Below are 144,179 nucleotides of genomic sequence, written 5' to 3'. Positions count from 1 at the left end.
AATTCCAGAAGAGACTAGAAACCACCATTCAACCCCCAAGAACACGACACCCTTCCCTGCTATCTTCCATGAGACTGAATCCTTGAGACCCCAGCCCCAGGTCTTAGAATGCCCCCCAGTTCTGCCCCCTGCACCTCCTCCTCCCCTCTCTCCTGGCTCCAAGCCCAGGGCAGATCTAGCCGGAAGCACAGGGCCTCCAGAAACCACGAGAACTCTTTTTTCCTCTCTTTGTGTGACAATACCTTGGAGGAATCTAGAATTCTAGAGGGGGAGATTTAGAGGGGACTGCTGAATTCCCTAAGAAGGGTTAGTTTGGGGTATACTGTCAGGGGAAGGGGCCACCTGGCCCCCCCCCCCCCAGCCCTACACCTGTTTCTCCTAAGGCTGCCAGCTCCCCTGGTTGGACCTAGGCCAGGACTCCGCCTCTGAGCAGGGGAAGAGGGCCAGTTTCCTGCCCCAGGGGGCCTCCCCCCATCCCCTCCCTGAACAATGGTGCTGTTGTCCCTAGCCCTCCCCCACCCCTTCACCCTTCCAGGGCTCCCTGGTTCCCTGTCTGTCTTCAGTGTGTCTCAACCTCATCTCATTCAACAGCACCCCCCTCCCCACACTGCAGTGCACCTCTCTGGTGGCCCTCTCTACTCTCCCACTGAAACTGTCTCTACTTGGACCCTTACCCCTTTGAATTCCCCTTTCTCTGGGGATGGTTGTTTTGAGATCTCTCTTTCTGGTGGACTTTCTGCCACTCCATATGGATTTCTCAGTGATTCCCAAGCTCTATTTATGTTGGTGGCTGTCCCTCTCTGTCCCTTACTGCCTCTTTATCTCTGTCTCTGTCTCTCTCTCCATTCCTCCCCTCCCAAGCCAAGACACCTATCATTTTTAAAAAATATTTTGTTAGTTGTAGCTGGACACATACCTTTATTTTATTTACTTGTTTTTATGTGGTGCTGAGGATCGAACCCAGTGCCCCACACATGTGAGGCAAGCGCTCCACCACTGAGCCACAACCCCAGCCCCAAAGACACCTATCTTGTTCCCCTGTCCTTCCCAGGCTTTGGCGCTTCTTCCTGCAGCCCCTCCCCCAGGACAGCAGGTGTCTGGGACCTTGCAAAATGAGCTCATTAGCTGAGATGGAGGTGCAGAGGGGACAAGGAAGTTATCAAGGCAGTCATTGAAAGGAAGCGGAGGAGGGCCCGCTGCTTGTGTGAGAACTGTGGATCAGGGATGCAGCAGCTTTCCCAAGGTCCCACCCACGGACTGGACGCAGTGGCAGGTGGTGGAGGGAAGGAAGAAATGCGAGGTGAGGACAGGGAGGAAGAGAGTGGGGTAGGAAGGACCCCCTTGCCCCTTCCCATCTGCCAGGCTCCCCTGCCCCACCTCCCCTGCTGGGCGCGGTCCTGAAGTGTGGGAGCGCCGCATAGGCCCCGGCCATGCTTCCTGTTGGCATGGGCTTCGGCTGCCCCACCTCCTCACTGCCGCTGCCCTCTCCCTGGCCGCCTGGCCAGAGGAAGCTGGCCTGCCTTGACCTCCGTGTGGCTGCCGGTTCCTCCAGAGCTGCCCACTCCCCCATCCCCAAATCTAAGACTGAGCTTCACGTCCCTGTCTTTAGCAGCCGGGTCCACAACCCTGAGCCCAGACAGGGCTTCAACCTCTCCTTTCCTGTGGGCAATTCCGTTCCCTCTCAAGCCACTGATTCAGACCCTTGTCCTCCATCTGTCCCTATCACTGCCCAGACCAGGGCTGGAATGTGCCCGTAGCCTGCTGAGACCTGTTCTGGCCCCACCTACCCCCCTCAGAGTCAGCCCTTTCCCCCAAAGAAGTGTGGGAGCACCTAAGCCTCCTGCTCCCTCAGACTCCGGAGCCTCGGTTCAGCCCCCTCTCCCGGGGACCAAGGAGTTCAGGCTACACCAACCTGCCTCTCACTGCCTCCCAGGTGAGGAGCACGCAGATCTGGGGGAAGCTGGGCTTCTAAGTGACAGTGATGGGGGACGGGAGGTGCTTCCACTTCCCACCCCCACCCCGGTCACTGTTCTGGGCTCTGCCCCTGGCAGTCCCGGCAGCGGGCGAACGTTAGATAAGGAGCCGCCGCCTACTGGGAGAAGTTCGCCTTTCTCTCCACCCTCCTTGCACCGAGGCCGGGGCCATGGGGTCAGCCTTCCTCTGACCTCCACGGGGCCTGCACCTCCAGGGGTCCGGTTACAACTTTTTCAAAGACTGAAACACTGTGACCCTGTTCCCTCCCCAGCTCTTGCAGGGAGAGACCCCCACATTGAACTCCCCAAGGTCTCAGGAGCCAAGGCCCCAAGTCTCCTCCTCCCTCAGACCCAGAGATCCAGAAACTCACCCCTCCTCCCTCAACCCAGGGGTCCACGCCCAGCCTCCTCCCTCCGACCCAGGGTCCAGCTCCAGCCCCCGCCCTCAGCCCAGGGGTCCGACCCCAGCCCTCCCCTCTCAGAGCCAGGGGTCCAGGCCCAGCCTCCCATGCCCCGGCGCGAAGGCTGCACTCACCGGGCACCCCCCAAACCACAGCATCTCCGCGTGCAGCACCATGAGTCCGATGCCAATTCCCGCCAGCGCCAGCGCCCAGCCGGCCAGCCACTTCTCCTGCTCCAGCAGGCGCTTTCGCCGCCGCAGGGCCCCCAGGCCAGACACCAGCTCCCCGCCCATGGCCCCTGAGGTCTTGGGGCTCAGCCAGCTTCCTGCCCAGGGTCCCCCACCTCGTAATACGCAAATGGCAGCCACTTTGGCTTCCAGGCGGGCGGCCGGCTCTGCTCGCACTGGGGCTTTGGCTCCGAGGCACCGCGGAGCCCTGTGCCCTCTGGGGAGTGGTAACGTTGGCGGCTGGGCAGGGCGGGGAGGGGCAGGGGAGGTCCCTGGGTAGGGGGAGGCTCCCCAACCCCCCTTTCCAGACTAAGGAGGGGCTGGGGTGTGTCTTGGGGCAGAGCTAGAAAGAGGCATCCATCCACGTGGGAGAGACACACACTGCCACACAGGGGCTGTGACCAGAACGGTCTGCACCTTGTGATACCACCTACACCCACCACACCCAGACACCACAGGACACCCCCGGCCGGAGAGGGAGCCTAACACACTGGGGCCGGCGACACAACCTTCAGAGTGACTCACAACTCCCCACAAACTGAAATCTGCAGCCACACCCAGACACCACACACATGGTGTGACACACGCCGGCACTTAGCAAGGCAGGCAGTGTCCCTGGCCCACACGGCCACCCAAATATTGTCCCCACACAAGCACAAGCATTACATTCAAAACTGCCACAATATTCTCTGACACAGTCACACCCAGACATCACACCTAGGGCAATGCCTATCTGTAGCCATACAAACACAACAAGCACTACACAAACACACAATACGTATTGACACAGTGATACCCAAACGCCACTACACCCAACACATACAAGGCACTCGTGGTGTTCCGCACGCCACACACCCATGTAGCGACACCCAGTACACACAAACACACAACACCTAGGCACACGGCCATGGCAGCCCCCGGCCACACAACTCATAGAGAAACACACACTGACACACATCGCAGTGCATGGCCATGCCAACGCACATGCTCATGAGGATGATTCACAATACACACTGATTCACCCGGACACACAACGTGCCCCAGTGTACAGCGTGGTTCAAATGCATGGTCAGAGACCCAGATCAATGGATGCCTGCTGAGACAGACACAGGCATACCTAAGGGGACCCAAGCAGCACAATGTATCCTTTCTTTTTTTGGTACCAGAGATTGAACTTGGGGATACTTAACCACTGAGCCCCATCCTCGGCCCTTGTTATTTTTTATTTTAAGAAAGGGTCTCACTAAGTTGCTTGGGGCCTCACTAAGTTGCTGAGGCTGGCCCCGAACTTGCAATCCTTCTGCTTCAGTCCCCCATACTGCTGGGATTACAGGCGTGTGCCACCACACCTGGCCAGACTGGTTCATCTTGACCACACCAAACACAACCGGGGATGATTACCCTGAGGTGGAGGGATTATGCCCCAAATGTAACACACGCCATCCCCTCTGACCCACAAGCCACAACTGAGCGTCACATATGACACCCGCACGCGCTGTATTTCAAGATGTGTGGCTGCACAACCACAAAGCATAAACAGTCGTATGTAAACATATGGCGACACAACATACTGACCCATTTCCCAAGAAAAACAACCTTTCACAAACAACCACCTGTCACATAAAACACCAGATGTGCCCCCATTGATTGCAGCCCACACCAGGGTGGCAACAAGACCACCCAGGACCCCAGACAAGCTCATCCACAACCACACAAACACAGCACACCTTGAGTGTTCCCTGGCAGGGAAGGGAGAGGCCCCCAACAGGGCATACACCCGGATGTAAGATGCAGGATCGCAACGCTGAGTGATACACAGTGTCACACACACAAGTTCCACAAAGAGACACAACACACACTGACACACAGCAGCAGTGTCAAATGTGGTGCAGTGTGACCCATAGTGACTCCCAGATCGATGTGCAGCAGGGAACACATACGTCCACACACTGTGTCTGCACACAAATCAGAACCTACCCATGGTGACACAGGGACACACTGACGTGGTCACACAAAACACCTCACACAGCAGCGCACATCAACCTCACCATGCACGGGACTCCTGCTCTCCGAGGAGCGTGTAGAAATAACCCTTCTGCCTCCCGTGTCCTGTGCCACGCAGGACCCAGGACCTGCCAGCCACAGGGAAATCAAACACTCGCGGACAGACGTCTGGCACCACACCAAGGCAACCCACAAGGACACACCCAGAGACACCAAACCACACACACGGACACGCCCGGTGACAAAAACACAACCCCTGGGGGTGCCTTGCCATGGGGCTGGGCACACTGTTCCTGATTACCACTCGGTGACATACATGCGGCCAGCGGCGGCGGGAGAAAGATGGAGACACACCCAGGCGCACCCAGACACCACGCTTGCCTCTCCTTGGAGAAAGTGCAGCCACCGGGCGGGTACTCCTGCTCCTGGAGAAAGTCCGTGCCTGGCCGCCCGCACCCTCCCTCAGCACCTCTCCTCCCTCTTCCTGTCCCTGGCTCTCACCTCTGACTCCTTCCTCAACTTCTCCCGCTCTGGGCGCCTCTGGGTTCGCTTTCTCTCCTGTGTCTGTCTCTGTCACGCTCCCTCTCTAACTATGTCCCTGTCCATAGGTCTGTTTCCATTGCCTCTCTGTCTCCCTGTCTCACTGTGTCTCAGCCTCTTTGTGTCTCTGGTCTCCCTTGTATCTCTGTCTGGGTCTCCTTCTTTGGTCCCTGGTTTTCTATTTCATTCTCTCTCTCTCTGCACCTCTGCATTCACCATTGTCTGTGTTTCTCTCTCTCTCTCTCTCTCTCTCTCTCTCTCTAAGGATTGAACCCAGGGGCACTTGCCCACTGAACCCCATCCCTAGCCCTGTTTTGTATTTTATTAGAGACAGGGTCTCACTGAGTTGCTTAGCGCCTCACCATTGCTGAGGCTGGCTTTGAACTCATGATCCTCCTGCCTCAGCCTTGGGAGCTGTAAATTTTTTGTTTTGAGACAAGGTCTTGCTAAATTGCTTACAGCCTCATTAAATTGCCGAGGGAGGCTGGCCTTGAACTTGCCATCCTCCTGCCTCAGCCTGCCAAGCCGCTGGGATGACGGGCGCGTGCCACCCCACACTGCTTGTCTGTTTCTTTTTCCACCTGTCTCTGCTCTATGGGCTTCATTCTGTCCCTAGGATTCTTTTTCTGTCTCTGTCTCTTGATGAATTGAGGTCTCAGTCACTTTTTTTCTGTCTCTGTCTCACTCCCTACCTCCAGGTCTCCCTCCCCCACCCCCAGCTTGTCTTTGGGTTTCCCTCTGCTCTTCATTGGCTCCCCTGTGGACAGCCCCCCCCCCTTCCAACTTGGTCCTGGTCCCATTGAGGAGCTGAGGCCCAGAGAAACATTATGACCCATGTAAGAGCCAAAAGCCACAAAACAGCTCCAGCTTCTCCACAGCTTCTGTCCCCAGCTTCAGGTACTTTTGAGAAACTGACAGAGACTGACCCAGAGGGTGGGAGAGGACAGTCAGAGAGACTGAGTGGGACAGCCAAAGAGAGATGTAGGAATCAAAGTGGGGAGAGGTCAGCTCAATGGCAGAGTGTGCTTGGCATGCACAAGGTCCTGGGGTCCACTCCTGGCACCACAGATACACAAGACAGGAACAACGAAAATCAGAGAGATGGAGGGAGAAGGGACTCAGAAGTGAAGAGAAAGAAAAAAGTAGAAATTTTGTCTTCAAAGAAACCGCAACTAACAAAGAAAAACAGGGAAGACTGGACAAGGGAGAGGCCTGAGCGGGCAGCCCTGAGGGTCATGGTGGGAAGGGGACCTGCCTTCAGCTGCTGAAGTTCTGGGCAGCAGGGTTCCGTGGGTAGGAAACAGCACTACCAGCCAGGCTCTCCAGCCCAGGGAGGGGCGTGGGGGCCGTGACTCAGGGCCCCAAAGCTTCCTGTGACTCAGCCTCCATCCCAACCCTGAAGGGGGAGTGGAGGGAGACAGGGTCTCTGTAAAGAAAGGGAGAACGAACACCAGAGGATGTCAGTGAGTAAGAGAAGGGACCAAGGAGGGCCTGGGGCCTGGACGCCTGAGTCTGAGGAAGGGGGGCCGGGGCCTGGACCCCTGGATCCGAGGGAGGAGGGGCTGGGGGCCTGGACCCCTGGGTCTCAGGGAGGAGGGGGCTGGGGGCCTGGACCCCTGGGTTTCAGGGAGGAGGGGGCTGGGGGCCTGGACCCCTGGGTCCGAGGGAGGAGGGGGCTGGGGGCCTGGACCCCTGGGTCTCAGGGAGGAGGGGCTGGGGGCCTGGACCCCTGGGTCTGAGGGAGGAGGTACTGGGGTCCAGACTCCTGAGTCTTAGGGAGGAGAGCTGGAGCAGGCCTCCTGGGTCTGAGGGAGGAGGGCTGGGGGCCTGGACTCCTGGGTCCGAGGGAAGAGGGAACTGGATCCCATACTCCGGGTCCAGCCAAGACTAGAAGAACTGATTCAGAAGCTCCCAGGGCTTCTCCCTGGCCTGGTCCCAGCTGCCCCACCTTCAACCTAGCCCCATCTCCGGGCCTGGAAGGGACCCAGGTGCCTTAGGGCCTGGCCGGAAGGGGCCAAGGACAAAGAGTTGTTTAACTGGGAAGGGTGGTGGAGGGGACTGAAGAAGAGGGTGTCTCAGTGGAAAGGTCAGTTGTCGCCCAGGGCTGGTGGAGGGGAAGTCGGCAGGGCTGAGCCCCGGGGAAGACATCCTGAAAGTCAGAGGCCTGTGGGGGCCAATCCTCCAATCACTGTCTTTGGGACCTTGGCATTGGCGGGCTCAGGGGAATAAGGAGACTCCCACCTTGTGGTGGTTTGGGGAACTGCAGGCCCTCTGTTTACCCAGTTCCTGTAATTGAGCCTTCCTGAGTGCCAGGCACTCTGTTCTAAGAACTGGGGAATATCATGATTAAGAAAGTAGGCAACAGACCTGCCCTCGTGATGCTTCCAGGTTCCGGAAGACAGACCTCGTGGTTAGTTGACCTCAGTCTCTCATTTTCACTCAGTCTGTCACTGGACTGACTTCTCTGTTTCTCTTTTGGTCTGAATCTCCACGAGCATGCCTTCCTCCTTTTTCTTTCTTTCTGTGTTTATTGATTTTTTCCCCTTTTTTTATCTGTGTTTCCCACCAAATAAGAATCGTGTAAGTTATTATATTAACATGCATACATATGCACATGTACACACACACACAAAGTCCTAGAGACTTTAGTTTTGTCTCCATGTGAATCTTAGGGAGGAGGGCTGGAGCATGCCTCCTGGGTCTGAGGGAGGAGGGGCTGGGGGCTCCTCCTCCCTCAGACTTTACCCTGCATGGGATCTAACATACATACAGCCTGCTTTAGAGAGACCTGAGTTCAGTCCAGCTGCTGTCCCTAGCTGGGTGTCCTGAGCCTTGTGAAATGGGGATGATAATTACGCTACCTCTGTCATAGGGCTCCTTGAGGATAAGGTGAGGTACACTGTCAGGAGCCTGCAACACAGGACCTGGTTTATGTATTTAGCACCTGTGGTACATTGGGTCCCAGGCTGGCTGCTAATGGTTCCTTCCCTGGCTGTCCTGGCATGTGTCTTCTCCCACCAAGAAGTACAGTCCCCTCTCCTTCTGTCTGTCTTTGATGAATAGAATGTGGCATAAATGATGCCAGCTAGTTCCAGGTCCAGTTGTCAAGAGCACAAGAGACTTCTGTTTTTGTGCTCTTCAAACTTTAAAGCCACCATGCTATAAGGAAGCCCAAGCTAATCCCTTGGAGAGGGACTATCAGAGGAGAATCAAAACCTGAGCAAAACCTCCAATCTAGCCCTTGCAGAAAGTAGCCACATGAGTAACCTCATGAGACAGACCAGAAGAAGGGCCCAGCTAACCCTCAGAATCACGAGAAATGATACTTTTTTGTTGTTGATTTTAAATACTAAGTTTTAGAGTGGCTTGTTATACAATAGTAGCAAATAGTATATTCTTCTGTTCACTTCTGTATGTTTGAAGTTTTCCACAACAAAAGGGTACATATATGAACATGCGTGTACATATGTGTGTATACATAATACATGTATATACATATGAATCAATAATGGAAATTGCACTCCATGAATTGTAGCCAGTACAGTTTTGCTTCTGTTTGCCTCTGAGTCTTTCCAGTAAATCTCTGCTTGTCTTTTACACTTTCTTGTCTCTCTCCATCTCTTTCTGGGTATTGTCGCAGACCTTGCCCAGCCTCTCTCCCCTGCCTTCCACTTGTGTCCTCCCATTGGCTTTTTGGCTGATCCTTCAACAGGCCACGCTATTTCTACCTCAGGGCCTTGGTGTTTTCTGTTCCCTGAACCTCTTCATGTGTCATTCCCTCTCTTTAGTTCTCTGCTCAAATATACTCTCTTTCTTGATAATCCCTTCCAGAATGGTCTCTTTCATCCCATTATACATCCTGTGTCCCATTTCATTGTCTTATCTTCATTATAGAAATTATAACCATGTAAAGTGACTCTATTCTTTCTTTCTTTCCTTCCTTCCTTCCAATTGAAGCCGGGGTGCTTTACTACTGAGTCACATCCCCAGCCTTTTAAAAAATTTTTCATTTTCTTCAGGGTCTCACTAAATTGCTTAGGGCCTCGCTAAGTTGTCGAGGCTGGCTTTGAACTCACAATCCTCCTGCCTTAGCCTCTGGAGTTGCTGGGATTATAGGCATGCACCACCATGCCTGACAACCTTATTTTCTTAATTGTCTAGTTGTTTAAGGACAGAGATTGCTATTCCAGCGAATAGAACAGTGTCTGGCATGTAGGGATGCTCAAGGAATATTTGTTGAAGTAATACTCTCTTTTGATGATACCGAATGACTCTTCTTTGACTCCAGGTGGGAAGGATGCGTCTCTCCATTTTCCACCTTTTGTGCGCCATTAGTCAAGTTGCTGTCTGTGGTTCTGAGACCCAACACCATGGATCTGTCCTTGGTGCTGACCCAGGCTTCCAGTTTCCTTAAACTAGGGAGGGTGGAGTCATCTTGGGAAGGGGCAGTGTCCCCTGTAAGACCCAGGCATTGAATTGTTTGCATAACTGAGGAAAGGCAGACATCCTGAGTGCCCAAGGGAGGGAGCAAACGGGTCACTGAGAGTTGAGTGGGGATTTGAACTCTCTTTCATCTATTCATATATATGTATGCACTTACACGGTCGTTCCTTAGTATCTGCAGAGGATTGATTCCAGATCCCTCTCTGCCTCCTGCCCAGGATACTGAAATAAGGGGATGCTCAAGTTCCTTATATAAATGATGCAGTATTTGCATATAACCTATGCATATTCTCTTGTACACTTCAAATCATCTCTAGGTTATTTATGATGTCTAACCCAGTGCAAATGATTTATATACGATCTGCAGTTGATTGAATCCACAGATGAAGAATCTGTGGATACACAGGGTTCACTATATATGAGAGCTTCAACCATAGAGAAATGAAGAGTACAATAAACTTCCAGGAATACATTTTAAAATACCTTCTATGCTTCCAGCCACTTCCTCACTTTCTGTGTTATTTAAATGCAAATCTCAGAAATGGTATCATTTAATTATATGTTGTATTTTAAATTATTTGCTTTCTCTTGAGATATGACATACCTAGTAAAATCCACAAGTCTTAAGTGTATAAACTGGTGCAGTTCTACTTATATGTAGATTCGTGTGCCCCCCCCCCCAGGCATCTCCATCTTCTCAAAAGGTCCTTTTACATCCTCTTCCAGAGATAGCAAGCATTTTGAACTTCTGTCACCAGAGTTTTAAAAATCACAATATGGACATCCAGAGAACTGGGTTCTAGCCTTGGCTTTGCTATTGACACTATTATTTTTAATGAATATGTCATATGTGCAGAAAGTACATAAAGTACAGAAAGTAAGATGGGCATGATGGCACACACCTGTAATCCCCGCTGCTCAGAAGGTTGAGGTAGAAGAATCGCAGCTTAGCATGTTCAAAATGCAAAAGGGCTGGGGCTGTAGCTCAGTGGTAGAGCACTCCTGGGTTCAGTCCCCTGTACCTCCCCCACCCCCAAATAGAAACAAGTTTCTAAAGGCCTCAAACATGGGTGAGGTCAGGAGGATCTGAAATGACAGGCTCTGTCGAATGTTCCAAGAGAATGGCATTAGCACCTGCTTGGCTTCTGGTGGGGGCCAGAGGCTGCTCCAATTCATGGGAGAAAACAGAAAGGCAAGCCAGTTCATGCCAAGGACACAAGGCACACGGGATGGCCTTGTCCTGTGATAACCCACTATCATCAGAAGGCCTCAGGTTCTCCTTAGGACCTAATCGCCTCTCAAAGGCCCCAAACATTGCACTGGGAATTAGCATTCAGCATGAGATTTGGAGGGGACAGACCTTCTAGGAATGAACTCTTGGGTCATTTTACTAAGTAAAGACCACCAGCCAGCTGAGGGCAAAGGAAACATGGGATGAATAATAGAAGAAGGAAATTAAACACATCAATGGTGTCCTTGAGACCAGTTATGGGTATGCAAGCTGTAGCAGCTACATTTCTTTTCCTTGGCTTCCCCCTTCCTTCCTTTAAAAAAAATATTTTCTTGTATATGTTCATCTATTAATTTATTTTAGTATTGTTTCTTCTTTCCTTTTATTATTTTATATAAGGATTGTAGGAGATCGTGGCCCTTGTGGTGTTTTTTATTTGTTTATTTTTATTTTTAATTTTTACCACTGAGCTACCTCCCAGTCCTGTTTTGTTACTATGTTTTTAAAAAATATTTTCAGTTGTAGGGGCAGGAGTTGTAGCTTAGCAGTACAGTGCTTGCCTGACATGTGTGAGGCACTGGGTTCCATTCTCAGCACCACATATAAATAAATAAAGGCCTATCAACAACTAAAAAGAATTTTAAAAATATTTTCAGTTGTAGATGGACACAATACTTAAATTAATTAACTAACTTATTGATTAATGTGGTGCTGAGAATCAAATCTAGTGCTTCACACATGCTATAACCCCAGCCCATATTATTATGTTTTTAAATTTTGAGACAGGGTGTCGATAAATTATTGAGGATGACCTTGAACTTGTGATCCTCCTGCCTCAGCCTCCTGAGTGGCTAGAAGTATAGGCAGGCACCACTATACCTAGTTGGTCCTTGTGTCTTGACATCAAAATTTTGTCAGTAGAATCCATGCTTTTTCTCTGCTGTCTCCTTTGCTCCATCAAAACCAAATATTTCCTGCACATTATGAGACAACAGTAATTATTTGCTGAAAGAGTAGTACAAAAAATGGCTATAGATGACCACAAATTAAGATGACAAGACATGTATGTGAATGGGGTAGACAAAAATGAATGGTATGCAAGTTTAACTTCAATCAGAATATAGATAATAAAATATTAAACATTCCCTGGGTAATTCAAAACCAATCAACAAAATGCAGACCATATCTTCTGGATCTTTTAGTCAATCCCTTTCTTTCTTTTCTTTTTTTGGTATTGGGGATTGGACCTGGGGTACTTTACCATGGCATTACATCCCAGCTGTTTTTAATTTTTATTTTGAGAAAGGATCTCACGAAGTTTCCCAGGCTGACCTTAAACCTGCAATCCTCAAGCCAGGCATGGTGGCGTACGCCTGTAATCCCAGTGGCTTAGGAAGCCAAGGCAGGAAGATCATGAGTTCAAACCCAGCCTCAGCAATTTAACAAGGACCTACTCAGTGAGACCCTGTCTCATAATAAAACATGAAAAGAGGCTGGGGATGTGGCTCAGTTGTTAAGCGCCCCTGAGTTCCATCCCTGATACAAACAAACAAACAACAAAATTGCAGTCTCCTGGGTACCACTGCATCTGTTAGTCAATTCTTTTTTGTTTTTAGTACTGGGGATTGAACCCAGAGTTGCTTCACCACTGAGCCACACCCCCAGCCCCTTTTTATATTTTATTTTGAGGCAGGGTCTTGCTGAGTTACTTAGGGCCTTGTTAAATTGCTGAGGCTGGCTTTAAACTTGCCATCCTCCTATATCAGTCTCCCGAGTAGCTGGGATTACAGACCTGCAGCACTATGACCGGCCCATTCTTTTCTTTAATGTGTTTCCTAAAATTTAAGAGTTCATGTGAGAAGATGACTGACTATTGGAAGTCTTTACCCCTTTGCTCCTTTAGTTGTAATTAAATACATAATTTTTAAGAAAGGCTTTTTGTTTTTCTCTTTGCCTCTTTCTTCATTTGCCTTTTCTGCACCAAAAAAGCTTTCTTTCTTTCTATCTATCTATCTATCTATCTATGATGCTGGGGATTGAACCCAGGGCCACACACATATTAGGCAAGCACTCTAACACTGAGCCATGTCCCCAGTCCCCCAAGAAAACTTTTTAAATCTCTTAAACCTTTTATGGAAAATAATGTACATATAGAAAGAGCTCAAAATCATAAGCAGACAGCTCAATAAATTCTCAGATCAAGTAATACAATGACTGAGTCCCCAGGAACCTCTGTATTCCCTCTTCTAATCACTAATCCCCGTGGATAATCACTGTTCAGATTTCTAATTTCATATGTTAGTTTTACAAACTATGCCAACAAAGTTTTTAAAAAAAATTTAATTAATTAATTTTATTATTATTTTTTGGTACCAGGGATTGAACCGAGGGCTGCTTAACTACTGAGCCACATCCCCAGCCCTTTTTATTTTATTTATTTATTTTTAAAATTTTAAGTCAGGGTCCTCGTGAGTATTTGCTGAAAGAGTAGTAGGGCCTTGCTAAGTTGCTAAGTTTCTGAGGCTGGCTTTGAACTTGCAATCCTCCTGCCTCATCTTCCTGATCTGCTGGCATTACAGGCTTGCACCACCATGCCCAGCCATTTAATTTAATTTTCAATACTGGGGATTGAACCCAGGGGCATTTTAGCTCTGAGCTACATCCCTGGCCCTTTTAAATTTTTATTTGAGACAAGATCTTGCTAAATTGATGAGGCTGAACAAGAACTTGTGATCCTCCTGCCTCAGCCTCCAGAGTAGCTGGGATTTCAGGTACTCCCATGAGCCACTGTGAGGGGCTGCTGATGATATTAACTGAGACAGCATCATAGATCCTTCCTAGCACTGTGACTGGGTTCTAGAGGAAGAGCCTGGGAAACTGTCACAGGTTCCTGTAGTAATGGCTATTGTCAGAACTGCTCCTCGGGTGGGGCAAGGTGTGACTGTTTCTTGGGGTGCTGGTGACTGGGTCCAGTTTCTTCCAGGCTGGCTAACCAGCCCTGGGCAGGGTGGTGGTAGGCAAGCAGGAGGGAGAGGGAGGTGGATGGTCATGGCCAGAGGGACAGGGGTGCTGCTCTTGTTTTGACATCATTTTCCAGCTGGGGCTGAAGCAGTGAGGAGAAGGAGGTGTACCCTGCCCAACATCCCGGGGTGGGGGGAACTATATGGAGAGCCAGAGGGGTCCTCCCAGAGAACTGACCAGAAGAGGGGCTAGGAGGGCCAGGGTCATGATGTGGGGCACCCGGGGAGGAGCAGCAGCTGTAGGGGTGTTGAAGGCCTGGGTCACGGAGTCCCTGTTGCAGAGATGCCCTTCACAGCAGGCGCCCTGGAGGTCAATGGCTGTCCAGGGGCTGGTGGTGCCCATGGTGGTGCAGGAGGGCCGGTGGCAGGTTCGGATGTACACAGGGACTGAGAAATTGCCTGGGGTGGGCAGTGGGGAGGGATCAGAACCAGAGAGGCAGTTGCACCTGAGCCTCCACCCTAGAGGCCATGGCCAGTGCTGCGACTCAGTCCTCAGACTCACTTCAGTGCTTTCTCCTTTGGCCAGGGCCACGCCTCCTCCCGCAGATTGGGGCTGTCTCCCTGTCAGGCCTGTCTTGTGCCTCTGCCCTGGGACCCGCCTCGCCTCCACATCCCTTGCCCAGGTCCATGCCCCCTTCCAGCCCCTCACCGGTGGTCATTCGGCCATTGCCCTGGAAACAGACGCTCTGGTCCTGGTGACACTGGACCCGTCGGGACTTGTCAGGAGAGCAATCCTCGGGGTGGACGCCCACGCAGGCGTAGCACTCGGTGCCGCTGAGCCTCTGTGGGTCAGGTGCTAACAAGAGAAAGTAGACGCGCATCCAGGCAGTTGTTCCCAGGTTCAATACCGCGGCTGCGCACTGCACCTGGGTGCCCGCCGAGCCCAACGGGGAGGCTGGCGAAGGGGCGCGACCGCCGCGGGTGCTCAGCGGAGGCCACGCCCCACCCGGCCCCTGACCGCCCCGCCCCGTCCTGCTTTCCACCTTGACTCAGGTTGGGGATGACGTCATGGGTCACGAGGTGGTTGTTGCAAAAGTCTCCCACGCAGCCTCGCACCACCGAGAAGTCCGGCGGCAGCGCGTCTTGGTTGGACTGCATGGAGCCGGCCGTGGGTCCCGTCCAGCAGCCCTTCTTTACCAGGGTCACCGGTGCGCGATACCCTGGGGACGCGAGGAGGAGGGGCCTTGAGTTCCTTCTCCTCTCCTAGCTCTCCCTCTCCCCGACCTCCGCCAGGCTCTGCTCCATCCTGCTCCTCCCTCCCTCCTTCCCCTCTTCCCCACCTAATCGTTCCCTCTCCTCTTCCTCCTTTCTCACCTCCTTTTCCTACCTTCTCCGTTGTCTTCTTCCTCCCCATCTCTCTCTTGTGCCCCGTCCACTCTTTTCTCTCTCCCCTCCTCTCTCCATCTGTCCCTATCCTTGGCTGCCTCGCTAGCAATTTCCCCTCCTTTCCTCTTTCCTCGCTCCTTCCCTCCCCCCTCTCTCTCTAATTTCTCATTCCCGTTCCTCTCCCCTCTTTCTTTCTTCTTCTGCACGCCCTTCTCCTTTTCTAGCCTCTGTGAGGCCCTCACCAGTGTCCAGGGACAGGACAACCTCAGAGCATCCGTGGGGACAGGAGATACTGGGGAACTTCATGTCACTGAGGTCAAAGGGCCCCGTGTAGGTGTGCTCAAAGCTGTAGCACTGCAGGGCTCCGGAACCTAGGAGTGGCGTAGGGGCGGCATCAGCAGGGCCAGGGCAGGAGCCTTTCCTAGGGACTCAGGGACCACACATGGCCAGGCCCCTCCACCCAGAAGGAAGCTGGGCCTTGATGCCCTGAGAGAACAGGGTCTGTTATTGCAGCCAGTCATGGTTGGGTCTGTGTCACCGCAGAGCAGTGGCCTCTCTGCAGTTTTTCCCTCCAAGTTGTTCCAGGTCTCCACCCTCATCCAGGAAGCCCTCTAAGACTTAGATAAGGGAGGAGGAAGTGATTCATTGCCTCTGTCCATCCCTCCCCAAGTAAGCACGTTAGATACAGTAGCACTAAAAGACTTCCGATGGGAAACAGGTGCCCCAGTTGAAGTCCAGTGAGGTGCAGTTTGGTGTGATAATCTCACACACAGCCAGCCCAGTAACACACGCACAGAACACTAAACACTGAGGTAAGGCAAACTGAACTTGACACAGGTCCATGCACATCTCATAAACACAGATGGAATAGCCTGAATGAACCCATGCAGGGTTCTACAGTCTCACACAAAACCAGTGTTCACCTGGACGCCCATTACAAACACTCCAGCCCAAGTTGCAGAACCTCAGGCTTGGGAGTGTGATTTTGTATACATTGTTTTGAGGGATTCAGAAGCGCAGGAAATCATACCAAGAGACAGGGAACTACAGACCCAAGAATCACATATATGCAAATAAAACAAGAGACCACAATTAGGCAAAGAGATTATTGAAAATGAGACCATAAATATATACAGTTTAAAATCATTTAGGGGTCCAAGATATATAGACATGCAACAGATGCACACAGAGAAAAATACACACACATGTGTGTGTATATATGGAGAAAGACCCACAAATCAGAGATGCACAGAGACACAGTTACACCTAATTATACGCATCTCTCTTATACAAAGAAAATAAAGTTCGGAGATAAACAGAGCCACAAAAGCATTTTTTAAAATACGCAGACATCAAAATCTGGCACAGAGAAACACACACAAGCACAGAGACCCCAAGGACACACTGACAACACACAGAGCCCACACTCTCTCCAGGGATGCACAGATACACACGTGTGCACAGGAATAGCCTCCTTCCTGCCTCTCTTTCTCTTTGTAGCCATTGCCATTCTGAAATGACATGTCCCCATCCTAGACCAGTTAGGGGAAGAGGAAACCTGAAGATGAGGCCAAGGTCCCTGAGAGTTTGGAAAAGGGCACTGGTGACTCCCCAGAAATACCCTTGAATGTGGGGCTGGGCAGGGAGAGGGAAGGCTGGAGTAATGGAGAAGATAGTTACTGGAGAGAATGACTGACAAGGGGAAGAAGAGAGAGGAAGAGAGAGAAATGAATGAACATAGCCTCCAGCCTCCTCCCTGCCTTAGACCCAGGAGTCCAGCCCCAGCCCTCCTCCCCCTGACCCAGAGGTACAGGTCTCAGCCCTCCTCCCTCAGACCCAGGGGGCCAGGCCCAGCCTCCTCCCTCAGACCCAGGGGTCCAGCCCCAGTCTCCTCCCTCAGACCTAAGAGTCCAGGCCCAGCCTCCTCCCTCAGACCCAGGGTCCAGGCCCTAATCCCCCTTCCTCAGACCCAAGGGTCTGGGCTGCAGCCCTCCTCCCTCTGACCCAGCGGTACAGGCCCCCAAACCCTTCTTATATTGGGCTCAGAGGTTGAAGTACCTGTCAGACAGAGCACAGTCCCAAAGAGGCAGAGCAGAAAGGCCCTGGGGACCCCCATTGCCAGAGTGTGGATCTGCGCTGAGACACCCAGGACAACTCCTGCTGCTTGGTTTGCTGTCTGGCTGGTTCTTCTTAATGAGCCCAGGCATCCTGGCTGCCCAGCCTGGCCAGCATTCCTCCACCCCACCCTCCCTTATGTGGGCTGATCTCCTAGGTAATCATGACCTGGCCAGGATGAGTCCTGGGTGCTAAAGGAAGAAGGGATTCCTGTCTCAAGGAAGGAGCTAGGGGTCTGTAAGACTTAATTTGTGGGGCACAGTGGTGGGGTTTGTGGTTTCTTCCTCCCCTCCTCCCCATACTCTATCCTAGTCTGGGAATGGCCTCTTGCCTTCTCTTCTCTTCCCCTACATCAAAACACGCTTCCTGCACACTCAGACACACACAGCTCCCAATCCTGGGGCCACGTCTCCAGATTTAGAGATACACACACATCATCCCCTCCCTGGGGCCATCTCTGACCCTCACCTCCCTGCTCAGCCATCTCTCTTCGGCCTCCAACACCTCCCTCTCTCCCAGCCCTGATCAAACTAGGCTGGGCTGGTGTCTGTCTCTTCCACCAGGCTGTGACCTCCTCAGGGGCCTCCAGGGATAGCTGTGATATTGCAGAATAAATGAGTGGATGAATCAATCAATTAATCAATCAATACACAAAGAGGCACAAGAGAGAAAGAAGACATATAAGAGTCAGGTGCAGTGAGTGGCACATGCCTATAATCCCAGTGGCTCAGGAGGCTGAGACAGGAGGATCGCGAGTTCAACTACCTCTTTTTTGGGTGGGGGTACCAGGGATTGAACTTGGGGGCGCTCAACCACTGAGCCATATCTCCAGCCCTATTTTGTATTTTATTTAGAGATAGGGTCTCACTGAGTTGCTTAGTGCCTCACCGTTGCCGAGGCTGGCTTTGAACTCACCATCCTCCTGCCTCAGCCTCCAGAGCTGCTGGGATTTCAGATGTGCGCCACCCTGCCCAGCTGGATTGTGAGTTCAATCAATCCCAGGGGTCCAGGTCCCGTCCCCCCCCCCACAACCAGATGTGGACAGATGTAAATGTAGACACAGAGACAAATTCAGAGGGAAAGAGGGATACCTGATGGACGGTACATGACCACAGAGGGTATTTAATGAGAGTTTATTAAATGAATGAAACAGGCCTTGCTTTGCCAGCACAAATCCTAGCATGGGTGAAGATCTGAGAAAGCAGACGGCGCTGTCCAAGGAAGTCTATGGATGAGGAGCTGAGGGGTGGGCTGACAAACTAAGTGAGCTTTCTGCCGGCTCTGATGCTGTCTTTTCTCCCAGGGACGATGCAGACAGAGCTAAGAGCAGTGGGTGGTTTGTGTCACTGTTCCTTCTGGTTCTGTCCCAACAAAGCTGTGATTGAGGCTTTCGATAATCCCCACTTGTACGAATCTGTGGCTCCTCCATCACTGATTTTATCATGTTATTTTAGAGTTTGCTTCTGTGTGGGTGGACAACCATGTGAAGTTACTATTAATACTGTATTTTGTGGTGGTAGGGATGGAGCCTGGGGCCTCATGCACACCAAGCATGTGCTCTATCCCTGAGCTCCACCCCCAGATCATGTGTGTAATTTTGAAAATAGCTTTAAAAAATTGCATCCTAATGAGTGCATAAACGACAAATGAAGTAGCCCGGTGCGGCGGTGCGCGCCTGGAATCCCAGAAACTCAGGAGGCTGAGGCAGGAGGATCACTAATTCAATATTTTGAATTTGTACTTTTCCACTGGGCAATTAGACAATGTCTCAAAATAAAAAAGTTAAAAGGGCTGAGGATGTTGCTTAGTGGTAAAGTCCCCTTGGATTCAGTTCTTTTTTTTTTTTAAGAGAGAGAGAGAGAGAATTTTAATATTTATTTTTTAGTTTTCGGCGGACACAACATCTTTGTTTGTATGTGGTGCTGAGGATCAAACCCGGGCCACATGCATGCCAGGCGAGAGCGCTACCGCTTGAGCCACATCCCCAGCCCTGGATTCAGTTCTTAATACCAAAAAACAAAAAATGAAATTAAAAAAATAAAACACCAGGGAGAGGAATACGCTGGCACTGGAGGACATGCACACAGAATCACATGACACTCCGACGTTAAACAGGTGGGGGTATCTGTATGGATGCCCCAGTAGGCTGCTGAAGTTGGGGACAGAGACCTTGAGCTAGGTCTTCTGACCTGTCTCACTTCCTGCTGCCTGGGTCAGACACATCCACACGTGCCAGGTGGGTCAGGTGGACACTAGGCATTGCAGAGTCTGCGGATCATGGACCCACAGATGGATGGGATATCCAGTCAACATGATGGCAGCGACCGAGAGGGCCTTAGAGTCCTCTTGGTTTGACTAAATTTTAGACAGGTCTTCCTGACTCAGGGCCTCCAGTTGCTTAGAGGACTGCTGTGTCTGAATGTGTCCCCCAGAAGTTCAGGTGCTGGATGGAAACCTAAGATGAGGTCATCAGGGTAGGGAACCCGTGATGGCATTAGTGACTTCATAATAAGAGACCTGAGCTAGTGCACCTGCTCTGTTTCACCATGTGATGCCCTTGGACCTTTATTTTATTCATTTATTTACTTGTGGTGCTGAGAATCGAACTCAGTGCCTCACACATGCTTGGCAAGCGCTCTACCACTGAGCCACAAACCCAGCCCCCACCTCGGCCTCTTGCAATGCAGCAAGAAGGGCCTCACCAGATGCCAGTGCCTATTCTTGGGACTTCCCAACCTCCAGAACCATGAGCTAAATAAAACTCTATTTTTCCCGTAATGTTTTGAACAACCAACAATAAAAAATTAAAAAAAATAAATTAAAAAAAACTCTATTATGTACAAATTAGCTAGTATGTGGTGTTCAGTTATAGCAACAGAAAATGAATTAAGACAAGCACTTGCTTAAGAAAACTTGTCATTTCAATTTCTTTCTCTGCTCCCTTTGAAATGGAGGTGAATCTTTTCTGGCCCCTGGCTGACTTTTCAACCTAGAATTGTCTTCCTTAAGGACCTGGGAGCCAGGTCTGTGAAATATAATCATCAAAGGAGACGGGCCCCTATCTCCCAGTCTTGTGTGAAGTTAGGAGCCTAACTCTGATAAGGGACAATGAGCAAGCACAGTTGGCTCAATCAGAGAGATAAACTTTTGCAACCTCAGGAATAACTCTAAGTCCTGGACACATCCGTTGACCAGCTTCCTTCGGTCTTTCTTCAGTACTTTTCCACTAGCTCTTCCAACATTCAAAAGCCCTCCCACTTTTGTTTCCGTGGACTTGAGTTTATCTTCCCTCCTCTGTGGCAATCTTGAATAACATCTCCCTTGCCTGTTGAACTTCATCTGGTGCAATTTTTCTTTGACGGGAGACACCCAGCCACTGTGGACACTCACAAACTCTCCTGCCCTCATCTTGCCAAATCTCTGTCCCTCCCATCAGGCCTCACTTCCCAGAACCTGTTCAGCACCTAAATTACTCTTCCTGCTTCTCTGGTTCCTGCCCCAGGCTGTCTGTGGGGGGGGCGTCCAGATGGGGGCAGGGTGGACCTTAGGGCCTCTGGAAAGTGGAGTCTTCCCTGGAAGAAATCTGGGTTCTCCAAAGCCCCTGTGGAAAGCGGAGGAGTTGGAGGTCGTCACAGGAGTTCACAGTTTTAGAGATTGAGGTTTATGGAGAAGGCGGACCAATGGTTGGGGTGGATTTTGACTCTGGTAACCTTTAGGAACTTTTAGAGTCTTTCAGGTTATCAGATAGGAAGTTCCCCAATACAGGAAGTAGTGATCACAGGAAACAGTGATTATAAAAACATAATCTTTGGGTTCACAGGGAGCTCAGTGTTCATTGAACATTGAATCTCTGCAACGCAAGATTCCCACCAAAAGCCCTAGCATTAAATGAAATGTATAGGGGGCCATTGGTTTGGAACAGAAATCCTGCACTAAGCCCAAAAAACTCAAGCCAAAATGGACCTAGTGACCATTACTAGTGTCAAAAGACAAAAATTACAATAAATGTAGCTTAAAGATCTTAATGGACTTTATTTGTTGTTCTCAAATCCAGCAAGACTTCATTCCTTAAAATAAAATGAGTGTTCTAATGAGCTGAGCAAAGGAGGTTGACTTTGTACACAGAAGCATTAACAGCAGATAAAAAGCAGATCAGTCGTTTTAAAACAATTGTTCTTTTCTACAGGTTAAAGGAACCTTGTTGGACTGGCTAAAATGGCTTGTTTGGTGAGTTGACTATTAGCTTTGTTTCTCCTGATTTCTTGGAAGGTAAGCTAATTTAATTTCACTTGATAGCATGGGACTTTGGCATGAGTGACTCCATTTTGGTTTGGTCTTCTGGGCTTAGTGCAGGACCTCAATCCAAACTGATGGTCTCCTACATGTTTTATTTAATGCTAGACATTTTGGTTGGCACTTTAGGGTTTGCACACAGCTATACAATGAACCCTGGGCTCCCTATGAACCTAGAGATTCTTTATTATTTCATAATCACTTTTTAGAAATTAAACTTTAGTAATGAAGTCATTAATTACTTAAGAGCTTGGGGAAAACTGAGACCATTTTGGGGTAGCCATTAAGGTACTATTTTAAACATTTTTATTTTAGGAATTTTTAAACACAAGCCAATGTACAGAGAATGAAGTACACATCATGCAGGCTCCACAATTGTTGAAATGTCACTGATCTTGTTCTCCTTTCCCTGTTGGTGCTTGTCAGAGCATTAGGTGTTTTAAAGTGGGGTCCTGTGTTATTTTGCTCAAAATATTAATTTTGCTTAAAACACCATTTAAATGTAGAATTGTCGGGGGCTGGGGCTGGGGCTCAGTGGCAGAGCACTTGCCTAGAATGTGTGAGGCACTGGGTTCGATCCTTGGCAGCACCACATTAAAAAAATAGTATTCTATATACTACAATAAAAAATATTTAAAAAGTAGAATTTTCTTTTTCAGTACAGGGGATTGACCTCAGAGGCTACTGAGTTACAACTCCAGCCTTTTTTATTTATTAATTTTGAGACAGGGTTTCGCTAGGTTGCCCAGCCTAGTCTTGAACATGTGATCCTCCTGCCTCAGCTGCCTGAGTAGCTGGGATTACAGGTGTGTGCCACTGCCCCAGGCTCTCGAAATAATTTTTAACTGATTGTAAACAGTCTTTGTGTCCCAAATAGTTGAGAAATATTCAGTATTTCTTGCCTTATTTGAAACTACTCCATTAATCAAGCATTTCATAATCACAATGATCGTTTAAAATATTAAGCCCTAGTAATGTATAATCAGTTGCTTTCAGTTATGTTCTACATTAACTGTTCTCCGTATATTATCAGAATTGTGGAATTTCCTTCTGGAACTTTAGTCATTACCTTGCCAAAATCTGAATCATGTATATTGTGTGCCAATTTTTTCTTTTGTTTTCACAGATTGTACTGGCAGCATCAATATTTCTTTCTCAAAGCATATCTTAATTTTAAAAATATTTCAGTAGTGTTAAATAAATTCAAATTATTGTGCAACCAACATCTAGAACTTTCCATCTTGCAAAACTGAAACTCTACACTCATTAAACAACAACTCTCCTTTCTCTCATCCACCCTTGCTTAAGTCCCTGATGTCTTAGTCTGTTTTCTGTTGCTATAACTTAATACCATAGACTAGGTGATTTATAAAGAAGAGAAGTTTATTTAGTTCATGGTTCTGGAGGCTGAGAAGTGCCAAAGACCATGGCACTGATATTTGGGGAGGGCCTTTTTGCTGCATCTTAAGGGGCAGAGGGATCACAGTGTGAGACAGAGTGGATGTGCTAGTCACCACCGTCTTTCTTTCTCTTATACAACCACTAATGCCATCAGGGGGCTCCACCCTGATGACTTCATCTCACCCTAATTACCTTTTAAAGGCCTCACCTCCAAATTCCATTCATATACAAGTTTGGGGATTATATTTCCAACACATGAACTATGTCCACCAACTACAATTTTCTACTTTGTTTCTGTGAATTTGACTACTCTACACACCTCACGTAAGTGGAATCTTATAGTATTTGTCCTTTTGTAACTGGTTCATTTCATTTAGCATATTGTTCTCAAAGTTTATCCATGTTGTAGCATATGTCAAAATTTCCTTCCTTTTAAAGACTGAGTAATATCCCATTGAATGGATATACCATATTTTGTTTATCTATGCATCCATCAATGGACATTTGGGTGTTTTTACATTTTGGCTATTTTAAGTAATGATACTATCAAAATGGTACACAAATATCTGTTTGAGATTCTGCCTTTGAAATGTTTTGGATATATACTATATTGGATCTTCATTTTTAAAATAAGTGAATTTATTTATGGTGCCAGGAATTGAATGCAGGGGTACTCCGCCACTGAGCCACATCCCCAGCCTTATTTTGTATTTTATTTAGAGACAGGGTCTCGCTGACTTGCTTAGTGCCTCATTTTTGCTGAGGCTGACTTTGAACTCCCAATCCTCCTGTCTCAGGCTCCTGAGATGCTAAGATTGCAGGTGTGTGCCACTGAGCCTGGCTTAATTTTTTTTTTTTATTAGAGCATCACCACTATGCATAATAGTGAGATGCATTATGCCAGATTCATACATGCACAAAATTTGATCAATCTTATCCCCAGGATCTTCCCTTCACTGCCTCCCTCCCTCCTCTTATCTACTCTATGCATCTCCTTCTTCTTCTATTATTATTATTATTATTGTTGTTGTTATTATTATTATTCATGATCTTTATTCTGGACGTGTCACACTATTCTAGTTGCAACCTTCACCTTCTCATTTTCAAATACTATGCTGCTCATCCTCTATAGTTTGAATGCCGTTTGTCCCCCAAGGTTCCTGGGCTGGAAGCCTGGTCCCTAGTGTAGCAGTGTTGAGGTGGTCCGGCCTCCTGGAGGTTAACTAGGTCACGGGGGCTCCACCCTCTTGGACTGATTAATGCTGGAGGGGGTTCGACCTTATCTGACTGGATTAGTTCTCATCCACGTGGGTTGTTACATAGAAAATCTACTCTGTCTGCTTGACGCTCGTGCGTGAGGCTGGTTCCCTTTCTGCTTCTCTATCATTGACAAAAAACGGGGCCCTTGCCAGAACACTGGTGCCATACTGTTTAAACCTTCCACTCACTGGAATGTGGGTCTTAAAAAAACTTCTTCTTTTCTTCTTCTTCCCCCTCCTTCATTTTCCCTCCCAGTACTGGGGATTGAACCCAGGAGCTTGCACATGCTAGGGAAGCTACATCCCTATCCCTTAAAAAATAATTTTTTTGTATTTTTTTGAGACAGGGTCTCAGTAAGTTGTCCAGGCTGGCCTCAAACTTGTGACCCTCCTACCTTAGCCTTCTGAGTAGTTGGGATTACAGGTGTTCACCACTGGGTCTGGCTAAATCTCTTTATATTTCTTTTTTCTTTCGTGTTTTGAACCCAGGGTCTTGTGCATGTGAGGCAAGCACTCTACCAACTGAGCTATAGCCCCAGCCCTTTATATTTCTTTATAAAGGACCCAGCCTCAGGTATTTTGTCATAGCAACATGAATTGACTGAGACATCTCTATTGTTGCCGTAGACTCTGAGGCCAAGACTAGCATACAGGACTTCAAGACCAGTAGCTGAAGAAGGGATTTAAAGAAGCTAGGTTAAATCGAGTGTGAAGTTGGGCTGTAAATCTGTCCCAACAAAGGGCCCAGTGTGCCCCAGGGAGGGTGCTGGCACTGGGCATGTGGACTCTCACCTACTACAGCAGGCTGACAGTGGCAGCAGCTGAGAGTACCCTTGGTCCTGAAAACATCTCAGGGTGAAATCATAGCACCCACCTCCTCCCACCACCCACCACCCACCACCCACCTTAGTTTTTGTGTATTTTTTCCACTTCCAGAGCTCAAAATAAGGATGAATTACAGGATATTTTGAGATGAAATAAAATGCTTATTCTTACCATTTCTTGGAGGTTAAACATTCTTTTTTAAGTGAAACTTCTTTTTAAATAATATTTTTTAGTTGTCAATGGACCTTTATTTTTTAATTTTTTCAGGTTTAACATTAAAAATTTAAGAGTTTAATATTTGAATTAGATGGCTGGGTATCTGGATTGGCTGGGGTTGTGGCTCAGTGGGGGAGCACTTGCCTAGCAGGGGTGAGGACTGGGTTCGATTCTCAGCACCACAGATAAATAAATAAAATAATTAAATAAAGGCCCATCAACAACTAAAAATAAATAAATAAATAAATTCTTCATTACCCCCACTCTCTTGTCCAGGCACTTCTTGAAAATGTTCCTTCCTGGTTTACACGAGGTGAAAGGTAGAGTATGTTCTGTCATTAATGAATCTGTGCTATGTTTGGCCAGAATAGCAAATGTGGGGGAAAAATTTCCTCTGTCATCTTATTTTCTCAAAAAAATTTTCAATGATCCAATTGATTTTATAATTGCTTTCCATTTTCTGATCTTAATTAGTTTTCCTTCTTGATAGATATCAATAGGATTACTACTTTATCTTAGAATTTCAACATCTTAAAATAATATGTAAGTAACAAGTCATTAGGTTTCAGTAATAGCTTATTTTTATGCTGATGAAATTTCTAAAATGATAAGACAATTGCTATAATAATATAACAAACTGGTTATTGCATAATCCTGATTTCTGCCCACTCACATTCTTTATGGATGATTAATGGTAATCAGATATTAGTTAACATATAGTGATTCATGCCAAGGAAAAGACTTGTAGATTTAAATTTGGAATTTAACAATTCCAGTCTGGCAGAGAAAACAAGTAGCTGGAAATATGAACTGCAACATGAAATATCAAATACAACTGATATGCAGACCCTGGAAGGGGACTGTTTTCCTTGAAAGATGTTTTTTAGGGGCTGGGGTTGTGGCTCAGTGGTAGAGCGCTTGCCTAGCATGTGTGAGGCACTGGGTTTGAGCCTCAGCACCACATAAATGTAAAATAAGGATACTGTGTCCACCTAAAACTTAAGAATAAATAGTTTTTAATTTTTTTTTTTTGAGAAGAGAGAGAGAGAGAATTTTAATATTTATTTTATTTTTTTTTAGTTTTCTGCAGACACAACATTTTTGTTTGTATGTGGTGCTGGGGATCGAACCCAGGCCGCACGCATGCCAGGCGAGCGCGCCACTGCTTGAGCCACATCCCCAACCCGAACAAATATTTTTTAAAAATAAAATAAAGGTATTGTGTCCACCTACAACTAAAAAATAAATGTTTAAAATGTTAAAAAAAAGATGGTCTTTATCAGGTGCAATAGCAGCTCCTTGTTTAGAAGCACCAGCTATTTTAGATGATATAAGCAAGGTCTTTCCATTTCCAAACTGATGCAATGGTAGCCATCAACCCTGTTGGAACAAAACACTCTACTGCCACCTGCTGGAGACAGTTGCAACATACTACAAATCATATGGGCTTTGCAAATAGCAAAGAGATAACACAAGACACAAACATTTCCAAATATTTGTTTTCAAGATAATAAAGATGCCTGCACTGATAATGGTACCTCCTTAGGTCTAGGGTTCTTGTGCAGTGCCCTACATAAACAACGGTATATGGTGATAGTGGAAAGCTTCACACAGGTGGGGCAGATGTGAGGGTTGGGTTGGCTCATGACAAAGCAGAAGACAGAAGGCTTTTAGGGAAAGACCCACAGTCAACAGTAGCAGGACTTGGGAATTAAGTAGGAGTGGGTTTTAGGACCATCTGAAGGGATGGTTGGGGTCATAAGGAGGCAAATCAAGTTAGTAGGTGTTGACGGATGACCATCAGTTGTGGGCCAAGAGACTCAGGCTCTAACCTGCATTTGCTGTGTCCTTGGGAGAGTCCGACTCCCTGAGCTTCTTTTGCGCACTCTTTCTGGAAGTGTTGCCTTCTGCCCTCTCAGGTCTTAGAATAATGGGTCCGGGACACAAGGGATCCAAGGAATGGTGTGTTCTCACTGCAGTTTTTGTTGCAGCAGCCAGGGGGAACTTGGCCACATTCTGGTCACCCTGGTGTCGCACACACCCACGGGCAGGTGAGGACTAGGGGCCTTAGATAAATGCTGGGAAGAATATGCAGAGGGTCTCTTGACCTGGATTCCTCCATTTCTATCCACAGCCTCCTGAAAGCTCCCAGCTGCCTTTAAATCCCACACCTCTTTGCCTTTTCCAAGGATTTACATTGTCCACCCCTTTCCTACCCTCCTCTCACTTGTATCCTCCGTTTCCCTCACTGCCCTTCACCCCCTCCTGGCACATCCTTCTACCCCCACTTCTCCTCCACTTCTCTACCATCATCCCTGCCTCCCTCACACTCCAACCCCGCCCTCTCCCACCACTTCTTTCCTTCCTCCAGCTCCCAGCCCCTTCTACTACCCCTTATAACTCCCCGCCTTTCCTCAGCCTCTCTTCCCCTCACTTCCCATCCCTTCTTTTCCAAGTTCATTCAACTATAGAGTGTTGAAGCTAGATTAGTGTGATTCATAAGGAGGTCAGATAAAATATGGGATGCTAATTTCCATTTGAATTTCTGGCAAACAATAGATAATTTTCAGTAAACTATGTACCAAATGTTTCATGGTACCTCCTTATACTAAAGGGCTAACTGTTGGGGCTGAGTGTATAGCTCAATGGTGGAGCACATACTCAGCATTCATGAGTACCAGAAAAAAAAAATCCAAAATTTCTTTGTTGTATATCCAAATTCCAATTTTGTTAGGTGTTCCTGTGTTTTTATTTGCTACATATGGTAATTCTGTTCCTGTCTCTCTCAGACTGGTATCCCTAGAGATACTACAGCTCTCAGGCAGTCCAGGTTCCCCACTCTGCCCAACTTAGTTCTTCAACAGTCACCCTGGGTTCCCCTGTTCCCCATAACCCAGCAACTAAACGGTTCTCACCAGGCAGTGCACTGGAGCTACAGGACATTACTCCAGCTCCATAAGGACTACTGGCTCTATTTGGTTGGGGCCTGACTTAACTCCATTTTTACTGCTATAACAAAATACCCAAGGCTGGGAAATTTATAAAGAAAACAGGTTTACTTAACTCACAATTTGGGATAATTTTTTAATTTACCACATCCACTTGCTTTAGACATGTAAATTTTTATAGAGACAAAGAGAAATCAATGGGGATATGATGGGGGAAAATGATCATGTACCCTCTTAAGTTTTTGGCATAGGTACAGTTCTCTACAGGGCTTTCCATGATACAGTGGTAAGTTTCAAGTGTTTTCACTTGGCCATTTATACCATAATCACCCTTAATTCACAGGTTCAGAAGCCATCGAGGTGAATTCTACCAAATGATGAAGTGCATCTATCCAAAATATATATTAAAAGGTGGAGGAAAATAAATTAAAAGGTGGAGGAAAATAACCACAGGGTGGATTCATGCACTCATGGACCTCATTGTGAGATGGACTTGGGCCAAACTTGGGTAAACAATCAACTCGAAGTCCTAGTACAAGGGTCTGCTTCCGAGAACCTCCCCTGGAAACAAGCCTCTTGGCTTATGTTCCCCACAAGGAGAACACTGAGAAGTTTCTGCGCTGTTTTCTCAGGCAGTACCATTCTGGGGAAGCTGACATAAGGGAGAGCAGGGGAGGGCGTTGGAGATTGTCTGCCTGAGCTGACCACTGCTAGCTGTCAAGTGCGATTCAAGAAGGGAGATGAATTTAGCCACTGGCTCCTGTCACTCATGAAAGGTTCCAGACAGCACGAACTTGCTGTGCTTCCAGGTTGTGTTTGTCCGGGAGTTCAACGGGTTCTCTGAAGTGTCAAGTGCTGGCATCCACAGGGAAGCCCCAGGGCTTAAGGAAGAGGTGCCCAGTGCAGCCTGAGGTCAGGGGCTGCTGCTGCTGTGCCCATGTGGGCTGGCGTGAGTTCACATAGTGTTGGTTGCTGCTGCAGAGAAACAAGAGAAACGAGTTTCAGACTGGGTGTGGTGGGGCACACCTGTAATCTCAGACTTGGGACATGAAGCAGGAAGATCACAAGATCAAGGCTAGTCTGGGAACTTGGTGAGACCTTGTTTCAAAATAAAAACTAAAATAGGCTGGGGATGTACCTCAGTAGTAGAGCGCCCCTGGTTTCAATCTCCCCCCAACCCCCAATAGAAACAAGTTTCCAAAGACCTCAGGCCCAGGTAAGGTCAAGAGGATCTGAAATGACAAGTAAATGACACATGACATGAACCCTAATTAAGCTCTTTCACACAGTTGCCTAAACCTGGTGATTAGGATTTAAATTCTAAACTACTGATACTATGTCATTGAAAGCTGGCTGTCTACTAAAAGTTTCTTCTGTCAATGTAGTTATAGCTTGCCAGGAAAATGACTGTTTCGTAAGTTTTCAAGTTTATTCTAATTTTTAAAATTATTTCTGTGTTCTTTTCTTTTCTTTCTTTTTTTTTTTTGCGGAACTGAGGATGGAACCCAGGATGCCAATGCTTTACCACTGAGCTACATCCCCAGCCCTTATTTTTTTTGAGACAGGATCTCACTAAATTGCTGAGGGTGGTCTTGAATTTATGATCCTCCTGTCTCCTGAGTTGCTGGGATTATGGCATGCACCATTGCACCCAGCTGCTTCTTTGGTTTTCAAGAAATCAAGTTCCTGTATTAACTTCTGAGTGAAACAATTGAAATTATTTCTCATTCCTTCTTGAACCTTGAGTAATAAAGAGGTACATAAAACAATAGTGTCTTCTACAATCAGTGGCACCTTAGATTTGTTGAAATATTTTACATACATTGATTGCTAAAACACACTTTCTGACTTGTTCATTTATTTTAATATGGATGGTTTTAAAAATTATATTATTTAAACCTAAAAGAATGATGTAGGAGTCTTATTTTGGGGGAGGTGGATACCAGAGATTGAACTCAGGGACACTTGGCCACTGAGCCACATCCCTAGCCCTATTTTGTATTTTATTTAGAGACAGGGTCTCGCTGAGTTGCATAGTTCCTCGCTAAGTTGCTGAGGCTGGCCTTGAACTTGAAATCCTCCTGCCTCAGCCTCCTGAACTGCTGGGATTACAGGTGTGTGCCACTGTGCCCAGCAAGAGTCTTATTTAAAAGGTGTAAATATTCAAAATATTGGACTTTTGTAGTTATTTAGTCACATTATTTAAAATTTATATGCCATCTTAAATATATATCAAGGCCTTTTGGTGGGGACATGAATGTAAGTTTACAAAGACCCCTGATAGAAGAAACCCAAACAATCGCCCATGGGATAAAGTTTCAACTTTAAACATCTGTTAGGACTGTGGAGTGTTGAAGCTAGATTAGTGTGATTCAGAGGACTAACTAGCAATCCTCCTGCCTTTGCCTCCTGAGTGCTGGGACTAATAGCAGGTGCCACCACCCTACTACAAATCTGTTATAACAGAACTTTCAGGTGATTCTGGTGCATGCTAAAGTGTGAGAACCACTGAACTGAAGTTTCTTGGCAGTGCCAGATTCTTCTATTTCACCCCATCCTGATGCAACATTCCTGGTTGGGAGGAAGAGTCAAAGAATTTGTGATCCTCCTGTTTCAGTTTCTTGGATAGCTGGGATTACAGGCATGTGCCATTGAGCCAGGCTTGATCCAAATAATTATATAGCAGCATGTTAATTATCTCCTTCAAGGGCAGTTGGGATTAATAATTAAGATGCACAGCCATTACTTCCTTGAATTTTTCTGGGTGACAATTGAGACAAATAAAAGTTTGATGTCCTCACAGTAAAATTCAAAGTTTTATTTTAGTATTTGGCCTTGGTATAAATTTTCACTATAAAACTCAGTAACTCAAGCCTTACTAGATCATATGGGCAGTGCTTTGTGCCACATGACTTGACTTCATCTGTAACTAACCACCTTTGCTTTCTTGCTTCGTTCCCCCTTGATGTCAATGAAATAACACAATTCTGTTTCCTTCTTCTTAGTCTCTGTGGCTGGTTCCCACTTCTTCATTTCCTACTTTGCCAAAAGTTTTGTGTCAGGAATAATTGTTGAATGTTGTCAAAATCCTAATTTTATTTATGGAATAATCATGATAATTTCCTTTAATCTATTTTGGTGAGTGACATACCTATATTTCCTGATGTTAAACCAACCTTGCATTCCTAGAAAAACTTCAATTTAAATTTAGTTTTTCTTTTCTTTTTTTTTTTTTTAAAGATTGCTTTTTAGAGCAATTTTGGGTCCACAACTTAACTGAGCAGAAGGTACTGGGGGGATGCCCATAAACACCCTTGCCTCTGACACACACAGCCACTCCAGTATCAACATCCTGCATTGGAGTGAGAAATTTGTTACAATCAATGAATCAGCACAGACACATCATTATTACCTAAAGTCCATAGTTTACAGAATGTACAGTCTATGGGTTTGGATAAATGCATAATGCCATGTATCCACTATTATGATATCATATAGAGTAGTGGCACTGCCCTAGCAATCTTCTATGTTCTGCCTATTCATACCTCCCTCTCCCTCTAATCTCTGGCCACTGTGGATATTTTTATTTCCACAGGTTTTCCTTTTCCAGAATGTCAAGTGGTTGGTATCACATAGTATGTAGCCTTTTCAGATAGGTTTCTTTCATCTAGTAATACACATTGGAGGTTCCTCAGTGTCTTTTTATGCTGTGATATCAGCTCATTTATTTTTAGTGCCGAATACTGTTCCATTGCATGGATTTACCACAGTTTATTTTTCCATTTCCCTACTTAAGGACATCTTGGTTACTTTCAAGTTTTGGCAATTCTGTGGTGGTGGACACCTGAAATCCCAGCAAACTGAGAGACTGAGGCAGGAAGATTGCAAATTCAAAGCCAATCTGGGGAACTTAGAAAGGCTATCTCAAAATAAATAAATAAATAAAAAAGGCCTTGGGATGTGACTCAGTGGTGGAGCACCCCTGAGTTCAACACACAGCACACACACACAAACATTAAAAAAAAAATCTCAAAGTTTTGGCAACTATGAATAAAAAATGCTATGAACATGCATATGTAGATTTGTGTGAACATGTTTTCAACTAATTTGGGTAAATGTCAGAGAGTGCAATTGCTGGATTGTATGGTAAGAGAATGCCTAGTTTGCAAGAAACTGCCAAACTGTTTTCCAAAGTGGCTATACCCATTTTGCAATGCTAGCAGCAATGAGACTTCCTGTTGCTCCACATCCTCACCAGCATTTGGTGTTGTTAGTTTTTTGGGTTTTATCTATTCTGATAGGTGTGATAATCTCATTTTACTTTTAAAATTCTCTATGACTCATGCATGATATTGAGCATCTTTTCAAGTGCTTATTTGCTAAATTTGTATCTTTTGTGAGGTGTCTCTAGATCTTTTGTCTATTTTTTTTAAGTCAGGTTTTAATCTCTTATTGTTGAGTTCTTGGTACATTTTGAATAATGGAACTTTGTTTGATATGTCATTTTTTTCCCAGCATGTGGCAAATCTTCTCAATCTCTTGACAGTGTCTTTAACCCAGAAACTTTAATTTTAATGAACTCCAGATTTTTAATAATTTCTTTTACAGATCTTGTCTTTGGTGTTGTATCTAAAAGTTAATGCCAGATCCAAGATCTTGCACTCAGATTTCTCTTCTGCAATATTCTAGTAGTTTTTATAATTTTGAATTTACATTTAGGTTTTGATCAATTTTGAGTCAATTTTTGTAACTGGGTATAAGATCTATATCTGGGTTCTTTTCTTTCTTACATGTGGATACCCAATTGTACCAGCATCATTTGTTGAAAGGACTACCTCTTCTTTATTGTACTGCCTTTGCCCCTTTGTCAAAGATCAGTTGACTATATGAGTCAATTTCTGAGGTCTCTTTTCTATTCCATGGATCTATTTGCCTGTTCCTTTTTTATCTTTTGGCAGTGTTGGGGACTGAACCCAGAGCATCATGCATGCTAAGCAAATGCTCTACTACTGAGCTATACCCCCATTTCCATTTGCCTATTCTTTTGCCAATACAACAACTGGACCTTGATTACTATAGTTTATAGAGTCTTGAAATAACTTAATGTTGGTCCTGTGATTTTTTTTCCTTCTTCTATATTGTGCTGACTATTCTGGGCTTTATGCTTCTCCATATAAATTTTAGAATCAGTTTGTCAATATCCACAAAATTGCTGGAATTTTGACTGAGATTTCATTGAATCTAGAATCAAGTTGGAAGAACTGGCATTCTGACTATACTGAGTTTTTCTATCTGTGAACATGGAATTTCTCTCCACTTATTTGTTCTTTTTTGATTCATTTTATTGGTCTTTCAGTTTCCCTCATAGATCTTGTACATATTTTGTCAGATTTATAACTAAGTATTTCATTTTGGAGAGACAATAATATTAAGATAGTATGTCTTTAATTTCAAATTCCACGTTAACCTTATATGATAAAACCCAGTTATAATCTTTTATTAGTTTTAGGAGCTTCGTGTGTTTTCCTTTTTTTTTGTGTGTGGGGGCATACTGGGGATTGAACTCAGAGGCACTCAGTCACTGAGCCACACCCCAGCCCTATTTTGTATTTTATTTAGAGACAGGGTCTCATTGAGTGGCTTATCACCTCGCTGTTCCTGATGCTGGCTTTGAACTCTTGATCCTCCTAGTGTGTCACCACACCCAGCCTCATCTGGTTTTATCTCCATTCCAGATAGAAAAAAGGAGACCATCAGACATGTCAGAAGAATAGGGTCATTATTGACAGATGCAACAGAGAAATCAGGCCCTGCTTAGAAAATGGAAGTGACATTTTGTATATTTAGAATGTAACAAAACGTGTTAATTATTACTTTTTAAAAATAAGGCAAGTAGTTATGTGGTGAATAACTACATATAATGTAGTCTCAGAAAGGTTCTTTGCCTTACCTGACCTATAATCTAGTACATCTGACTTCCTAATTCTGGCTGTGTTTCAATCCACATGTCTTTACAAGTGGAAAGCTATTTCTTAACCCAGGGCTCTCCAAACTTATCTGCTCAAGTCCCTTCAATATTATAGAAGAATGGGAGCCTACCTCAGCCACTTCATGACTTCATGTTACTTTGATTTCTTCTTTCTTTTTAAAAGTTATACTTCTGCCGCGCGACCAGCACGCTAGCTTCATACTAGAGGTTCCAAACATAGAAGTTAACTAGTGAGATCAAAATAAAGATACATAATCAATTTAACCTTTTTCTTGCCCAGGTAAGAGACGGCTTCTCCCGGCTCCTGCCTCCAGCCACCTGGCGGTATCGAGGTTTACACAAGAGACCAGCAGGAAAGAGGAAGACGCATGCCAGAGAGTGGGCTTTTATTGGGGAACAAAAAATTCAGGGGAAAATTCCATCCAATGAAGGTCGAGGGGGACAGCATTCCAAGGTCAGGGTCAATGATTGGTTTCCAGGTCAATGGTCAGTCACACCCCCACACGGACAAGCCCTCCCACCTGGAAAGGGTGGGGAAGGCTCTGACACAGCTGGTCTGAACGCCTGACACCCAGTCAGGGAGGTAGACCAATCACGTGCGAGAATGGCTTCCCATATATACTGATTTGCACTCTTTCCAGAAAACATCTTTGATTCAGAATACATATCTAAATAATACCAGATAAACTGCAAATCTTTTTCTGCATCTTAAACTTGATGCTACAGTAAGATGTAGCCAGGTGCACACGCCTATAATCCCAGTGGCTCTGGAGGCGGAAACAGGAGGATCCCAAGTTCAAAGTCAGCTTCATTAATGGCGAGGCACTATGCAATTCAGTGAGACCCTGTCTCTAAGTAAAAATACAAATTAGGGCTGGGGATGTGGCTCAGTGGCCGAATGAACTCTTACTTCCTATGTGTGAGCTTCCTTCTTTACTCTTTCTCCACCTTTGCACACTTCAGAGGGACTAGTTAGATTGGATCTTTTAAAAGGGCTAAGGTATAGCTCAGTTGGTAGAGTGCTTGCCTTGTATCTGCAAGGTCCTGGGTTCAATCCCCAGTAAAACACACACACACACACACACACACACACAAAGTAACTGGGCTGGGGTCATAGTTCAGTGGTAGAGCCCTTGCCTAGCATGTGTGAAGCACTGGGTTTGATTCTTGACATCACATATAAATAAGTAAAGGTCCATTAAAAACTAAAAAATTTTTTTTAAATTGTAATAACCCAATATATTTTACAGATAATGTAACCGCAGTTTATTGCCGCTCACAATCACAACACACAACCACAGTTTTCCACATAGTGGCCAATAGTCAGGTAATTAAATTCATACCAAATTAGATAACATTGAACAGTTTTTTTAAAAATCACAGCTGGCCAGTGATCCATTTTCATGGTCACCATGGTATGCAGACCAAGAAATGTCTACTTAAAAAAACATCTCACAGGGGCTGGGGTTGTGGCTCAGTGGTAGAGTGCTCGCCTAGCATGCATGAGGCACTGGGTTCGATCCTCAGCACCACATAAAAAATAAAGATATTGTGTCCACCTAAAACTAAAAACTAAATTAAAAAAAAAATCTCACAAATACTGAAGTCATCTTTGGTTACAGATATTAACAGAAAGAATCTTACAGATCTCTTCGAGTCTCTCGGTCCTAGAGACCGTCGCACAAACCCCCAGTCATTGCATTCTTTCACGACCCCGGTGTGACCTTCCACCAGCGGGACGTGATCTCTAACCCCGAAAGAAGCCAACTCACAAGGGCGGGAGCTCAGACACTAACCATTAACGTAATTCCACACAGGGTCCCGACAGCGAATTCACCAGCTCAGGCCATGACACAGCCATCTGTTCAACCGCCAGGCACTGCGCAGGTAATCTAAGGCCCCCAGGTAATCTCGAGGTCTCCCTCAGGCCATTCCCTTGGACTTCACTCAGCCCTAAGTCCTCGGACGCCCCCATTCCCATCTCTACCCGCTCTGGACTCCAGAATGCCTTCCTCAGCCTTTGCTGGGAACATTTGGCTTCTCTCAACCACATCAAAGACCACGGAGCCGTGAGGCTCGCCCGAACCCGGAACAACGCACCGGCACGGACTCGGGACAAGCGCTCTCACAAGCCAGCCGAATTGCATGCCGGGAGCATTCCTGCCGCCCGCGCTCCAACTTCCGGGGGCGCTCAGGCTGCGGACTACATTGCCCAGAAGTCTCCGGGGCATAGAGCTTTTGGGGGCGGGGTGAGTCTCCTTGCCGAGAACAAGTTTATGATCCAATTCCCAGCCTGCGAGGGTTTCCCGGTTCTAATTTCCCATAAGCCTTCATGTCCACACTAACCTCGGTCTCAGGGTCCCTTTCCAGTGTCCATAAGGTTCTCGGACTCTGCGTGCTGAGTCGGTCGCGTCCGAGGAAGTAAATCAGCGCCGGGTGACCGGGAGGGCTCAGCGAGCTGTAGCGGAGTCGGATCTGAACTGGCAGCGAGGGTGCGGGTGACACCCGGGAGTTGCTGGAAGTAAAAAGGCCGGGACAGCTTGTTGTGTCCAGAGCCTCAAGCCTGCGTGCACGCGAGCAGCTGAACTGGATGGTGTGTGACAGACGGCGTGACAGGGCTGAAAGGTGACTCCGTGATGGTGAGTGCGACGGGGTGTGATCTTATTCGAAGGTCTGGTTTACTTTGGCCACGTGCTCTAGGTTATCTTTAGGCTGTCTTTGAGCCTGTTACAGATAAATGACCACAAGAAAGTCTGAGTCCTTGAAAAGAGACTTAGTTCTGCAGGTGACCACATGACAGGCTCCTGGAAAGATATGATAGGGAAGTCCTGGAGGTAGGATCCTAATAGAGGTGCTCCAGGAGCTCTTTAGGTACCAGCTACATATATCAGAGCTGCTTGCAAGCAGACCTCTATCCTGAGAATTCCTATCAACTCAGAGATAAGACTCCAGTCTCCCTTTTAATTGTGTGGATGAAGGCAGATGTGGCTCTCGAAGTTGTTTTTCTTTTTTTTCTTTTTCAGTTTGTGCTTGGAGAAATGCTAGTGTCTTACTATGATTCCTGATTTTTGACCAGTGTTGCCAGGTTCCTAAAAAGTACTGGGGGAGGAAGAAAGAGAATTTTTTGCATATTTAGAAATCAAGATTCAGATGACTTTGCATTTTCTTTCTTTTTCATATTATTACTTTTGCTTGATTAAAAGAACATTTACTTTACTTAGCTGGAAATATCTTGACTAGTATTGTCAGTCTGAGTCTCCCTTCTGGACAGTTACCCACCATGTGCATACACACAGTCCCCTGATCTTTAGCCATCTGTTTTATTAGCCATCTGTTTAACTCTTTTAGTGAATTCTAACGTTATAGAAATATACCTCCTGGAGATTCATGTTAGAGCTTTATTTTAGAATATGAGTACCATTCAAATACTGGTACCGTGTACAAACTTAAAAAAAAAAATCTTTTCCACAGTTATGATTTAAGGTAAGGCAAGGTAGGAGGGTTTTAAAGGAAGGCAAGATTTCAGCCAATAAGTGACAATATTGTCTGTTTTTAGGAGTACAAACATGATTGAGCTTTGAGTACAGGGATTTACGGTTTGCACCAACAAGGGTAGGGACTTTCAAATAATCTGTAAGTAAAAATCTGTAATGTTGTCAAACATGAGTTGTTTCAGGTTCAGCTTTTGTGATTTGTGAGAGACAGTATTGTGTTGTGGTAAGAGTAAGGGTATGGATCCAGACTATCTGTAATCAGATCCCGGTTCTGCATGTTGTTAGCTGCATGGACTTCTGGACAATTGAGTCAGCTCTTATCTATTCACCTGTTTGGAGCATTTCTTGGAGCCCAGTTGATTATGACTGACACATCTACAAAATTCAGACAAAATAATATCTACTTTATGGGGTTGTAAGGATGTCAAATGAGTTAATATGTGTAAAGCTTTTTAGAACAGAGTCTGCCCCATGATATGAGTTTACTGAATATTGAAAATTATGACTCTAGATCATTCTCCATCAACTTGTTATAGATCAGGAACAACAGAAATAAGAAGCTGATCATGATGAGTGCTTGCAAGTTAAAAAAGTTGCCAGAAGCTCAAATGCTCTAAGACAGGAAATCTTAGACTGAGGGTTTCTTATTCCATTGATAAGGTTCCTGGTGACCATAAACCTTTCAAAATTAAGACCAAATTTTTTCTAAGTATTTGTAAATGTGTTTTTGTAAGTGGGAAAACATGTCTATAATTTCACGAGACTGTCAAATGTGCAAAAATATCTGGCTGTGTTGGAACAAAGACTCTGGGAGCTAGGAAGGACCATATATAAAATTTGTGTCCTTTAATATGGAAATAGTTAAGTAAAAAGCAGTATATCTTGTGATAAAATATTATGTACCTAGCAAAAATTATGTTTATAAATAATCAGTAAGAAGGAAAAATATAAATGATATAATATTAAGTAATCATTATAATCATGAATAAAAGTACTCAAGAATATAAGTTATATTTGAATACCATTCACTAAATCAGGGTTTTAAAAGACTATCTTTAATCTACCATATCCAAAAGTTATTTTAATTAGTAATCCAGTGAAAGACAGAGGTATAGTCACATTTATTGAGCATCTATTGTGTACCAAATACTATTCTGTTTATGTGCATGTATTTTGTTACACAGACTTTGAAGGTGGCTTACCTACTTCATTTTGACAGTGAACGTGTCATTGTATTGATGAGGGACAGCTACAGGAGGCTCAAGAGCTGGTAGGTATAATTTGTTTCACTGATTTTCAGTGTTAGTGCTGTTTTAGTTCCTTTAATGACTGAATACACTTCTTCTATCATTCAGTTTATTACCTTTGGAAATGTCTTTATATTTCTCATTATGGATTAATGAAAAAAAAATAGTAATCCAGGAGATAGAGATCTCTGAGAAAGAAATTAAAATTATGTCTCTAGAGTTAATCATTCTTAATATTTTATTGTATTTTTATTCAAATCTTTTTTCCTATGAGCTTATGTCTGGTTTTGTTTCACAGAATAAAATCACAGTAATTGGTGAATAAATGAGTTGAAGGCTATTTATATTTTAGCTTAAAAAAGAAATCTAACCCAGATGTGGGTTTTATTTTAACTGTATAATAAAGAGAAAGAGAGGGACGGGGGAGGAAGCATCAGTGATTCCTTTCTTATTTGAAAACCTTCAGGTACTTACAACACTTAGGATTATAGAAATACCATTTAAAAATTACCAGGCTCCTGAGTGTCTCCATGTGGGTTGGTATTTCTGTTTGGTCATTTCAGTGTAGCCTTATATTATGGAGTCAGTTTCCTTCAGAACAGGCGTTCTTCCATTGAGAGCTCCTTAATGGGAATACAAGATGGAATACGTGATTATCTTTAATCTACTGCATTGTTTATTAAAAAGTAATAATACACCAGGCGCAGTGGTGCATACCTGTAATCCCAGCAGCTCCGGAGGCTGAGACACAAGGATCATGAGTTCAAAGCCAGCCTCAGCAAAAATCGAGGCACTAAGCAACTCAGTGAGACCCTGTCTCTAAATAAAATACAAAACAGGGATGGGGATGTGGCTCAGTGGTCAAGTGCCCCTGAGTTCAATCCCTGGTACCTCCCACCCTTCAAAAAATAATAATTTGGGCTGGGGTTGTGGCTCAATGGTAGAGTGCTCGCTTAGCATGTGCAGGATGCTGGGTTCGATCCTCAGCACCATATTAAAATAAAATAAAAAAGTATTGTGTCCAATTACAACTAAAACAAAATATATATATTTTTTAAAAGTAATAATTATGTGAAGAAGAAAAAATTAGTTACCAAGGCAACACAGATGTTTGGGAATTATTTTAAGGGTTACTTCCACATAGCAATAATCTCCAACATTAAGTTATCTTACAAAAATAAAATGTTTAAGGATAGATATTAATAATAGAAGGTAAGGTAAGAAGGACACAGTTGTAAATATTCAAGTAAACCCAAATTTGCATGGTAGAACAAGATTGAACCTCTGGTTAAGTTTTTACTTGACAACTAATCAGGTCATATTTTATTTTATTGTGGTGCTGGGAATTGAACCTAGGAGTAGGAGCACATGCTAGGCAAGTGCTCTATCACTGAGCCACATTCCCAGCCCCCAGGTTGTATTTCATGAGCCATCTTTTTGATCTTCTGGGAGGAAGGTATATTTCCTGAGAACTTGTTTTGCTCATATTATTATTTAGGAAAAATAGTGGGCTCAAGGCTGACCTTTAAAATTTTAATAAGCATTACAAAACAAAACAAAACAAAAAAACCAGACCTGAGAAGCACACGTTTTTACAGTGGGGAAAATGGAAATAGTGGTCTAAGGTCTCTTTTTTATTATAATGGGATAAGGGCTAGTAATATCCCTCATCTTTAATAATAATGGCTAAAGCTTATATTTAAGCAATTATTATATGCAATTCAGAATTTTGTATGGATTTTATGACTTAATCTTCAATGCAGCTATCTGTGGTAGACACTGTTCTCATCCCTCATTTATTGATGAGGAAACAGAGGTACATTGATAATTGGAAATTGGTAACCATCAAGCTCAGATTCATATTCTGAGAGTGTCTGACACCAGAGCCTTTATCTTAATTTCAACATATATATGTGATCAACATTATGCTACAAAGTGGCCTACCTCAATAAGGACTTGGTCATGCATGTCTTTCTTCATCAATTAATATTAGCCAGTATCATCCTAACTAATGAGAGTATAAGGGGTCATAGTTATTAAGCCTTCAGCTTACTATTAAGATAGCTTCTAATTCTTGGGTTTCTGAAACTATTTTTGGTTGAATGACTTTGTGTATATATCCTGAGTACTTCACTGGCTATTTCTTACAGTTACATTTCTAGAAGTGGAATTGTGGGTAAAAATTTGTCCCCAATACAAGACCCTGTGATAGTAATACTTGGGAGCATAACATGCTTAGAATAAGTGTAAGACAGCTAGCAACAAAGGCCAATAGCAGTACAGGTGATCTGCCTTAGGAACTCACCAGAAGGTAACTGTAGGTAACACTGTTAGATCATAACCAACTTTATGGAGGCAAATGGAATTTTTCTGTAAGCCTTATACTTTTTTAGTTTTTAGTCTACTAATGGTAGCTGCAAATTGAATCTACTCGGACTCAACCAGTTTGGCATTTATCTAGAGACTGTCATGTCTAAGATAGGTTCAGATGTATAAACTGGTCTGTCAAGAAGACACAAAAGGACACAGGATCAAGATCTCATCATTCTATAACATTGCTTGGGGACCAGAAAATCAAAGATTGAATGATTTATCTCATATGTGGAAGCTAGAGAATGGGGTGGGGGGGGTGGGAATAAAAAAGGGGATCTCGTGCAAAGAGAAGGGTGACCAATAGAGTATAGGAAGGGGATAGAGAGGGAGGGAGGAGGAGAGGGTGTGGGGATGCACTGGGGAACTAAATCTACCAAATTATGCTATGTCCATGTACAAATATATTACAATGAATCCAGCGTATATATATATATATATATAGTGATAATGTACTAATGAAAATAATAACAATAATCATAGAAGGAGATCAGTAGAGTAGAACAAGTGGGTCAGGGAGAGGAAGGAGAGGAGGGGTAGGGAAGGTACTAGGGAAGGAGATTGAGCAAATTATGTCATGTGCTTGTATCACTGTGGCATCATGAATCCCACTATTACGTGTGACTATAATGTATCAGTAAAAATATAATAATTGTACATATTTAAAAAATATATATATATGTTTATTTTTTAGTTGTAGGTAAACATAATGTGTTTATTTTACTTTACGTAGGGCTGAGGATTGAACCCAGGGCCTTGCACATGCTAAACAAGTGCTCTACTGCTGAGCCACAGCTCCTAATAATTGTACATATTAACCATGTGATGTTTCAATACATGTACACATTATGCAATGTTTAAGCCAGATTAAACATACCTATTTTTGCAAAAAAGTGCAGATCTTTTCATGTTAGTGCCCGAGTTAAAAACAGCAACAATAAACCTTATTTGACCTCCTTTTGTCTCTAGGGCAAACCTTTTTTTTTTTTAAATCAAAGGACATAGTTTATTAGATGAAAAAGATTGCTTGGGGGAATTCAGCCACTTTTCTAGGCAGAACATGGGCATATGTGTAAATCATGGAGTTAACATAGTACACAACCAGGGTTACAACAATTAAGCAGAATATCTAAACAAAAAGAATCTAATGATCACTATGAAAACATTATTAATATACAGATGTGTAACTTTCCAAATTGTTTTCATTTATTGACAACTTATTGTCTTTCTCTATTGATATATGTTTGTATTGTATAAATGTAATCATACTGTATATCCTATAACCTATTTTTTCTATTGACAGTCTATCTTGATTAGAAAAATTTATCAATTTCATATCATGAACGTTCTGTATGCCTCAAAAAGTCAACTTTTTGGCTCCTGAACAATTCCTTGTCCTTGCTGTCTAGCTCCTGAGTTTTGACTAACTTTTTTTAGTCCTGAGCCTAGGAAGGAGGTTCTAGTTTGTACCAAGAGGCCCCTTCTCAGCCTGGAGGGGTGGGAATGGTGGAAGGAAGATCTGCTCTGGGCAGGACTGAGTAGCCTAATCACAGGTCCAGATTAGCATCCCTAGAACCAGGTGCTGCTGGAAAACTTCCTACTGAAGAGCCTTGGGGGCTCTTTGGGACTAGAGTTTAGGTTCCATAAATAGCATGTGGCGTGTGGGGTAGAAGTAGTCATGAAGGAGATTAAAGCTTATGGCAGCTTACGTCAGGATGGGCTCATTTAGGCACAGCTGGTCTAACTCTTCTTTTTACTTCCCCAGTTCTGGCTTTTCTGGATCCTGTGCTTCACCAATAGGGGAATCAATGGATCATTAATTAGCTCTCACAATTCTAAAACCATGACTGATGTAAGTTGGTATTTTTCTCTTCTTGAAATATTCTGAATTTTTTGGTCACATGAATTTTTCCCTTGTACCCTAAAGCTTTCTACCTAACAGAACTCCAACCCTGAACCCACTTATCAAGCCCTTTTGTTCCAGTCAAGATGGTGTTAAATAGCCCAGTGTCCAGCCTCAGTGCCTCTCCCTTTTCCAATCAATGTCTTATTCATTGAATCTAATATTCAACATTTCCTGTGTGCTCAGTCATACATCTTAGATGTAATCTAACAGGATGATTTACTTGAGACTTGACAATAATCCTTAACTTAGTGGAAATCACTTTTCTAATTCAGAGATTTAGAGTACATTTGTGAGTATGCTTGAAAAGTTTTTGTGAATTTTTTTTCATATTCCTTAAAAGGAAAAGATGGCTAGCACTTCACATTTATAAGGAATTTATAGGTTGTAAGTACATGTATACACACTCAATTTTTATTTAATAGAGGAGAAACTGTGATTATTTATATATTTCCAGATAGATCTTGATAGCTGAGTTATTTTACTGCATCTAGGAAGTTTTTTTTTTTTTTCTGCTATAAGAGGATCATTCTAGAATATTGATGTTCTGCTTTGGTTGCCCTGGTTTTCTTATTTTTCCCTAGCTATATCATAGGCTTCCAGACTTACTTGATTGATATATTTTCCAAGTAATACGTGGGTTTTTAGTTTCAGGAATTGGTGACATTCAGGGATGTGGCCATCGATTTCTCTCAAGAGGAATGGGAGTGCCTGGACCCGGCTCAGAGGGACTTGTACATGGATGTGATGTTGGAGAACTATAGTAACTGGGTGTCACTGGGTAAGGTCAACTGCCTGAAATAATTTAGAATCTCTTCTCTGCAACATCACCTTTCTCCACAGGAAATTATAGAGCTATCTTCAAAGAACACAGATGAATTCCAAGAATGTTTCAATACTTTGTTGGGTTAGAGATGGGCTCATTAAGCACCTTGATTTCCCCATCCCTCAGTGAGCTTCACAACTTCCTCTGGCTTTCCCTGCAGTTGCCTCTCTTCTTCAATGACCAAGGGGCTTGGTTTGCATTGGAGGACATTCATTCCATACACCATGGTCAGAGAAACCAGGTCACATGCTGTGTTTACTTCCAGACTCTCTGTAGATGTGGTTCTCCCTCCTCAAAGTGTGGTTCTTTTGTTTGAGGAACCGTAAGAAAGCCAGAACAAAGTTAGTGAAGGAGAGAGGACCAAGAAATTCGTAAGGGAGATCAGTAGGAGCCAGATGATAGGGAGATGTGTTGGTTTTTTGTGAGAATTATAGATGGTTTTCTGAGCTTCAATGTCATGGTTTGGTTGGTGGGCATTAAGTTTTATCTTTTTGTTGTGAACTCCTACGCAAAAAGCATCAGCTTCTTCTGGGGCTGGTCAGAATGCAGCATGTCAGGTCCTAACCCTGACCTGCCAACAGAATCTGCCTTTACATGAGATCTGCCCAGTTATCCTCACACATTCAGGTGAGAAGTGCTGCTCTTGGTTATTTTCTGACTCACATACAAGGAAAACAGCTAGAAAGAGAGACCTGATATACTCTGACTTTTGAGAGCCTCTGCACTTTATTTAGGGGAAGATTCAATGAATAGAATTCATTTAATAGTAAACACATTACTTACAAAAGATTTGAAGTTCAAAGTTCAAACCTATGAACTTTGCGTTGAACATTTTGTTAAATCCTAAAAATGTCTCATGAGATGTGTTGGTTTTCCTCTTAGCAAAATAACAATAATCATGTGCTAATATTAATAGCACTATGCTTTACTATATACCAGGCTCTGTTCTAAGCAGTATAAATACATTATTTAACCCTTATGACAGCTTCAGGTACCATCTGTCTCCATTTTTGGTTGAGAATACAGAGGCACATACATTTGAAACGACTTGCCAAGGTCACAGAGCTGGTAGAAGTCAGTGGCAGGTTCTAAGGTATATGTTCTCAACCACTATCTATTTTCTCTAGAGGCAGAGCCTTGAATGAGTCTAAAACAAGGTCATTTTCTCTTCTCTGAAGTACTTACCAGTACTTTATTTTACCGTTGTTGTAAATTTCACTAAATTTTTTGAGCTAAGAAAATGTCTACACTATTAGGCATTTATTTTCTTGCAAGCAGACACTCCGTTCCTAAGGCAGATATGACTACATTTATTAGAGAAAGGGAAGAGCCCTGGATGGTGTGAGAGGAAGGACAAGCAGTTGGAACCCAGGAGAGGCAAGGCAAGGCAGAGGCAGGGAACATCCTCTCAGGTCACAGAGAAGAAGGAGCACCTGGTATGGGGCTTGGGAAGTTCCCTGTGAAGGACCAAGACCCATGGAGTGAAGACCTGAGACTTAGGATGAAACAGAAATCTCAGTTTGGGCTACCAAAGGAATGTCACTTCTTTTTTTCTCTTTCCACTGCAGAACCCAGGGCCTTGCATATGCTGGGCAAGTGTTATTCCACTTAGCTGCACCCCCAGCCTAGAATATCATCTTCATCCCATTTACCTGTTTTTGTTGTCTTTTCATATTTCCTGCCTATTTCAATGAGGAAAGTATTCTATTTATACTGGTGCAACCATTTTACCTGTATGTTGAATTTAGTTGTGCGTCTAAGTGAGAAGTGAAGATATGTATTCATTTATAAATTCTGCAAATATCGTATTGAGTACCCACTCTTAGCCAGGCATTGCATGGGACTCTATCAATACAGTCATGAACAGGATTGAGAATTTGCCCACTTTCATGCCATTTACCTTATAGTGGGGCAGGAACACAAATAAGTAAGCAACTAAATAAATACTATTCTGTAATTAGTCATGTTGTTCAGGAAAGGTAAACAGTATAAAGGAATAGAAAGCAATGGGGATACTTTTGATAAGATGTTCAGGGAAAGCTTTTTTGAATAAAGACACAGTCTGGAATAGTAAAATATTCTGTCCTATCCTGTTCAAAAATAGCTTAGATGTGTGGTAGGAGGTAGCTAAAAACATGAAAATCAGTGTCTTGAAATCTAAATTATACACAGAGGTGTGGCAAAGTTAAGTTTTTTTGAAGAAAAGAAAAGAAAAGGACTTTCCTCTTACAGAGAGGGACAGTTTATCCCAAGGTCGTTTTCCTTTTGCTATTAGTTCTTTTTGTGTCATTTCATGCTTTTGTTGCTCTTTTCTTACATGATGACATGACATGGCATTTCTGATGCATTTAACCACACTAATATTGTCATAACATCTGAATGACAGTACTTAAAGCTTTACTTTTCCATCTTAAAATAAAGTTGGCAGGGGCTGGGGTTGTGGCTCAGATGTGGAGCACTTGCCTCGAACATTTGAGCCACTGGGTTTGATCCTCAGAACCACGTAAAAATAAAAACAAATAAAATGAAAGTATTGTGTTCATCTACAACTAAAACTATTTTTAAAAATACAGTTAGCAGTATTAGTGTTTTGTAAGATGATGTGTGGCATCATTGATCTTCACCATTGATGTTGATGTTTGAGTTTAGTTGAGTGAAAATGTGTTTTAAAATAGTCAAGAAATAAGTAAACTTAACTGAACTATAACTTAAAGTATTTGCTCTGTTTTATGAATAGCTTCTTAGAAACTAATTATGTCCAAAAATTATTTACTGTCAAGATCATTGTCACTGAGTGTGTTAGAGAACTTATAATTTATTTATTTATGTAGTTAGTTTGTTTTTTGTGCCAGGGAATGAACCCAGGGGTGCTTAACCACTGAACCACATCCCAGCCCTTTTTGTTGTTTGAGACAGTGTCTCACTAAGTTACCCAGGGCCTTGCTAAGTTAATGAGGTTGGTTTTGAACTTGTCATATTTAGGCCTCGGCCTCCTGAGCTACTGGAATAAAAAGCATGTACCACCATGCCTGGCTTTAAAATTATTTAATTAAAGTAAATATGTAGATTTGCATAATTTGCAGCATTATCTGACATTATCAGAATCAATCCTTTCATGCAAATCTGGCTTAGTTTAAATAAATATAAATTTAATTGAGCATGCATTTTTGTCATTGTAAATATTTATGAAAGCAACATTAGCTTCATCTCAGAGTTTGGCAAAGAATGGTCCTGGAAGCCCAAACTACCTGTTTTTGTAATTCAAGGGGAATTGGGATATGCCATGCCTATTTATGTTTATATAACATCTGTGGCTGCTTTCTTGGTAAGAGGGTAGAGTTGAGTAGTTGGGACTGTATGGTCTTTTACAGAAAAAGTTTGCCAAACTCTACTTATCTAATGAGTACGACATATATAGAAAAATCTACATAGCACATAAACTTTTTTTTTATAATAGAACTCTTACACCTTGATATTGTGATAGGCTTTTTTCATTCTGATAATATTCTTGGATTCTCTCTTTTTTTTTTTTAGAGAAAGAGAGAGAATTTTTTAATATTTATTTTTTAGTTTTCGGCAGACACAACATCTTTGTTAGTATGTGGTGCTGAGGATGGAACCCGGGCCGCACGCATGCCAGGCGAGCGTGCTACCGCTTGAGCCACATCCCCAGCCCTAGCACATAAACTTTTGAAGTTGTTTTACAAACTTTAAAAACCTAATAGCAATGCTTTTTTTTTTTATCTTATAAACAGAGCTATTACTTTAACTGGGAATCAAACCCTTTTTCCTTAGATATAGCTCTAGCAAGCATCAAAGATTTTCTTAAAGATCTATAACACTTTAAACACTGGGAGTCAATTTTTTCTGTCTTAAAAAATTGTTTCAAGTTGGGCCATGGCCCCAGCACCTGGTCCAGAAAGAGGGCCTAGGACACATCTCTGTCCCTTCTGCTACCCTGTGCTCCCTGCCATTCCTCTGTTATCTGCTCAGCTGCAGGCACCACTGGGGACTACATAGGTAAAGTATCGCAAGTAAGGGCACAGGTGTGGACACCTCCCACCAGACTCACTAGGAAGAGGCCAACTCCCGGATCCAACATGGCGGCGAGAGGGGAGGCAGCGCTTTCAGTACCTCCTCAACAACAGGGTCAGAGAGACGCATGGATACGCTTAGATTCGACCTGCTGAGAAACTCCTAGCAAAATTCCACTAAAGAGAGACCGGCCGAGAATCGGTAGGATTTTTGGAGGTGACAGTTTGTGCTAGAAGAGTGAATCTCCGCCACGCAGCGCAGAGGTCCAGACCCGCCAGCCGCTGCCCGCGCGACTCGGCGACTGTCGGCTGCCTGCACCGGCCCCCGCGTCAGGGCGGATAGCCTCTGAGGCGCAGCGCAGCAGGAGCGGTGCAGGGACTCTAGGAAGAGGTCTCTCGCCAAGCCTTCATGAAATAGCGAACCGGGAGCTGAAACCAACCAGAGACAGACCAGTCCCACCCCTCCCTTCGGACACTCCGGCAAGGAGCCTGGGGCCCGCCATAGCAGAGAGGTGACATCACCAAAGTTCCGCCGGCAGAATTCCTTCCCAGCGGAATCCACGTTAGCAGGTGTGTGACTCCCACCCCCTCCAGATACAAGCAGCCAGGAAACCTTGGGAATCTCTCCGGGGGCGTGTCTGTAGGGAAGCAGAGGGGATTCCAGATCCCCACCTCCCCTTAACACCAGCGGCGACACCCAAGATCTTAGCCGCCAGTTTCTGGGGGCGTGCCCACCAAAGGGGTCTGGAAAAATTAAACTGTTGGTTCCCAGATCACCCCACCACAGCACTGGGGCTTAGATGAATGACAGAGAGGGTGTTCATCGTTCGGGATATAGGACACGCGGTGGGGCTGCAAGTGTAATCAGATCCTTGGGGAACCGCCTCTGGTGAACAGGACCTGGCTGGCTGGCTGGGAGGAGGAACAGGGGGAGGGGCCGGATAAGTGAAAGGGCTCTGGACTAACAGGATTGAGAGACTCCCAGGAGCCACCGTACAGGGATTTCTGTCAGCACATAGAGGGCAGAAACTCGGCTCAGAGGGCACAGCTCCGCCTATCGGAAGAGAAGAAAATGGGATTCAGCCATAGAACAGGGGATGCCAGCATGGCAGAGATCTGATGTCATCGGAGAGCGGCCGAGGAGAGAACTTCATCGGTGCCAGCGGTGACGGAAACAGTTGGTCCCCTGGTAGGGAGGGTGAGTCACAGATACCCGAGTCTCTCTCGCTTTGTCGTTGAGCCAGAGGGGAGGAGCGGGGCCACCGCCCTCGCCCGCAAGGTAGGCAGACCTGCGACCAACCTGCAGATCAGGCCCAGCGGTCTGCAGGCGTGGTAGGAGGGGCAGGGCAGAGCCGCCGCCTGCGCCGGCAAGGTAAGCAGACCTGCGACAGACCGGCGGATCAGGCCCAGCGGCCTGCCAGCGTGGTACACACTTCACCCCAACTGGAGTAGGGGCAGAGCAGAGCCTTCGCCCGCGCCCAGATCAGGCCCAGCGGCCCGCCTGTGTGGTGGTCAAGTGACCCCAATTGGAGTGGGGGCGGAGCGGAACTGACACCCGTGCCCGCAAGGTGGGCAGACTGGCGACCAACCTGCAGATCAGGCCTAGCGGTCCCCGGGCGTGGTAGGAGGGGCAGCGCAGAGCCTTTGCCCCCACCTGCAAGGTAGGCAGACCTGCGACAGAACAGTGGATCAGGCCCAGGGGTCCGCGGGCATGGTAGACACCTCACACCAATTGGAAGAGGGGCAGAGCAGAGCCCCCGCCCGCACCTGCAAGGGAGACTTTTCAACTATACAAGAGCAATATAAATATATAGGGGGGGGGGAAATTTCAAAAACACAACAGTTTCACCAAGAAGAAAGAAACGCAAGCAGTATGAAAAGACAAGGAAAGAAAGGACCACAAGCAATGCAGGTCAACTCAACTTTAGAAGAGGTAACAGCTGCAGCAGATGGAATGTCAGATAAAGAATTCAGGATATATATGCTTCAGATGATCTGGAGTATCAAGGAAGACATTAGACAGCAAAATCAGACAATGAAAGATCACTTCGACAAGGAATTACACAAACAAATCCAGGAAGCAAAGGATCAACTATACAGGGAGATAGAGGTTATAAAAAACAAACAAACAGAAATCCTAGAAATGCAGGAAGCAATAAACCAACTTAAAAACTCAATTGAGAATACTACCAGCAGAGTAGAACACGTAGAAGATAGAACATCAGACAATGAAGACAAAGTATTTCAACTTGAAAAGAACATAGACAGCTCAGCAAGACTGTTAAGAAACCATGAGCAGAACATCCAAGAAATATGGGATAACATTAAGAGACCAAACTTAAGAGTCATTGGGATACAGGAAGGTATAGAACTCCATACCAAAGGAATGAGCAATTTATTCAATGAAATAATATGAGAAAACTTCCCAGACTTGAAGAATGAGACAGAATCCCAAATTCTAGAAGCCTACAGGACGCCGAATGTGCAAAATTATAAGAGATCCACACCTAGACACATTATAATGAAGATGCCCAACATACAGAATAAGGAGAGAATCTTAAAAGCTACAAGAGAAAGGAAGCAGATTACATTTAGGGGCAAGCCAATCAGGATAACAGCTGATCTTTCAACACAGACTCTGAAAGCTAGAAGATCCTGGAATAACATATTTCAAACACTGAAAGAAAATGGGTTCCAACCAAGAATTGTGTATCCAGCGAAATTAAGCTTCAGGATGGAAGATGAAATTAAAACCTTCCACGACAAACAAAAGTTAAAAGAATATGCAGCTAGAAAACCATCTCTTCAAAACATCCTCGGCAAAACATTACAGGAAGAGGAAATGGAAAATAACAATGAAAACCAACAGTGGGAGGTAGGACAGTAAAGGGGGGGGGGAATAATCATAGAGGAAAACAAACCATGTTTAGTAACATAAATAAACAAATATGGCTGGAAGAACAACCCATATCTCAATAATAACCCTAAATGTTAATGGCTTAAACTCACCAATTAAGAGACACAGGCTAGTAGAATGGATCACAAAACAAGACCCAACAATATGCTGCCTACAGGAGACGCATTTGATAGGAAAAGACATACATAGGCTGAAGGTGAAAGGTTGGGAAAAATCATATCACTCATATGGACTTTGGAAACAAGCAGGAGTGTCCATACTCATATCAAATAAAATAGATTTCAAGCCAAAGTTAATCAAAAGGGATAAAGAGGGACACTACATACTGCTTAAGGGAACCATACACCAACAAGACATAACAATCATAAATATATATGCCCCAAACAATGGTGCAGCTATGTTCATCAAACAAACTCTTCACAAGTTCAAGAGTCTAATAGACCACCATACAATAATCATGGGAGACTTCAATACACCTCTCTCGCCACTGGACAGATCTTCCAAACAAAAGTTGAATAAGGAAACTATAGAACTCAATAACATAATTAATAACCTAGACTTAATTGACATATATAGAATATACCACCCAACATCAAGCAGTTACACTTTTTTCTCAGCAGCACATGGATCCTTCTCAAAAATAGATCATATATTATGTCACAGGGCAACTCTTAGACAATATAAAGGAGTAGAGATAATACCATGCATCCTATCTGATCATAATGGAATGAAACTGAAAATCAACGATAAAAGAAGGAAGGAAAAAGCATACATCACTTGGAGAATGAACAATAGGTTACTGAATGATCAATGGGTTATAGAAGACATCAAGGAGGAAATTAAAAAATTCTTAGAGATTAATGAAAACACAGACACAACATATCGGAATCTATGGGACACATTGAAAGCAGTTCTAAGAGGAAAATTCATTGCTTGGAGTTCATTCCTTAAAAAAAGAAAAAACCAACAAATAAATGATCTCATACTTCATCTCAAAATACTAGAAAAAGAAGAGCAAAACAACAGCAAAAGAAGTAGAAGGCAAGAAATAATTAAAATCAGAGCTGAAATTAATGAAATTGAAACAAAAGAAACAATTGAAAAAATTGACAAAACTAAAAGTTAGTTCTTTGAAAAAATAAAATCGACAGACCCTTAGCCATGCTAGCGAAGAGAAGAAGAGAGAGAACTCAAATTACTAGCATACGGGATGAAAAAGGCAATATCACAACAGACACTTCAGAAATACAGAAGATAATCAAAAATTATTTTGAATCCTTATACTCCAATAAATTAGAAGATAGTGAAGGCATAGATAAATTTCTTAAGTCATATGATCTGCCCAGATTGAGTCAGGAGGATATAGACAATCTAAACAGACCAATATCAATTGAGGAAATAGAAGAAACCATCAAAAGACTACCAACTAAGAAAAGCCCAGGACCGGATGGGTATACAGCAGAATTTTACAAAACCTTTAAAGAGGAACTAATACCAATACTTTTCAAGCTACTTCAGGAAATAGAAAAAGAGGGAGAACTTCCAAATTCATTCTACGAGGCCAACATCACCCTGATACCTAAACCAGACAAAGACACTTCAAAGAAAGAAAACTTCAGACCAATATCTCTAATGAACCTAGATGCAAAAATCCTCAATAAAATTCTGGCGAATCGGATACAAAAACATATCAAAAAAATTGTGCACCATGATCAAGTAGGATTCATCCCTGGGATGCAAGGCTGGTTCAATATACGGAAATCAATAAATGTTATTCACCACATCAATAGACTTAAAAATAAGAACCATATGATCATCTCGATAGATGCGGAAAAAGCATTCGACAAAGTACAGCATCCTTTATGTTCAAAACTCTAGAAAAACTAGGGATAACAGGAACATACCTCAATATTGTAAAAGCAATCTATGCTAAGCCTCAGGCTAGCATCATTCTGAATGGAGAAAAATTGAAGGCATTCCCTCTAAAATCTGGAACATGACAGGGATGCCCTCTTTCACCACTTCTGTTCAACATAGTTCTTGAAATGCTGGCCAGAGCAATTAGACAGACGAAAGAAATTAAAGGCATAAAAATAGGAAAAGAAGAACTTAAATTATCACTATTTGCAGATGATATGATTCTATACCTAGCAGACCCAAAAGGCTCTACAAAGAAACTATTAGAGCTAATAAATGAATTCAGCAAAGTGGCAGGATATAAAATCAACACGCATAAATCAAAGGCATTCCTGTATATCAGCGACAAATCCTCTGAAATGGAAATGAGGACAACCACTCCATTCACAATATCTTCAAAAAAAATAAAATACTTGGGAATCAACCTAACAAAAGAGGTGAAAGACTTATACAATGAAAACTACAGAACCCTAAAGAGAGAAATAGAAGAAGATCTTAGAAGATGGAAAAATATACCCTGTTCATGGATAGGCAGAACTAACATCATCAAAATGGCGATATTACCAAAAGTTCTCTATAGGTTTAATGCAATGCCAATCAAAATCCCAACGGCATTTCTTGTAGAAATAGAGAAAGTAATCATGAAATTCATATGGAAAAATAAAAGACCCAGAATAGCAAAAACAATGCTAAGCAGGAAGTGTGAATCAGGCGGTATAGCGATACCAGACTTCAAACTATACTACAGAGCAATAGTAACAAAAACAGCATGGTACTGGTACCAAAACAGGCGGGTGGACCAATGGTACAGAATAGAGGGCACAGAAACCAATCCACAAAACTACAACTATCTTATATTTGATAAAGGGGCTAAAAGCATGCAATGGAAGAAGGATAGCATCTTCAACAAATGGTGCTGGGAAAACTGGAAATCCATATGCAACAAAATGAAACTGAATCCCTTTCTCTCGCCATGCACAAAAGTTAATTCAAAATGGATCAAGGAGCTTGATATCAAATCAGAGACACGCCGTCTGATAGAAGAAAAAGTTGGCTACGATCTACATACTGTGGGGTCGGGCTCCAAATTCCTCAATAGGACACCCATAGCACAAAAGTTAATAACTAGAATCAACAAATGGGACTTACTCAAACTAAAAAGTTTTTTCTCAGCAAAAGAAACAATAAGAGAGGTAAATAGAGAGCCTACATCCTGGGAACAAATCTTTACTCCTCACACTTCAGATAGAGCCCTAATATCCAGAGTATACAAAGAACTCCAAAAATTAGACAATAAGAGAACAAACAACCCAATCAACAAATGGGCCAAGGACCTGAACAGACACTTCTCAGAGGAGGACATACAATCAATCAACAAGTACATGAAAAAATGCTCACCATCTCTAGCAGTCAGAGAAATGCAAATCAAAACCACCCTAAGATACCATCTCACTCCAGTAAGATTGGCAGCCATTATGAAGTCAAACAACAACAAGTGCTGGCGAGGATGTGGGGAAAAGGGTACACTTGTACATTGCTGGTGGGACTGCAAATTGGTGCAGCCAATCTGGAAAGCAGTATGGAGATTTCTTGGAAAGCTGGGAATGGAGCCACCATTTGACCCAGCTATTCCCCTTCTTGGTCTATTCCCTAAAGACCTAAAAAGAGCATGCTACAGGGACACTGCTACATCGATGTTCATAGCAGCTCAATTCACAATTGCAAGACTGTGGAACCAACCCAGATGCCCTTCAATAGACGAATGGATTAAAAAAATGTGGCATTTATACACAATGGAGTATTACTCTGCATTAAAAAATGACAAAGTCATAGAATTTGCAGGGAAATGGATGGCACTAGAGCAGATTATGCTAAGTGAAGCTATTCAATCCCTAAAAAACAAATGCCAAATGTCTTCTTTGATATAAGGAGAGTAACTAAGAACAGAGTAGGGACGAAGAGCATGAGAAGAAGATTAACATTAAACAGAGATGAGAGGTGGGAGGGAAAGGGAGAGAGAAGGGAAATTGCATGGAAATGGAAGGAGACCCTCAGGGTTAGACAAAAGAACATACAAGAGGAAATGAGGGGAAAGGGAAAAATAATACAAGGGGGAGAAATGAAGGTCAGTAGAGGGGGTAGAGAGAGAAGAGGGGAGGGGAGGGGAGGGGGGATAGTAGAGGATAGGAAAGGTAGCAGAACACGACAGTCACTAGTATGGCAATATGTAAATCAATGGATGTGTAATTGATGTGATTCTGCAATCTGTATTTGGGCTAAAAATGGGAGTTCATAACCCACTTGAAGCAAAGTGTGAAAGATGATATATCAAGAACTATGTAATGTTTTGAACAACCAACAATAAAAAAAAAAAAAAAATGGAAGAGGCCAACAGCACCTGTTATATCTGGCTTTTCCCCAAGGCCATTATATCAACAGTAGGGGATTGGGAAGGGCAGACATGAACCCTGGGAACACTCTGGTGTACTGGGGAGAAAGAAGGGCTCAAGCTTGAGGCCCAAATCTTTTGTGTCCCTGTGTCTTTCTCAGTCTCCGTTGTGTCTAGGAGATGGTGAGCTGGTTGGGTGCCAGTGGATCCCAGCCAGATTACCTGAGGATTGTCTTCCCACCCACCTTCCATCATGACTGGGTTCTGATGATTGCCCTACCTGAGGGTTCACAATCCCAGTTTTGCAGAATGAAAATCAATCATATTGATACAATGGCAATAAATAAATTATAAAAATTAAAAATAAATAAAATAAAATAATTATTGAATTATATTTTTAAAAGTTTATTTAAGCACTTGTTAGTCTCTATAAATGTAGCTCCTTAGATTTTAAAAATTTAAAAAATTTTCTCCTTTGTATTCTAGAGCGGAATTGAAGAAGCATGTTAAAATTTAAAATCTGCTAAAAATGGCTACTGTAGTTCTAAATTATCCTGAATGAAAGGCTGCCACTTTGTTGGATATGCCTGGGAGTTAAGAAAAATAGTGCATATACATATAAAATGATGAATGCTCTAGAGTTGTTGTTTTGTGCTTGCAGATATTTCATTTAAATCAGAGCATATACAAAGGCATTATTTCTTTGAGGAGATACCAGTGATGTAAAGACTGATGAAGAGGGCTGGGGTTGTGGCTCGGTGGTAGAGCACTCGCCTAGCATGTGCGAGGCCCTGGGTTCGATCCTCAGCACCACATAAAAATAAATAAATAAAATAAACAAATAAATAAATGGTATTGTGTCCAACTACCAAAAAAAAAAAAAAAAAAAAAAAAGACTGATGAAGAACATTTTGCCAACTGTATGGTCAGGGCAGTCTAGCAGTGTGGTAAATCACTATGAATCTACATGGTGATCAAATTCTTACTATTAGGAACTTCAGCTGATTATGTTTTGTATAACCTGGTCAAAGTTTTCAGTAACATCTAGATTGTTTTGTTTTCCTCTTGCCAAAATCTCCTGAAAGACTTTATTCACTCCAGAGTTTGTTGCCTGAATTTCCAAACCTGATATACTGTTTGATTATTTGTGTGCAATTTATTAGGAGATAAGGAATGATCTCTACTTTCTAATTGGCTTATGTGCATACTGGGTCATAGAGCCCAATGTAGCTGATTCACAGGAAATTATTGTGTCACTTTCTATACCTTATACTTGGCACGAGTCATTGACTGTGGATTTTGCTGTCTGTAATCAAAATTTGAGCCACACCCTATTCCATGGCAAGATCACAATTCATGCCTAGCAAGGGACATTGGATAACCACCCCCAGGAACATAAGGGCTTGACTGATGGAAGGTCACATTTTGGTTTAAGAGACTATCTGCATGGCTTCTCAATGTGATCTCTGAATTCTCCCCAAAACTATCAGATCATTAAGATCACAAGAGCTGAAAAATAAAAATAATTTGTTTAAAAAGGGATAACCTTGATTCTCAGGAGTAAGTTCAGTAAGTCTCCTAATCCAGTTTACTTATGGAAAGTATTATCTTAGATCCCTCCCAAATCCCCTTCTGCACTGTAGAAGTTTTTGTTTTTCTGGTAAAGGAAATAAAGAGATGTGTTTTTTTTTTCCTTTCAGATTTGGACTCAACATATGAGACCAAAAATATATTTTCAGAAAAGGACATTTTTGAAATAAAATTTTCCCGCTGGGATACAAAGGAAGAAAGTAAAACCCTGGGCCTTGAGGCATCCATTTTCAGAAATAATTGGAAGTGCAAAAACAAATTTGAAGGACTACAGACACATCAAGGGGGATACTTAAGTCAAATGATTATCAGCTATGAAAAAATACTCACATACAGAAAAAATAAATCTCTTATTCAACAGGAAAGAATTCATGATAGAGAGAAACCATGTGTTTGTAAGGAATGTGGAAAGACTTGTAGTCATGGCTCAAAACTTGTTCAACATGAGAGAACTCATATAACTGAAAAACGCTTTGAATGTAAAAAATGCGGGAAAAACTTTTTTAGTGCCTATCAACTGAGTGTGCATCAGAGATTTCATACTGGTGAGAAACCCTATGAATGTAAAGAATGTGGCAAGACCTTCAGTTGGGGATCCAGCCTTGTTAAACATGAGAGAATCCATACTGGGGAGAAGCCCTATGAATGTAAAGAATGTGGGAAAGCCTTCAGTCGTGGCTATCACCTTACTCAACATCAGAAAATTCATATTGGTGTGAAGTCTTATGAATGTAAGGAGTGTGGGAAGGCGTTTTTTTGGGGTTCAAGCCTTGCTAAACATGAGATAATTCATACAGGTGAGAAACCTTATAAATGTAAAGAATGTGGGAAGGCCTTCAGCCGTGGCTATCAACTAACTCAGCATCAGAAAATCCATACTGGTAAGAAACCTTATGAATGCAATGTTTGTGGAAAGGCTTTTTGTTGGGGTTATCAGCTCACTCGACATCAAATATTTCACACTGGTAAGAAACCCTACCAATGTAATGAATGTGGGAAGACCTTTAATTGTGGATCAAGTCTTGTTCAACATGAGAGAATCCATACAGGTGAGAAGCCTTATGAATGCAAAGAATGTGGGAAAGCCTTCAGTCGTGGTTATCGTCTTACTCAACATCAGAAGATCCATACTGGTGAGAAACCTTTCAAATGTAAGGAATGTGGAAAGGCCTTTAGTTGGGGTTCAAGTCTTGTTAAACACGAGAGAGTCCATACTGGTGAGAAATCCTATGTATGTAGAGAATGTGGGAAAGCCTTTGGTAGCAGGTATCAGCTTACTCAACATCAGATATTTCATACTGGCAAGAAGCTCTACCACTGTAAGGAATGTGGGAAGACCTTTAACTGTGGATCAAGTCTTGTTCAACATGAGAGAATTCATACTGGTGAGAAGCCTTATCAGTGCAAAGAATGTGGGAAAGCCTTCAGTCGTGGCTATCATCTTACTCAACATCAGAGGACCCACACTGGTGAGAAACCTTTCAAATGTAAGCAATGTGGAAAGGCCTTTAGCTGGGGTTCAAGTCTTGTTAAACATGAGAGAGTCCATACTGGTGAGAAATCCTATGAATGTAAAGAATGTGGGAAAGCCTTTGGTAGTGGCTATCAACTTCAGGTTCATGAGCAATTTCATTCCAGTGAGAAACTTTATCAACATGAGGAATTTGGGGAGACCTTTACTCATAGTGCAAACTTGGATCAACTTGAGAGAACTCATGGTAACAACAAACCCTGTAGATATAAAGATGTGGGGAGGCCTTTATGTGGACAACTTGCTCAGACAAGAAAATTGATCCTGGAGAAAACTTGTAATTGAAAAGATATGAGAGAACTTGTTAAACATGTTCAAGTCTTGTTAAACACGAGAGAGTCCATACTGGTGAGAAATCCTATGTATGTAGAGAATGTGGGAAAGCCTTTGGTAGCGGGTTTCAGCTTACTCAACATCAGATATTTCATACTGGACAGCTTAACATGAGCAGAAAGCTTACTCCAAAGAAACCATATGAAAGAAACCATATGAATGTATGCCAGGCAATGGTGGCACATGCCTGTAATCCCAACTACTCAGGAGGCTGAGGCAGGAAGAACTCAAATTGAAGGCCAGCCTGGGTAATTTGGTAAGACCCTACCTCAAACTAAAAAATAAAAAGGACTGGGGTTGTAGCTCAATGGTAGAGCACCCCTGGGTAGGAAAAAAGAAAAAGAAACTCTGTGAATGTAAGGAATATGCAAAAGCTTTTCCTTATGTGTATAGACAGTTTACTTGTCATCAGCAGATACATACTAGTGAGAAATATTTTGAATATAAGGAATATGAAAAGACATTTAGATTTTTGTGTGATCTTAATGAACATCAATTTATATTGATGTGAAACCATTTCCATGTAAGACGTGAAGATCTTTATTCATGGCACAAAGTCTAGTAAACATCAGAGAGTTAAACAAGTTAGAAGCTGGACGAGGTGGTGCATGCCTGTAATCCTAGTGGCTTGGGAGGCTGAGGCAGAAGGAACACAAGTTCAAAGCCAGCCTCAGCAAAAGCAAGATGTTAAGCCACTCAGTGAGACCCTGTCTGTAAATACTAAATATGGCTGGGGATGTGGCTCAGTGGTCAAATGCCCCTGAGTTCAATTTCAGGTACCAAAAAAAAAAAAAAAAAAATGTTAGAAATACTTTAAAATGGTAAGGAATCTGGGAAGGATCTGAATTTAATTCAGTTCTTGCTTTCAGAGAATTCATACTGCTATGAAATATACTGTATGTCTGTAAGAAATCTGGGAAGGCATATAGACATGGTTAATATTATAGAACACATCAGAAACTTCATCCAAATGAGAAACTCTTTGAATTAAAACTGTAGGAAGGGTATCACTTGTTCACTCACCACCTAGTATTCTACACATCTGCAATTTCAATAATTACGTTTGACACAAAGTAAAAACTTGAGTGTTATAATAGGATCCATCCTTCCTGATCAGTTAGTAGTCTACCCCCACCCACACCATTCCCAAGGTACATATTTGTATGTTAACCAGAAGATGTGGAGATGATGTCTTATAGCACTGAAATGATGTCTCAAGAATGCTTACTAATACTTGACAAAGAAGGGATATTCTTTCGCTAAAGAGGCTTATGAAGTAGCATCTACAAAAACTCTTTAGGAAAAATTAAAAGAACCTCATCAGCTTAAAAAAGAACTGGTGAGTATTCTGGTAAAGAAAATTGTTCAAGTTTTTTTTTTTTTTAGTTTTAGGTGGACACAATATCTTTATTTTATTTTTATGTGGTGCTGAGAATCGAACCCAGTGCCTCACGCATGCCAGGAGAGCACGCTACCACTTGAGCCACATCCCCAGCCCCTCAAGTTTGTTTAAACTGGTGTATTCCAAACTTAACCATGGAAATACTGATTCTTATTAACTACATCAGGAAATGCTATCATAACCAAAATAGGCTCTTAAAGTTAGAAATTTCAGCCACCAAGTCTAGATGTTAGCTTTGATGGACTGGCATCCTCATGCTTTCAAAATGGCTGCCTTCTGCTAATGTTTTCTCTTATTTGTGAATAAAAATGTTTCTTACAGGGGCTGGGGTTGTGGCTCAGCAGTAGAGCATTGGCTTAGCACGTGTGAGACCCTGGGTTCGATCCTCAGCACCACATAAAAATAAATAAAACAAAGGTATTGTGTCCAATTACAACTAAAAAATACTTAAAAAGAAATGTTTTTTACATCTAGGTAGGATTGGCTCCTGAGTTTTATCAAAAGCCATTTCATCTCTTTCTGCACTTGTGTAATATTTGTTAATCTGATAAGTTATAATGACATTATTTAACTCTTTCCTCATTCCTGCATATACCCAGATTAGTCATTGTACATCATTCTGATGCATTACTTGATTTCATTTGCTTCTATTTTACTTAGGATTTTGTATCTCACAGTGAGGTTGCATTAATAGTTTTCATTTTTTGTTGCCTTTTTTTTTTGTTTGATTTGGAATTGCAATTACCTGTTCTTTAAATTATATGATCATTGGGTTGTTTTCTTTTGAAAAACAGTCTTAATCTCTTGTCTAGTTTCATTTGTTGCCTTTTTTTTTTTTTTTTTGAGTACCCAACACAATTCCTTGTCGGAGGCTTCCTAGAGATGTAGTACCAGCTAAGACCCACATAAAAGAAGCATCCTGATGTGGCCTCTCATGGAAAAATCCTTCATTATATGATCTTGAGAATACTAGATTGGGAAGTCAGAGCTCCTTATGGGTCTGTATGATCACCCGTGCATGTGTTCTTTGGAGCACATAAAGAAACATTTCATATATATATATTTTAGATGTTGAGAGACCTTTATTTTGTTCATTTATTTATATGTGGTGTTGAGAATTGAGCCCAGTGCCTTATGCATACTACGCAAGTAGGCAAGTGATCTACCACTGAGCCACAACTCCAGCCCAAGGAAACATTTCTTGCTATGAAGATTGGGAGTGGGATTTCTGGGATTGGGTTGTGCATATCCCTGTGTTGAACTTTAGTAGTTGAGTCCTACCAAAGTTTAAATCCTTCTAAACAGATTTCCAAACAAATGTGCTGACTGACACCTATGACCAGAACTGTGTGAATATTCTTATTTTGCCACATCTGGTGAGTACTTGACATCATCAATTTAAAGAAATTTTTTTTTCTATATAGTCTGGTTGGAATATAGTGGAATCTCATAGTGATAACTGGTTTAAATTTGTGTTTTTCTGATTTTTCATTGGCTGTTCTACTGTTCTTGCAATCTTTCTCCATTCTTTGCTCTAGCATTATCTAGTATCATGTAACATCTGTAAAATCTGTAGAACAACACTTAACATTTAGATCGTGTGTGTGTGTGTGTGTGTGTGTGTGTGTTTGTGTGTGTGTTTTCATCTCCTATTAGTGGATTGGTTTTGATTGCTGTGGTGGAATCAGCCTTATATTTCCATCTCTATCTCCTAGTATGAACTACGACGCTATTTGTTTGAGTTAGTTAGGATACACTCAATAGAAATTAAAATATCAGTGACTAGAGCAATGAGAAAGTACCTTGAATCATATAACAAGTTTTTAGAAGGTCATTAAGCTCCAGAGATTTTTTTGGTTTGTAGAAAGTTCAAAGTCAGCCTCAGTAACCTAGTGAGGCCCTAAGCAACTTAGTGAGACCTTGTCTCAAGAAATTAAAAATCTGCTCACCTCCACCCTTCAGTCTGGACTCACTGTCTGACCAGCTGAGGCAAACCTGATCTTCACTAACCAGGGCTGTCTTTTGCTCTTAGCTTCGTGGGACCTCTGCTTTCCCATTTGGTAGGAGAAAGTGATCATTTTAAGAAAAAGCCCAGCTCTTGAAGTAAACACCTGATGTCTAAGTGATACAACAACCATGACCATAGATTCTATCATCTGCCAGGAATTGTTTTGAGAACTGAGTATACAGTAGGAGTATATTTTAATTTGTGGGCCATAGTGTCTCTGTTACAACTACATAACTCTGTGGTTACAGCATGAAAGAAGCCATAATATATAAATGATAGAGAATGGCTGTGTTTCAGTGAGACTTTATGGGTAAAGACATTTGAATCTTGTAATTCCCAACTGTCACAATATGTCATTTGTCCTTTGATGTTTTTCAACCATTTAGGAGGCAAAACTATTGTTATTCTTAGCTCATTTGTCTGAAGCATTCAAAAACAGGAAGTGGGCTGAGTTTGGTACCATGGGTCTTATAGAAGAATAACCAGAGTCAAAATTCTTGCTGTAGTGGATATTTTATTTGACTGACAGATACGGAATAGAATAATCCAAGTATAAATAAAACTAAAAATCAAACATTGTGAAAAATGATCACATGAAAAAGGAAAGCCTGTTTTGAGATGGGTAATCATGCTTTAAATATGCAAGGGAAATGAAAAATTAAGCTGAAATTTGCAGAATGAGAATTAACATGTAAGGCAAAGACAGCAGAAGAGAATTCCTGAGAAAAGGCTTAGACTTTGAGAGGTACTGAGATCTCAGAGATACTGGAGTATTTTTTCTGGGTAGGTACCTCATGTCTCTGTGGAGAAAGTTCTGATCATTTTGAATGAAACCTCTCCTCTAAGTCCACTCAGGCAGTTCCTGTGGGCCACTTAGAGCAGACAGCATATACACTGTGGCATGTGGAGGCCTGTATGACCGTTTCCTTCTTTTCCTCTTATATTGTCTGGGTTCTCCCAAGAAACAGAAAATAATGTGATATAATTGGCTCACATGATTGTGAAGACTGAGACCTGTCTGAGATCCTCCTGCCTCAGCCTCTTTCATCTCTGGGAGTAGAGGCGTGCACCACCACATCCATCTTTTTATAACATTCCCATTTATTAGTCACAAGCTCAGGTATGTTTCCATGTTCACCTTCATAATTTTTTCTTAAATTTCCACCTACATCCTTTGCTCAATATTTTTCACAGTTGTGTATCCATCTATACATTAACATATATTCTCAGATAAATTTGTCAGTTATTTATGATTTCTATTTGGATGTCAGGTACTCACATTAAAGATTAAAATCATTTTCATTTGTTTTTATACTTTGGTACTGCATAATTCCTTCGTTATTTTTGTTGATAGAACATGTAACATAATATTTACCATTCCAACCATTTTAAGTGTATAATTGACACTAAATATTCACATTGTTGTGCAGCCACCAATACTGTCCATGCCAGAACTTTCTTATCATCCCAAATTGAAACTATTAATAATCCCCTTTCACCCTCTCCTCCACCTCAATCTCCTGTTATTCTTTCTGAGTAAAAATTTGATTTTTCTAGGTAGCTCACATTAGTGGAGTCATACAGTATTTATCAATTTGTGTCTGGGTTACTTCACTGAGAATAGTGTTTTCATGGTTTATCTATGTTATACCATATATCAAATTATGTTCATTTTAAAAAGGCCAAATAACATTCTGTTGTATGTACATACCATATTTTGTTTATCCACTCACTTACTTATGGGTACTTGGGTTATTTAATGCTGCTATAAACACTGTGTACAATTATCTTTATGAGTCCCTGATTCCAATTCTTTTAAAAAATTGTTTTATTTATTTTATACAGGGGATTGAACGCAGGAGCGTTTATAACCAAAATAAGGCTTTAAACTTAGAAATTTCAGCCACCAAGTCTAGATGTTAGCTTTGATAGAATGGCATCCTCATGCTTTCAAAATGGTTGCCTTCTGCTAATGTTTTTTCTTATTTTTGAATAAAAATGTTTCTTACAGGGGCTGGGGTTGTGGCTCAGCAGTAGAGTGTGCTTGCCTAGCACGTGTGAGGCCCTGGGTTTGATCCTCAGCACCACATAAAAATATCTAAATAAAACAAAGACACAACATCTTTATTTTATTTATTTATTTTTAATATTTACTTTTTAGTTGTAGTTGGACACAATACCTTTATTCTTATTTATTTATATGTGGTGCTGAGGATCAAACCCAGGGCCTCGCACGTGCAAGGTGAGCGCTCTACCTCTGAGCCACAACCCCAGCCCCCCCAACCCTTTTATTTATTTAGAGACAGGGTCTCACTAAGTTGCTTAGGATCTTACTAGATTACTGAGCTGGCTTTGAACTTGCGATCCTCACTAGATTACTGAGGCTGGCTTTGAACTTTTGATCCTTCTACCTCAGTTTTCCAAGTTGCTGGGATTACAGGCGTGAGCCACTGCACACAGCCAATTCCAATACTTTTTGGTATGTATGTAAAAGCAGAATTGATGGATCATAAGGTAATTCTATGTTTACATTTCTGAGGAACCAATTATTGTTTTCTACAGGAATTGCATCTTTTTAGTTTTGCACCATCAATATATAACGGTTGCAATTTTTCCATATCATCTCCAATATTTGTTGTATTCCTTTTCTATTTTTAAGAAATAACCATCCTACTCTATAGTCCCCCTGCCCCCCCCAGTACTGGGGATTGAATCCAGGGCCACTCTACCACTAAGTGTCATCCCCACTCTTAAAAAAAATTTTTTTTTTTTTGAGATAGGATTTCACTAAGTTGCTAAGGTTGGCCTCAAGCCTTCTGGGATTATAGATGTGTGCCAGCACAGAGCCGGCTCACTGTTTTTCATTTGTATTTCCTTAATGATTGATTTTGAGCACTTTTTCAGTGTGCTCATTGGTCACCTGTATAACTTTGGAGAAATCCAATGCTGGATTTTTAAAAAAATATTTATTTTTTAGTTGTGTTTGGATACAGTGCCTTTATTTTCCTTATTTATTTTTATGTGGTGCTAAGGATCGAACCCAGGGCCTCGCACATGCTAGGCGAATGCTCTACTGCTGAGCCCCAGCCCCAGCCCCTATTTGCTGGATTTTTTTGAGATTTTGTTATTGTTGTTGAGCTGTAAGAGTTCTTTACATATTTTGGATATTAACTCTTGTCAGATATAAAAATTTCAAATATTGCTCTTATCATTTAGTTTGCCTTTTCACTATGTTTATCATTTTTTTATTATACAAGTTTTAAGTTTTTTTTTTTTTAGAGAGAGAGAGAGAATTTTTTTTTAATATTTATTTTTTAGTTATCGGCGGACATCTTTGTTTGTATGTGGTGCTGAGGATCGAATCCGGGCCGCACGCATGCCAGACAAGTACGCTACCACTTGAGCCACATCCCCAGCCCCTATTATACAAGTTTTAAATTTTGATGAAATATATTTTTTCTTTTGTTGACTCTTTTGTGACATGCCAAGAAATCAATGTCAAATCCAATATAATGAAGCTTTCCATGTTTCCTTCTAAGAGTTTTACATTTAGCTCTTTGATCCATTTGAAATTAAATTTTACACATTGTGTTTGGTAGGTAATCCAGTTTCCTCTTTTTGTAAGTGCCAGGTTTGCAGAAAAAAAACTTGTGAAACCTGTGCCTGGTCTAGGGGATGGAACAGAGAGCACTTGTCATGTTAATCTCCAAGCCCCCCTGCCCCTCCCCCAGTATAAAGTTCAAAGAATTTCCAAAATCCTTGCTCAGAAGAATTCTTGGGCGTGAGCCACCTGTGAACCCTGCAGTCAATAAATCTGCTTCCTGAAAGTACCTCTGGTACCCAGCCTCTTCTGTCCTACTTCATTACAGGACATTATGGAGTTACTGTTAATTGTTTTAGGTGTCAATAGTTTAGTGGTCATACAGCAAATTATCTAGAATCCTAGGACTTGTATATAGTTTTTTTGCTTTGTTGTGCTGTGCTGGGCCTCATATCCTGGGTCTCACACATACGGGCAAGCTCTACCACTGATTACACTCCCAACTCCATATGTCATCTTTTTAGAGGTGAAGTGATACCGAAAACATTCACTTAGAAAACAGCAAAACAATATGTGTAGTATATAGGACAAAGTATGTATGTTGTTATGGTTTACATAGGGGGTGACCCCCTCCCCAAAGCTCCTGTGTTAATGTAGAACAGTCAGAGATAATTATGAGAGCTATAACCTAACCAGTCCATCCTAGTTTGAATGGACTAAATGGGTGGTAACTGTAGGCAGGAGGGATACAGTTAGAGGAAGTGGGTCAGTGGGGGTGTGCCCTGGAAGGGCTGCCTTCCCTGTGACCTGCTCTCCTCTCTGCTTCCCGGCCATGATGAATGGAGCCGCACTCCTCCACCATGCCTTCTGCCATGATGTTTTTGCTTTACCTGGGCTTACAGCAATGGTGTTAGCCCACTGCAGACCAAACCTCTGAACCTTGAGTCAGAATAAACTTTTCTTCTTTAAGTTTTCCTTGTCAGGTATTTTGGTCACAGCAACAAAAACCTGACTACACATATGCCTGTGAATACAAACAAGAGACATGCACATCCATATGGATTCATGTGTGTATATAACACATGTAAATACATATGAAAGACATATCAGGTATACTGCCACTAGGTGGAGAGTAAACAAGCCTTCATCACCCACTGAAAAGTTACCTCTTCTATAAATATTTAATCTGAAACTTGCATAAAATTGGAAAAAACTTTTCCAACTCAATATGTGTTTTTTGGTCACCCAACTGTTCATTTTTTATTTCTTCATACTGTAGCAATATGGCTTGCATTTTATCTGCTACAGAATTTATTACAAAAGAATTTCTTCAAATCACCCTCTGATTTTTCACCAGTTATACTCTCAAGATTTAATAAAGACAGGATATTTCCTTTGGGCATTCTTTAAGTGGATAAATTCGAAATAAGATTTCTTATATAACACATTCTTAAGGGTTTTTTCCAGAATGAATGAGGTGAAATGATGATAGAAAGTTTTTTAAAATATCATACTCTGGTATCTTTCTTACTCATGAATTTATTTTTAATAATATTAATCATGGACATAAAAGAATATATTAAGTAAATACTAAGGTGCCAGAAATCCTTCCAAGGATTTTTATTTCATAACTTGTGTTATCTTTACCATGATGATATCATCGGGAGGTGGAACAGTGATAACAATAAAGGTTGTGCTACGGCTCAAGGCTTTCCTCTTTTCTCACTTCTGTGAAAACTCTGATGTTGAGCAAGTAGATAGCGACGACCAAAGGTCTTCCCACACTCTTTACAATCATAAAGGTTCTCACCACTATGAATTCTTTTATGGTTATGAAGGCTTGAGCCCCTGCTAAAGGTCTTCCCACACTCCTTACAATCATAGAAGTTCTTACTACTATGGATTCTTTTGTGGTTACGAAGGCTTGAGACCCTCTTAAAGGCCTTCCCACACTCCATACAATCATAGAGGTTCTTCCCACTGTGAATTCTTTTATGGTTCCGTAGGCTAGAGCCCCTGCTAAAGGCCTTTCCACATTCCACACATTCATGAGGTTTCTCACCAGTGTGGCTTCTTTGATGTTCAATCAGTAGATAGTTGCGAATAAAGGCCTTTCCACATTGTTTACATTTATATGGTTTCTCACCAGAATGAATTTTCCTATGTTGGATAAGACCCGAACAACGACCAAAGGCCTTCCCACATTCTGTGCAGATATAGGACTTCACACCATGATGACTTTTCTGATGCAGACACATATGTCGGTACAACCTAAAGCTCTCTCCACAATCCTTACATTCATAGGGTTTCAAACCAATATGAATTCTCTGATGTTCAACAAGGTGAGACTGACGTTTAAAAGCCTTTCCACACCGCACACATTCATAGGGCTTCACACTAGTATGAATCATCTGATGTCGGATCAGCTCTGAAGAAAACCTAAACGCCTTCTCACATCTACTACATTCATAGGGTTTAGGATTAGTGTGAAATTTTTGATGTTTAATAAAATTCCGGAGAATTACAAAGGCCTTTCCACATTCCTTACACACATAGGCACTCGCCCTAGTATGTTCTCTCAGATGTTCAGTAAGTTGTGAAGATTTTCTAAAGCATTTCCTGCATTTCTGACATTTGTATGATTTGTTTACAGCATGAGTTCTCTGGTGGAAAGGAAGGGATACAAGTTTTCTGATTATCATTTGACATTCCACTTTAGTTCCCTGCTGTCTCCCAAATTCAATTCTCCATGGTGGCTCATTACTGAAAATAAACCCCATCAGGTTGAAGGTTTTATTTCTTTTCAATGTCTCCTTATGGTGTGAATTTATTTCACAAATGTTTTTTTCTGAAGACAGCTTGTTGGTCTCAGTTGAGAAATCAAAGTCTGAAAGAAAATGAGAAAAACAAATGCCATTTTTCCTATGGGGGAGGACAGGGAGGGGCATTTTATATTAACAACAAGAACCGAAAGGTTGCCGGTGTGCAGTGGTTTGGGAGGCTGAGGCGGGAGGATTATGAGTTCAAAGCCAGCCTCAGCAAAAGTGAGGCTCTAAGCAACTCAGTGAGACCCTGTCTTTAAATAAAACACAAAATAGGGCTGGGGATGAGGCTCAGTAGTTGAGTGCCCGTGAATTCAATCTGCAGTACCAAAACAAAATAAACCTGAAAAGATTATCCTTTAGAAACAAAGGATGGGGCTGGGGTTGTGGCTCAGTGGTAGAGTGCTCACCTGGTGCATGCAAGGCCCTGGGTTTGATTCTCAGCACCACATAAAAATAAATAAATAAATAAAAATAAAGGCATTGTGTACAACTAAAATAAAGAAATATTTAAAACAACAACAACAAAAGGATAAGGAAATTCTAAAATATAGCCATGATATTTTTAAAAGGCAAGAAGGGCTTGGAAGCTGGGTGTAGTGGCACATGCCTCTAATTCCAGCTGCTCGGGAGGCTAAGCAGGAGGATCATGAGTTCAAAGCCAGCTTCAGCAATTTAGCGACACCCTGTCTCTAAATAAAATACAAAAAAGGGCTGGGGGTGTGGTTCAGTGGTTAAGCACCACTGCGTTCAATCCCTGGCACCAAAAAAAAAAAAGGAGGCTTGGAAAGTTATAAAAGTTCACATTAGGATGTAAGGCATGAGAAGGCAAACAGAAAAAGTCAGTAGTTCTCATATTTAGTTATGAACCAGAATTACTGAGGCTTACACTTCCTTTTAGGTCTCTACTAGACAAGTCAATCAGAATGTACAGAAGTAGAGCTGTTCATCTGCATTTCTGACACCATTTACCAGATATTTCTCTATATCACTTTTCCACATGATTTATCTTGATTTTAGAATGAAACCCAAATATATAATGATAATAAAAGGCTCTGCCTTATCTCCATTACCTGGGAGTGTCCCATCACCCACAGGGGCTCTACATTTCAGGACTTTTATGACACTCTGGGCCTAAATCTTCTAATTTGTGAGAATATATAGATGATTGATTCAGATTCTTTAGAACTGTGATACTTTTGAGGTTTTCTTTTTATTTTTTCCTTGAGTGATTCTTATAGATTAAAATCTACTAATAATGATTTCATTGATTTGTCAAAATTTTTGGAATAATGTTTTTCAAAATATCATATTTTTGCCTGACATGGTGGCACATGCCCCAAATTACAGCAACTCAGGAGGCTAAGGAAGGAGGATCATAAGTTCAAGGCCAGCCTCAGCAATTTAGTGAGGCGCTAAGCAACTCAGACCCTGTCTCAAAATAAAATAAAAATTAAATCAAATTAAAAAGGGCTGGGGATCTGGCTCAGTGCTTAGCTCCCCTGGGTTCAATCCCTGGAACCCCCCCGCCCCCCAAAAAAAGCCCTCAATAAAACAAGGAAGGAATTCAACAGGTAAATGGAAAATATAAAAATCAAACTGAATTTCTAAACTGAAAAAGACAGTATCTGATACAAATATATATATATACTCTTTTAAGAGCAGACTCATCTCATCAAATTCCAGCACAGAGAAAAATGGAAGAGCAAAAGAAGGTAGTGATAGAATTGCAAGATCTGTTCAAAAGGTCTAGCATGGGTATAGTAACATTTCTAGAGGAGAGGAGAAGATGGCCAAGTATTTTCCAAAATCAGGACAAAGACTTCTACCTCTGGGTAGAATCTATCAGATCGCTGCAAGTCAATATTCCCACTGCTCTAACAACAAAAAATAACAGAAAGAAAATGATCTTGAGTCATTCTTCTACAATGAAAATCAGAGGCTCTTTTGTAGTAAAGAAGAAAACCAAGATCCTGTAATATCTGTTCTCTGTGTTGGAGGATCAGCAATTACAACAGAATATTTACAAACATTCAGAGCACACACATAATATGAAATTCATTTAGAAAAAATTCAGTTACAGCATAGGGCAGAGGAAGGCAGAAAGGCATGTGAATAGGGAAGATTGAGGCACAAAATGAAGGTTCCTGTTTCTAAATAACAAATTTCAAATCAATATTTTGAGAACATGGAGCAGAAATTTAGCTGGTTTCCTGGCATATAAAATATATAATAATCAATATATAGTAGAGAAAGCCGATACTCCAGAGAGCAAATTCTTACCCAAAGAGACCAAGTTGATATAATTCTCCACCATCACATCTCTGTATAAATCCCTCTGATCTGAGTTTAAACATTCCCACTCCTCCTGAGAGAAGTCTATGGCAACATCACTGAAAGTCAGTGGTACCTGAAATGATAAACCCATATATTAGTTTCAAAAGAAAACTTTTCCCAGATGAAATACATAAAGAGGCAATATATAAAAAAGAGGAGTTTGAAGTTATGAGATCATTACATGGTTAAATGAGAGTAAATAACTTATCTTATGTGGAATCCTACATAATCTTATTCCTTTTGAACCACAAAAAATTACTTCGACAACATGGAAAAAGTATTTAAATATATGAAAATGAATAAAGTAATCAGACTTTCCAAATTAAATTAAATGGTATATATTAGGACATTACACAAGCCACCAACTAATAGTCTGTACAAGTTCTTCATGGAATATGTAAAAAGAATTGATACAATTCACCCCCTCAAAACATTATGAAATCTCTCCTACTCTGATGGAATAATAGAGATTCAATTTGCCATTCTACATGAAATAAACGAAAAACTGGATAAAATATGCGAAACATGGTTTCAACACAGAAAACACTGGATAATAGCAAACTATCATCTCTGAAATAACAAATGAGGTGTGACCTACAACTGATATAGCTCACTGTAAGAAGACAGTTTCTAGACTGTGGCACAGGAAGGGGGAACCGAAGTAAAACCCAGTGGACTTCCTGAGTATTATCCTCATAGCCAAACCAGATAAAAATACTATAAGAAAATTACAAGTTTCATATCCCTCATGAACATAGATGCAAAGATTCTAAACAATTTTTAGCACTCTGAATCCAACAACATAGAAAAACAATAAAGTTTATTGCATGAATTCAAGGTAGGTCTAACATTTGAAAACCAGTTGATATAATTCACCATATTGACCTCTTTGAAAACCTCTAGTTCTTGCTGATGGGAAGAATCACAGCCTGTGGTACAGGAGTCCCCTGTATTTCTCCTTTGGTAGCAAAGCAATAAGCTGTCTTTGTCCTTTAAAAAAAAACAAAAACAAAACACCATATTAAGAAAGACCATATAATAATATCAATAAATGCAGAAAAAGCATTTGATAAAAATCCAACATCTAATCTTGATAAAAATTCTCAGCAAAACAAGAAACCTCAACCTAATGAATGACATCTACAAACAAACAAAAACCCATAGCAAGTATCACATTTATTAGTTAAAGGCTAAATGCTTTCCTTCAGGAATAAGGCAAGGATATCTATCTCACTATATCTCACTTCTATTCAGTATTGTGTAGAGGTTCTAGTCAATGCAACAGGCAAGAAATAAAAAGAATCCAGATTGTAAAATAAGTAAAATTCTCTTCATTCACAGATGATATGGCTAATGATATAGAAAATCCAGCAGAATTTTATGGAAAGTCACTGAAACTATTAAATGAGATCAGCAAGAAGACCAAGTTCAATATATTCAAATATTAATAACATAACATCTTTAATGGGACATAGTAGTTAGCCTTAGAGCTCTTGTCTAGCATGTAGGAGGCCCTGGGTTCAATCCCCAACACCATAAACAACAACAAAAACTGTACTTATATCTCAATATTAGCAAAAGCTGGTGGAAATTTAAATAAGAAATACTGAATACTGAGTGGAAAAATATCAAATACAAATTTTATAAATCAAATAAAAGATGTGCGATACTCATACTTTAAAACCCAGAAATAATTGCTGAGAAAAAAATTTAAAAGACATAAATAAATGAAGAGATAACATGTTCATGGATCAGGTGATGATTATCTTTGCAAATACACAGATTCAACACATTCCCAATCAAAACCCCAGCAGGATTTTTTTTTGGGGGGGGTTTGTTTTAGAAATTGATAAGCTGATTCTAAAATTCATTTAAAAAATATAAGGGACCTAGAATAGTGTAGACATCTTTGAAGAAGGACAAAGTTGGAGCACTATCCCTCTGACTGGAAAACTTATTATGTTAAACTAGTGAAAAGAACATGGTGTTGGGCTGGGGCTGTAGCTCAGTGGCAGAGTGCTTGCCTTGCACAAGGTACTGGGTTCAATCCTCGGCACCACGTAAAAGTAAAGAAATATAATAAAGGCATGTTGTCCATCCACAACTACAAAAACAAAAACAAAAAACAATGTGGTGTTGGTATCAGAACACACAAACCAAAGGAACAGAACAAAGAATGGAGAAACAGACCTACAAATATACAGACAAGTGACCTTTATTCCTTTTTTGGAGACAGGGGTCTCACTATATTGTTGTTATGATATGGATGTAGAATGTCCTCCAAAAGCTCATGTGTTGAAGGCTTGGTCCCCAATGCAGCTATGTTCAGGGACAGGGCTTTTGGCAAGTGATTGGATCATGAGGAAGCTAACCTCATCAGTGGAGTTCATAACTGAATGGACTATTGGGAGGTGGTGGAAACTTTAGAAGGAGGGGCCTAACTGAAGGGAGTGGGTCCTTGGAGGTATGCCTTTGGGGACTACATCTTGACTACAGCCTCTGCTGGCTACCATGAGGTGCAGCTCTTCTCTACCACACACTTCCCACCATCATGTTCTGCCTCACCACAAGTCCACATGATGGGATCAAGTGACTACGTACTTAAACCTCTGAAACCATGAGTGAAAATAAAACTTTCCTCCCTTAAGTTAATTTTCTCAGGTATTCTGTCACAGCAATGAAAAGCTGGATAACACAGTGGCCCAGTCTGCTCTTCAATTCTTGGACAAGTGGTCTTCTCACCTCAGCCTCTTGGATGCTGGCACTACATATATACGACTGCACTTGGCTCTGACTTCTAACAAAGGTGCTAAGACAGTTGAGTAGAGAAACACTAATGTTTTCACAAAACAGTGCTGGAACAATTGAATGTCCATATGTAAAAATATGATCTATACCTTGTACCATATGCCAAAATTAACACCAACTATAGGTCCAAATGTAAAACCTAAAACTATATATCTTCTAGGAGACAACAGAGTGTAGAAAACCTAGTAATCTTCAGTTACACAGAGATTCCTCAGACACAATAGGAACAGTACAATTCATAAAAAAATACACTGGTAAATTGGATTTCATAAAAACTTATAACTCCTGGACTTCAAAAGTCGCTGTTAAATGAGTAAAGAGATAAGCTACCCTACAGAGAAATTAACTTCCACACAAAATTTGGTTCAGATGTTGAGACTGATGATCCTACCACCTAAGGAGGTATAAAAAGATTTATTCATATATGGTGCTTTCTGGGGAGAGTCAGATGATTAAGTAGGTAGAAAAAAGGCTTTCGAGAACAGAGAAAGGAAAATACCTTAGAGTTTTTATTGTGTTTAAGGAATGGGGTTGGGCAAAGGTTCTTGCATGTAAGGAGATGTGTGTAGTTTGAACCCAACCTTCCACTAGCACCAAAGGAAAGAGCCCCTGAATTTTCTTATCATCTTGCTCAGCTAGGATATGGAAGGGAAAGAGGATGGGGTGAGGCTTAAAAATGATCAGCAGTGAAACAGCACGAATGAAGTCTAATTACCCTATAGACTATGAGAAAATATTTGCAAACCATATGTATGATAAAAGTCTTATATCAAGACTAGATGGGCTGAGGCTTGGATTGTGGCTCAGTGGTAGAGCACTTGCTTAGCATGCGTGAGGCACTAGGTTTGATCCTTAGCACCACATAAAAATAAATAATAAAATAAAGGCATTGTGATCATCTAAAACTAAAAAATATTAAAAAGTATACATATATGGGCTGAGTTTGTAGCTCAGGGGTGAAGTGCTTGCCTAGCAAGTGTGAGGTACTGGGTTCGATCCTTAGCATCACATAAAAACAAAACAAAAAAATAAATAAAGTAAAGGTATTTTTAAAAAAGACTATATGAACAACTCTCAAAATTCAAAGCTAGAATAATAACTTAATTTTTTAAAAGGCAATAGGTTTGAACAGACACTTCATAAATGAAGGTATATACTATACACATCTAAGTAACAAATGAAAAGATATTTATTTGGGGCTGAGGCTGTGGTTCAGAGGAAAAGCATTCATCTAGTATGTGTGAGGAACTGGGTTTGAATCCTCAGCACCACATAAAAAATAAAGGTATTGTGTTTACCTAAACTAAAAAAGAAATGTTTTTTTAAAAAAGATATTTATTAAGCAGCATTATTTATTAGGGAAATGCAAAATAAATGTTGATACAAATTAAAACCACAATATACAATTATTAGAATGACTGCCATTAAAGACACTGACCATCTGAAGTGTCCCATGAATGTGGGAACAAAACAGAACTCCTGTACCCCACAGGTGGGAATTTAAAATAGTTTAATCACTTTGAAAAATCATTTTTGGTTTCTTAAAAAGCTAAGCATCCATATGACCAACCATTCTAATCCCTGTATTTATCAAAGATAAATAAAGAAAAGAATATGTGCCTATAAAGATTTGTGCAGGAATGATTACAGCAGCTTTATTTGTAATAACTAAAAATGGGAAAAATTCAAATGCTCATCAAGAGATAAATGGATAAACTGTGGTATTACCTTAGAAGAGAACACTAGTGAGCAATAAAATGGAATGCATTACAAATATACAGTACAACCTGGATGAATCTCAAAATGTGCTGAATGAAATAAGACAGATCTTCCAAAAAAGAACATTATATAGGATTCCAGTTATATAAAATTCTAGAAAATGCAAACTATCCCATATAAAGAGAAAATAGAACAATTGTTGGGAAATAAAGGTATGATGGGTGGGCAGGAAGGAGGCAATCATAAAGGGATATAAGAAAATGTTTAAAAGCTGGGTATGGTGGTGCACACCTGTAATCCTAGCAACTTGGGTGGCTGAGGCAGGAGGATCAGAAGTTTGAGGCTAGCCTCTCAGCAAGTTGGTGAGGCCCTAAGCAACTCAGTAAGACCCTGTCCCAACATAAAAAATAAAAAGGGATAGGGATGTGGCTCAGTGGGTAAGCAGCCCTGGGTTCAATCCCTAGTTCCAAAAAATGTTTGGACTGATAGATTTGTTCATTATGTTGACTGGTGATAGTTTCTCAGGTGTATTAATGTACATATCCAAATTTACCAGATGCCTTAAATATGAACAGTTTATTATCTGTCACTTATAATTAAATAAAGTTTCTATAAAAAGGCAAAAATTAAAACACTCATTTATGTAATTTATATCTCAAAAAAGCTGATAGCCTCTATCTTAGAAAACAATTTAAGGCCATGCATGAGGGCACATGCCGGTATTCCCAGTAGTTTAGGAGGCTGAGACAGGTGGATGGCGAATTCAAAGCCAATCTCAGCAAAGCAACTCAGTGAGCCCCAGTCTCTAAATAAAATACAAAATAGGGCTGGGGATGTGGCTCAGTGGTTGAGTGCCCTTGAATTTAATCCCAAGTACTAAAGGAAAAGAAAAAAAAAACAACTTAAGTAAAATTAAGTCAAAACACAAGTTTCTTATATGTCAGATTATGTCATAAGCATTTCCCTTATTTTGACAAATTAATGATTTCATTTAGTCCCTCTTGTCAGGTTTAATCTTTCTTAAAGTATTAGGTTTTATTAATAATAATAATATACATAATATTATACCATTTATATTGGACACAAATCCCAACCTTCCTTTTTTTTTCCTTGCAGAAAAGCATCACCTCCTCTATCAAGTTCTAGATGGACTTCCTTTCTATAATCCCTTACTGAACTACTGTTACTGAGTTAGAATACACTAATGCAGAATGATCCAGAACAACACTGATTCACTAAAGATAAGCAACTTCCCTTCCACTACAAAATAGACCTTGCTACCTTATTCATCTCTCTAGCTAGGCTTCTGATCTCTCTCTAGGTAAGACCCAATCCTCTCTCTACCCAAACCTAAGAGCTTATCAGAGCTGAGACTTCATCTTGCACTAAGACTTAGACCATTCACAACAAAATTTTCCTTTATCTATTCAAAAAACTATGGAGAAAGTTTTCCTTCTTGTGGTCCAACAAGACCATCACTTCTATATCATGAAACTGAGAATCTGACAAGGACAGCTTAAATATTTCCTTCAAGGAACTACTTCTTTTTTTTCTTTTTAAGGAACTTAATTAATTTTTTCACTACTCAAAATCTGCTCTTTTTTCTTGGTACCTAGGGTTGAATCCAACAGCACTTAACTACTGAGCCACATCCCCAGCAACCCCTTCAACCCCTTTTCTTTTACCTTTATTTTATTTAGTTTTTTTTTATGTGGTGCTGGGAACGAACTCAGTGTCTCAAGCACGCTAGGCAAGTGCTCTACCACTGAGCCACAACCCAACCCCAGCCCATGTTTTTTATTTTTTTTCTTTCTTTCCTTTTTTTTTTTTGATACTGGGGATTGAACTAAGGGGCACTCAACCACTGAGCCACATCGCCAGCCCTATTTCGAATTTTATTTAGAGACAGGGTCTCACTAAGTTGCTTAGCACCTTGCCTCGCCATTGCTAAGGCTTGCTTTGAACTTTCAATCCTCCTATCTCAGCCTCCCAAGCTGTTGGGATTACAGGCGAGCACCACTGCACCTGGTTCCTTTTTATTTTTTATTTGAAGACAGGGTCTCACTAAGTTGCTTACAGCTTTGATAAATTGCTGAGGCTGGCTTCAAACCTGAAATCCTCCTGCCTCAACCTGCAGAGCTGCTGAGATTATAGGCATGCACTACCACACTCGGCTTAAAACCTGCTCTTGAGAGAAGACTGAACATATTGCAAAATTATTTGATGAATAAGTAAAAGTAAGTTGACACATGGGAACTATGAAATGCGTCCAACAGCTGTCTTACAAAGGCTGTTTAGGGATAAAAACAGAAAATATTACATGAGTTAAAATCATAACTTTTCAAGAAATAGAAAGAGACATCAACTTACCTGGGCCATGATTTAACCATGCCGGCCTTCCTTGGTATTCCTCTATTAGAGAAGAAAAGTTCAGAGAGCCACAGCTAGGGGAGGAAAAAGAGACTTTGAGACCTGGTGGACTTCAAAACTCTGAAGCTTTTTTTTCTTTATTCTTTCTTCTTCCTCTTCCTGCCATACCCTAAACATTAACACATGTCAAGGGATATGAGACATCCAGACAAATCCAAGCCCTCTCCATTCAGACCACACAAGTGGGGACACAGAGCAAAGGTACCACTGCACCAAAGTGGATCCATCTGATCTATGGCCTCTCTCATTCTGAAGATGCAAACTCCAAGGCTAGGGATATAGCTCAGTTGGTAGAGAGCTTGCCTCACATGCACAAGGCCCTGGGTTCAATCCCCAGTACCACAAGGAAAAAAAAAAAAGCCAGGATTAATTAGGCTGCTTATAAGAATTGTACCTTAAATATAAAGACACAGATATGTTAAAGAATGGAAAAATATATTAGATATAAATCAGAAGAAAGCTGGTATACGTGTACTTGTAACAGAAAAAATAGACTTTGATGCAAGAAATATTATAAGTAACAAAGGGGACATACTCTACCTTTCACCAAGAACAGAATAGTAGTCCTAATATTTGTAGGTACTTAATGAGAGAGCTTCAAACTATATAAAACAAAAGTCAACAGAAGTAAAGGCTAGACATATTTAAAATTAAAGTTAGAGATTTTAACACTACTGTTAACAGAAAAGACAACACACAAAGCAAAAATCAACAAGTCCATAGAAGTTTGAACACAATCAAATTGAGTTATAAACTGCAGTTTATACATTCTTTTCAAACATTGATATCATAATTACCAGGATAATATTCTGGGTCAAAAAACAAGTATCTATAAATTTCAAAGGGTTAATACAAAACAATGGATATTTTCTTAAGTCTTTAGAATTAAAAAATAGGCATTCCTCAAATGTTTTCAAATATAAGGAGTATAATTCTAAATAACTATAGTTCAAAGAATAAATAAAAGTGGAAGGCACAAAATATTTTTAATTGAATGATAATGAAAATACAACTTATCAAAGCTTGTGTGGTGCAGTTAAACCAATGTTAACAAAGTCATGTTTGGATTTAAATGTATGTTTCAAGAAAACATAAAGGTTTAAAATTAATTCTCTACCTCAAAAAATAGAGAAAAGATGGGCTGGGGATATAGTTTAATCTTAGAATGCTTATTTAGCATGTAGAAGGTGCTGGGTTCTATCTCCACATTGGAAAAAAAGAGGAAGAAGGAGGAGGAGGAGGAGGAGGAAGAAAGAAAAGCAAATTAAACTTATAGAAAGTAGAACATACCAAAAGAAACCAATAACATTAAAAAAAAAAGAACTGGATATATAAAAAAGCAAAATGAGTACAGTCAGAAGCTACTTCATTGGAGAGATGAATAAACCAGTAAAAAAAAAAAAATCCTGTCAATTATCAGGAATATAAAAGGAGGTATCACTATATATACTGCAGAAATGAAAATGATAACAGACCTTATAAACAATTTTATGATGATAAACTTGAAAACCTGGAGGAAATTTTAAAAATTACTAGAAAAGGCAGTTTAAAATGATATAAGAAATGGCAAATCAGGGTATTGCTATATGTATTAAAGAAATTAAATCCATATTAACTATCTTTCTACCACAATAATGTTAGGCCCAAAGGCTTCAGTGGCAAATTCTTTCATTTACAGAATTAAAAATACCAACCAAACTTGGCCTTGTCAAGTAAACAGAAATATATGGACCATATCATGAAGTGAGCTGTCTTAGTACATTTCATTTGCGAGAGCAGATCCCTCATGACCCCCAGGTGCCCCTCAATTCCCTGTCACTCTCAAAGCCTCAACATGAATTTTGGCTTGGAACAAACCACATCCAAACCACACCACCTGTATAATTGTGGTATAAAAACCTATCAAGGACATTTCAAGAAAGGAAAAAATACAGCATATCTTTCCCATGGGCACAGATGCAAGTATATTAAAAAAATATTGCAAAGAAAAACCAGTAATATAAATGACTGAGAGAGATTTATTTTAGAAATGTAAATGTCATTTAATTAAAAAAAAAATCAATTCAAGAAAAAATTTTCTGTAAATTTGGAGCAATAGGGAACTTCTTTCATGTGATAAAGAAAATATATGGAATAAAAACTATAACTACCAGGCTGGGGATATAGGTCAGTTGATACAGTATTTGCCTCACATCAAGACCCTGGGTTCAATCCCCAGCACCACAAAACAAAACAAAAAACTATAACTACCATTAAACATAAAAGGAAATATGAACCACTATCTTTCTGAGTTGAAGAAAAAGTAATGTTGTCTGCTTTTATTATATCTATGATTTGACTGAAATTTCAAATCTAGAAGTTTATCCTCAGGGAATAACTATAAAAAGACATAGAGGTCTATGTATAATGATATTCATTATGAGTTTAGTTTTTAGTAAAAACTTTGAAGCATAATAACTAACAGTAAGCAAGAGGTTACATACATTATAAAGAGAAAGCCCTGAAAGTGAGATCTTGTATTTACAGATCAGTCACTATGAGGCAGAACATTTCAAGAGAAAGGAAAGAGTCTCAAGTATTTGAAATTAAAGTGCATTTTATGAAGAATGAAGAATCATAAACTCACCTGAACTTTTAACTTTCAGATGTGCAACAAAAATTCTTTCTTCTTCCAGGATTTTTATTTGTCTGTTTTTTAGAGAGGCGTGGCACTGGGAAAAGAGGCAAGCAGAGAAAGTGAGTTTTATTTAAATAATAGTAACAGATGTCTCCTGAAAGGGAAAAGAGGGCCATAGCTGGTGTCCTCCTATCCCAAGAAGTAAGAGTATCTGTCCCTGTTGCAGAAAGTTCACTCCTTGTCCCCAGTGCCAATTAATGCCAATTTAATAATGAGGACATAGTTTTGAGAAAAAGCAAAAGGTTGTTTTATTGCTTTGCTATCAAAGGAGAAAAACAGGGGACTCCTCTCCCAAAGGCTATGAATGTCAATCAGGAGGGACAGGGGGTTTTTAAAGGAACCCTAGAAGAGTTACATTCCAGGTGTGCTCTGGTAGGGGGGTCCCAGGGCGCCCTTATGGTATGCTAGGATTCACATGTTAATTTGGGAGATATTCCACTTCCCAGATCCTCAGACAGTGGGTGTGTTCAGGAGCAATTAACTAGAGGAAGAAAAAGATAACACTCCATTCCCTTTGAATCATCTGCCATCTTCCCCACCAACCAAGATCACCTATCTACACTGCCTGTCTTTAATTCTTGCTTCACCTGCTCACCTAACCCACACATTACCAGACCTGGGTAGGAAGGAGACTAGAACTGATCTTCCCAACCCAAGAGAGGCCAGGGTCATGTCGGAGCCTTTGGCCAAAGTTTTTGGAAATACTGTAGTTATGAAAACATGTCATTAACTCCTTGGAACTTCCAGAGAGGAACCTCCCAAAGGTAATCCTACTCCTGGGATAGCGTCATCAGGTCTACCCAGACTCCAGCCTTAAAATATGAGGCCATGTTAAAAAAAAAAAAAAAACCAAAAACAAAAAACGAAAGAAAGTCTTTTCTCAAGATCAAGTCTGTCTTCTGGCTGGGATTCTCCATTCTAAGGTTCAAAATCTGGTTTCCCTCTTTTACTTGCTGCAGACCCCAAGTGACTGAAAGGAGAGAAGGCTAAGGAATCAGAACCTAGAGACATTAAGTAACAATGTCAACACACAGCCACAAAACTCTCGCCTACCCATAAGCCACGCATCCAATCAACCAGTTAGTGATGCGCCAACACAAACATCGTCAGAGACACAACGCAGTTCCCCGTCTGCTGCTCTAAGACTTCGCACAGGACAAGACCTGCCCGCTCTCTGGGTGTGAGGGGACCTTTAATTAAAGGAGTTTTTTGGAGGAAGGAAGATACTGTGCTGTGCCCAAGCGGGACAGAAAACAAAGACATAGGGCTGCCAGCTCAAAAAGGTCAGGGATTAAAGGCGCTTCTGAGTTCTTTGTTCACCTTTTCCGGGCTTTTTGCTAGGAATGGTTTAAGCTAAACAAGGAATGATTGACAGATTCATTCCCCACAATGCTTATAGCGCATGCGCCAAAGCTCCCATTCCAGAGTTTCACCCTAGAAGTGTGATATGCAAGTCCTACAAATGGGATCTTCAGCGGGGGCGGGGAAGGGGGGGTTCTCCGCCACAAGCCTGTAATCCCACCGGCTCTCGAGACTAAAGCAGGACCTAGAGTTCAAAGCCAGCCTTAGCAATTTGGGGAAGCCCTGTCTCTAAGTAAAACACAAAAAAAGGGCTGGGGATGTGGCTTAGTGGTGAAGGGCTCCCGGGTTCAATCCCTGGTACAGAAGAAAGAAAAATAGAATCTTGCTGTTCACTCTTTGAGGAAAACAGCTCCTCCAATAACAGAGGGCAGGAGGCTAAATCCTTAGCCTCACCAGTTCGGCTGACTGAGGTGGGGTGGGGCTTGGGACCAGGGTCCCTACCTCACTGGGCTTCCTCGCCTTCAGAGCCTCTCACCCGCACCGCCAGGTCTATTCCGGATGTGAAAGCCTCCGCGGAATTTATTTTTGGGAAGGGGGGTTTTGGGAGGGGGACCACGCTGGGACTGTGGCCACTGGAACACAGGAAGAAGACTAAAGGGTGAAAGGTGAGTCAACCTCCAAGGCTCCTGGGAAATGTAGTGCAGCTGGAAGAATCCTGACTCTGTAGCCCGTGCTCGAAGTGGGCATGCGCGGTACGACCAGGTACTGGAGCGGTCAGGAGGACAACGCTTTCAAGACGTTAGGAGATGAAGGCGGAATCTGAGTCCCGCCAGGATCGCCGAGCCAAGGGCAAGCGGACAGGAAATCTTCAGTTCAAGAGGACGAGGTTGTGGGTTCCAAAGTGCAGTCTGCAGCATGTATCCAGGGGGAGAGCTCTATAGGGACAGGGACTTTGTTTTTTTTTTGACCCTCCAAGTTGGTATTGTTACGAGGAGCCGCTCCAGAAAGCACTCTAAGCCCGAATTTCAAATTAAAAGAGAGTTTTATTTACCTGGCCCGGGACTGTCACCCACCGTAGAGACTCAAGTTCTGGGGCAGGACAGCAACTTCCTAGTCCATCCAAGGAGAATATAAGCACAAAAACCACAACTTAGTGACTTGCTTGTCCTCATGTAAGCTACCAATCACAGAAATTAAAACATTCATAAGTGGGGCCTGTGGGCTCTAGACAGGGCTGGAATTTTCCAGTCAGCAAGCAAGTGATAAATAGAAGCTAAAAAAAGCATTAGCTTTGGAGTTCAGTTGACACTAAAAAAAGCATTAGCTTTGGAGTTCAGTTGACCACAGTCCCCTGTTCAAGCAGGTACTAGACAGTCATTTCCTGAATTTGGGTGGGGGTCTGCAGGGCAAGAATCTACTTCAAAGTCATGTAGACCCACAAGGGCATTCAAACCCAGGATGTAGCTCACCACCACCACCGCTGCATCCTGAGTAGGGTACAATTTATGGGGTACAAAGTACAGAAAGACAAATTTTTAAAATAAGAAAACAGCTTTAGTTTCTATTTCCTAGAAATGGGTCATGCAGTTCTCCCTTCACAGGGACAGTAAAAAAAAAAAAAAAAAAAAAGAAATTAAGATGAAGTTTCTCTAGTCACATCTTTTTACTCAAATGACCCTATTCTCATAATCCCAGCAAGATGTGCATTGTTGAAAGTAACTAATGAGTCTCTACGAGAGCAAATGCTTTACACACTCAGTACTAGTAACTTGTTTGATGCCTACTTAAAACTACAGTTATCTTATGGCCTATACGCACATTTTCATCTGTCATTTTACTAATATTCATAAACCCTATTTCCTTTATCCTATGCAAGGCTACAAGAGCAGGTTGCTATGTTAATCTAACCTTATCTATATCTATATTAATCTACTTGCTTATTTATCTATAACTACTGACACACTGACTTATCCTATGGCTTAAATCCTATGTTTTACAGTTACATGATTTTTCTACTATTACTTAGGCTTATTCCTGGTTTCTTTTAAAGGGTTGTGGTCAGACCTGCTTGCATCGGTTTGATTTTTTCTTGTTAGTCTTGAACAACGTTGTAGTTGGGTAGACCTTTTTATCATTCTTTTTAAGCATAAAGCATGTAGTGCTTTTCTTTTAACCTTCCCCAATTTAAATTTGAACTCTTTACTCCTGTCCCTGACACTCAAGCCTGGAAAATGTGCCTTTCAGTTAATTATCACCAACTTTGAACCCTATACTTCTGTCTCACAATGAGAAAACAACAAAACAACAATCACCACCAACCCAGGCCGATTTGGAAAACAAACATTGATTTAGATTCCACCTGCTCATCCAAAGGAAAATTGCAGGATCCACCTAACATGAGGAAGCTCAGCCTTACCCAAGATTCTGGGACGTGTAGTCCAGACCTTTCCTCTGGCTGGAGCACTTCCGCCCCGGGAAGGCGTGGCCACGGTAGTTGCTCCTCTGAGGGACATAAGGAACTACAGGGATACTACAATGCCCAGAATATTTGGTGGCACTTCGGCTGCCGGAGAAGAAGAATATAAAGCCCGCCGTTCTCGGAACTTTTCAGGCGATGCAAGTCGGCGCCAGCACTTCCGCGGGGGGGGGGGGGGGGGGCGGGGGGGGCGGGGGGGCGGCCCAGTGTCCCGCGGGATCTTGGGAAGTGTAGTTCCGGAGCTCGGAGCCACCCGGGCACTTCCGTCGCGGGGTAGCAATCGCGGCCTGTGTAGTAGCTCTCAGGGCGGTGAGTGGATTTGGGGACCCTGCGGTCTTCTGTAACCTTTCTGATCTGATGGTAGGGTCAGCGAGATCTGCACCTGGGTCACCGAGAAGAGAAGCCGCGACTAGCGGCGGAGGGCGGGGTGGAGGGGCAGTGGCTGCGCCGTCTTCGGTTCGCTGGGACCTTTGCTGTTGGTGGGTTCGCGAGTCCCCGGGTTGGAGGCGGACCTGGAGCGCAGCCTTTGAGCTCTGGGCTCTGCTGCCCGACCCGCCTTCCCTCTCCTTCCCCACTCCCTGTGGCTTTCAGCAGCATAAGGTTCGGTAGGAATCTTTCAGAGCATTAGTTTCCTCACGTGTAAAAGGGAATATCCCAAGTACCTGTCTTAAACATCTGTTTTCAGTCTGAGAGTACAGGTTAAATGTGCAGGACAGTGTAGGCTTGTGACCGGGTGTTGGCGTTACTGGTAGGACCACTATAGTAAACACTGTTCGTTTCCTTGCAAGGTCTTTGCAGTACCACTCGCTCTTCCTAGCGTAAAGAAGGCCGCTCCTGGACTACTGCTACATCCTCAGCCCCTGGACTACTTCTGACCTGTTTTTTTGAAGAAAGCGTGCATCGCTCACAGATGGAGTTTGGTGAGATCCTGTGTGGATTTTCCAGTACCACAAATAAGATCATGGTATCCCCCAGCCTTCTTCCCTTCCCCTGCCCCGTCTTCTGAAAGGCTGCAGAGAGGAGGAGTAAATCCCAGACTCCTGGCAGCAGAGCCTCACTGGGCAGAACCTAGGATTCATCTTCCTGTTCTGTTCAGAGTGGAAGAAGGTATTTCGTTCATTAACAAATGTTTCTGCTACGAAAGTTAAATTATTGTTGAATAATTGGAAAAATGTGTCATGAATAATAGCCATAATAGGAAATATTGAGTGCCAAGTAATGTTCTAAGGGCTTGCTGATGAAAATTAACTCATTTAACCTTTACAAAGGCCCTATGATGTAGGTATTGTTATTAGTATTATTTCACAGAAGAGGAGGAGGTATAGATACAAAGAGCTTAAATTGCTGGGGGGCCTGTAATCCTAGTTGCTCCAAGTCTGAGGCAGGAGGATTGGGAATTCAAAGCCAGCCTCAGCAACAGCTGGGTGCTAAGCAACTTGTGACACTGTATCTCTAATTAAAATACAAAAAAAAGAGGACTGGGAATGTGGCTCAGTGGTTGAGTGCCCCTGAGTTCAATCCCAGGTACCCAAACAAACAAACAAAAAATAAAACAAAGAGCCTAAGTTACTTATTCTTTGTTACAGTGCTAGTAAGAACAATGGAGTTTCTGTCTAGGGCTTGTGTTCTTTATATCTTTGGATATCCTAAGACATACAATTTTGAATTAGGAACTAAAAAAGAAAAGCAATCCATATAAATATTCAGCCATAAGAAACTAGATGCAAGGGAGTTATTTGGGAGTAAGTTGGAGAGAGAGGTTGGAATTTTATTATAGAGGATTTTGAAAGCAAGGTTAGTGGGTTTGGCCTCCTCTATAAAAATTTAAAGCATTATCAGTAACTTTATTTTAAACAATATGTATAGTTCTGATCATAAAAATTCATGCTCTTGGGCAGAGGAAAGAGCGCTCACCTAGCATGCGTGAGGCACTGGGTTCAGCACCACAGAAAAAATAAAATAAAATAAAGGTATTGTGTCCACCTACTAAAAAATAAATGTTTAAGAAAAAAATGCATGCTCTTTGTAGAGAATTCCAAAAGTTCAGAAATGTTAAGAAATACATTAAGAATTACTTGTCCTACTAGAATATAGATTTATTAACTTTTTAATGCATTTCTACTAGCAGTTTTTAAACAGGTATTGTCTATATTTATAAAATATTGAGTTTTTACTTCCTTAGCGCTTAGGTATCTTTTTTGGGGGGGGCAGGGACAGTATTTCATCATGTTGGCCACATTAGCCTTGAACTCACAATTCTTCCTGTCTGAGCCTCTCTTTTTTTTTTTTGGTACTGGGGATTGAACCCAGGATGCTTAACCCTGGGTTCACATCCCAAGCCCTTTTTATGTTTTATTGAGCTATAGGTTGTTGCCGAGTTGCTCAGGGCCTAAGTTTCTGAGGCTGGCCTTGATCTAGCTATCCTTCTGCCTCAGTCTCCCAAGTTGGTGGGATTACAGGCCTAAGTCACTGTGCCCAGCTCTCTGAGTCTCCTGAGTAGTTGGAATTAGAGGTGTGTGTTACTACCTCATCTTTTCAGTTTTTCACTATGGAAATTTCCAGATATACCCAAAGCATAAATAGCTCCTATGTAACTTCAGTCTTTTCTAATCTTGATGCTTCTCCCCTTCACCTGCCACATTTTTCCCCCTTGAGTATTTTAAAGTGAATTCAGACACTGAGTAAGTAGAAGGTATATGTATGATGTGTGTGTATGTATGTATGTATGTGTATATATATATATATATATATATATAATGTATGTATATATATATTTTATATATATATATATATATATGTATATATATATAAAAGTTTTTATATGAAGAACAGGGACAGGAGATTATATTCATTTACTAGGGCTCTAATGAGAGAGTTCCACAGATTAAGTAGCTTAAATAACTGAGATTAATTTTTCTCATAGTTCTGGAGGCAAGAAGTTTAAGGTCAAGATGTCAGGAGTTTTGGCTTTTTCTGAGACCTTCCTCTTCCATGTGCCAAAACTCCTCTACCGCCCCTCTGTGTATTAATGTAATTACTTCTGTAAAGGCAGTATCTCCAAATAGTTACGTTCTGAGGTGCTGAGAGTAGGACTTCCAGATGAGTTTGGAAGGAACACAAATGAGCCTATAACAGATGTTAACGGCGACTCTTAGGTTCTTGCTCTTGGCAACTTGGAGAATATTATTAATGTGAGAAAGAGTTGTAGTTAGGAAAGGGAAGTTGGTGAATTTCTTTGCTGCATTGAGGCATATAACCCTTAGTTTCTTTTCTCTGTCCTGTTAGGCTATAGGGACCTTTGATTCATGGACCTCATCATATTCTCAGAGTGTTCAGCAAAAGGTTGGCAGAGAGGAGTTACCAGTGTGTAAGTGTGATTCATGTAGCTGTCCCATCAGGCAACTGGAAATAGGGTGCTCCAACGTGGCTCATGACACAAAAGGAATCTTCCTCCTGTCATTTGCAACTCAAAAGAGATCTAGACCAACTAGTCTAGTCTTGCCATGTGCCTGTGCCTGTCTGGTGGTGGGTTCATTCATTCTTTCAGTCAGTTTTACTGAACCAGTTACTTTCTTGGAGATGTTTTAGGTACTTGGAATATAAAACAATAACTGTTAATCACAAGAGAGATGGTTGATTTACTAATTATTTCTTTTCCCCCAGAGGGAATAGGAGAGGGCAAAACATTCTTACCAAGCAGAAATTGCTGGGCAGATATGGAATTAGAACAAAGCAAATCACAAATTTTGAATGCGGATTTTCTCCATGGTTGGGAAGAAATTCATAGTAGGTTCTTCTACCTATCTAATAATTAACTTAGAAGCAATAATTAACTAATACTGATCTCTTAAGCTGGATATTTTTTTCTCTATTTCTATCTTCTTCAGAATCAGAACCGTATCCTGAGATCTGGAAGGAGAACTTGTATTAGGGCCACTGTGTGTAGTTGATGCCTTGTACACTGTGCAGGGGCCTTGGCTGAAAGTTTGAGTAGTATCTGGAATCCAGCCTACATTTTACTTACCAAGCTGTGTGCAGCTGTAGTCACCTGAGTGTCTTTGTCAGTTTCGACTCCTATAACACCACATACCAGGTGGCTTAACAACATACATTTATTTCTCATAGTTCTGGAGGCTGGAGAGTTCAGGATCAAGGTGTTGGCAAACCTGATGTCTGGTGAGGCCATGTTCTTAGGTTTGCAGGTGCCATCTTCTAGTAGCCTCATATTGTTCATACTGGGGGTTGAGGGACTAGCTCACTTTTTCTTCTCCTTTAAAAAAAAAAAAATTAGTTGTCAGTGGGCCTTTATTTTATTTATTGTATGCGGTGCTGAGAATTGAACCCAGTGCCTCACACTTGCTAGGCAAATGCTCTACCACTGAGCCACAACCCCAGCCCTCACTTTTTATTCTTGTAAGGACACTAATCCCATTGTGGAATTTCCACCCTCATGATTTAATTTTCTCCCAGAGGCCCAGTACATCACATTAGGGTTTTAACATATGAATTTTCAGGGGCCACATTCATTCAACCCATAGCACCAAACAAGGAACATTTTTGACTCCTTCACATGGAACAGCCATGTTGGTCCCTGGGGAATATATATTGAAGGTTTAAGCTGCCAGACATTTCCAAAAGCTTTATGTATATTTAGATACTTTGACTGACCTTCCTATGAGTTTGGTATTATTATTATTCCCAATTTTTAGATTAGATGCAAAGGCACAAAGTACTGGCAAGTGGAGATGTCATTATTCAAATACTGACGGGCTGGTTAGAGCCTGTCCCTTTCATAGCTTAGTTCTCATCTCCCTCAAGCAGATCCTTTGACTTCGGAGTCCTCTCTGTTTCTGTGTCTGTCTTTTATCCATAGTTCTCAGGCTGTCATTTCTCTCTCTGTCAGACTTAGACTTCCATCTGCTTATTTTTGTGTTTAGAAGCAAAAGAGAAACAAGATTTACAACAGTGGCTCTGGTGTGAGAGCTGGATTCAAGGACCACTGCTGCCTCTTGACCTCACCTGTCAATGGGTATAAGAATTGTCATCATGATTTCTTGAAAACTTGCTGAAATGCCAGGTACTTTGCCAAGGGTACTGCATGAATTTATTCATTTATTCCCCATAATAATCCTATGACTAATATTCTGTTTTTCTTCTTTTTATAGCTGAAGATGGGCACCAATGTGTAGGTGGTTGGACAAAGGTCACCTAACTATCGTAACAGTAGCTTCTTCACAGGTATGTGTGAGGGACCTAAATGAGACATGTGCCAAGTGCTTCACAAGGCCTCTAATATCTACTTAGTGTTTATTTAATGTTAGCCATTATTGTTTTTATGATTATGATGATAATTAGCTTGTTAACTTCATTGACATTGATTATCAAATTTGGGGTTAAATAAAACTTAGAGAGACACAGGTTTTTGTTAAAGTTCCTTATCTCCATGATAAAGTCTTTTTAAGACCCTACCTTGTTAACAAGGTAGATTTTGCAACCCAGTCATCCATAGAGTTAGACACATAGACATAGAGGAGGAGTCACCAGTGGCTTGGGAGTGGGAGTTATTGCTTAGTGGGTTCAGAATTTCAGTTTGGGGTGGTACAGAAGTTCTGGAGATGAACAGTGTGGGTGGTTGCACAACATTGTCAATGCACTTACTAAATTGTACACTTAGAAGTGGTTAAAGTGGTAAATTTTACATTTTATATTTTATATCCCCCAAACCCCAGTCATTTAGGAAATCTTAAATATTATTTCAGAGGCATCAAGTTAAGCATGACAGACTAAGAGAATAACAGATACTCCAGAAGTTCGAGGTGGTTTTCATTTGAAAGCAACAACCTTTTGGCTTTTTTTCCTCATTCTCACGTTATGCCTTCCTAAGACTCAGTGTTCCCCAAAGGAGGAGGACACAATGACCAAATTCAAGGTGAGTTGGGCTTACTGTTCCACATTTTAAATTGTCGTTTTCATTTCTGAGAGATTACATACATCTTGCTTCTTTTTCTGAGGAAGAATTAAGGATAATAGTAGGCATTTGAGAAGCTCTTGGGTGCCAGATGCTTACTACCTTTTAGTATAGTTTAATTTTCATTGCTTTATCATTTTATAATTTGATCAAAAAGCATAGAAAAGTCAATAGTGGATAAAAATCTTCCAATTTTCTACTATTTTTTTTTTAATAAAATGACAGTTATTTTCCCATGCTGTTTTCTTCATATGCATTCAAATATAGGATACAAAAAATTTTATATTTATTTACAGGTAAATATAATGGTATATTTGTAATCATTGTATAGATAAAATTCTGTTATACCTTTTATAAGAACTATTATATGCCCAGCATTTTTTATGATTACATCATTGTGTTAGCTGTGACCAAAATACCTGACATGCTGGGCATGATGGCGTGTGCCTGTAATCGCAGTAGCTCTGGAGGCTGAGACAGGAGGACCTCAGCTTCAAAGCCAGCCTCAGCAAAAGCAAGGTGCTAAGCAACTCAGCAAGACCCTTTCTTTGAATTGAAATACAAAATAGGGCTGGGATGTGGCTCAGTGGTTGAGTGCCCCTGAGTTTAATCTCTAGCACCCCCCCCCCCAAAACAAACAAACAAACAAACAAAAACCTGACAGTAACAATTTAGTGGAAGAAAGATTTATTTTGGTTCATGGTTTTAGAAGTTCAGTCCATGGTCTGCTGGCTCCAGGGCAGAAATATGGTGGAGGAAATCTGCTCAGCTCGGGACAATGTGGAAGGAAACAGGAAGAGACCAGGGACAAATATAGTTCCAAGACCATGCTCTAGTGACCTGCTTCCTCCAGCCAGGTCTAACCTGCTTATCATTTTCACCCCTCCTGGTGAAGTCCATTCAAATTATTATTATTATTGTTTTATATATATATATTGGGCTGGGGATGTGGCTCAAGCGGTAGCACACTCGCCTGGCATGCTTGCAGCCCAGATTCGATCCTCAGCACCACATACAAACAAAGATGTTGTGTCCGCCGAAAACTAAAAAATATTAAAAAATTCTCTCTCTCTCTCTCTCAAATATATATATATATATATATATATATATATATATATATATATATATATTAGTGTTGATGGATATTTATTCATTTATTCATTTATTATATATACAGAGCTGAGAATCAAACCCAGTGCCTCACACATGCTAGGCAAGTGCTGTACCACTGAGCCACAACCCCAGTCCCCATTCAAATTATTAATTCATTAAATGGATTAATCTACTGATGAGGTCTGATTCCTCATAATCCAATCTTTTCACCTCTGAACATTGCTGCATTGACTAATATATGAGCTTTTCAGTGGACGTTCCAGATCCAAACCACAGCAATTAATATTCCATTAAGTTGGCATATTCTGTTGCGAGGAGAGTTGAGAGATAATTTTTCCCTGTTCATGGACATTTAAGTAGTTTAGAATTTTTACAGTTATGTTAAGGAACAGTGTAGTACAGTTTTCCTAGATCATAAGCCTTTCCCCAAAAAGGAATTTGAAGGAGTTTTGTTATTATTTTTTTTTCTAATATTTGAGGAATACTAAATTGAAAAAGCACTTTTGATATGTGGTACTTTGCATATAGACTATAAAAATACAGCATGATGTAACATGATCTAACTAATCAAAGATCCACACAATAAAGCTAGATATCTTTTACCCATGCTGGAGTTACACTGCAGATGTGTTTACTTCCTGATCTACATTTTTAAAATCCATTACATTAATTTATTTTATTGAAGTAATAATGTATTTATTTTTTAAAGCTATAATACAAGAAGACTTGCTAGGTACTTTTATTGCATTTAGATCTCAAACCAACCTTAAAAAGTAGTGCTTGGTTTCATGTGCATTGCTAAGAATCAGGATTATAGAATTTCAGAAAACTGCTAAAATTCACACTGGAGACTGAAGATTCAACTGATTCAGAAAGTCTCCTAAAGTTTTTGCTTGGATAAGAGAGCAGGGAAGGGAAAAGAATTCTCTGTGTAAAGGATTTAGGTGCTGGGACACAGAACTAAACCAGTCAGGGTCATTCCTGGTGAACTGGGATGGCATGAAATAATCACACAGAGACAGAGAAATACCTTTTTCTTTGGGTTCTGTGATGGCTCCTCTGACCCAGGTCCTGCAAAGGAGGCAAGGCAGGCAAGAAAGAGAAAGACCATGCCTTGAACCTGTTTTTTTTTGGGGAGAAGCCATTCAAATGAGGCAAGGGGTAGGATTACAAGGGAACAGGTGAGTGTAATTCAACCCCACCAGGTGACACCTACTCCTGGAGCCATGCCTCATTATCTGAGCGGAGGTAAATGTTAATGTGGGGCGCAATAATTGTTCAGTATCTCTTGCTCAGGGCTTAAGGACGTGTATTTCCAGAGCAGCTCCCAACACTTAGGCCTTTCTTTGTGGGTGCCAAAGTTGTCCTGGTGGGTTGAAGATACTACAGATCATACTGCCCCTTCTCAGTTCACGCTTCAGTGACCCATTGTCTATATTATTGACATAATTCATAGTTCTGCACATTCAGGCACAACTCTGGGGATGAACAGTGTTCAGATGAAAAGTTAAAACAGTGTTTAATTCTTATCAAAAAAATTCTTAATCATGAGTAATTCTATTTCCTAGGCAACATCTTGAAACAGTTTTGTCACAGTTGAGGGTGCTAGTGGATAAAATCTAGGGATGCTGCTAAACATCTTATAGTGCACCAGACAGCCCCCCATAGCCAAGAAGTGTCTGGCCCAAAATATCAGTTGTGCTAAAGTTGCGAAATACTGCCGTTACACAAAGCTATATAAGAATAATAGCAAAATATGGGTGGAAATGTCCAATATGTACACATGCATACATATACCCAAAAACAAAAGTTTAAGATATTTAGTAGAAATTTAACAGAGACATAAGGTAAAACTCTAAATGGGATATAAGAAAAAGGATAATAATAAGCAAGGTACCAAAGAAAAAATAAAAAAGGCCAGTAAATATATGAAAATAGGATCTCATTAATCATCAAATAAGTGCAAGTAACCAAAACATGTTTTTTTTTACTAACTAGATTACCTAGAATTAAAAAAAAAAGTCAGTGTTGTCTATGATAATTTAGATAAATATGTATATTCTTTGGGGGAAGGATAAAATAGGGGAAAATTTGAAACCTGTCACTGTACATCAAATTTTGAAGTTGCATATTCATTGATATTGTAATTTTCACTTCTAATAATTAGATGGACTAATATTTACAAAAAAGTTGATCTTTTCAGCATTTATTATGACAAGAAAGAAATCTTTAAAACTTATATTATGGTAAAGTTGACTCTGGTCTCTTAGAATCTAGAACTGCAACACATCTTTTCTACTTTTCTCAGTGTTACCCTTCTTCCAGTGGATTTTTGCTGCAGCATTTAGGTGGAGTCTGTTTGATGTTTTAGGAGGTGGTGACATTCAAGGACGTGGCTGTGGTCTTCACTGAGGAGGAACTGAGGCTGCTGGACTCTGCCCAGAGGAAGCTGTACCAAGATGTGATGCTGGAGAACTTCAGGAATGTGGTCTCAGTGGGTGAGGACAGATGCTCTGGTGGAACATTAGCTCCCTGTGGCACGTCTGTGTCCCTAGATGTGCAGGGCTTTGGAGTTTTCTTTGGAGTTTTCATCATGAGACAGAGTTGAAATCTTTTTGATTTTTCTCCCCTGAGTAATGTGTTTTTTGTAAATGAATAAGTTGACAATATGATTGCTGTAATTTTTGTCTTTTCTCAAATTGCAGTCATCTGGGCTGGGGATATAGCTCATTTGTTAGAATGCTTGCCGCACATGCACAAGGCCCTGTGTTCAATCCCCAGCACTACACACATGCACTACACCAAACATACACACACACATACACACACACACACACACACACAAATTGCAGTCATCTCCAATTAGTGGGTCATGGTATTTAGTGAATTGTATGAAATTTTTTTTTTTTTAGTTGTTGATGGACCTTTATTTTGTTTATTTACATTCGGTGCTCAAACCCAGTGCCTCACACCTGCTAGGCAAGAGCTCTACCACTGAGTCACAACCTCAGCCTTGTATGAATGTTTCTTAATGAAATACATTACAGTAGAAAATACTGTACGTGGCCATAACTGCAAAACTGCATCGCATTGCCAAGAGCAGTGTGAGAGACATTGGGGAGGGTACAGTGAAAACAGACATTTCTTTAAAAAAAAAAATATATATATATATTTATTTATTTATTTATTTTTAGCAGTATGGTGAGGAAAGCAGGTCATGACACGGCCACCAAGAAGGAGAAAAAGAGGAGAGAGGAGAGAGAGGACTTTTTTTTTCCAGTAATGTATACTAATGTCTTCATTATTGGGGTCTTCGCATAGAATATATTTCCTCTGTTGAGTCATGATTGAAAGTTTGGAAAACACTAGCTTTTTTTGTAGTTGTAGATGGATACAATACCTTTATTTCATTTATTTATTTATTTTATGTGGTGCTGAGGATTGAACCCCGGGTCTTGCACATGCTAGGTGAGCACTCTACTGCTGAGCCACGACCCCAGCCCATAAACACTAGTTTTGATGTCCTGAAGATGATGCAGGGAGAATGACAATTTTTAGCAATTTTGGCCTCTAATGTATTTTGTTTTTGTCTTTTCGTAGGACATCAGTCCATCACACCAGAGAGAGAGAGAGAAGAGCTTTGGATGAAGAAGGTGTCAACTCAGAGTGGTAACTCCCCAGGTGAGAACCATGCATTTCTGCGTCTGTCCTTGTCATCTCCACAGCTTTGCTCTGAGTTAAACTAGTGCCTGGGTCTCTAATCACCGAAGTGGTCTTTATTCTGCCCTCACCCTTCAGTTGTGCTCTCTTATAAGTCCACTCTCCACTTTAATTGGCTCCTTTTTTTTTTTTTTTTTAATTTTTTTAAGTCGTTGATGGATCTTTATTTTTATGTGGTGCTGAGAATCGAACCCAGTGCCTTACACATGCTAGGCAAGTGCTCTACCACTGAGCCACAATCCCAGCCTCTTTGACTCTTGAATGTTAGTCAGATCATGTCTCATTTCTTATTCTAAACCTCTAACGACTTCTTACTTCATTTAGAGTAAAATCCAGGTACCTAAAGTGGTTTATAATGTCTCATGTGTCTGTCTGCTCCTTGTTCCCCCATTGTTCTGTAAACACACTTGTGACTTTCCTCCTTGTCAATCAGTTCCATCCGTACTGGCCTCTCTGCTAGGCTGAGTGTGCTTGTGCCTCATCACCTGCTGCTTGGACTGCTTTTTGTAAGGAGTGGTGTTTCCTTCTGAAGTAAGGCCCCTCCCTTACTTCATCAGGTCTCTTCTCAGATGTCCTATCTGAAGAAAAGCCTTCCATGACCACTCTCTTAATTTTGCCTTCTTCCTTTGCTTCCCTTTTCCTGTTTATTTTACATCTAAGCATTGATCACCACTTATTATATTAACATATTTTTGTTTACATGATTATCTCACTGTATTCCCACTGGAATGTGACCTCAGAAGAAAGGAAAATTTTTGTCTATTTTGTTGGTCTATCCTCAGTGTATAAAATTGACCAGGCAGAGGGCAGGTTTCCTATAAATACTTGTGGAATGAATTAATGTGTTAATAATGGTTACATGGATTTTTTTCTATTAGTTATGGAAATACTTAAAGGTTGGTAAGTACAAATGTACAAATGTGTGATGAAACTCAATCTAGAACAGCTTTATTCGGTTAGGTGTCTAACCTATTTCTAGTTTACGAGGTTCTTTTGGATATAGGTAAACATATGCTAATATCCATTAATTCACTGTCTTAGTCTGTCGCAATTGCTATAACAATTACCCTAGACTGAATGGCTGAGCCAGTTGTACATGCAGTAAGCAGAAAAATTATGTAGAAGATTTTACCAGACACCTGCTGCAGCAAAAGAAGGCAAGCCTTTTGGTAAGGTTCAGCTTCTTGGTATAGGTTTCCTAGGAAGTATTATTCTTGCTCTTTGAGTATCAAATTTCTAACTTATAGCTTACTTATAAAACTTAGGAAAACTCTAAATTGGTGTCATTATTGTGCAGTGAATGGGAGCATAGTAGACTGTCTCTTGGTTTTTGGGCTCTTATAAGACAGATAACCTAATGCATGATGATAAAGAAAAATAGAACCTTCTTAATAAAACCTTAGGCTATTGGCCTTATCATGTAACTGAACAGAGCATTCACATGCCTCATCTCTGAATTCTCTTTGTCCTTTTAGGAAATAAGAATCTAAGTGAGATAGAGACTCTCCAAGAAGTAAGGTTACAGTATCTGCCCCATGATGAGCTTTTCTACTCACAAGTCTGGCAACAGGTTACAGGGGACTTAACTGGGCATCAAGATTCTGTGATAAATATTCAAGGAACTGGCTCTTGGTTAAAAAAACAAGATGTTGCACTCTCTGAAGATGTGTTCAAGAAATGTTTTAACAAGGATTCACGTCTTCAAGTTTACCACAGAATCCATGTTGATAAAAAACATTACAAAAGGGAGACATGTAAGAAAGGTTCAATTTGGGATTCTCATCTTGAAGTTAACCAGAGACCCCATGCAGGAGACAAGCCCTACAAATGTGAAAAATGTGATAATACCTTCCGTCGATTTTCCAGTCTGCAAGCCCATCAGAGAGTGCACAGTAGAGAGAGTTCAAACAAATCTGATGAATTGTGTAAGGGTTTCAGTCAAAAGTTGCAATTTCCCCATCATCGGAGAGTCCGTACTGGAGAGAATCCATACAAGCATGAGGAGCATGGGAGGAGTGTCCGAAAAAGCTCATATTGCCAAGGTCCTCTGCTAGTCCACCCAGGAGAGAAACCCTATAAATGTGAGGAGTGTGGAGTGAGCTTCAGCCAGAGCTCTTATCTTCAAGTCCATCAGAGAGTCCACACTGGAAAGAAACCTTATAAATGTGAAGAGTGTGGGAAGGGTTTCAGTTGGCGTTCACGACTACAGGCCCATCAGCGAATCCACACTGGAGAGAAACCATACAAATGCAATGCATGTGGCAAGGGCTTTAGTTATAGCTCACACCTTAACATTCACTGTAGAATCCACACAGGGGAGAAACCCTACAAATGTGAGGAGTGTGGGAAAGGCTTCAGTGTGGGTTCACACCTTCAAGCCCATCAGATAAGCCACACTGGAGAGAAACCATACAAATGTGAGGAGTGTGGGAAGGGTTTCTGTCGGGCCTCAAATCTTCTGGACCATCAGAGAGGCCATACTGGAGAGAAACCGTATCAGTGTGATGCTTGTGGCAAGGGCTTCAGTCGTAGCTCAGATTTTAACATTCATTTTAGAGTCCATACAGGAGAAAAACCCTATAAATGTGAGGAGTGTGGTAAGGGCTTCAGTCAGGCCTCAAATCTTCTGGCCCATCAGAGAGGCCACACTGGAGAAAAGCCATACAAATGTGGTACTTGTGGGAAGGGCTTCAGTCGGAGTTCAGATCTTAATGTTCACTGTAGAATCCATACAGGAGAGAAACCCTATAAATGTGAAAAGTGTGGCAAGGCTTTCAGTCAGTTCTCAAGTCTTCAAGTGCATCAGAGAGTCCACACTGGGGAGAAACCATATCAGTGTGCTGAGTGTGGGAAGGGCTTCAGTGTAGGTTCTCAGCTTCAAGCCCATCAGAGGTGCCACACTGGAGAGAAACCATATCAATGTGCGGAGTGTGGGAAGGGCTTCTGTCGGGCCTCAAACTTTCTGGCTCATCGTGGTGTCCACACAGGAGAAAAACCATACCGATGTGATGTGTGTGGAAAGCGTTTTCGACAGAGATCCTACCTTCAAGCCCACCAGAGGGTCCACACTGGAGAGAAGCCATACAAATGTGAGGAATGTGGGAAAGTCTTCAGTTGGAGCTCATACCTTCAAGCCCATCAGAGAGTTCACACTGGAGAAAAACCATACACATGTGAGGAATGTGGGAAGGGCTTCAGTTGGAGCTCAAGTCTTATAATTCATCAGAGAATCCATGCTGATGATGAGGGTGATAAGGACTTCCCTTCATCATAAACTCATAAATTTTACGTTTTAGTATCTCAAATGAGTGCTGAAATAGTCCAATTATCAGAGCTGTCATAGAAGATAAAAGATTTGCTTAATAAAAGGGCTGGTTTTTGCTAGAGATTGATAGTGGTTGAGAGACCAAACACAGAGAAGCCTCATAAGAATGGAACCATAGGACTTTATTCAGAACCTTCACCTCTAACAGATATATACAGACAAGAAGCTCAAGAAGGATGAATCTGATCTGGAAAAAACTAAAAAGTACCAAGATGGAAGTGCCAAAATCCATTCAATTAGAATATAATTTCCAAAAGAGTAGAGACCTTATTGACTGCCAAATCTCTGCATTTTCAGTGCCTAGTATATTGTATGCTCACAGTAATTGCTAAATAGTAGAAAGGAGACCAGTTATATTTAAAGTTTTTTATCCAGTTCATCTCTAAATTAGTTTCTGTAAAATCATCCTCAGATGAATTGTTCTACAAGGCTTAGAGGACATTTAAATTAGATATATGCACACATCTTTCCAACCCTGTGCATCCTATAAATGAAGATTTATCAAATTGGGGAGTGGTATAGCTCATTAGTAGGTTCATAACTCAGTTCAGTGGATTGTGGCCAGAATTATTGTACCTTATTGGGGTATAGTTTGAATTCAGTAACATGTATAAATCTCAAATCTGTGGCTTCCTAAATTGTTTTTTGGTGCTGGGGATGGAACCCAGGGTCTCACCCATGCTAAGCAAGTCCTCTATCACTGATCTACACCCCAGTTCACTTCCTAAGTTTTGACAAATGTGTACAATATTTTTGTTAAGCAGAAAGTTTCTCCATGCCCATTCCCAGTTAATCCCACCTTCAATGCCAATATATATTATGATTTTTACTCTATAAATTAGTTAGCTCTGTTGAATATCATATTGGTTCAGTACTTTTCTGTTTGTGGATCCTTAGGATTAGTGTTTCAGATTCAGAGAAAACATTTAACAAAATTTAGCATCTGTTCATGATTAAAAATTTCTTAGATAAAAGATATATGAAACATAACATTAAAAAATTTTTAAATAAGGAATAATTTATATACACTAAAGCTGAGCTTTGGTAAATGTTTACTGTCAGGTAACCACCACCACAGTAAAAAACTTTTAAAAGTTCTAGTACCCCCTGCCTCAAAGTTCCCTTGTTCAGTAGTCAGCCCTTCTCCCCATTGCCAGTCTGTGGCAACCACTGACATGTTTTTTATTACTTTTACTTTTCCCAATGGAATCTAATAGAATGTAGATTGTTGATTCTGGCTTTTTGCACTTTGCATAATGCTTGGGAGATTTGCACGTCTTCTTACATGTATCTGTCATTTCCTTTTTTTGTGGAGCGGGACAGTGCTCGGGATCAAACTTAGGGCCACATGAATGCTAGGCTAATGCTCTACCACTGGGCTCCTTCCCCAGGCCTCAAGTCATTCCTTTTATTGCTGAGTAGTACTCTGTTGTGTGGATGTACCACATTTGCTTATCCATTTGTCACTTGAAGAATATTTGGGTTTTCAGATTCAGCAGCTATGAAGAAAGCAGCTAGAAACATTTGCATACAGTTTTGTGTATCAACATGATTCCTTTTGTCTTCATAAATATCTAGGATTATTGCTGGGTTGTATGGTAAAAATATTTTTAACTTTCCAAAACATGGACAAACTTCTAAAATGGCTGTCCATTTTGTATTCCCATCATCAATGTATGAGAGTCCCAGTTCTTTCTCACCAAGATATGTTAGGGTTTCCTTTTGTTTTTGTTTAATCTGTTGTGTTTCACAAGGCTTTAGTGGTATCTCATTTTGGTTGTAATTTGTGTTTCCCTAGGACTACGTTCAGTGTCTTTACATGTGCTTGTTTGGTGTTCTTATTTACTTTGGTGAACTGTTGAAATCATGGCCCTTTAAAAAAAAAAAAACAGAAAAAACAACTGTGTGTGTTAAGGAAAAAAAAAAAAAAACAACTCTGTGTGTGTGTGTATATAACTGATCCAAATACATATCTGTTGTTAGCCATGTGCTTTGCAAATATTTTATCACAGTATGTGGCATTTGTTTTTATTTGATTAACAGTATTTTTCACAGAGTGGAAATTTAAAATTTTTTGATAAGGTTCAATTTTGGACTTTAATGGATTATTATTTTTCTGTTCCCAGATATAAGTACTCTACCTAATCCAAGGTAACAAAAATTTTATGTCTTCAGGACTGTGAAGATATCTAGGACTGTGAGCCATTTGAGTTAATCTGTTAAGGTGTGAGGCCAAGGTCCCTTTTTTTGTATGGACACTCAATTATCTACCTTTTCAACACTGAATTGCTCTCTCACCTTTGTCGAAAATCTGTATGTAGGTCTTTTTCTGGCCTTTGGTTTCATTGATCTTTGGATCTATCATTTTGCCAAATATTGCACAACCATAGCTCTTGTTTATATATCTTGAAATAGGATAATGTAAGTCTTCCGATTCCATTGTTTTTCAGCACTAATTTGACTTTTGTTTATCCTCCTATAATCTGTAGACTCTAGCTTTGTGATTTTTAAAAGTGCATTCTTCTGATTTTTCTTAGGATTTCATTGAATGTATAAAATGAATTTAGAGACAATTGTCATCTTAGCAATATTGAATGTTCCACATCATAGACATGGTATAATTTTGTTTGGAACTTCTTTGGTTACTTTCATGAGAAGTTTGTAGTTTTTAGCATATAGATCCTGTACATATTTTATTAGATTTATACATAAGTATCCCATGCTTTTTGGTGCTAAATTAAATGGTACTGTTTATCAAACATTAATTTTCAGTTGTTCATTGCTAAAATGTAGAAGTACAATTTTTATGTACTACAATAGAAGTACAATTGTTTATATCCTACCCTCTTGCCAAACTTAATAGTTTAAATTGTTAAATAGCTGAAGGAAATCCTTCCTTCCTTTCTCTCCCCCATGTATTGTGCCCAGGGGTCCTTAACCACAGGACTATCTCCCAGACTTTTTTTTTTTTTTTTCCATTTTGAGACAGGGTCTCACTAAATTGCCTAGAGCCTTATTAAGTTGCTGAGGCTGGTCTCAACTTGTGATTCTCCTGCCTTAGTCTCTTGAGTCACTGGGATTACAGGCATGCACCACCATGCCCAACCCTTGGGACTTTGTGGGTGGATAATCATGTTATCTGTAAAAACTTTTTTTTTTCTTTTTCCCTGCCAATCTGTATACCTGTTACAGCAACTGCATTGTGACATGGAGCAGCTCTCTCCAAAGTTAGGTTTGTTTTTCATGAATTGTGACAGTAGCCCCTTTGATTCCAAAAGGTGAGGAATGGGGTTTATTGTGAAATCTAGTACAGAAAGAGTAGTCAGTAGAAAGTCTAGAACAGAAAGAGTAGTCAGTGTTCATATTATACAGGGGAAGTTCTGCCAGCAGGAAGTTTAAAAGAGATGGTGGGAGGGCACATGCACTTGGGATCCACAGGGGAACCTTGTCAGGATTGTGAAGGAGGCAGTAGACATGGGAAGGTGATGAGGCTTATGGATTGCTTACACTAAGTCAAAGTGTAAGTTTCCTAGAATTGTCACGGTTCACCCCTAATATTTGGGTCAGTACTACAATCTCAGGTTTCCTGTGAACAAATATGTATTGGAGAAAGGTGAAGTTTGCAAATTGACCCAAATTAATTAGTGACTTAGGTTTTAAAAAACTAAAGAGGGCATGAATTGTTACCATCCAAAACCAAATGGGACAAGTTAAGGCTTGTTTGAGAGATCAGAGCAAAGAGAGCCAATACTTATTGCTTGAATGCATACAGCTGCTTTATCATGGACCAAATTTTGCATCCAAATTTGATAGAGGTAGGTCTCTGGACCTTGTTGTACGTCATGGTAGTTTAGCCAAGATCAAAGTCTAATCAACATTTCTAATGTCTTATATGATGGCTTCATAAGTTTCTTTCTTTAGTACAGTATCATCACTAATTCCATAGCTGAGTGTGTGGGGATATACAGGCCCTTGATTGTCCTTTCTCCATACATTTTGAACAGTGGAGGGCTACAGAAATAGCCAATAGGTATAAAAAAAAAAGTATGTGTAAAATGGGATCCCTCAGATAAATGTAAATTGTAGTTTTGATGGATAAATTGGGACAGTATAAAATATTAAGCTCGATCAGTAGCTTTGAAGCAATATCAGTAATATTTGGTAAGGGGCCTTAACTGGAGATATTATAGGGATTATGAATGTTATGAGGTATTCATTTTTACTCATGTTAAGGGTAGGCCAAATAGGGCAACTGGAAGGAAAAAAAGGAGACAAGGATTCTTTTTGCAATGAAATTATTAAAAACAACACTTAATTCTTTCAACCTTCTTTGTTCCGACAACATGAGGTGTTCATAAATTTAATAGGTCATTGTTTAATAGCACTAGCATAACCGTTTGTAAAGGGATTGGCATTGGATTTCTGCAGTCTTTCTTACTCCCAACACTTTTGACAAAATATGTAGGGGCTTTCTATACCACTTCTCCAACTCTGACACCAAGTGGGTGTGTAATGAAATGATTTATTTCATTTCTGATAGTAAGTACCTGGTTAGCACCAGATCCCAAAGATTAAGGGCTCATTCCCATAAGACTCCCCCAACTGAGAATCCAGCCTTGAAGTCCCAGGCCTCTTAGTTCTGACCAACTAGCTCCCTCCTTGGATGCAAGAATTTCCTAGAATGATTTGCAGAACTCAGGAATTCCTGAGTTTAATTTCTCTTGCCAATCTATTACAACAGATAAAACAGCCACATGGAAGAGGTACATAGGGTGAGGTACCTGGGAGTGCCGGAGGCAATGCAGCGTTTCCATGCCCCCTCCAAGAGCATCCCTCTCCCAGCACCTATCAAGGTGTAGTGTTGTAGTCACCAACTTGGAAGCTCTTTGAACTCTCAAAGGGGTTTTTATGGAAATTTCACTATGTGTGCATGGCTGAGGAAATTTACCCTTAGATTGAGCTCCATCTGTGCCCCCTCTTCCCCTTCTGAGACATCAGTAGTGAGTGGGGCTCATGGTTCCAACTCTAAAAATGTTGTAGAATAAGAAGTGTTGCTTTCAAAATGTTCTGAATGTGCCAATATCTCTTTGTTTTGTTTTGTGGTGCTGGGGATTGAACCCAGGGCCTTGTACATAAGAGGCAAGTACTCTACCAACTGAGCAATATCCCCATCCCTGTATGGATATCATTTCTTTATACACTTAAAAAGGCTGCTTTTGTGAATTACATATAAAAATACATTTTTTTGTTGTTGTTTGTTTTGTAGTGGAGAGTGAACCCAGGGCCTGGCATGGGCTAGGCAATCATGCTACCCCTGAGCATGTTTTCTAAACATTATGTTAAAAATACTTTTCATGGGCTGGGATTGTGGTTTTGTAAGCGCTTCTCTAGAACGTGTAAGGCAGCAGGTTCCATCCTTAGCACCAAATATATATGAAAAAAAAGTTCATGACCTTAAAAAAATTTTTTTTTCGTGGCCAAAAAAGAAAAGGAACAACCAGAAAGTAAAAAAGAAAAAAATAAACTGGGAGAAAATATTAACAAGAAAAATGAGACATGAATACATAAACAATATTTAAATGAGGTTAAAACATTTAAAAGGTTTGGAAAATTTACCAAAAATTAATAATGACCCTTGAAAACACAAAGGTGTTCTATTTTATTTACAATACAGAAAATATAGGTTTAAAACTACATTTAGATACCGGTCTACCTCGCCTATTCTGCAAATCAGGCTTTAGCTTCATAACGACAGATTAAATACCTTTTCAGTCGCTTACTGAGTCCTGGTTAATTCCTTGAAGAGCCTATCTCATTCGTTCCAACAACCCTGCCAGGCTGGAGGGTATTTACACTGTCTTTGAAATAGTTTTGTGTGAGGATTCGGGTGAATGTGAGGACAGCCCTCAGTTCACATCATCACATAGGAGCCTAGGAATGGACATGCAACCACGTTCCGTGGAGAAGCAACGCTCTCTGAAGCGTTCTGGGAAACGTCCATTGGTTACTTGGAGTCTCGCGTAGTTCCCCTGGGACGGGGGTGGGGGTGGGGGAGGAACGTCCCAGGAATTCTGGGAAGTGTAGTCCAGGCAGTCCGTAGCGTCGCGGGCATCTTTGCTTAGGAGGGCGGATGCCTGGAATTCTGGGAAGTATATTCCGGAAGGCTGAGTCAGACACTTCCGCTCCCTGAGCCGGAAGTTGCTGCTGTTTGTGTGTGTTTTTTTTTCTCATGGTGATTGAAATCAGTTTCTTGGGCCTTGGGAGCTCTTCCGAATTTCCTGGCCCCCCACCCCACAGGCACCCTCAATGACTCTGCCTTCAGTTTAGGGGAAAGGAAGCCTCCGCGGAGAGCAGGGGTTTGGAGCGGTGACAAACCAAGTTTCCGTTTTCCCCGCGGAGCCTGCTCGCGTTTGAGAGTCTGTGGTGGAGTCCCCGGGTTCGTGACCTGGTCAGGGCGTGTATCACCTGGTTTGAGGGTTTCCGGGGCTCTCGGCTCGTCTAATCCGCCCCTCTCCACCGCTAACGCGAGGCCACTTCCTCGGGTGGCCCACGTTGGGGACTTACTCGATTGGGGGGGGGGGGCTCATTGTCGTCATTTTAAATGTACCATCCTAATGGCATGGCTTGGGAATTGCAAGAGGGTCTTCAAAGCAAAGACTTAAAACCGTTACGAGCACCTAGTGAATGGTGGCTTTTCTTGTTACCATTTATTTCCCGCTGAATGGCGGGAGACCCTGGGTTGAGGCTAGAGAGCTCCAGCTGCCGGTGTTCTGGCTCTTGTTTGGGGTCCTTGCAGACCCGTTCATTCTGGTGCCTACTTGAGCAGAGGGAAGCCATGATTGAACTTCATTCCCATCAGAGGGTGCACAGTGGAGAAAAGCCATACCGATTGAGGAGTGTGGGAAGAGTTTTACTCAGAATTCCCAACTTTATTCCCATAGGAGGGTCCACACGGGAGAAAGACCCTGTATTTGTAAGGAATGTGGGAAGAGCTTTGGCTGGGCCTCCGATCTTTTGAAACATCAGAGACTCCACAGTGGAGAAAAACCATTCAAGTGTGAAAAGTGTGGGAAGAGCTTTACTCAGAATTCACAACTTCATACCCATGGGAGAGTCCACAATGGGGTAAAGCCATGAAAGTGTGAGGAGTGGGGATAGCTTCAGTTGGGCATCAAGACACCAAGACACCACGGTGGCGTAGAACCCTTCAATTGCAAAGAGTATGGGAAGAGCTTTGGACACAGTTCATATGTGAAAGTGCACAATGGATAAATGGCTTACAAATCAAGGACTTTGGGTAGGATTACATTGGAGCTCAAATCTTGATCTGTGTTTGAAGGTCCACACAGGAGATAACCCATGCAGATGTGGAGAATGCTGTAATTCTTTCAGTCAGTCTCACAGTCTCAGTTTTCAACTGCATCAGAGCACCCCCACCCCTCACCCCCCGCCAAATTACCTTGGAAATGTGATGCATGTCTTTAGTTGGTCTTCACAACTACTCCTATTAGAAACCGTAGAGATGGGGGATGTCTGGGGTGGATTTGTAGTTCAGTGGTAGAGTGCTCGCCTAGTATTTGTGAGGCACCAAGTTCTATCCTCATCACCGCATAAAAATAAATAAAAGTATTATGTTCTTCTACAACTAAAAAGAAAACTATAAAAAAAGGTGAGGGTATGTGTGATAAGCACTCAGTTAAGTGTACCTTAAAATTCATCACAGAATCCATACTGGTGAAAAATTTTATCCAAGGAAATTTACGAGGGGAAACATTCATTAAGGAAAGTTTGATCATAGCTCAGCATGTCCCAGTGGTCTGAGGACCACATAATAGAGCCTTCTTGTAACTGGTGAAGTAAGGGTCTTATTCAGAAGTATCAAGAAAATGAAACCTGCAGAAAATAACTTGGGGGAACAAACTTGAATTAAAATGCAGAATGCACACAGTACTGCAATCCAGAGCATTAATTTGAATATTATCTTACTACACTTGTCTCCTAGCCTCTCCCCATTCTGAATCTTTTGAATTTTTCTCATACTAAGACTGAAAGATTTTAAACAAAAGCAAAAACAAATGACTAAATGGTTTTGTTAACTGCAATAATATACTACAGCATATTTCATAAAGTTTTCGGTAGTGTTAATACAAGATTTACAGTAACAGTCTGAAAGATTGTGATGTAGTTACTTAATCCTGAGTTGATAATGACTTATACTTAATTTTTTATACTTCCAGGCAGTGACTGTATTTTGATGAGATTGTCTTCTGTTTGCTATAGTATTTATTTTAATCAAACTTGTCAGGTCATAACTATGCAAAAATGGAAGGACATTTGTCAAATTCCCTACCCCATATTTTTGCTCTTTCCCTATGAATAAGTACTTTGAAAACTGGAGTTTGGTAATTTCATCAAATATATTCATTATTGGGGCAGGATTAAAATTTATGTGGTCTTTGTTGGCGGCAGTAAAAGTATGTCTTTTGGATAGCAGTATGTGTCAGAAGTATAATCAGAAATCAAAGAATGGGAAGTTATAATTTTATGAGGTTAAAGTACCAAAAGGTAGAACACCATATTGATGATGTTATTCCCCCCTTTCCCCCCAAATACTAGAGATTGAACGCAGTCCCAATGGCACTCTACCACTGAGCTATATCCCCATCCCACTTTTTAAAATATTTATGTTTTTAGTTGTAGTTGGACACAATATCTTTTTTTTATGTGGTGCTGAGGATTGAACCCAGGGCCTCACACGTGCTACGTGAGTGTTCTACCGCTGAACCACAATCCCAGCCTCTATCCCCATCCCTTTTAAGAGCTAAGACAGAGGTTGTACTCCAACTTGTGATCCTCTGCCAGATCCTTTTGAGTAGCTAGTATTACAGGTGTGTGCCACTGAGCCTGACTTGTAACTCCATTTTTATTTTTCACTTTTTGGTAATGGGGATTGAACTCAGTGTACTTAACCACTGAGCCACATCCCAACCCTTTTTATTTTTTGAGACAAGAGTTTTCATAGCCTAGATGAAATAGGCAAATTCCTAGGAGCAAAATCTGGCAACACCGAATTTTGAAGAAAGGATATCTAAGTCAACCTGTAACTAATAAAAGATTGCATCTGTAATTAAAAACTCTTCATAGGCTGCAGTTGTAGTTCAGTGGTAGGGCAATTGCCAGGCAAGTGTGAGGCACTGGGTTTGATACTCAACACCACATAAAAATAAATAAAATAAAGATACTGTGTCCGTGTACAACTAAAAAAGTTAAAAAACAAAAAAATGGGCTTGGGTTGTGGCTCAAATGGTAGCACGCTCGCCTGGCATGTGCGCAGGTCTCTGGGTTGAATCCTCAGCACCATATAAAAATAACGATGTTGTGTCCACCAAAAACTAAAAAATAAAATTTTAAAAATTCTTTCTCTCTCTCTTAAAAAAAAAAAAACAACCCAGCTCTTCACAATCCAAAGAAAACCCATCCATTACCAGATGTCCTCTGGTGAATTCTACCAACATTTAAGGAATATTTACTGCCATAACTATCAAAACTCCTCCTCCCCAAATCACATGGGTAGGCTCTTCTTTGTTCATTCTATGAGACCAGTGGTACTTTGATTCCAAAGCTGTAGACATTAAAAGAAAATTATAGAGCCATATCTTTTGTGAATACTGATGCAAAAACCCACAACAAAATACTAGAAAAACCTGGTTGAGGTTGTGACTCAGTGGCAACATGCTTGCCTTGCACATGTGAGGCACTGAGTTTGATCCTCAGCACCACATAAAAATAAACAAAAATAATGATATTATGTCCATCTATTAAAAGTACTAGAAACCCAAATTCAGGTGCATATTGAAAGGAATATATTCAATGACCATGTGGATTTATATCTGGTAAGTGGTACATATATGCCACATAAACAGAATGAAAAATAAAAATTGCATGATCTCAGGCAGAAGACTCACTTGACAGAATTCAACACTATTTCATGAGTAAAACAAGCCTCAACAAAATAAGAATAGAAGGAACTATTCACAAATAAATAAAAGGTTCATATTGAAAAACTTGCCAGTTATCAGACTAAATGGTGGGAGACTGAAAGTTTTTCCTCTAATGGAACACAGTAGGGTTGCACTGCTTTCTCCAAATTCATTCAGCATAGCATTGGAAGTTCTAAGAGCAACAGGTAGAATAATTTGTTATTTGAATGCTTTGGCATTCAAACTGGAAATAAAGATGTGAAACCATCTCCACTTCCAGATGATATGCTGTAAATATATAAATGTTCTATAGCTGGGGGCTGTGGTGGCACATGCCTATAATCCCTGCAACTCAGGAGCTGAGGCAGGAGGATTGCAACTTCAAGACCAGCCTTAGCAATTTAGGAAGGCCCTATGCTACTTAGTGAGACCCTGTCTCAAAAAACAAACAACCCCCCCCCAAAAGGCTGGGATGTTGCTCAGTGGTTAGGCACCCCTGGGTTCAATCCTCAGTACCAGAAAACAAGCCACCCCCACCCCCCAAAAAATCTATAGAATACATAAAAAAAACCAATTATGAAATCAGGGAAATTAGAGTATTGTGAGTTCAAAGCCAGCCTCAGTAACTTATGAAACCTAACCTACTCAGTGAGACCCTGTCTCTAGATATTTTAATAAGGGCTGGAGGTGGGGTGCTAGAGTTGTGGCTCAGTGGTAGAGTGCTTGCCTGGCATGTGTGAGGCTCAATTCTCAGCACCACATATAAATAAGTAAATAAAATGAAGGTACATCAGCAACTGAAAAATCTTTTAAAGTAATAAAAATAAAAAGGGCTGGAAAGGTCGTTAAGTGCTCTTGTGTTCAATCCTAAAAATAAAAGAAGAAGAAGAAAATCCAAATGATATACATATAACTTGTGATAATTGAATTTGCTAAGTTTAGTGGTACAAGATCCAGTGTAATTTCATTAGAAGTAGTTATAATATTATTGTCTTCTGATTCCCATCTCAAAGGTGAAGTTTTCATCATTGCCTCATTATTAAATTTTTATGCAATGCATTTTAGTTTTGTTCATTTTTTTCTAGAACTATATTTCATAAATGTACAAATAACTGTTACAATGTTGTTAATAATATCCTACAATTTTCATTGATGTTCTCTTTTATATTTCTGGCCTTGGTAATTTTTTTTATGTCTTTTTTGCAAGGTCATTCTCACTACTATTGTCATTTAATGGTTTTCTCAATAGGTATGTGTGTGTGTGTGTGTGTGTGTGTGTGTATAAACTTAATTTCATTTATTTTACAATTTATCAATCTGCTCTTAAGTATTCTGCCATTTTCTTTTTTGGTTTTGTTATTCCTTTATGAAAGTCCTGAGATGGATATTTTTCCCTAATTGATTATTAGTTTCCCTTCTATTTTAATATACCAATTTAAAGCTCAACATTTCCCTCTGTATATCTGATTTTTGTGTTTCTTTTGGTGGTTCTGTCCATTTTTGCTTTATAAAATATTAGCTTATACTTTATGGTAACTTGAGCCTTTTAATCATTATAAAGGGTCCCTGAATGTTAATTATTTATTTATTTATGATGTTGGGGATTGAACCCAGAGCCTTGTGGTGGGAGGGAAGCACTCTACCAACTGAGCTATTTCTCCAGCGGGCCCCCCCCCACACACTATTTTTTTCCTTTAAGTTCATTTGCTTAAGCATTAGTGTAAGAAAAATTTAAATTATAGAAATAATTTGAAACCTGGGATGATAGTATTTTTATTGAGAGAAGATTTTTATTTACTTTTGTGAGGGCCAGAAAATGCTAACAAAATACATCCACCATCATGCAGTTTCAGGGATTTGGTACTTTGGTATCAGTCCCTTCTAGAGAAGTCCTAATTCCCTTTTCCCAATACTCCTGTGGAGAAGGTCTTTGATGGTTACCAAAGGAAATGAACTCCTATTCCTTGAAAATGACCCCTTCAATAAGTCTGCTTCAGTTCATTCCAGATCTTATACAACACCATAACTGGCTAGCTTATAAAGAACAGATCTTTATTCCTCACGGTTCTGGAGGCTAGGAAGTCCAAGTTCAGGGTGCCAGGGGATTCAGGGTTTCTGAGGGTTCACTTCTGGTTCATAGGTAGTTCCTTCTAGTGATTTCTTCATGTAACTGAAAAAGCAAATGAGCTCCCTCGGGACACTTTACTGACAGTACTGATCCAATTCACGAGGAAAAGCTCTCATGATGCAATCACTCCCAAAGGTCAGCTTCCTAATACCATTATCTGGTGGGTTTGATTTCAACACATGAATTTGGGGGTGGGGACGGTGACACAAGCATTGATATCACAGCCAATATCTAAAGCCTAGTCTGCTTCTCAGTCTTCTAAGAATCTACAGTCTTCTAAGACTGACACACAACAATGAACAGACATTTGCCCAAAACCTTCTCAGGGATTTCTGGGAAGTGAAAACTAGGAGGGCAGAGTATTTGGATACTTCTGCTCCAGGGAACCGGACTTCGTCTCTCGGGAAATGTAGTCCAGGACTGAAGTAATGTGGCTGGTTTCCCGCCTAGAATCCTGGGACCTGTAGTCTAAGCTCAGAGCACTTCGCGTACTTCCGTTTCTAAGCCCTTCCTGTAAACGGGCCCTCTCCCCCGCGGAATCCTGGGAAGCGTAGTCCCGGAACTCCTGTACTCGCAGGCTCTTCCAGTGGGGGAAGGCAGTTCTGGGAGTTCTGGGCTGAGCAGTGTAGCCCAGGAGCTTTTGGTAGTCGTTGGTACTTCCGCTCCAGGAGGATGGCGTAGCAGCCATCTTTTCTCGGGCTTTAGTGGTTTTGATCTTCTTCCCTGAAACCTTTCGAATGTCTCCTGAATGTACTTGGGAACAACACTTAGCAGTCTTTCGTTTGGGGAGGACCGGCTGACAGCGGACGTTTGCGAATGGCGTTTTGCGTTCTCTAGGGCGGAGCTTCCTTGAATTGGGGGCGTACCTGGGTCGACGGAGTTTGAGGGTCTCCTGGGGGCTCGCGCCTCCTGCCCGACTCGCCCACCTGCGAGCCTGACCTGCAGCTTCAGACGGTCTCACCTCGGACCGCCTAGTTAACCCCTTTGTGCTTTTGATTGTTCTGTAAAAGGAAAATACAAGTTACACCTTCAAATGATGGAATATTTTGAGAAAAACGTGGTATACTACAAAAGATTTAAAACTGCCTGGTACATGGATTTTTCTTGATACTACTAGAAATTTTCCGAGAAGCGCATGTTTCTGGACTTCATCTGTCGGGAAATGTAGTCCAGGACTGAAGTACTGAGCGTCCTGAGGTCTGGAAGCAACTGCATTATCCCTAAACCATTGACCTTTTAAAGAAGGAGAGTGTTGCTTCTAGCTGGTCTGGAAGATGTGACTGTGACTGATTGGAGGTGGAGACACAACCCTGGTTTTTCACAGCCTCCTTTTCTTCACTATTCCTGACTTGTCCAAAAGCACTGCAGAAGAGAAGAGGCCGCAGAGCCCCACGTGAGTAAGACTTGTCATTCCACAAATGTCACATAAATCTGAGAATGTGTTACAGTTAAAGCCTAAGTTTCCAAGTTCCATTCCAAATGCTTTATACAGATGAAGCCCTTCAGAGTGCTTTGTGAAGTGGTACCGCTATTTTTCCTACTGTGAAGATGAGGAGACTGAGAAACAGGGAACGTAACCTGTTTGCCCATGGTCCATTGCTAGTAGGTAGCAGGAATAGCATTGGATCCTAAGCAACGTGAATCCAGATCTGAGCTCATCCTGTCTTTGGTATGGTCTCTCTGGGTCATAGGACTCTGGTCACTATTGAGTGGAAATAGGCCGAGACTTGAGGGGATCTTGAGAGCAAGATGTGGATTTCATTTTATTTCAAATAATATTTGTTATAGAAATAACCTTTAATCATGGAAAACACAAATTTATAAAAAACTTTAATTACCACAACTATATCATGTAAAAATAACAAATATTAATAGTTTAGTGCCTTTTTTTGTCATCATTGTGTATGTTTTTGTTTAGCAGAGGTCTTTTGGGGGGACACTAATAGTCACAGCAATGCTTTTGAGACTGGGATCCCCTAGGCATGATTGCACTCCCTTATCATCCCAGCTGCTCTGGAGGCTAAGGCAGAAAGATCACAAGCTCAAGACCAGCCTTTGAAACTTAGACCTTGTCTCAAAATAAATTTTAAAAAGACTGGTGATGTAGCTCAGTGGTAGGAAGCATGTTTTATCCCTCCTATGGAAAAAAAAAAAAGGAAGAAGAAATGAGTCTACAAATCAACAGCATTAGGATCACATAGTGAGAAATACCCAGCCTTAAGTCTCATCTAAGACCTTCCACTTTAGAATTTCTGTAGATGGAACCCAGAAATTGGGATTTCAACAAAATCCTAAGGTGATTCCTACACAGGCTCGGGAAAGGGACCTACTTGGAAACTCAGGCCTAAGGCAATTGATCTTGCCAAATGTCACAGTTAAAACTGAGCTGGCCACACAAGCATCCTACTCAGTCCAAAGATTTTGTTCAGTAAATGTTGTCAGTTATCGAGTCTTCTGAAAAATCCTGACATGAGCAGAAGGCAGCTAGCAAGTCTCGAGTTAACATGGAGAGAATTAGAAATGTGAAGATAAATTTTTCCTAGGATTTGGGGAATGGGTTCATTGCTCTTTTGTACCAGAGGATTTTTGTCTAAAGTGGCAAGATTGACCACTAGTTACTGTCAATTAATGCTAGATACTTTTTTTCTGTAGTCGTCATTACTATTATTACTACTGTTGTTGTTACTATAACAATTTCCTGATTTCATTAGTTTTTTATTTATTTACTTATTTTGGTGTTGGGGATTGAACTCAGGGGCACTTGACTACTGAGCCACATCCCCAGCCCTATTTCATATTTTATTTAGAAACAGGGGCTCACTGAATTGCTTTGTGCCTTGCCTTGCTGGCTTGAATTCACAATCCTCCTGTCTCAGCCTCCCAAGCCATTGGTATTACAGGTGTGTGCCACCACACCTGGCTAGTTTTTATTTTCATATAAATTTTAAACTTTCAGAAAAGTTGCAAAACACTAAAAGGAAATCTCATACTCAATTGAGATTCACTAGTTGTTTGCATTTTGCCTATTTTCTCTGTTGGTAACCATGAGCCAAATAACACCAGGAACATATCTGTAACCAAAGGCATTTAATTTTATTTTAGCTTGCTGCAACAAGGGAACCCACACACTGTTGGGAATCAGGCCTGGGGTCTCTTGGTAAGAGGCAGTTAGGAGGAGCTGGTTGTAGCGTTTTGACTTGTATAAGCTGAGATGGGGAGAAGTGTAGGCAGTGAGTTTGTTCTGGATTTGATGATGTCAATGATCAGAAGTAATTTGATGACCAAGTATTCTAATAATTTTTCCCTAGGAGGTGGGAGAAACCAAACAGATTAGAGTTTTCACTAGTAATGAAGTGGTCACTCATGTTAGTCAGGAGAAACAGTTATTTGGTTATTTTTTGTTACTGTAGAATGTGCCTCTGTGTTAGAATGTCTTCTTTTCTTTCTTGTGCATCACTATCACTGAATGGCCTTGCCTCATTTTTGTTGGTCAGCTGGAAACATCAAGTATTGGCCCTTGCCACTACTAGCTATTAGAGCTTTTTTTTCTCTTTTCTACAGCTTTATGTATATGTACGTATACATATGTGTTTGTATACTTATATATACACATTTTTTCCCCAACTACTAAAACAAACTGGAGACAATGATTAAAATGAAATTAATTACATTGATAGCATACTGTTATCTAACTCACAATTCATACTTAAATTCATTCAACTTTCTCAATAAAGTTGTTGTTCTCAGAGTCTTTGAGAACACTTCACCCCCAGGTCAGAGATTAGCCCAGTTTTATTGCACATTGCACATAAGTTTTTTATTGCATTGAACATAAGTTTTTGTTTCATTAGTCACTTTAATCTAGAATGATTCCTCAGACTTTTTCTTTTTTTGCTTTGGATATTTTTGTAAAGTATTGGCAAAGTATTTTGTGGAATGTCCCCACTCTTTTTAGTTTATTTGGTATTTGTTCATGATAATCAGGCTGTGTATTATCAGCAGAAGTGCCACAGAAGTGAGCAGGCTTCCTTCTCTGTGCATGATGTAAGTCAGATGTCACTCAGTGGTGGTCTCAGGTTTGTTCTTTTGGCTAAGGGCCAATACTTGATGTTTCCAGCTAAACAACAGGTTATCTTTTTCCTCAATACTTTGAGATTATGTAGCTATCTTTTTCCTCACAAACGTCAACCAACTTTTAGCACTCATCAGTGATTTTCTAGTTATTTTTTATTCTAAATGTATTAGTGTATGTGTTTTATAGAAAGGACTTTTTCTCTTCTCATTTATTTGTTACACATTATTTATAACAATATGAACTCAGATTTCTATCTTTCTCACTTAAACAGAGTGTAGATTGTCACACTTTTTATTGCAATATCTTAATTTTATCAGTTTCTTTACCTCTATGCATATGTGCTAAAAGGGTACTTCCCACTTAAAAAGGAATAGCAAAGGCTGGGGGTGTGGTTCAGGAGTAGAGCATGTACAGTGTCCTGGGATAAACCCCTGGAACCACAAAACCAAAAGGAAACATCACAGATTTCTATACTTTTTAAAGTTTTCCTAATCAATTTAAATACTGTTGTTGGTCTTCGAGTATACTTTAGTGGTAAAGTATTTGCTTAACATTCATGAAGCTTTAGGTACAATCCCCTGCACAGAATAATAATAGTAATAGTAATAGTAATAATAATAATATTGTTGTTGGGGTAGCAAATTATTAAAGACAACCAAATATTTTTTAGAAGTTTTAAGAGATTTTCACATCGAAGAGGGCAACAACATGTGAGCTCCGTGTATCTTAAAATATTTGGAGCAAGTACCTTTGCTTATTTGCAAGGAGCAACCACATGGGTTAGTTACATACTTTCTCAGTTTCTGATGATTTCTCTCTTTTTCCAGTTCTTCTTCTTAGGACTCTGCACTCCCTGGAAAGATAAATTAAAGATGAACACATTCAAGGTGAGTAGAACTTACCTTTCTCACTACTAAAAGTGCCTCTTTAAAAAGTGCTCAGAGATTGGAAGTGTTTCAAAGCAAGTCAAGTCATGAGGAGCTGCAGAATGTACCAGGTGCTTGTTTTGTCCCTTTTAAGTTTAGCTGGTTGGTATTAGTTCTTGTTTTATTTCATTTTTTACTTTACAAATAAAAGTCTATAGATTAATGGACAGGTATGCTCATAGTTATATGTTTCTGTTCATAACAGATACAATTTTACTTAATCTCATGTATTCTTTTTCTATGCTGGGAGTCAAATCCAGGGCATTGTGCATGATAGGCAAGCTCTCTGCCACTGAGTTATATCCCCAAGCCCCTAAATGCTTCATGTTTTCTATTTTTGTTGTTGTTGTTGTTTAATGTTATACAAATTTATTTTTAATTGCTTTACTAAATTTCCACCAAATTTATATACCCAGTTCTTAAACTATTCTCTATGTAAACATTTATTTTAGTTAGCACTTTCACTGTTTCAAGAACACTATAGTGAACAGTGTTCCTACATTTAGCTTTTTCTGAAAAGTCAATTTTGAAAAATACTGCAGTTTTAAAGGGATTCTTAATATACTAGGTGTTCAGAATTGAAAAGATATGTCCTACATGTGGTACCTTAGATATTTTGGGTAGATTTAAATACAGCCCAATGCATCAGATTTGACTACTGCTTCACATAGAAAAACATTGCTCAACATTTTCTTACCACAAGATTTAGATTCTGTCTTTCCCATGCCTGAGTCATACTCTGGGTATATTTCATTTACTGATCTATTTTTTTTCCTCTGTGGGTTTGGTACTAGCAATTGAACCCAGGGGCGCTTGACCACAGAGCCATATCCCTATCTCTTTTTAAATTTTTTTAGATTTTGAGACAGAGGCTGACTATGTTGCTGAAGCTAGCTTTGAATTTGGAATCCTCCTGCCTCAGTGTCTTGAGTTACTGGGACGTGTGCCTGGCTTTTAAATTTTTCTTCTTTTTTTTTTTGTCCAAGTAATATATGACATTAATGTAAAAAGTCTAATGTAAAAAGTGGCACTAGAGAACTTGCCAGGCACTTATGCTCTATCACTGCATTTATGCCTCAGAGCAACTGTATGAGGAGGTACTGTGTTTCCTCTTCATTTTAAACATAAATAAAAGTGGCTGTGAAAAGTATTCACATGGAATACTAAAGATCTAAGGTGAAGGTATCAGGTTCTAGTAAAAGATGGAGAGACTTGACATTCCCTTTGGTTTATTTCAACCTATACACTATTTAAAGTCATCTGGCTCCGACCTCAGTGGGAAGGCAGCTGCTATCAGGCACTGTTGGAATTTAAATGATGAACAATTCTGAGGAAATTGGAAATCTTAATTAAAATGTTTACATTTACATCCATTAGATTTCTAGGGAGCTTACTTATTATAGTATAAGCACCAGGTCTCTTTTTCATAGTAGCATTCTTGGTAAGGCTGAGGAAAATCAGTGTATGGCATCAATGAGATAGAAGGAAAAGGGCTGGGAAACCTACACATGGCTCAGAGTCCAGTGAAACCTCCCACCCATTATTTCTCTCTTCTCAGTGCTGTCCCTCTTCCAGTGGACACTGTAAGATTGAAGTCATGTGTGTGTGTTGTAGGAAGCTGTGACTTTCAAGGATGTTGCTGTGGCCTTTACTGAGGAGGAGCTGGGACTGCTGGATCCTGCCCAGAGGAAGCTGTACCAAGATGTGATGGTGGAAAACTTCAGGAACCTGGTCTCAGTGGGTGAGGCCTCCCTCTCAAATAACTCTTGTGACCTTGGCATTTTAATGCTTTGATGCTCTTGAAATAGTTCCCAGACTTTCCTAATTCCTGTGGGCTATAGAAGCAGGATGTTTCTGATTTTTAAAGAATGATACATGGACAGTATATTACTATTCCTTGCCTATTCTTTTTCAAATTTTGCTTCTGTCCCATTATTGAATTTTAAAACCAATTTATTGAATCCTATCAGCAATTTTTAATTAAATAAAAGAGGGTAGGAAATATTGGTGCTCCTTAGGAAGAATGGTACACATTCTAGCAAAAACTGGCCAACTGCATGAATGGTGTAAGGGTCAGTAGAAAGAAATTTAACAAAAACAGACATTAGATAAGTCATTCAGCTGGACATGGTGGTGTGTGCCTGTAATCCCAGCTACTTAGGAGCTGAGGGAGGAGGATCATGAGTTGGAGGCCAGCATCGGCAACTTAGTAAGACCCTGTCTCAAAGTTTAAAAAAGGGCTGGGAATGTAGCTCAGTGGTAAGAATGCTTGCCTACCATGAATGAGGCCCTGGGTTTAATCACTAGTATCTTCAAAAAAGAAGAAGAAAAGAAAAGGAAAGAAAAATATCATTCAGACTTTTTGTATTGTATGTTTTGTACACATATTTGGTTCATGAAATAAATTATATTTTGTGGTGCCAGGGATTGAACTCAGGGCCTTGTGCATGGAAGGCAAGCACTCTTCCAACTGAGCTATGTCCCAGCCCACATGGGTGATGGTTTTTTTTTTAAAAAAAGTGTGATAAACACTATTTTCAGTGTCTTGAATATACATTTGTAACTGTTTCCAGTAAATTTTAGCTCTACCTTGTCATTTAAACTTATGACTTTGCCTGTTCATAGAGCATCAGTTCTTCAAACGAGATATATCATATGCAGAAAGAGAAGAAAAGCTTTGGATGATGAAGACAGCAACCCAAAGAGAGACAAGTTTAGGTAAGGACCAAGCAGTTTTGAATCTTTATAGTTAACTGTCCATCTCTTTTGTTCTCATCACCCCTGTTGCTGTCACCTGGTACAACTTGCAAACTCTTTCCTGGATTATTGCAGCAACCTTGGTACTGATTGCTCTCTCCCTTTCTTCCCCTTCTACAGTCTATTCTCTGACATGGCACTCAGAGTGATCCTTTGTAGCCTTAAGTTAGAGTGTGAGATATTCCTCTGCTCAGAATTCTCTTGTGGCTTATTTTACTTAAAGTAAATCCACATTTTATGGGTGTTCAGATTTATACACCTTTAGAAGACATTTCACATAGTGACACCATTATTGCTTGTGATGATTCTCTGATCATTTCTAGTCTGTTCTAAACATTTATCACTAGCTATTAAATTTTTTGCGCATTTTACTAATGGTCTGAATTTATCAGTTTGGAAAACATTCTTGTCAAAGGCATCTAAAACATTCTTGTCTCTGCATCTAAAATTTTCTGTACTTTGCTTTCAAAGAGTCAGCATTCTTCTTGCCTCTGAATCTTGACTCTTGCTTGAGAAAGTAGAAACATGTTAGAAAGATTGTATAAAGGCCTTAGAAAAATTCTGGGCATGTGGCTTAGTGGTAGAGTTCTTGCCTGGCAAGTCTAAGACTCTGAGTTCAATTCCCAGCACTGCAAAAAAAGAGGAAGGGAAAAAGGAAGAAAGGAAGTAAGGAAATCTTTAGAATGCTCTAGTACACAAATCTTCATGCTTTTCTTTCACCCCAAGTGATTCTTACCATCTTTTATTTTGTCCTAGGCATTAACACACTTGGTATACCCCTGCTTCATGTACAGCTTTGTGCCTTCTCAGCAAAACTGCACTTTCCATTCTTTTTGGATTTCATATACTTTACTTTAAAAACAAAAACAAAACAAAACAAAAACCCCTTGCATCTGATCTAGCTCAAACTTGGATTTGGAATTATGAGAATCCCAGAAGTCAAATTGTGATTTATCTGTGCATCCATTGCTTGAACACCTACTAAATGCCAGTACTATTCTGGGCAGTAGTTATAAAACTCTGAGCTCCATTTTGTCCTTATTGGTACTGTGTTGTAATAGGAATGACTTGAAATTTTAATGAAAAGATTTAGTATGTCAGTAATTGTGTTCTTAAATGAGTTTCAGTAATGCTTAGTAGTTGGGAGCTTAATGGACCATCTCTTGGTTTCTGCCAGTAAACCAAAAGCCTTCATATATGGTGAAAAACTGGACTAGGGATGTGATTCAGTGGTTAAGTGCCCCTGGGTTCAAAAAAAAAAAAAAAAAAAGAATGTCATATATGGTGAAAAACTGTGCTAAACCATCCTGAGTTTTGTTAATGTCTCTTACTGTTCCTAAGTGAATCTTCAAGTAAAGCTTTTATTTGTTTGTGTCTCTGAATTCTGTTTTTATAGGAGAGAACAATCAAAGTGAGTTAAGGACTGTTCAAGACAGAGAATCCCATGAAAAACTTTCCTGCTGGCAAATCTGGCAACAAATTGCAAATGACTTAACCAGGTGTCATGGCACCATAATAAATAATACTGAGGTCCACAAACAGTGTTATTCCCCCTGCCAGGTTGGGACAGGACTACCTGTTCAAATTTCTGAAGATGAGAATTTGAAACAGAATCATAAAGCTGATGGTCCTAGCCATACTGAAGACTCAGAGTTTCCAACTTTGAGAATCCAGGATTCTTGGAGGAAAACTTCCATGATTGAATCACAGAATTATCAGGGTAGATATCAACAGATTTCCATGAAAAATAAACTCTGTCAGTACAAACAGAGTATTGACCCCATCAGTTGGATTTTTTTACATCACCATGATGATCTTAAAGTAGACAAAAGTGAAAAATCTTATGGCCTCAATGAATATGGAAAAGAGAGCCTAAAGATTTCGACACTTTGTAAGCACAGAATGACTCCCCCAGAACAGAAGCCTTACAAGTGTAATGAGTATAAAAAAGCCTTCAGTGATTTCTCCAGCTTTGATCCTCAGCAGCAACACTCAGGAGAGGAGTCTCAGACATGTGCTGAATGTGGAAAAGGTTTCCATGACAGCTCAGTTCTTTGTGTTCATCTGAGAGTTTGCATGGAAGGAAAACATAAGTGTAATGAGTGTGGTAAGGAATTCAGCCAGAGCTCACATCTGCAAACCCATCAAAAAGTCCACACAAGAGTAAAACCATACAAATGTGAGCATTGTGGGAAAGCTTTTAGTCGTAGATCAGCACTTAACGTTCATTGTAAAGTCCACACTGGAGAGAAACCTTATAATTGTGAGGAGTGTGGGAGGGCCTTCAGTCAGGCCTCTCATCTTCAAGATCATCAAAGACTCCACACTGGGGAGAAACCATTCAAATGTGATGCTTGTGGTAAGAGTTTTAGTCGGAATTCACATCTTCAGTCCCATCAGAGAGTACATACAGGAGAGAAACCATACAAATGTGAGGAATGTGGGAAGGGCTTTATTTGTAGCTCAAATCTTTATATTCATCAGAGGGTCCACACAGGAGAAAAACCCTATAAGTGTGAGGTATGTGATAAAGGTTTTAGTCGGCCTTCAAGTCTTCAGGCCCATCAGGGAGTACACACTGGAGAAAAATCATACATATGTACTGTGTGTGGTAAAGGCTTTACTCTAAGTTCAAACCTTCAGGCTCATCTGAGAGTCCACACTGGAGAGAAACCATACAAATGTGAGGAGTGTGGGAAGAGCTTCAGGAGGAACTCCCACTATCAAGTTCATCTAGTGGTCCACACAGGGGAGAAGCCCTATAAATGTGAGGTGTGTGGGAAGGGCTTCAGTCAGAGTTCCTATCTTCAAATCCATCAGAAGGCCCACAGCATAGAGAAACCTTATAAGTGTGAAGAGTGTGGGCAGGGGTTCAATCAGAGTTCACGACTTCAGATTCACCAGCTGGTCCACACTGGTGAGAAACCATACAAATGTGAGGAGTGTGGAAAGGGATTCAGTCGAAGAGCAGATCTTAAAATTCATTGTAGAATCCACACAGGAGAAAAACCATATAATTGTGAGGAATGTGGGAAGGTCTTTAGGCAGGCCTCAAATCTTTTGGCCCATCAGAGAGTCCATAGTGGAGAAAAACCATTTAAATGTGAAGAGTGTGGGAAGAGCTTTGGTCGGAGCTCACACCTTCAAGCCCATCAGAAGGTCCATACTGGAGACAAGCCATACAAATGTGAGGAGTGTGGGAAGGGCTTCAAGTGGAGCTTGAATCTGGACATGCATCAGAGGGTCCACACAGGAGAAAAACCATATAAGTGTGGGGAGTGTGGGAAGCACTTCAGTCAGGCCTCAAGTCTTCAGCTCCACCAGAGTGTCCACACTGGAGAGAAACCATACAAGTGTGATGTGTGTGGTAAAGTCTTCAGTCGGGCTTCACAGCTCCAGTCTCATCAGAGAGTTCACACGGGGGAGAAACCTTACAAGTGTGAGATATGTGGTAAGAGCTTCAGCTGGAGATCAAATCTTACAATTCATCACAGAATTCATGTCAGTGATAAGTCCTATAAAAGAGATAGTAAGAATAAAGAATCCACACAGGAAGAAAGTTCTATAAAATGATGTTTTTTGGAAGACTCAAGTGTCATGTGAATCCTTCAGTTCCCCAAAAAAAGAAATTTGTTTCATTGAATTCAGTGTTTCAGCCTTAGCTCTTCATGTCCCAGTGGTTCAGAGCACATGAAGGAACTCTCATCATTGGTATACTAAAGGTTTCAGTCAGAACCTTGAACTTTCCCAAGTGCTACTCAGAAGAGAGACCTTAGGATGAGTTTTATCAGGGATTTTGCAAATAGTATTATCATTGATATGCCAAAGTTAGTGTCTGCTGGAACGATAATTTATTTCATAAATGGAGAGACTGCTGAATCTGCATAATCTTAGCATTGCTGAGTACTTCATTGGTACTATATTTAATAAATGGGGAAAATGTGTAACTGAAAATTGCATTGGAATTACATACAGAATATTGCAAATTTGTAATCAGAATTCTGAGATGTGAAAGTAACCATAATAAAAGTAAGAGAGACAGTTGAAAGGTAGAAAAACACTCAGTACTTCAAACTACAATGTTTATTTGGTATTAGCCCCATTATGATTATCACCTGTCCTCTGACAGACTTTCTTAAGAAGCTGTGTCCTATCTTATTGGACTTTGCCTAGTGTTCTTTTGTTTTATACAGTATATTCAGTTATTTTTGTGACAATATAGAATGAAAATGAATCTTGTTCATCTTGGAATGGTAGGACTCTATCCTACTATTGATTTTTTTTTTTAAAATATGTTTTTGGTCATAGAGGGACACACAATAATTATTTATTTTATTATTAATTTATTTTTTATGTGGTGCTGAGGATCAAACCAGTGCCTCACACATGCCTGGCAAGTGCTCTGCCACTGAGCTACAGCCCTAACCCCAACTATTGGTTATTTTCAACACCATTAAGACAGAGGTTTGTCAGAAGTTACTCCTGACCGATGTTTTTCATAGTAATTGTTGGAATTGATCATTTTCTTATTCTCTACTTTTTCATCTGTGTTCTAATGGCTTTAATAAGTTTAATCAAACATGTTGCTTCTTGGGGCATTGATGACTTAATTTTTCCTAGCAGTGGAAATGAAGGAGGAGCAACTTGGAAAAAGAATTGGTCAGGATGCAGAATGTGCATCCTTTGGTAGAACAGAAATTTACTACTAGGAGATTCAAATGAGTAGGAAGCACATCATTGAGGTTGCTGACTCTCTAAACATGGAAGTAAGCATTCACCAATATGAATTAATTTTTTAATTTAAAATTATACGTAAATTGTACATATTGGTGGTATGCTGTATGATGCTTCAATTAGTAATTTAAATAATTGTTTAAACTTATCTGCAATAACATCATTTAAAATGATGGCCAAGACTTATGACAATACAAGAATAAATTTAATGTAGTGTAGGGAGAGCACCTTAAACTGGTGTGTGTCCATGTGCACATCCAGTCATGTGTGACAGGTTATTTACCTTACATAATAAACAGCAAGGAGAATCTTCAGGGATTTTTCCACATTTAGCTTTTGCATTTTAAAATTTTCAGTGAGAATTTTTGTAATGAAATACTGTAAGTTCACAGTAACACTGGTAGTAAAACTATATCAAATAAAATTTGAAATATTACTAAGAATATGTTAATGCCTTAGGGTTAATGAAACATAGCATATAAGATCAAAATTAAGAAAGAAACTCTGGAAATCAGTTATTTTTTAAAAATGGTATACTTGTTCAAACATACATTAGTGAGTGTGAATATCTATTTTCAGTTAATACACTTGAATCTCCTTGGGCATAAATCCATGCAGAGAGGTGTTTTTTCAGTAGTAGAAATTCATGCATCCTTGTTCTTGTGAGACTTGCCGGATAAATACAGAGTCCAGGGCACTACCTTGTCCTTTTTGGTGCTTGATCTGATTGGGGAAGTAGCTGAATTTTTCCAGACAGTGTGTGCCAAAGAGAATCTTGAGCTGTGGGGAAAAGGAATAGTGTGCAGGCTGTTTACAAAGTAACAGGGTGAGGCAGATCCTGAAGATGGAGAGTGGAAATATTTAAGTTCTAGAGGTGTATGTAGAGAGGACAGCCTGACTCAGTGGAGCCTAGTGATGGGAACAAGCAGCTATGCAGGGTTGAAGAGCAGTTTTTAGGCAATTCAGTTATCTTGGCTTTGGGGCGCTCTTCAGCAAAGGGTACATGTCATGAGAAAAGCTAAGTATGGAAAGACTATGCTACCTCAAGTCGTGCCACATATCACAAATCCTGGGTCTTTGATGTTTTGTATGTTCTTAGTAGGTATATCAGGATAGCTTACCAACTCTCAAGGTGATTTGTAGTTTAACAGGTTCAACTAGAGGTTGGCACATTACCTCCTTTTGTACAGATCCAGTCCAGAGCATTTGAAGCTATATTGGAATATGGCAGTGCCTAATTTATTTGTTGTCTATGCTGCTTTCTTGCTATGGAGGTAGTTTAGTTGTTGTGGCACACTATAGCCCACAAAACCTAAAGTATTTACATTCTGACCTTTTATAGAAGAACTTTGTTGACCACTGTGTTAAACCAAAATGATTGGTCTTTCATAACTGAAAAGATCACATGTAGTTCAGGGTTTAGACCTGGTTCAGTCAGGATTCCCAAATGATTTCCTTTTGGTTCTTATATCTGCCTTTCTGATTTACTTTATTTCTTAGGTTGGTGCAAAGATGGCAGTGGCAGCTGGGGACTACCTGCTTCTTCACAGCTGATGGGAGACAGCTGCATTTTTCATTTGTAGTGTTTGGTAGTTCACTCTTTACTCCCAATGTACATAGTATTCTGACCTTGACTCCCATCTATGGTCAGGATTAAACTTCTATCTGTGTGTCTAGCTCCCTTGGCCTTTGTGGGCTATTGAGTTTCAACTCCCACTTGGCCTTCATGGCCTTGAGTTTTGGACCTCTGAAAGGTTTTTCTATTTTTGAGTTTTGACTACATACAAATATTTTAGGGAACTTTATATAGTATCAGCATATCTTTGTTGTTGAGAATAGAGGTACCAATAAGAAATTCAGTCAGTGGTTGAATGGCAACACATTGAATTCACAAACAGGCCTAAGGTCACAAGACATCAATTTTAAGTAGAAAATCCTGAAAAACTGGAATGGGAACATACAGCAGTAGGGCTGAGGGCTTTCACTTCCACACTTATCTAAGACCCTCCTTTGCCATTAGTAGGAGCTCCATCCTCCCCACTCTATGGACTGAAGAACCTATAATAACCTTTCCCAAGATAATTGGTCTTGCAAGGAGCTATAGATCTTTAAGACTTGCCTCCATTACCTCTAGTATTTTTAGACCTATAATAAGTTCTCACAGGCAATGAGGAAAGGAGTCTTCAGGTAAAAAGTATGACTATGGGGGCTGGGGTTATGGCTCAGTCTTAGAGTACTTGCCTAGGATGAGTGAGGCCCTGGGTTTGATCCTCAGCACCACAAACAAACAACAACAAATAAATAAGATAAAAATGAAATTCTTTTTTAAAAAGTATAACTATGACACTATATTAGGCCAGCCAAAATAATGATTTTTAGATTTTGTATCAATAGAAACCTTAGAAAAATATATGGTTGCAGGGCATGGTGGCACATGCCTATAATCCCAGCTACTTAGGAGGCTGAAGCAGGAGGATCCCAAGTTTGAGACCAGTGTCAAAAATTAGCAAGACCCTGTCTCAAAAATTAAAAAGGTCTGGGGATATAGTTGAATAGTAGAGTGCCCCTAGGTTCAGTCCCCCGTACTGCAAACCTGTGTGTGTGTGTGTGTGTGTAAAGAGAGAGGGAGGGAGGGAGGGAGAGTGTGTGTGTTTTGTACTTTAGGACATAGAAGTCAGTGGAAAGAATACAGTGATAGATTTGTTGGTGTGGATACACTGAACAGTGATTGCAGACCCACTATGTTAGCTTGAGCACCTGAGGATGTCTTCAACAGTTTGTTGAAAAGAGAAGTTGGCTAACCCTTAAGTTAAAACACTAGAACTTTGTAAGTATGTCATAGAACAGTTTCTCGACGTTGGCACAATCAACATTTTAGACTGGATAGCTCTGTTTTGGGGGGATTTTCTGCATCATAGGATGTTTACCAGCATCATTGACCACTAGCCACTAAATGCCCATGCATGCATGTCAGTTGTAATAGACAAAAATGTCTAGACACCTACTCAGGTGTTCCCAGAGGGCAAAAATCACTCCCAACTGAGAACACTGTTGTAGATGGTATACAAAGACATAGGAATGCTGACATGCTGGAAGAGATTTGACATAGAAAACCTGCTCACCCAACCCTGTATGGGCCTAGGAGTGTGGTGTCCAGAGGACACTCTTTACAAAAGGTATGAGAAATTCCCTGGGGAGGGGATCATTGGCATCTCAGAGAGCTCTGTAGCGACTCTTCTTATGGACCAGGAATAAAAGTGGGAAATTTTGACATACAAATGGAAACTTGATGATGTGAGGATGATGGGATCCTGGAATGTCCAGAGTCAAGTAGGGGTACCTCATTGGCAGAGACAAAGTAATTGTGTTTATCATAATGATCAGAAAAGCAAAGGATCATCAGAATGGGTTAATAGGAAGAGATTTCTGCATTCACTCATTGATTGTGGCATCCCTTTGGCTAAAGTAGATTAGAAATCTTGATTTGGTTAATTGGAAAAGCTCTAGATCTGGTAAATCAACTTAAGAGAGAATTGTGTCCCTTCATCTAAATTCTGTAATGTGAGTTACCACTTCCAGAGTACCTTGAATGAACGGCAGATCAGGTCCTCTTGAGGAAGTACCCTTGATATGCTACCCAAACTGAACTGTTTTATACTACTATAAATCATTCTAGCTTTCCCCAAAAGTGACTTGCAGCCATAGTTTGTGTGTATATATATTAGGTACATGGAAACAAATCAGAATTCAGAGTTACTACTGGAAACCACCGCTAAATTGACATTAACTTTTAGAACCCCAAAATGACATTGTGGTTTTCCAGTTAGTAGAGAGATTAGAGACAACAAAAAAGTTAACGGATGTTTTTGCTCAGGTCCGAATGAATCCGTGAACCAATCCTATGATTATTTCCCAAACTCCAGAATGCAGAGTTGGAATAGAAATACTCAACAACTTGCAGAATCCTTGTATTGATTCCCTGACACATGGATGAGGGCTATTCTGGTAAGAAAGGGTAAAAAAATGCCTTGTATGTACCAAAATAGTAAAAGAAAATGAAAATGACGTTCAGAGGGATCAGTGCCATCAGCAGTATCTTGAAAGTTTCAGGGTTCATGATTTTTGTCACACCCTCATTTATTCACTCTGACTTATGCAGAGGATAAGTGAGTCTCAGAGAATGACAGGAAGTTATTTTATTTTATTTATGTATTATACTTGGTTGTATATGACAGCAGAATGCATTTCAACTCATCAAACACAAATGTAGTATAACATTTCAATTCTCTGGTTGTACACAAGGCAATTATTTTAAATTTAACCTAGAGTTGATACCAGTTGCAACTCCAGGATGTGGTGGTATTGCTGGAGCAAATCAACATGTGTGCTGGCACTGACATAGCTTTAAACTGATATGTGCTTTCTTCATTACACCTAATAGTAAATATTCAAAGTCTAGTTTTATCTGATAAGGACATCAATGCACTCTTATAGTCCCAGCTTAAGATAACATCAGCTTTCTAATATTTTCACATTTATCCAAGGTTTGGTAAACTGTGGTCCACATACCTAATTTGGCTGCCAGTTGTTTTTGTAAATAAAATTTCATTAAAACATAGCCATGACCACTTTTTACATGGATGTTTTTATACTAAAATGGCAAAGTTGTGAATCTAAAAAGCCTAAAACTTTTACTATCTGGCTCTTTCTATAATTTCTGATTTCTACTCTAGTTTGTAGAAATATTAGTTGTCTCTCCATTTCCCAGGACATCATACCAACCCAATATGATGAAAAAATTATGTGTTACATACACACACACACACACACACACACACACACACACTCTGCAGATTGTACTTTGTAGGCAGGAAGAAGTAATCACAAAAGACATCTTGGTTAGACATATGCATAACTGTATACTAGAAATAACAAAATATTATTAAAATGGAATAAATTGCCTATATTCAGAAATTTACAAGGATTGTTTCAAAAATGTGAATATAGAAGGGATTAATAGATGGGAAAGAGAAATTAGAAGATTCTAGGCATGGAAACCATATTTAATAAAAGAAAAAAAGTGTTTTTGGATAAGAGAGTCTATGTGATTAATAAGAGGGTTTAAGTAAGTGATAAAGAAGGTCTGTATATTCCCTGACACATGGAATGAGGGCTATTCTGGTAAGAAAGGGTAAAAAAATGACTTGTAAGTTCTGGCTATATATGTTTTTTGATCAAGTAATTTTGAAGGAATTAAGGATTATACAATGGTGGTTAAACAACAACTGTTAGTTTGCAATATTGTAATATGTTATTTCTTAAAGAGCTAAACTTGATTAATATAAAAACATCAATATAATTGTGGTGCTATTACTCTTCTTTGTATATTAATATGTTCATATTTTCCAGGCATATGTCTTTAAGATTGAAGCTTTAAAAGAGAATTATATCAAGCTGGTGTTGTCCAAATAGTTGCATGGTAATTTTAGGCTTATAAGAATAAGATAGTGGAGATTTATTTATATCATTTAATGTTCTATAACTAGACCTATTATCAATAAGATTAATATAAAGTTCTATACACTGGGATACAATTTAAATGTAATATCATATTTTGTTAACCAATATTCAAGTGACCTCAAGCAACAATATATGTAAATTTTCAAAATGATATTTAAGAAGCAAAGATCAGCTTCAATATTATAACACTTTACCTAAGATTTATAAAGAGCCCTGCCTTACCTGAGATAAGGCTCTGCTTCCCATCTTATTACATGTCAGAATGACTGACTACACAGTCGGCCAGACTTCAGTTAAAGTGCAGTACTCTTAATTTAAGACTGGTGAGACTGACTTGCTGGATATTTAAGATGAAGACTTAAATTAAAAGGTCTAAATTAACCAATATTTGGCTCTTACCATCTGAGTCAGTCTGAATACAGGGAACTTCTCTAAAGAGCTTTTCAACTCTGGGCCACATAACCTCCTGATCAGGGAGATCAATGAGATCACTGGAGAATGAAAAGCCAATCAGTGCACTTGCTGTGAATAGGAAGGTCATTGGAGAAAGGAGACATCCCTGATGCTTCCAAGGGAAGCCACATGGTCAAGCAAGACCTGGATCCATCCTAGTGCAAATGGCACTAGCAGAACTAAGAAGCTGCTCTCAAGTTCTCCCACGAGTGACCCCTATGGAAACTTGGCTGACTCTTAACAATAGATAGAAACAAAGTCAATTTTGCCCAGTTTGATCTTAAACACCTAACAAAATCAGTTAAACCCAAACACAGTCATTCCTGGGGGTAATGAAGGACAAGAACAGCTAGAAAAGAGGAGACCGTAGCAAGGCCAACAGTCTCCATGGGGAATGTTCAGTCAAGTATGGCCTTGGCTCCTCCCCATCATAGGACCCCTATTAGTCCTCTTTATGTTTCTCCTAATAGGACCATGTCTATTAAATTGCCTACAGAAGTTCCTACAAGATCAGATGTGGGGAGCCACTCTGAATGATTCGCATCTTCTGTCTTAGAGCGGAAGGCTTTGACCATCACTACATTTTGTAGTGACTTGAACATTGCTCCTATCTTGGAAGTTTAAGGATGCGACTTCAGACGTAGGATATGCACTACAGCCCTTGGGTTCAATTACACTCACATGTCCCTTGTAACTCCACTCCTTCTTACCTTTTTTGGGTGGAACTTTCTAAGAATGAGGGTCCTGCTAATAAAAGCCCACTTCTGAATGTACTTGCACTCTCTTTCTCACCAGTCTCTCACGACTATCCCTTGCTCTCCCATTTGGGGACCTTGAGGTTGAGAGCGGAGGAACCATCCTGAAGCTTGCTTAAAGGTAAAGTGTGTGTCTATTTTATCTGGTGTCCCTAGAAATTCACATGAGCAACCTTAAGTTCAGCTGCCCCCACAGCCCAAGGGGCAGCAGGTGGCTCCTGAACAGGGACTGCTTGGGGGTGAATTTCTAGGTTGACTGAGAGAGCGCGCTATAAAAATTTAGTGAACTGTGATTCTTTAGGGGATCACAGAGGAAGCAGACAGTTTCAGAGCCAGAGTTTTTAAAGAATTATCATGGGCAGTTCCATGTTTTCAGATGAAGAAATGTATTTAATAATTCTGGAGACAATAACCAACAAGAGAGGTAAACAAGTCAGAAGGACCCAGCTAGCTCAGTTCCTGAAAGCGGTTAGTGAAGTGTGCCCGTGGTTTTGTCAGCAAGACTCACCAGATTTACATACTTGGGAGAGGCTAGGTAGAAAATTATATAAAGGCTGCCTCTCTGCCAAGCTGTCTAAAAGTACAATAGAGAGGGCTGGGGATGTGGCTCAAGTGGTAGCGCGCTCACCTGGCATGCATGGGGCACTGGGTTCAATCCTCAGCACCACATTAAAAAAAAATAAAGATCTTGTGTCCACCGAAAACTAAAAAATAAATGTTAATAAAATTCTCTCTCTCTCTCTCTCTCTCTCTCTCTCTCTCTCTCTCTCTCTCTCTCTCTCTCTCCCCCTCTCTCTCTCCCCCCTCTCCCCATCTCTCCCTCTCTCTTTAAAAAAAAAAAGTACAATAGAGAGTGTTCAGAAGGTCTGGACCATTTTAGAAACCTAAAATCAAAAGTTTAGTCTCCTCTGAGTTGGTCAGACCCAGCAGTTTAGAGGAGCACCAAGGGGCATGTTCCAGAGAGGAAACTAGCTCAAATCAGATTTTGGTGAGGCAGATACAAAATGCAAAGGAACAAGATGGACAGGAAGATACAGATGAAAAAGAGTCACATTCTGAGGGGACTGAATCAGAAGGTGAGGACGACCTGGAGGAGGGTTTTACTAAATTACATCTAGCTGGTGTGGCACCTGCCATCCAAATTCGGCCACTCTTCTGCGGGAGAACAGGGTTAAATAATTACTCTGAACTGGCAATCGCCATGCTTACACCCCTACAACGTGGCCTTAGAAAAGCACAGGAAGCAGGGGAATATATTGCAGGTTTTCAGCTTTTGATCAGATGAACAAACAAAACCAGCATGTCCGCGTGCACGCTGCAGTTCCCTTTAAGACTCAAAAGGAACTCAAAAGCGCTTGTGGTACCTATAGTCCAAACTCACTCTTTGTGCAAAAACTGCTTGATTCATTATGCCACGAGTCTCTAACCCCCAAAGACTGGGATTTCAACGACAAAGGTTTGCCTTTCTGGGGGTGATTATCTCCTTTGACAGTCTCACTAAACTGATTATTGTACTGAACAGGCTGAGAGGACTAGGAGGCAAGGCTTTGTTTGGTCCCCCTTTGGAGATGTTGGGGAATTTGTGGACCTAGAGAGACAATTGAATTATAATCTAGCCATTTATGATCAGATCACTGCATGTGCATAAAAAGCATGGCTCCAGATATCTTCCTGGGATGAAGCAAAATTAGATTTTAGCCAGATAAAACATGGATCAGAAGAACAATTCTCTGATTTCATAGCGTGCCAGTACCAGGCAGCTAACAGGTCAATCAGAGATTCAAATACCTCAGAATTCATAGTTAAACAGCTAGCATTTGAAAATGCCAATAAGGTTTGTCAGTACATCCTCCGAACCAGTTGGAAGAAAGGAACAATTTCTGAATTTATTCACCTTTGTGTGGATGTTGGTCTTATGCAATTATAAGGTTTTATGCTCACTGCGGCTTTAAAACAGGTACTAAGCCCAATCCCAGAGATGCCATTATCGTGGGCGGTGTTTTAATCATGGCAGGACTGGGCATTTGGTGTGGGACTGGGCAATTGGTGCAGGACTGGGAATCTCTGTGCAATAGGGCAAAAACCTCATTGGCAGCATTAGCAGACAGAAAGCCGCATGACGAGGGGGGATGAGAACAGATATGGTGGTGGCCCGCCTGCATTTCTAACTTCACTTCTGCCTCCTTTGGGGCCAAAAAATGGAGGGCGGGGTCTACCTCAGGCCTAACAAATAATGGGGGCTCTACAGTATGTGTGGGAAGAGGAGTCAGAGTGGCAGGCCTTGATGTCATCACAGCCAGCCATGGCGGAGCATCACTATTACCAGCCAGCTCCACCCAGAGGGTACTTTTATGACCAGCCAGTGGTAACAAACTTAACCCCTGCTGAAATGGAACCATAGTGAGTTCCCACTGGAATCCATGGACCATTACCCCCAGATAAAATAGGCCTAAATTTGGGATGAAATAATTTTAAAGAAGGAATTCAGGTAATGCCAGGAGTTATCGATTTGGATTTTAGAGATGAGCTAACAGTCACTGTGAAATCAGAACATACCATTCGGCTCTCTACAAAAGCCGTGCTGGCACAATTAGTACTTTTGGCTTATTCAGCAAATCGCCCCGTGGCTAGAATCTGCGGTGCGCGCTGGGAAACGACGAGATAGCAACGCAAAGATACAGCGCTGCGGTTTCTGCAGGCATCTGCCAGCTATGCAATCACTGTGCTCAGTGCTGAATTCTGGGTTTGAGACAGGGGAAGGAAGCGGTCCAATTCGGTTCTCCACACCGGTCAGACCACAGAGGAAGCCAGCGGCCACCATCTTGGAGAGCTGACGTCACCATCCCTGTTTTCGACTGATTGCAGCTCATTCAGCCATAGAACAGGTAATTTCAGGCTGCCATTCGCCTGCTGTCTCACAGACAAATTACTCAGGCTCAGTGCTAAAGAACCCGCGGAAACTGCTTCTTGGAGCCTGCTCCTATCAGAACATACACCGAGCACGGAGCAGCCGAATTCCGGCTCCCAGAACTGCTCTGGCCCAGGGCTAAAGAACCCGTGGAAACTGCTTCTTGGTCCGGGTCCTGCTGAATACTGTGGAGGTAAATACCAACCGAGCCTTCATAGGCAGTGGCAACAGGATTGAGACGGGGCTTGTGAGGGCCAGTCAGGACTCACCCGTTGCTTTGGTCACCCGGCAAAGGGAATGAAATGCTGCCATTCGCATGGGATACCAACATGGCAGAGATCTGATGTCATCAGAAAGCGGCGGAGGAGAGAACTTCATCGATACCAGCGGTGACAGAAATAGTTGGTCTCCTGGTAAAGAAAGTGAGTCACAAACACCCGAGTCTCTCTCACTTTGTCATCAAGCTAGAGGGGCAGAGCAGAGCTGCCACCCGCGCCAGGAACAGGTCCAGCCGCCCGCCGGCATGGTAGTCATGTAACCCCAATTGGAGCAGGGGCAGAGCAAAGCCACCAACCGCGCCCGCAAGGTAGGCAGACCTGTGACCAACTGGCAGAACAGGCCCGCGGGCATGGTAGGAGGGGCAGGGCAGAGCCGCCACCCGCGCCTGCAAGGTAGGCAAACCTGCGACAGACCGGCGGATCAGGCCCAGCAGCCTGCCGACATGGTACACACCTCACCCCAATTGGAGTAGGGGCAGAGCAGAGCCTTCGCCCGCACCCGGAACAGACCCAGCGGCCCACCAGCGTGGTAGACACGTCACCCCAATTGGAGTAAGGGCAGAGCAGAGCCGCCGCCCGCGCCTGCAAGGTAGGCAGACCTGTGACTGACCGGCAGAAAAGGCCCAGCGGCCCGTCAGCGTGGTAGACAGATCAACCCAATTGGAGGAGGAGCACAGCCGCCGCCTGACCCTGCAAGGGAGAATTTTCAACTATACAAGAGCAATATAAATATATAGGGGGAAAATTTCAAAAACACAACAGTTTCACCAAGCAGAAAGAAACGCGAGCAGTATGAAAAGACAAGGAAAGAAAGGACCACAAGCAATGCAGGTCAACGCAACTTTAGAAGAGGTAATAGCTGCAGCAGATGCAATGTCAGATAAAGAATTTATTATATACATGCTTCAGATGATCTGGAGTCTCAAGGAAGACATTAGACAGCAAAATCAGACAATGAAAGATCACTTCGACAATGAATTACACAAACAAATCCAGGAAGCAAAAGATCAACTATACAGGGAGATAGGGGTTATAAAAAACAAACAAACAGAAATCCTAGAAATGCAGGAAGCAATAAACCAACTTAAAAACTAAATGGAGAATACTACCAGCAGAGTAGAACACTTAGAAAATAGAGCATCAGACAATGAAGACAAAGTATTTCAACTTGAAAAAAACATAGACAGCTCAGCAAGACTGTTAAGAAACCATGAGCAGAACATCCAAGAAATATGGGATAACATAAAGAGACCAAACTTAAGAGTCATTGGGATACAGGAAGGTATAGAGGTCCAAACCAAAGGAATGAGCAATCTATTCAATGAAATAATACGAGAAAACTTCCCAGACGTGAAGAATGAGACAGAATCCCAAATCCTAGAAGCCTACAGGACGCCTAATGTGCAAAATCATAAGAGATCCACACCTAGACACATTATAATGAAGATGCCCAACATACAGAATAAGGAGAGAATTTTAAAAGCTACAAGAGAAAGGAAGCAGATTACATTTAGGGGTAAACCAATCAGGATAACAGCTGATCTTTCAACACAGACTCTGAAAGCTAGAAGGTCCTGGAATAACATATTTCAAACACTTAAAGAAAGTGGGTTCCAACCAAGAATTGTGTATCCAGCGAAATTAAGCTTCAGGATGGAAGACGAAATTAAAACCTTCCACAATAAACAAAAGTTAAAAGAATTTGCAGCTAGAAAACCATCTCTTCAAAACATCCTCGGCAAAACATTACAGGAAGAGGAAATGGAAAATAACAATGAAAACCAACAATGGGAGGTAGGACAGTAAAGGGGGGAAAAATAATCAAAGAGGAAAACAAACCATGTTTAGTAACAGAAATAAACAAATATGGCTGGAAGAACAACCCATATCTCAATAATAACCCTAAATGTTAATGGCTTAAACTCACCACTTAAGAGACACAGGCTAGTAGAATGGATCACAAAACAAGACCCAACAATATGCTGCCTACAGGAGACGCATTTGATAGGAAAAGACATACATAGGCTGAAGGTGAAAGGTTGGGAAAAATCATATCACTCATATGGACTTCGGAAACAAGCAGGAGTGTCCATACTCATATCAAATAAAATAGATTTCAAGCCAAAGTTAATCAAAAAGGATAAAGAGGGACACTACATACTGCTCAAGGGAACCGTACACCAACAAGACATAACAATCATAAATATATATGCCCCAAACAATGGTGCAGCTATGTTCATCAAACAAACTCTTCTCAAGTTCAAGAGTCTAATAGACCACCATACAATAATCATGGGAGACTTCAACACACCTCTCCCACCACTGGACAGATCTTCCAAACAAAAGTTGAATAAGGAAACTATAGAACTCAATAACACAATTAATAACCTAGACTTAATTGACATATATAGAATATACCACCCAACATCAAGCAGTTACACTTTTTTTCTCAGCAGCACATGGATCCTTCTCAAAAATAGATCATATATTATGTCACAGGGCAACTCTTAGACAATATAAAGGAGTAGAGATAATACCATGCATCTTATCTTATCATAATGGAATGAAACTGAAAATCAACGATAAAAGAAGGAAGGAAAAATCATGCATCACTTGGAGAATGAACAATAGGTTACCGAATGATCAATGGGTTATAGAAGACATCAAGGAGGAAATTAAAAAATTCTTAGAGATAAATGAAAACACAGACACAACATATCGGAATCTATGGGACACATTGAAAGCAGTTCTAAGAGGAAAATTCATTGCTTGGAGTTCATTCCTTAAAAAAAGAAAAAACCAACAAATAAATGATCTCATACTTCATCTCAAAATCCTAGAAAAAGAAGAGCAAAACAACAGCAAAAGAAGTAGAAGGCAAGAAATAATTAAAATCAGAGCTGAAATCAATGAAATCGAAACAAAAGAAACAATTGAAAAAATTGACAAAACTAAAAGTTGGTTCTTTGAAAAAATAAATAAAATCGACAGACCCTTAGCCATGCTAACGAAGAGAAGAAGAGAGAGAACTCAAATTACTAGCATATGGGATGAAAAAGGCAATATCACAACAGACACTTCAGAAATACAGAAGATAATCAAAAATTATTTTGAATCCTTATACTCCAATAAAATAGAAGATAGTGAAGGCATCGATAAATTTCTTAAGTCATATGATCTGCCCAGATTGAGTCAGGAGGATATAGACAACCTAAACAGACCAATATCAATTGAGGAAATAGAAGAAACCATCAAAAGACTACCAACTAAGAAAAGCCCAGGACCGGATGGGTATACAGCAGAGTTTTACAAAACCTTTAAAGAGGAACTAATACCAATACTTTTCAAGCTATTTCAGGAAATAGAAAAAGAGGGAGAACTTCCAAATTCATTCTACGAGGCCAACATCACCCTGATTCCTAAACCAGACAAAGACACTTCAAAGAAAGAAAACTACAGACCAATATGTCTAATGAACCTAGATGCAAAAATCCTCAATAAAATTCTGGAGAATCGGATACAAAAACATCAAAAATATTGTGCAGCATGATCAAGTAGGATTCATCCCTGGAATGCAAGGCTGGTTCAATATATGGAAATCAATAAATGTTATTCACCACATCAATAGACTTAAAAATAAGAACCATATGATCATCTCGATAGATGCGGAAAAAGCATTCAACAAAGTACAGCATCCCTTTATGTTCAAAACTCTAGAAAAACTAGGGATAACAGGAACATACCTCAATATTGTAAAAGCAATCTATGCTAAGCCTCAGGCTAGCATCATTCTGAATGGAGAAAAATTGAAGGCATTCCCTCTAAAATCTGGAACAAGACAGGGATGCCCTCTCTCACCACTTCTGTTCAACATAGTTCTTGAAACACTAGCCAGAGCAATTAGACAGATGAAAGAAATTAAAGGCATAAAAATAGGAAAAGAAGAACTTAAATTATCACTATTTGCAGATGATATGATTCTATACCTAGCAGACCAAAAAGGGTCTACAAAGAAACTATTAGAGCTAATAAATGAATTCAGCAAAGCGGCAGGATATAAAATCAACATGCATAAATCAAAGGCATTCCTGTATATCAGTGACAAATCCTCTGAAATGGAAATGAGGACAACCACTCCATTCACAATATCCTCAAAAAAAATAAAATACTTGGGAATCAATCTAACAAAAGAGGTGCAAGACTTATACAATGAAAACTACAGAACCCTAAAGAGAGACATAGAAGAAGATCTTAGAAGATGGAAAAATATACCCTGTTCATGGATAGGCAGAACTAACATCATCAAAATGGTGATATTACCAAAAGTTCTCTATAGGTTTAATGCAATGCCAATCAAAATCCCAACGGCATTTCTTGTAGAAATAGAGAAAGCAATCATGAAATTCATATGGAAAAATAAAAGACCCAGAATAGCAAAAACAATGCTAAGCAGGAAGTGTGAATCAGGCAGTATAGCGATACCAGACTTAAAACTATACTACAGAGCAATAGTAACAAAAACAGCATGGTACTGGTACCAAAATAGGCCGGTGGACCAATGGTACAGAATAGAGGACACAGAAACCAATCCACAAAACTACAACTATCTTATATTTGATAAAGGGGCTAAAAGCATGCAATGGAGGAAGGATAGCATCTTCAACAAATGGTGCTGGGAAAACTGGAAATCTATATGCAAGAAAATGAAACTGAATCCCTTTCTCTCGCCATGCACAAAAGTGAATTCAAAATGGATCAAGGAGCTTGATATAAAATCAGAGACACGCCATCTGATAGAAGAAAAAGTTGGCTACGATCTACATACTGTGGGGTCGGGCTCTAAATTCCTCAATAGGACACCCATAGCACAAGAGTTAATAACTAGAATCAACAAATGGGACTTACTCAAACTAAAAAGTTTTTTTCTCAGCAAAAGAAACAATAAGAGAGGTAAATAGGGAGCCTACATCCTGGGAACAAATCTTTAGTCCTCACACTTCCGATAGAGCCCTAATATCCAGAGTATACAAAGAACTCAAAAAATTAGACAATAAGATAACAAATAACCCAATCAACAAATGGGCCAAGGACCTGAACAGACACTTCTCAGAGGAGGACATACAATCAATCAACAAGTACATGAAAAAATGCTCACCATCTCTAGCAGTCAGAGAAATGCAAATCAAAACCACCCTAAGATACCATCTCACTCCAGTAAGATTGGCAGCCATTAGGAAGTCAAACAACAACAAGTTCTGGCAAGGATGTGGGGAAAAGGGTACACTTGTACATTGCTGGTGGGATTGCAAATTGGTGCAGCCAATTTGGAAAGCAGTATGGAGATTTCTTGGAAAGCTGGGAATGGAACCACCATTTGACCCAGCTATTCCCCTTCTAGGTCTATTTCCTAAAGACCTAAAAAGAGCATGCTACAAGGACACTGCTACATCAATGTTCATAGCAGCACAATTCACAATAGCAAGACTGTGGAACCAACCTAGATGCCCTTCAATAGATGAATGGATAAAAACAATGTGGCATTTATACACAATGGAGTATTACTCTGCATTAAAAAATGACAAAATCATAGAATTTGCAGGGAAATGGATGGCATTAGAGCAGATTATGCTAAGTGAAGCTAGCCAATCCCTAAAAAACAAATGCCAAATGTCTTCTTTGATATAAGGAGAGTAACTAAGAACAGAGTAGGGACGAAGAGCAGGAGAAGAAGATTAACATTAAACAGGGATGAGAGGTGGGAGGGAAAGGGAGAGAGAAGGGAAATTGCATGGAAATGGAAGGAGACCCTCAGGGTTATACAAAATTACATACAAGAGGAAGTGAGGGGAAAGGGAAAAATAATGCAAGGGGGAGAAATGAATGACAGTAGAGGGGGTAGAGAGAGGAGAAGGGAGGTGAGGGGAGGGGAGGGGGGATAGTAGAGGATAGGAAAGGCAGCAGAATACAACAGACACTAGTATGGCAATATGTAAATCAATGGATTTGTAACTGATGTGATTCTGCAATCTGTATACGGGGTAAAAATGGGAGTTCATAACCCACTTGAATCAAAGTGTGAAATATGATATATCAAGATCTATGTAATGTTTTGAACAACCAACAATAAAAATTAAAAAGAAAAAAAAAGCTAATGGTGATTAGTAGAGGAAAGTGACTAAAGCAGAGAAGAGAGGAGAAAGAAGGGAAGTGCTAGGGAATGATATTAGCCAAGCTATATTGTTATATTGTGCATGATGTACATGTACAAATATGTAACAATAGAGCCCATCATTATATACAACTATAATGCACCAATAAAAATGTGGGGAAAAATAATAATTAAAAAAAAAAACAATGACATACCATATTTTCAGAAGCATGGGTTAATCATAAACCAAAATTTTTCTTGCTGTATTTCATGATGTTTTCTGTAAAAGTATATTTTTAATTTGTTACATTTATGTTTCTCTTAAGAATGTTATTAAAGTTTTATCACAAAAAATAAATAAATAAATAATAAATAAATAAAAATTTAGGTTTTATTTAAAAAAAAAAACAATTAGTACTTTTATCTTTCTTTTCCGTGGGCAGTCTTCTGAGGACCTCAGCTTCTGGGTTCCTGGACAGAGTGTACTGGGCTCGGTTAATCTGGTAGGAGCGCCCCATACTGGAACTTAAAATCAATCATAAAAAATTTTGAGGTATCGTAGATACTGGGGCAGATAAATCTTTTTATCTTGCAGTTTTTGGCCCCAAAGCTGGTCTTTACATATTGCGCCTGCCAATTTAGAAGACAGGAAGATTTCTCAACCTTCCCAGAGTGCCCAGTATCTTCGCTGGGAAGACTGAGATGGTAATACTGGAATTTTCAAGCCTTATGTTTTGGACACGTTAGCGGTAAATTTATGGGGTAGAGATATTCTAAACAGATTAGGATTATTATTGGTAACTCCAGATTCTATCATGTCATTTGAGGGACTTAATCAAGGATCTACTCCTAGGGAAACTTACAGAAAGAGTACTTACCTATGACCCAATCTCCTCAACAGAGATTAATTAATGCACCCAACCAAAATTTGGTGGGGGCCCTGACCTTTTCCCTGACCACAAAAACAGCAGAAAAAATGAATTTGATTACAGAAGAGCCAATCTGGGTTAGTCAGTGGCCCCTAAGAGGGAAAAATACTTAAAATAGCCCATATGTTAGTTGAGAAACAGCTTCAGGCTGGTCATTTAGAGCCTAAGCTCAACCCTTGGAACACACCCATCTTTGTAATTAAGAAAAAATCTGGTAATTGGAGATTATTACAAGACCTTAGAGCTATTAACAGGTCATAGAGCCCATGGGAGCAATACAATCTGGGCTTCTTTCTCCTACAGCTATTCCTTTAGATTATTACTTGATAGTAGTAGATCTAAAAGTTTGTTTTTTCTCTATACCTTTGAAACAGAATGAGGAAGCTACCTTCATGGAAGGACCTGAAGAAATTGACACTGCAGTCTGCACAAATGATTCAACAGCAAGGAAAATTTAAATCTCCAATAATGATGCTAGTTGCAATATTAGCTCTATTGAGCTGTTAGGTAAAAGAGAATCAGGGAAAAACTTATTGGACATATTTTCCAGATCCACCTCTAGTATACCCAGAATGTAGACTGGAGAATCCATCCCAGTATTTACTAATGTCTCATTCATGATGGGAGGATTCACAGACACTCATATTACTCCCAATAATGTGACTGGATTTAATTATTCTAGCTATAGTGCCCAATTACCTTTGTTTGGTCCCAAGATAAACATGCTGGATGTCTAAAAGTGTCATTTGAGGAAACTACAGCAATTGGGAGACCTAGACCAACTAATCATAGTGTTACTGGAGATTCAAATCCTTATATCACAGCAGTTATTGAAATGGGACTTTCTCATAACAAACCAGTCATCTCAGAATAATTCCAAAGCTCTTCATAATCAGATAGATATTAATGAAAGTATTGAGATCAAGCTAAATGCCTTAGTGGCTACTGTCATAAATATTGGTAATGAACTCTTGGCTTTGAAAATCAAGGAAAGACTTAAATATCACACTAGCTATAAGTATGTATGTATTACTGCTGCCAAATACAATGCTTCCCAATGGGATTGGGAGAAGGTTCAAAACCATTTATTGGATATTTGGCAAAATAATAATAACAGCTTGAATCTTTTGGAGCTCCATCATAATATTCAAGATATACAAAAGTAAGATTGATTTTTTTTTTTCCGGATCCTACTTCTTTAGCTAATTAAATACTTAAAGAATTAAACAGGAGGAAGATGGCGGCGAGGGGAGTGCATTGCCCCTGTGTGCTGCTTCACTGTGTGGGAGTATGACAAGTCAGGACGGCTAAAGACTATCTTGTTAGGAATTTCCAGCAATAGTGGGGTGCTCCGGAACCTGGAGGAAGGATTTCCATCGCACGAGGATCAGCTACGGGGACTCAAACGCGAGAGGTTTGTCGCACGGAGGGTAACACTGCTTATTCAGCAAATCGCCCCGCGGCTAGAGTCTGCAGCGCACGCTGGGAAACGAGGAGATAGCGACGCAGGGATACAGCGCTGCAGTTTCTGCCAGCCGTGCAAGCACCGTACTCAGGGCTGAATTCTGGGTTTGAGACGGGGGAAGGAAGCGGTCCATCTCGGTTCTCCACACTGGTCAGACCACAGAGGAGGCCAGCAGCCACCATGTTGGAAAGCTGACGTCACCATCCCTGTTTTCGACTGACCGCAGCTCATTCAGCCATAGAACAGGTAATTTCAGGCTGCCATTCACCTGCGGCTTGCAGACAGATTGCTAGGGTTCAGTGCCTGGGGGCTTCTTAGAACCTGATCTTATCGGAGTGAACACCGAGTGCGGGGCGGCGAGTTCCGGTTCCCGGAACCGCCCGGGCCCAGGGCTGGGAAGCCTGTGGAGGCTGCTTCTTGGACCCTGCTCCTATCAGAGCATACACCAAGCACTAAGCGGCCGAATTCCGGCTCCCGGAACTGAGCCCACGGGGACTGCTTCTTGGAGCCTACACTTATCGGAGCTTACACCGAGCACGGAGTGGCCGAGAACTGCCCTGGCCCAGGGCTAGGAGCCCACGGAAACTGCTTCTCGGTCCGGGTCCTGCTGAGGGCCGGTCAGGACTCACCCGTTGCTTTGGTTGCCCGGCAAGGGGAACGAAATGCTGCCATTCGCATAGGATACCAACATGGCAGAGATCTGATGTCATCAGAAAGCGGCGGAGGAGAGAACTTCATCAATACCAGCGGCGACAGAAACAGTTGGTCTCCTGGTAGGGGGGGTGAGGCACAGACACCCGAGTCTCCTCAATTTGTCGTCGAGCCAGAGGGGAGGAGCCGGGCCGCCGCCAGCACCCGGAGCAGGCCCAGTGGCTCGCCACCGTGGTGACCACGTGACTCCAATTGGAGAGGGGGTGGAGCGGAGCTGCCACCCGCACCCGCAAGGTGGGCAGACCCGCGACCCAGTGGTACATGGGCGTGGTAGGAGGGGCAGGGCAGAGCCGCCGCCCGGGCTTGCAAGGTAAACAGACCTGTCACAGACTGGCGGGTCAGGCCCAGTGGCCTGCCAGTGTGGTACACACGTCACTCCAACTGGAGTAGGGGCAGAGCAGATCCTTCTCCCACGCCCAGATCAGGCCCTGCCGGTGTGGTGGCCACGTGACCCCAATTGGAGTGGGGGCGGAGCGGAACTGCCACCCGTGCCCGCAGGGTGAGCAGACCTGTGACCAACCTGCAGATCAGGCCCAGGGGTCCGCAGGCGTGGTAGGAGGGGCAGGGCAGATCCGCCGCCTGCGCCTCCAAGGTAGGCAGACCTGCGACAGACCGGCGGATCAGGCCCAGGAGCCTGCAGGTGTGGTACACACACCACCCTAATTGGAGTAGGGGCAGAGCAGAGTCGCCGCCCGTGCCAGGAACAGGCCCAGGGACCTGCAGGCAGGGTAGTCACGACACCCCAATTGGAGTAGGGGCAGAGCAGAGCCGCCACCCATGCCCAAAAGGTGGGCAGATCTGCGACCGACCAGCGGGACAGGCCCAGTGGCCTGCCGGTACGACAGACACGTCACCCCATTTGGAGTAGGGGCAGAGTAGAGCCGCCGCCCGCGCCTGCAGCGTAGGCAAACCTGCAACCGACCGGCGGATCAGGCCCGGTGGCCTGCCGGCATGGTACACTCGTCACCCCAATTGGAGTAGGGGCAGAACAGAGCCGCCGCCAGCGCCCAGAACAGGCCCAGTGACCTGCCGGCGTGGTAGCCACGACACCCCAATTGGAATAAGGAGAGAGCAGAGCCGCTGCCCTCGCCTGCAGGAAAGATACGCAAGCAGTATGAAAAGACAAGGAAAGAAAGGACCACAAGCAATGCAGGTCAACGCAACTTTAGAAGAGGTAACAGCTGCAGCAGATGGAATGTCAGATAAGGAATTCAGGATATACATGCTTCAGATGATCTGGAGTATCAAGGAAGACATTAGACAGCAAAATCAGACAATGAAAGATCACTTCGACAATGAATTACGCAAACAAATCCAGGAAGCAAAGGATCAACTATACAGGGAGATAGAGGTTATAAAAAACAAACAAACAGAAATCCTAGAAATGCAGGAAGCAATAAACCAACTTAAAAACTCAATGGAGAATACTACCAGCAGAGTAGAACACTTAGAAGATAGAACATCAGACAATGAAGACAAAGTATTTCAACTTGAAAAGAACATAGACAGCTCAGCAAGACTGTTAAGAAACCATGAGCAGAACATCCAAGAAATATGGGATAACATTAAGAGACCAAACTTAAGAGTCATTGGGATACAGGAAGGTATAGAGGTCCAAACCAAAGGAATGAGCAATCTATTCAATGAAATAATACGAGAAAACTTCCCAGACTTGAAGAATGAGACAGAATCCCAAATTCTAGAAGCCTACAGGACGCCGAATGTGCAAAATCATAAGAGATCCACACCTAGACACATTATAATGAAGATGCCCAACATACAGAATAAGGAGAGAATTTTAAAAGCTACAAGAGAAAGGAAGCAGATTACATTTAGGGGCAAGCCAATCAGGATAACAGCTGATCTTTCAACACAGACTCTGAAAGCTAGAAGATCCTGGAATAACATATTTCAAACACTGAAAGAAAATGGGTTCCAACCAAGAATTGTGTATCCAGCGAAATTAAGCTTCAGGATGGAAGATGAAATTAAAACCTTCCAC

The 144,179-nt window shown here is 41.1% G+C and overlaps 5 protein-coding genes and 1 long non-coding RNA gene across 16 annotated transcripts in view; 2 read left to right on the top strand and 4 right to left on the bottom strand.

Annotated features, from left to right (window-relative positions):
- Kcnn4 (potassium calcium-activated channel subfamily N member 4) overlaps window positions 1–4,752 on the bottom strand; it is a 14,165-nt gene extending 9,413 nt beyond the window's left edge. Inside the window, exon 1 of one of the 5 annotated variants that reach the window (XM_027945768.3) lies at window positions 4,650–4,752. In XM_027945768.3, coding sequence (XP_027801569.1) covers window positions 4,650–4,652 — 3 coding nt within the window. In that variant the 5' untranslated portion in view covers window positions 4,653–4,752. The other 4 variants (XM_027945770.2, XM_027945767.2, XM_027945766.3 and 1 more) reach the window with 4 other exon arrangements.
- Window positions 4,753–11,438: 6,686 nt separating this feature from the next.
- Window positions 11,439–15,486, bottom strand: Lypd5 (LY6/PLAUR domain containing 5; the record flags this gene model as incomplete). Its single annotated transcript, XM_027945772.2, has 5 exons — window positions 15,408–15,486; window positions 14,823–14,999; window positions 14,489–14,635; window positions 14,018–14,238; window positions 11,439–11,447 (listed from the first exon to the last, which is right to left on the bottom strand). Coding segments are annotated over exons 1-5 (618 nt in total), but the record flags the coding sequence as incomplete, so codon positions are not given.
- A 12,825-nt stretch (window positions 15,487–28,311) lies between these two features.
- Window positions 28,312–36,357, bottom strand: LOC114101084 (uncharacterized). Of its 2 annotated transcripts, XR_011705281.1 has the most exons (3): window positions 36,008–36,357; window positions 34,477–35,062; window positions 28,312–29,197 (listed from the first exon to the last, which is right to left on the bottom strand). It is a non-coding gene; the product is annotated as an uncharacterized lncRNA (long non-coding RNA). The 2 variants fall into 2 exon arrangements; XR_011705280.1 differs by lacking the exon at window positions 36,008–36,357 and having other exon boundaries at window positions 34,477–36,000.
- Window positions 36,358–38,931: 2,574 nt separating this feature from the next.
- Window positions 38,932–61,557, top strand: Znf283 (zinc finger protein 283). Its single transcript, XM_071604589.1, is given in 5 exon segments — window positions 38,932–38,975; window positions 43,088–43,174; window positions 43,874–44,006; window positions 57,009–58,637; window positions 58,640–61,557. Coding segments are annotated over 4 exon segments (1,842 nt in total). The 5' UTR covers window positions 38,932–38,975; window positions 43,088–43,165; the 3' UTR covers window positions 58,711–61,557.
- Window positions 61,558–67,234: 5,677 nt separating this feature from the next.
- On the bottom strand, window positions 67,235–84,440 carry Znf404 (zinc finger protein 404). 6 transcript variants are annotated; one of them, XM_071604591.1, is made up of 9 exons: window positions 84,225–84,440; window positions 82,860–82,918; window positions 82,310–82,743; window positions 81,560–81,696; window positions 80,456–80,540; window positions 77,770–77,843; window positions 71,758–71,862; window positions 70,819–70,945; window positions 67,235–68,600 (listed from the first exon to the last, which is right to left on the bottom strand). In XM_071604591.1, exons 6-9 carry the CDS (start codon window positions 77,776–77,778, stop codon window positions 67,417–67,419), a joined length of 1,425 nt encoding a protein of 474 aa, XP_071460692.1. In that variant the 5' UTR covers window positions 77,779–77,843; window positions 80,456–80,540; window positions 81,560–81,696; window positions 82,310–82,743; window positions 82,860–82,918; window positions 84,225–84,440; the 3' UTR covers window positions 67,235–67,416. The 6 variants fall into 6 exon arrangements, with proteins under 6 accessions (XP_071460692.1, XP_071460691.1, XP_027801549.2 ...); XM_071604590.1 differs by lacking the exon at window positions 81,560–81,696; XM_027945748.2 differs by lacking the exon at window positions 81,560–81,696 and having other exon boundaries at window positions 82,422–82,743.
- Window positions 84,441–84,544: 104 nt separating this feature from the next.
- Window positions 84,545–122,533, top strand: LOC114100937 (zinc finger protein 226). The gene is made up of 14 exons (XM_034637177.2): window positions 84,545–84,593; window positions 85,073–85,391; window positions 89,222–89,361; window positions 89,450–89,522; window positions 90,169–90,213; window positions 93,737–93,863; window positions 94,966–95,046; window positions 96,561–98,349; window positions 105,352–105,535; window positions 111,879–111,911; window positions 115,421–115,480; window positions 117,134–117,260; window positions 118,145–118,237; window positions 119,673–122,533. Exons 4-14 carry the CDS (start codon window positions 89,466–89,468, stop codon window positions 121,847–121,849), a joined length of 4,773 nt encoding a protein of 1,590 aa, XP_034493068.2. The 5' UTR covers window positions 84,545–84,593; window positions 85,073–85,391; window positions 89,222–89,361; window positions 89,450–89,465; the 3' UTR covers window positions 121,850–122,533.
- The last annotated feature ends 21,646 nt before the right edge of the window (window positions 122,534–144,179 follow it).

Source organism: Marmota flaviventris, chromosome 18 (assembly GCF_047511675.1).
Source record: "Marmota flaviventris isolate mMarFla1 chromosome 18, mMarFla1.hap1, whole genome shotgun sequence".
Taxonomy (NCBI): Eukaryota; Metazoa; Chordata; class Mammalia; order Rodentia; family Sciuridae; genus Marmota; species Marmota flaviventris.
This window is presented reverse-complemented; position numbering and strand designations above follow the sequence as displayed.

Bases quoted from the DNA above. Each gene is read 5' to 3' on its own strand.
- Znf404 (XM_071604591.1), bottom strand. The intron at 70,946-71,757 runs GTCAATATGGTG...TTATCATTTCAG, and splicing joins AACTAGAGGTTTTCAAAGAG to GTACCACTGACTTTCAGTGA. The intron at 68,601-70,818 runs GTAAGAATTTGC...ATTTTCTTTCAG, and splicing joins TATCAACTTGGTCTCTTTGG to ACTTTGATTTCTCAACTGAG.
- LOC114100937 (XM_034637177.2), top strand. From the start codon at position 89,466: ATGTGTAGGTGGTTGGACAAAGGTCACCTAACTATCGTAACAGTAGCT. The intron at 93,864-94,965 runs GTGAGGACAGAT...GTCTTTTCGTAG, and splicing joins CAGGAATGTGGTCTCAGTGG to GACATCAGTCCATCACACCA. The intron at 118,238-119,672 runs GTAAGGACCAAG...CTGTTTTTATAG, and splicing joins CCAAAGAGAGACAAGTTTAG to GAGAGAACAATCAAAGTGAG.